Source organism: Adiantum capillus-veneris, chromosome 13 (genome assembly GCF_014529385.1).
Source record: "Adiantum capillus-veneris isolate H3 chromosome 13, ASM1452938v2, whole genome shotgun sequence".
NCBI lineage: Eukaryota > Viridiplantae > Streptophyta > Polypodiopsida > Polypodiales > Pteridaceae > Adiantum > Adiantum capillus-veneris.
In genome coordinates, this window is record NC_140943.1 from 38,767,008 (window position 1) to 38,911,186 (window position 144,179).

At 44.7% G+C, this 144,179-nt stretch overlaps 2 protein-coding genes across 6 annotated transcripts; both read left to right on the forward strand.

Annotated features, from left to right (window-relative positions):
* The first annotated feature begins 12,467 nt into the window (after positions 1-12,467).
* LOC147443838 (L-idonate 5-dehydrogenase-like) lies at positions 12,468-90,728 on the forward strand. The gene is made up of 6 exons (XM_086526637.1): positions 12,468-12,827; positions 13,600-13,667; positions 13,931-14,167; positions 52,858-53,148; positions 89,811-89,998; positions 90,172-90,728. Exons 1-6 carry the CDS (start codon positions 12,689-12,691, stop codon positions 90,362-90,364), a joined length of 1,116 nt encoding a protein of 371 aa, XP_086382763.1. The 5' UTR covers positions 12,468-12,688; the 3' UTR covers positions 90,365-90,728.
* Positions 90,729-128,287: 37,559 nt separating this feature from the next.
* LOC147443839 (uncharacterized) lies at positions 128,288-134,612 on the forward strand. 5 transcript variants are annotated; one of them, XM_086526638.1, is made up of 3 exons: positions 128,288-128,467; positions 129,889-130,203; positions 130,314-134,612. In XM_086526638.1, the coding sequence occupies exons 2-3, from the start codon at positions 130,042-130,044 to the stop codon at positions 133,806-133,808; spliced, it is 3,657 nt and encodes a 1,218-aa protein (XP_086382764.1). In that variant the 5' UTR covers positions 128,288-128,467; positions 129,889-130,041; the 3' UTR covers positions 133,809-134,612. The 5 variants fall into 5 exon arrangements, with proteins under 5 accessions (XP_086382764.1, XP_086382767.1, XP_086382766.1 ...); XM_086526641.1 differs by having other exon boundaries at positions 129,938-130,203; XM_086526640.1 differs by lacking the exon at positions 128,288-128,467 and adding an exon at positions 128,613-129,375.
* The last annotated feature ends 9,567 nt before the right edge of the window (positions 134,613-144,179 follow it).

The window sequence follows — 144,179 nt, forward strand, 5'->3', positions numbered from 1 at the left end:
TCTCCCAAACATTAAGTAGAGCTTGTCACTCTACTATGGAAGATTGATAGGACTAATGTGCAGACATGCTTGCGGCAGCTTAGGCTCTCAAGCACCAAATGGACCAGTCATCCATTCTGGAACGATATTCTAAGGTAAGATAGGGATCCTCTACCCGCTAGTAAAAGGACTAATGAAAAGGCTTTATCTTCTCTACCCCATAGTCAAGGACGACTATGATTTCAAGAGAGAGGTAATGTCATAATAACTAATATCTAATTCTCCTAAATGATTTTCTCATGTTAAACTGATCATTTAATATGGGGAAGTACCAGGGTAGAAAAAGCTAGAATATTGGTTAAGCTGGCAGGCCAGCCACAATAAGGATCCAAAGGAGGAAAATAGGGATCCAAAGGGGGGGCCATCTGCAAAAGAGCAATGTGCAACAATGGGCTTTAAAGACCCTAAGGTTCAGCCCATTAAGACTTCCAAAATGCTAAGGGTCCAAAAATCAAAGGTTGTGTGCAATGGTCAAAGCTTAGTTAAATTGGATGCTTTGTGTGTACCAAAAAGTCTTCAAAACTCCTACAAAGGAGGGGGCGAGCCTTGCAAGTAGGGGATAAGAGAGAAACACACACACACACACACACACACACACACACACACACACACACACACACACACAAGCTTCCTTTACACAAAGGGAATGAGGAACACATGTCAGCTCCCTAGCCCAGATGCCCACAAGGTGCATTCAAATCCTATTGGATGGCCATGGAGGTGGACCAATGAGAATTAGGCTAGAGTAAATCTAGTTTAATTCATTTAAAAACACTCAATAAAAGAACCAATTAGAATTAATCTCTCTAGAAGACTATTGGACAGTCTCTCAAGGGGTCCAATAAGTATTCAGCAGCCCAATGGCTTGCATGATTCCTATTGGCCAGAAGACAAAGGGGTCCAATGAGAGTTTAACTGCATTAATTAATAACCTAAAGCTCTCACAAAAGGGGAAAGGGGGACACATGTTAGAAGGCTATCACTTATGCCTCTCAATTTTCATTGGCTAAGCCTGGCATGGGCCAATGGCGTGCCTGCATGAGTAAAATGGAAGAGGGGTCAACCAAGAGAGGGAGGGGGCTGGCTTTCTCAAGGCATTATGGCACACACATTCACACTAGCTCATGTGTGAAGCAAGAAGACTCTCTCTCTCCTTCTCAAGCTTTAATGGAAATCTTATCACCTACTCCAAGCTTGTGAGAAGGGAGGCCTACACCAACAGCGCTTGGCTTTGTGATGCAAATCCAACCAAGAGCCAAGCTTCAATGCATGCTCATCTCCTCTACCATGCTAATTACTAAGCTATGATATGCTAATATGAGTGATTCTGTGAGTAGATGTACATATTTCTTGTAAGACTACTCCTTCTTCCTCTCAATCTACTCTCATACCCCGCTAGCTCTCACCATCTTCAGAGGTGTGTGAGGTCTTGGGTCTGAGACCCTGAGGGAATTGATGTTGTGTTTTATAAGTGTTTTGCTTAGTGCTTGAAGCTTCCATCTTCATTGCACTAGCTAGTTATTGATGGAACACAAAGAATTGTATTGTAGAATGCCTCTCTTGATGGGGAAACCTATAATACAAAGCCTTTTGGAGGGGGGACCGGCTCCATGTAAATCCGGTCCTAAACTATTGCCATCATCTTAATTTCTCTCTCTTTTGAAGTATTGTTCATGCCTATCTAACCATGTGTTATGATTTTTGTTGCTCTCTCTACCCGAGCGCGCTTGTTATGCTCGTTAAGAATCTACTCTAATGAAATGCTCACTATGTTCCTGCTATTTTGCGCTACACACAAGTTACCAGGCCATTAAATGTTACAGCACCAAGGATCACGCCATTGATATTAATTGAGATTACTGAGGTGCCATCACAAAGTACACCAGTGGTACCAGTAAATGTACTCACACGATCGATGCTCTAAAAGCAAAATTATATTCTTGAAGAAAGAGACATGGCATCGATCGCCCAATCCAAGAAAAAGAAGAAAACACAAAGGAAGAGATCACAAAAGGTAACAATGTCAAACCCCAATTCAAAGACTAACATAGGGACTGGTGACAACCCCATGTATATGAAGGATGCTGAAAATGCTTCTGATTTAGGTTGACTAAAACGACCATTAGAAAAGGAAAAAACAAGGAGGATCATGATAAGCCACAATGGACACAACCCATGGAACATAAGAAGATCGGAACTTACCCAAACCCTATAAAGGAGATCGAGCGAGTCAAGCAATTAAGGAATTTGGTAGATGAGACCCAAAGGGAGCTAGAACCAACACCTAGGAAGATCCAAATTATAGACACAATGTTTTTTGCACAAAATCAACCTCTCAAATACCATAGACCACTAGCCATACCTAGTGTCATCCAAGAAGAAAGTGATTTTAAGTCATTGGAAAGTGGACGTACTCCCTTCTTGTTGGAGAGAATGTTTACAAAGGGATTACCTGACCCTATAAAAGAAACATAGATTCATCTTCCCCATGTCAGAGGACTGAAGGCCAAAAAGTTCCATTACATGTTGCTAAATTGATAGATTTTATGGCTTCACAAGTTAGAACCACCATCATGCCTAAACTATATGGAGACCACAAGCTATTCCTACCTCTTCGAGCTTTCCTCAATGGAGAACTGAAGGTCGGGTTACCACAATTTGCACTCATAGATAGGTCTAATGAAGTGTCAGTACAGGAGGAAACCTTAGATCCACAACCCAACCTGGATGAGAACTCTGTTGGTGAAATACCTGTTAAGAAGTTAGGACAATACTTTGAAGGCGATGAATCCAATGTGATCCTACCAATCACTACCAATGGATTAAATGTGAAGGGAAGCCTTGATGGGGGCACTGGGGTTAACATTGTAGCTAAAAATTGTTGGGAGTCCATGGGGAGACCACATCTTGGGACTACAAACATAGTGGTAAAGATGGCCAATGGGTCCGTCGTTAAACCTATTGGGATGCTAGAATATCTCAAGATCAAGGTCCTTGGACAGGTAAGGCACACCTTCATTGTTATGTATTTTTCCAAGCACACAATATCATCTAAAATGATCTTAGGACATCCTTTCATGAGGGAAGCAAAAATGGTGCATGACTGGTCTAAAACCCATGTCTACTAACAGTTCCAAGACTCTGTCATTCGTGTTAAACTTGTGAGTGGTTGAGCAAATCCTCTAGGAAATTTTTTATATAATTGACTATCAATTTGAAACCACAATTCACTCGTCCCCATTGCAATATTGTTATATGTGTAAAAAGGACACCGATGTTAGGGAAGATTCCCCTTATATGGATGATCTGCTTGGAATGGCCAAGTCTGACAACGTGGACTGGGTCCACCTAGCGTCAACCATAGACACTTGGGGAAATAGAGGGACAACTTGCGTGACACTTGAGGGGACGAAGTGCCACAACTCGTATCTTTAAATATGATAGGAGCAATGCATATAGCTTTTGATGACCTATGAAATGAAGGCTTAACTGACAATGGAACCAGTAGAGTCTCAGAAGACTATAGCCCACACGATTTGGATTCAGAATCAGCAATTGAAATTGAGTATGTGTGGACAAAGAATCTGAGTTAAATATTGGTGCAAACGAGGGGACAAACTGTTCAAGGTCTAGTGGTACCCTAGATGATAATCTATCCTAAAGAGGAGAAGACACGAGTAGCGATTCATTTAGCGACTCTACATGTGCTAGGATAAATGAAAAGAAATTGACCGCAAAATGGCTCAGTTATATGGGGGTATGTGATGCTCATCGGAAGTTGGTAGATAATTGGGGTAAATACCTTCAAAGCGTCATGAGGTGCAACCCACAAGCCATTGACATTGCACAATTAGAGGCCGCAGAGAAGCCAAAGTTGAGCCGTACTGTAAGGAGACACCAAAACGGAAAGTTATCTCAACAACTAAGGGAAGTGGAAGCAAAATCACAGTCCACAACACAACAAGATCCCACGGACTTACATCCTACGCCTGATCATTTCAAATCCTACACCACCGAGGAGCGTAAGGTTGTGTATACAAAGGCACAAAGAATACCTATTAATGGAAGTAATGGAGTCTATGATGGTCCGGCGGTAGTTAAAGAAATAGAGTTAGCGGACCCAGATGCGGACTCCAAACCCGTTTTTATTGCCCAAGACTTGACAGAGACTAAGGAATATGTACTTAAGGAGCTCCTCAAGGAATTCAAAGATATATTTGCTTGGACATATCATGACATGAAGGGTGTTCCACCTTCCGTAGTGCAACATATGATTCCAATGATTAGCAATGCTAAACCAGTCCAACAAAGACCGTACAATATGATTTCTAAGTATGCGAAGATTATTCAGGAATAACTCAAAAGCGTATCAAATGTGGATTCACATACCCTATTGATGAGCACTCAAAATGGGTGTCTCCAGTACTTATTGTGCCAAAAAAGAATGGGAAACTCAGAGTGTGCATGGATCTCAAGAAGGTTAATGATGCCACTAGAAGGGACCATTACCCCTTTCCATATTCGAAACATGTGCTTGAGAGAGTCGCAAGAAAGGAAGCTTATAGCTTTTTGGATGGGTACTCTGGTTACAATCCAATCATGATTACGCTAGAGGACCAAGCTGAAACCACTTTTATAACTGAATTTGGAGTGTTCGCGTTTTGTGTTATTAACTAATGCCATTGCTACATTCCAAAGTATAATAAACACTGCTTTTAGGGAATATTTAAGGGATTTTTGAGAAGGTTTTTTAGATGACCTTTGTGTTTATTCTTCGCGGAAAGAACATCTATCATCTTTACGAAAAGTGTTTGAAAGGTGCAGATTGTATCGCATCTCATTGAACCCTTTCAAATGCCAATTTTGGGTTAAGCATGGAGTCATTTTATGGCATATTGTGTCCAAGAATGGGATTTCCACAGATGAAAGCAAAATAAAAGCCATTGCTAATTTACCACCACCTACAAACTATCAGGGAGTCCAAAGATTCATGGGACATGTTGGTTATTATATCGATGGTTTATTTTAAACTTTGCTGAGATAGTTCGTCCATTGTACAAGCTTCTTATTGAGTTTCAATGGACCGAGGAGTGTGACCATGCCTATAAATTATTAAAAAGGGCCATGACAAGTGATCCAATACTACGAGTGCCCGATTGGAACATAATTTTCCATATGCATATTAATGCGTCAAACTTTGTTATTGGGTGTGTTTTAACTCAACCAGGAGAACATAAATTGGACTACCCCATTAGCTTTGCAAGTCGCCGAGTGAATGATGCTGAGAGGAACTACACCACTACAGAGTGGGAAGGTTTAGCTATGATTTATGCTGTAAAGAAATTTTGATGTTACCTTCTTGGCAACAAGGTTGTTTTTTATGTGGATCATCAAGCGTTGTTGTATTTGGTAAACAAACCATGTTCCACAGGCAGAATTTCACAAGGTGGTTATTAATTCTTCTTGAGTTTCATTTTATTGTCGTGTGAGACCCAATAAAAGGCATGTCATGGTTGATCATCTGTCTCGCATATCCAATGGTGAAGCCCCTACTTGAATCGATGATGAATTGCCAGGGATGTGATGAATGCCAACGTTACAAGACCGCACAGCGAAAGGATCGGATGCCCTTACATCCTATTAAAATGACCCAACCATTTGAAAAATGGGGTTTAGACTTTGTAGGCCCAATTAGTCCGGTAGCCCGTAACACCCAATCCCGATATATTATTGTCACGACACTATGTGACAAGTGGGCAGAAGCTAAGGCGACATGCAAAGCTGATGCAAGGTCACCCGCTAAGTTTCGCTTTGAAAACATTATTATGTGATTTAGTTGTCCCTTTGAAATTGTGAGTGATAATGGTACTCATTTTATAAATGAAGTGATAAAGGAACTCGCAACAAGCTTCATGATATCCCACCATAAGTCGACACCTTATTATCCGCAAGCAAATGGCCAAGTTGAGAATACTAACAAATAGGCAGCCAAGGCACAAGCAGAATTAAAAAAGATACAAGCTCAAATCGAGGCTCAAGAGTGATAACAACGTATTAGGCGCCAACGAGAGGCCAAACTTGGAGTTACACATGCATTTTTCAAGTTGAATCAGAGAAAGATTTGGAAGATTATGACCCACCTCTACAATACCCCGTCGAGTTAATATAACACCTATGGGAAAGTGCTATACAACGCTTTATTGGATACAGGAGCTAAAAATAATATGTTATCCTATGGAGTGTGATGTCAGTTAGGAAAATTGTCTTTATCCGAAAGTACCATCCAAGCCAAGGGTATCAACAAGAAGAACACTATTGTCTTTGAAAGCTTGCACACTCCTGTTACTTATGACAATGGGACCATGACCCAAAGCTTTTTGGTCATGCCTATGGGTGCTATGGAGGGCAACATAAACCTCGGACGTAACTGGATGTCTGCAACCAAGTGTACTATTGCTTGGGGAACGAGGAGTATCACGACACAGAAACAAACTCTCACTTCTGCCATGTAACATTTAATGGTCTAGTAACTTGTGTGTAGTGGATAATAGCATGAACATAGTGGGAATTTCATTAGAATAGCTTCCTAGTGAGAATAACAAGAGTGCTTGGGTGGAGAGAGCAACAAAAAGCATAACACCTAGGTAGATAGCATGAACAATACTTCAAAAGAGAGAGAAATTAAGCAATTGACAACACTTGAGGACCAGATTTGCATGGAGCCGGTCCCCCCTCCAAAAGGCTTTGTATTATGGTTTCTCCCATCAAGAGAGACATTTTCCAATACAATTCTTTGTGTTCCTTAGTGCAATGAAGATGGAAACTTCATGCACTAAGCAAAACACTTATCAAGCACAACATCGATTCCCTCACGGTCTCAGACCCAAGACCTCACACACCTTCAAAGATGGTGAGAGCCGGGTATGAGAGTAGATTGAGAGGAAGAAGGAGTATTCTTACGAGAAAGATGTACATCTCCTCACATAATCACTCATATTAGCATAGCTTAGCTTAGTAATTAGCATGGTAGAGGAGATGAGCATGCATTGAAGCTTGGCTCTTGGTTGGATTTGCATCACAAAGCCGAGAGTTGTTGGTGTAGGCCTCCCTTCTCACAACCTTGGAGTAGGTGGTAAGCTTTCCATTAAAGCTTGAGAAGGAGAGAGAGTCTTCTTTGCTTCACACATGAGATTGTGTGAGTGTGTGTGTGATAATGCTTTGCAAAAATCATCCCCCTCTCTCTCTCTTGGTCGACCCCCCTTGCTAATTACTCATGCTACAGCCCTATTGGACCTCCCCAACCTCAGCCAATGGAAATTAAGCAACATAAGTGATAGCCTTCTGACATGTGTCCCCCTTTCCCCTTTGTGAGAGCTTTATGTAATTATTAAATGCAACTAAACTCTCATTGGACTCCTTTGCCTCCTGGCCAATAGGAATCAGGCAAGCCATTGGGGTGTTGAATGCTCATTGGTCCCCTTGGGAGACTGTCCAATAGTCTTCTAGAGAGCTTAATTCTTATTGGTTCTTTTATTAAGTGTTTTTAAATTAATTAAACTAGATTTACTCTGGCCTAATTCTCATTGGTCCACCTCCATGGCCATCCAATAGGATTCGAGTACACCTTGTGGGCATCTGGCCTAGGGAGGTGACATGTGTCCCTCTTTCCCTTTGTGTACAAATGAAGATTGTGAGTGTGTGTGGGAGTTTCTCTCTCATCCCCTACTTCTTGGGCTCTCCCCCTCCTATGTAGGGCTTGACAAAGACTTTTTGGGACACACTCAAAGCATCCAATTCCCCTAATGTTTGACCTTTGGACACAACCTTTGAATTGTGGAACCTTAGCATTTTGGAAGTCTTAATGGGCTGAACCTTAGGGTCTTTTGAGCCCATTGTTGCACATAGCTCTTTTGCATATGGCCCCCCTTTGGATCCCTATTTTCCCTCCTTTGGATCCCTATTGTGGCCGTTGTGCTAGCTTAACCAATGTTCTAGCTTTTTCTCCCCTGACACTTCCCCATATTAAATGATCAGTTTAACATGAAAAAATCATTTAGGAGAATTAGATATTGATTATTATGAAATTACCTCTCTCTTGAAATCATAGTCGTCCTCGACTATGGGGTAGAGAAGATAAAGAATATTCATTAGTCCTTTTCGTAGAGGGTAGAGGATCCCTATGTTACCCTACGACATCGTTCCAGAATGGATGACTAATCCATTTGGCACTTGAGAGCCTAAGCTGCCGCAAGCATGTATGCACATTAGTCCTATCAGTCTTCCATATTAGAGTGACAAGCTCTACTTGGTGTTTGGGAGATGTCGTCTCCGCAAACTTGATCTAAGCATGCATACTACTTCATTTTTGTGCACAATAAAGAAAAAGAGAGTCTAATAAGACAAAAACTTTGTTCATTTTAAACATTTGTACATTTGCTTACTCTAGGGAAGCATTGTAAGCATTGACAAGGTTTAGGTTATCCTTTAATTGTATGCCTTGCATCCATCTAGCATCTTCAAAAGGATAATTCTTAAACTTATGAAGTTATCGTCGAATAGTCTTACCGCCTCTTAGTACCTTGTCTTTATGTCGGAGAATGGACTCTGGCTGCAACACCTCTTCTTGGTCCTTGATCTTCGGTGGGTCTTCAATAGTTGGTTCTTGAGGTGGCTCTTCTTTGTAAGGCTTTAATATGCTCGCATGGAAAGCATTGTGTATGAGCCAATGACTGGGCAACTTGAGTTGATAGGCCATCTCATTGATTGGCCTAAGAATCTGGAAGGAACCATAGTACCTTTTTGCTAACTTAGCATAGTACTTTTGGTGTCCCATAGGATTCTTGCCTCACGTGTGCCTTAATCGAGCCTTGGGAAATTTTAATAAGACCCAATCATTTTTCTTAAAGGCTTGGGCTCTTATGTGCTTGTCAGCAGCAGCCTTTTGCCTTTGCTTTGAGATAGAGATATCATCCTTAATCTTTTGGAAAGATTCTTGTAGGTCTCAGCTATACTCATCTGCAGCGAAGATCTTCCCGTGTACCTTAAGTAGCAAGGGACTTTTTGATCTTCCCTCAATTACCTCAAAAGGTGCTTTTCCCGTGAAAATATGTACAATGTTATTGTAGGCACACTCCATTAAGGGTAAATACTTCTCCCATTGGGATCCTTGATCTACTTTCGCTACATAGGCTTTTAGTAGATCGAGAATTGTTAGGTTAGCTATTTCACTTTGGCCATGCATTTGCGGGTGATATGACGAAGAGAAGTTTAGCTTTGTTCCTAAAATTCTCAAAGAGACCCTTCCAGAAATTACTGGTCATTCTAGGATCTCTATCCGACACTATGGACATTGGCAAGCCATGGTACTTGAAGATTTGTGAAATGAAGAGGGTTGCCATTTGATGGGCTTTGATAGTCTTTTTGACATGTATAAAATGAGCTTGTTTACTGAACCTTTCTACTATCGTCCATATTCTCGGATAGACTTAGGCAATCCATGGATATGCTCTCCCATGGTGAATTAGGGATTGGCAAAGGTTGAAGCAATCCAAGTTGCTTCCCTCTATCAAAGTCGCCTTTTGGCATACCACACATTTAGAAACATACTTTTGTATGTTTGCTTTCATGGTAGGCCAATATAAATATGTTTCAATCCCCTTTAGGGTAGACCGAATCCCTCTATGCCCTGCATAAGGAGGAGCATGAGATTCATACATTACTTTCTCACATAGTGAGCTAGTAATGCATAGTCTATTGCCGTAGAGAAGATAACCATCTTGTAAAGTAAATGGTTCCTCTTTCTTCCCTAGTGCAAGGGCTGAAATCACATCTCTAAAATCGGGATCAATAGATACTCATCTATTATAGAAGATAGATCATTGTGAGTTGCTATGGAAACCGCATTCACTCTCGGCCGTCTTGAGAGTGCATCGGCTACTGGATTATGCTTGCCAGCAATGTGAGCAATATGAAAATGAAATTGCGAAAGGAAATTTGCCCACCTCATTTGTTTGTCGGAGAGCTTGGTCTGCGTCATAAAGTACTTAAGACTTTGGTGATCCATTCGCAGAATGAAAGCAGTCCCCAATAAATAGTGCTTCCATGAGTCTAAGGCATGTAGAACTGCAAGGAGTTCCTTTTCATATATGCCTAGAGCTTGCTCAACAGGGTCGAGCCTTTGACTTTCATAGCCTATGGCGTGCCCTTCTTGAAGCAAAACAGGCCCAAGGCAATCACCACAAGCATCAAATTGGACCTCAAATGGCTTTGAGAGATCCGGTAGTGTAAGCACATGTTGAGAGATAAGCTTTTTGAAAGCATTGTTCTCCTCGGCATACCATGTGTACCTAACGTTTTTCATTGTTAGGTCATGTAATGGTCCTGCTATTAGTGAGAACTTTTCTATGAAGCGTCTATAGTATGCACACATACCTATAAGCTTCTTAATTCATGAAGATTCCTTGGTTTAGGCCATCCTTTTATTACCTCTAACTTTGATGTATCCATTTGGATGCCATCTTGAGAGATAACGTGACCTAAATACTGAATCTCTTGTAAGAAAAATTCACTTTTCTTTAGATTAACATAAAGATTATTCTCTCTTAGAACTTGAAATATTACCTGGAGGTGTTGCTTGTGTTCGTCTAATGAATTAGAGTAGATGATGGTATCATCAAAGAACACTCCAGTAAAGGTTCGGTGAGGCGTGGATAGCTTCTCCATCAAGCGGTTAAATGTGGCTGGTGCATTGGTCAAGCCAAAAGGCATGACAATGTATTCGTAAAGACCAAACGTAGTGCAAAATGCGGTCTTTACAATGTCTTGATCAACTATCCTTATTTGATGATAGCCACTTTTTAGGTCAATCTACGGAAGTAGGTGGACCCTTGTATCTTATCAGATAGGTCTTCTATCCGTGGAACGGAAAACCTATATTTGATAGTGATCCTATTTAGTGCTCTATAGTCGACACACATACGATATGTGCCGTCTTTCTTTTGCACTAGTAGCACAGGAGAACAAAATGGAAATGAGCTAGGCCTAACCATGCCCTTCTCAACTAACTCATGCACTTGCTGCATAATCTCCTCTTGTTGAGCTTGAGAAACTCTATAAGGAGGTTTGTTAGGTGGTGAACTTCCTGGAAAAAGTTAAATTGCATGGTCATCATTACCTCGTTTAGGAGGTAGCTCACAAGGGATGTCGTCAATAAAGACATCCTGAAATCCCTTGAGAAAATTGGATAACTCTATTTCCTTTTGATTGTGTATATTTTCTTTTGCTAAAACATTAGGTTCATTTTGAGAATCTTTAACAAAAATCATGTACACGAAAATAGAGCTCTTTATTGACTTGTTGAAAGCTTGTGTATGTACAATGGTATAGTGTTACCCATTTATATACATATCTTTTGAACTTAAAGGAGATTCTTCTTTCAGGGAATTTAACATTGGCAACCATGCGATCAAACCGTGGTGCCCCTAGGATTACATCCTCATGCTTGAGAGGAGAGATAAAGAAGTGCTCTTTGTCCACATAGCTTTGGACATGGAGCCTCAATTTCCCGATTAAGGGAGTGACTGAAGCTTCTTGCCCCTTGAAAGCACCGTCTGCAGGTAGGACATCTCCCATCTTGTAGGACATCTCCCATCGGAAGAAAAAAGCAAAGGGGCGTTCTTCCTCCATAGCAAACTTTAATTGGCTCAAGTTGAGGCACGGGCCCTCCATTTTTCTTCCGACCCCCCCCCCCCCCCCCCCCTCGGAAGAGTTGATGGCCTCTCTTAGCCCCCTTCACTTTTTCACTTTTCCTCTTCCACATTGTTCACACTAGGCGGCGGCACATTTAGGAAACCTTGTTTCTTCCGCCAGTTCAGTCTGAACCCAGCCTAAGTGGCGGCAAGCTTGGTTTCTCCCTCCGGGTAGCCTTAGGGTGGGTTCAGACAGCGTGGCAGAACGCACAAGGGCGTCCAATTGCCGTGGCTGCATCGGTTTGCTGCACACAAGCTTTGAGCCAGTTCACATGAGGAGATGGTTTGCAATTAGTTGGCAACTTTTTGGAAACCATTTTGTTCACGTGGAAAAAATTTGAGAAGGGGTTGGCAACAAGTTTGCAGCTGGTTCCTTTTTCGCTCCACCCTTGGGAGGAGAAGCAAGAATGCAACCAAAGAAAAAGACAAATTGTGACCACTTTTTTTTAGAAGTGTTTTATCAAAAGAATCCCTTGGGAGCTTTTTATAGAAACGTGCGCTCACCTTTTCCACTCTCTCTCTTGTCTTTTTTCTTCCCAACAAAACAAAAAGGTCCGCAAGGGAGCCTCCACGTGAACTTGAGTGCACCCGGTTGCCAACTAGTTGCCAACCCCACCTTCACTGCCTCTTTCTCTTCCGTCGGGCCCGCCATACCCCCCCCCCCCCCCCCCCCCCCCCTTCCTCTCTCAACATCTTCGCTCTGCCTCCTCCACGGCGGCAGGCTGATTCTTCCGCCGGGTAGGTCTGAACTCGCTCAAGCTCGCTCTCTCCCCCTGCGCGCTACAGACGCATCACACAGCTCCGCACACACGCCTGCGCGCGCGCGCTCGGACGCACGCACACACACGGACACACAGAGAGAGAGAGAGAGAGAGAGAGAGAGAGAGAGAGAGAGAGAGATCATGGGCGGAGTCCAGGAAGAGGAGTTTTGTGCTTACCACCCATCCTGGGATGACCCTTCATGTGCGCATAACCTAGCAGTATGGGTGTGTGGCGTCGATGATCTTCGACTGCTTCCATACAAAGTCTCACACCAGCTGGGTTAGTCTCACTTAACTCACACTGAAATTTCCTTTAAATCTGTACGTGAAGTCACATATTCTGTATCTCGATACAAGCTTTGCAGTTGCCAATAAGGCACGTCACGTTCGTGTCTGAGGGAGGCACTGCCTGCACACAGAGAGATAGAGAGAGGAGAGAGCTATCAACAGAAACAGACAGGCTTATATATTAGGGAAGCAAACTTTTTTAGCATTAAAGCCCTAAATTTAGCCATGCATTGTTTAAAAAAAGCCTATAAAAGGATTGGACAGCTACCCGAGCAGGTAGTGCCAACAAGTGAGATCTCATCAATGCTTAGACAATAGGAAACTGGCATGAAATCTGTTTGAAAAAAATTGCATATTGTTGGGTTGTGGAGAGCGATAAATGTTTTCTAGTTTTCTTCTTTATCAGTTGCCTGCAATACATGTGGTGGCAACAGTAGGTTTTCCACTCAAAAGGAAAGAAAACAATTCTGTGCTCTCAGCCATGCAAATTCTCTACTTTTTTTGTCTTTCACGTCACACAGAACCATTGAGAGATGATTGAAAGAACCCAGCATTCAAATGTACTTGATAATACATGCCAAGATTTGCTTGGCTTTGTCATTATGTGAGCATTGCTTGCATTCCATCTCCCTACTTTTAAGACTATAGTTGCCATTTAAACTCAAGATGAGTGGTGATCTCAATTTTTGCAGATTCCATTGTAGCTGATGACAAGTATTGCCAACAATTTAACCGCTTTTTGTGGCATTGGAACTTTTTCGCAGGTTGTAATGATGTAAGGGTGGAAGTAAAGGCTGTGGGAATATGTGGCAGCGACGTGCATTATGTAAAGGTGTGTCAAAGCTGGGTTTGCGTATAAGGTAAAGGGAAAGGGAAAAGGTTGGGGCAGGGCCCTACTAAGGCGTTGTTCTCAACATTGTAATTACTACGGAAACTCAATAATCTAGTGCTTGAGCTGCATGAAATTTATTCAGAATACGAACCACATCTCATAAACAACTACACACTTCTTTTAACGAAAACGAACCCCATTGTTGATTCTGGATGTGAATTTAATTGCAAAGATCATGTCAGAAGAAGCACTTGTGGTTGCAGAAACTCAGAAATTCTCGAGTTGCAATGAAAGAGCCGATGGTCTTAGGCCACGAGAGTGCTGGTGTTATTTGTGAGGTTGGAAGCTCAGTTACAAACTTGAAAGTTGGGGATCGTGTAGCTCTTGAAGCAGGAATTGCTTGCGGCTGCTGTACGCTCTGTAAGGAGGGAAGATATAATCTTTGTAGAGATGTCAGGTTTTTTGGATCCCCTCCTACAAATGGTTCTCTGGCTAAAGAGGTATGTTGTTGACTGTTGGAAAGTTGGGTAAATGTAAGAGTTAGTATAATAGCTATTTATGCTTATGTGATAACAAGTAAAGTGATTTAGTTTTTCCTTTTTCTGTTTTCTTGTGTCCCTTCTGTATTTTTGTGAGTGTTTTATCCACTCTTATAACTCATAAATTTTATCCATAGAAAATGAGAAAGGACTTGTGTCGTTTTGGCAGTGCTGAAAATGTTTTGAGGAATATTTTTATGAAGATAACAATAGTAACAGTAGCGAATGGGAGGGGGCATGTCCAATTAAATGGTCAGAGGCTGATGCATGCTTTCTTTCTCTCTTTTCGTGAGGTCACTGTTCTTTGGGACAAAATTCGCGTTTTGCTAGCTCTGCTATTGGCTTTGCTTTATTTGAGTAGGAGCAATTGTCAATGCTATTCTGATAGCTGTGCCATCATTATGTGCTAGAAGATACTTACTGGGCCACTGATGTTTGGACCACCAGCTATCCATGGTTTGACACTATTATTTCTGGAAATTTACTACAATGCCTGCCTAGGTTGGATCTAAATTGTATACCATGGTTCGCACAAGAAAAACCTTTCATATTAAATCCAAAGGCAAAGACAAGAGCTTGCACAAGGACAAAGGCAAAGGCAAGCTTGATGAGGAGAACAGTGACAATGATTCTACCAATGACTCAACAATGTATGCCGGTGTGGCATAGAGTGCACTGACAAGAGTGTCTACTAGTTCACTAGTGGGTGCCGCAACATGCTTTAGCCATAGACCCATTGGCGGCAGAGGGGCAAGTTGTGCTTCCAATACTTGATTTGCACTCGTGCGTTGGAGTTCAAGGCATCGATGCTTGGGCCTGTGTGTCGAAGTTTAAAGCACATTGCATCTAGCGAGGAACCAACATGACATATACAAAACACTATGGATGTGTTACAGGTTGTTGGCAGGGTTACGACAAGTTTGTTCCAAAGTCCATTACCTTGAAAATCTTGGACAGGATTCTTTGACGTAGTGTGTCTTTAGTTCAACTTTTTTTTTTAGCAAGAAAAGAGATCCTTCTATTAGTTAATGAGAACTGCCCAAAGGCTAAAAACCACCTCTACGAGAGAGGGCTACAATAGAAAAATGGGGAGACTCCCAGTGAGAAAAAATATGTACAATGAAGGCTAAATGACGAGACAGGAGGAGGAAAAAGCCATGCTGGTGGCATGTAATGCCATCTAGGCACACCTTGAACCATGGTGAAGAAAGGGCTTGGGTGCCATAGTCGTAAGAAAGCCTCTCGGCGTTGCTGCATGAGGTCGGAGCTTCCCTGAAGTCTTTCAAACTGACCCTTGAGTGTGTATCAGCTCCAGCCGAAGATCGCGAACAATTTTTGCCGGTGTAATAGGCCGAGCCTTGAAGATGCGGAAGCAGCGGGCCCGCAAAATGAACCAGAGTGTGAGGCCGCTTCCAACACCACTCTCTGTCACTACACCACTCCTGAGGGATGAACTCTTTGGCAAGCTGTAGTGTAGGTCGACCCTCCTAGATCACTATCATCCTGCTGGTGGAAGCCAGCTCAAAGCGGAGTGTTGTGCCTATGAGTGGACCAAGATGCAGCACCGATAAGCCGCTGTGTACCAATTAACTCCCAACTGCTGTAGCCTTGTGCGCTACCATCCACTGAAAAATGGTAACTCTCCTCGGCTGCCTGCTGTCCCACAACCGCTCCCAAGAAACTGACAGGAACTCAACCGTGAGACCACCCTCCTGCCAATGAAGTGCAGTAGCTAGGCGAGCCTCTCTTTGTGATGTCAGTATGTGTCACCCCAAACGAGCTGTGTACTGGAAGAAGGGAGTCCATTGGTGGTCGATTGAAGAGAAAGGATCTCACCAGAACCACTCGCCTTGGTCCCACTGCACTCGTGCCAGAGGGCAGCTCTCTCACGCCCAAAGCTGCTAGTGTCCTGACTCAAGATCTGCTGGGCCAAGATCGATGACAAGTTCTCCCACAGATGCCCACAACTCGAATCCTTTGAAAACAGCACTCTGCAACCTGTGGCGCCTCTCTACTGAGACTCTGTGAAGCCGGCCCTTCCCCTGGACCTCGAAAAACATGGGGGGGGGGGGGGGGTATTGTCTTCGAGCAAGCCCCAATTGCAATGAGGACCTCCAAGCGTGTGAAGGCCCCCATCCACCTGGGAGCTGTGACCTCTAGAGGGGTGTGCCACTTAGATGGGATGGCCTCTGTGATATCCTGACACATGCTCTGCACTCTCCTCATGCCTCGTAGCTGGATGCTCTGGACCTCCTTGGGGAGGTCTAAAAACTATAGCCCGTCACCGAACGTGCAAGTTGGACCCTTTGCCATGGGACCCCAAGAAACATGAGGCCTGTTGCCCACCAAGTGGCCTCTGTGTGTGCTAACCATGGGGTTCCAAACAATTGGCCGTCTCAAGCGCTCCTCCATGCAAGTGGGCTGGTGCTGCTCCAGGCCACTCCTCAGCTGCTCCCAGGACCTAAGCAGACTCGTGGCAAAGCGGTCCTCCCAACTCCTGCTCAAGTCAACCCGGCGCATCTCCGTAAAAATCCACCTGATGGACGGTCTCCAAGGGCCACCCATATGAGGAACTCGGCACGAATCCGCTATAGCAACAACTCCTTCCAGGGCTCCTCCCTTGGAAGAAGTCCTCTGACCACCAACTTCCCAAGGAGGGCTCTGCTATGCTGTGCTGGGTCGATCCCTAACCCTCCCTGAGAACATGGTACGGTAATGACGTGCCAGGACACTTTGGTTGTGGCTGACTGAGTGTCGCGCCCTGAACACAAAAAAATTCTTGATCAGCCTCTCCAGCTCGCTGATACAGGAACTTGAGAAGATCCAATAGGACGTGATGTACCACATAATAGCCAACAGCATCTGGTTGACCACTACCACTCTACTAGCCAAAGAGAGCCGTGCAGAACTCCAATGTAGCAGCTTCCTCCTAATGGAGAGGAGGAGGGGAGCAATCTTGTAAGGTGCAGCGGAAGTGAATGTTGAACTTTGCTCAAGATGAGTGCTCCGGACTGTGCTCAAGGGTTCCTTTTACTTACGGAAGGGAGAGCCTTCCGTTGCTTTAGTGAGAGAGGGCAAGTGATCACAAACAAAGTGGATAAACACTGTGAATGAAGGTGCTGAGACTGAGAGATAGAGAGAGAAGAATACGACACCAGAATGTTGTCAAACCCTCCTTCTAAGGCCCCACTCTCTATGGCGAGAGCGGTCTATTGCTATTGATTGCACAAATCTCTACAATGCTTTGGACTTGCCGATCGATGAGGACGACGATGAGACGGGCTGAAATTTGAAAACGCTAAGGGCTGAAACTTGCAATCTTTATTTGTTGAATTTTGACTCTATGTCTGTGACGACGATGCGACGACGACACGCTGAAAACGCAGATGCTGAAATCTGCGTTTTCCGGGCTGAATCTGGAAACTTCGGTGGATCTGACCGTGCGTCGAGGATATGCTGCGGGAAGGTGAGATCTGCGAGGTTTGGGACTTGTTCTGCGGTGTCTTGATGCTGAAAACTGAAAACGCTGGTCTAACTGATGATTTTGTCGCGGTAGATCTGCAAAATACTGAGGCTGATCTGCAAATCAAAAACGCTACGGCTGAATGCTGTCGAGATGCAAAAACGCTAGGTGTCCTTTTGTGGTCTGCTAACGCTAGGTAGATCTGCAAGTTGCAAAACGCTGGCTGATCTTTGGTTTGTGGCTGAAAACGCAAGGTTGACTGCCGGGGGGGGGGGGGGGGGGTTTGCTGAGAAGGTGCCTGCCGAACACTTGGTTCTTGTTGCTTCCTCTGCCAGAAAGTGCTAGCGCTAGGGTTTCTTATATACTTGGCTTGCTAAATTGCCCTACCTAGTTTCCCAACAAAAGTCACTTAAAAATAATAAAAGAAAATTGACTAAAATAGGGAAAATAGGTCTATGCACTGTGAAAATGCTCTTGATGGGTTCTGATGGTAATCTGATGATCATGGTGTGTGCAACCAAAGGATATGCATCTACTTTAAGTGTCTGGACATGCACGGTTTGCGAACAGACTCACAAAAGTGCCAGATCACTTCCTAATCTAAGCCGACTGAACTGAACAGAACCCATGTCATGAAGTAGCTTGTTCACGTACACATAGGGTTAGATGTGCACGTGACATCCCCTCCTTTCCAAAGTGAGGTATTGGTACCGAATTGTATGGCGTCGAGAGAGATCGCCATCAGTGTCTGGAATTTGGAAAGGACTCTTCATCGGTCCACTCTGATGCGTGGGTCATGCGATACTTGAACTTCATAAAGGTTTGCAACGCTTGCTTCTCTGGGCCGCACCGAAAGCGACACAAAGTCGTCTGCGGCTCCTTCAATGCTTCAACTTCGTCTATAGTCATGCGTCTACCTTGTTCAAGAATCTCTGAGGGTGAAAATTCGTGAAACCACTTCCAATACAAAAACATGAACATACCCATTCCATGTAAAGTGACTGGAAAAATTATAGTCTTCCTCAAAACTGTGCATGCAATGTAGATGAACATATAGACGGAGTGCCAAACCGTTCATCAAACACACGCAAATAATGGGGTCGAATCTTGAGTTGGTGCCTCCATAGGAGTTGGTGCAATCCTTGGTGTAGATGGGGAAGGGGGAGGGTCGGAAAAACCTCCTGGTGGGAAAAATTCTTCTTCACCACCCTCATGCTCATCACCTTCATGCAAAGTATCCATTCCGCTTCTGGTGATGACCATACACTGAAGTCTTGGGTACTTAAGTTCACGAGGAACTTGGGTTCTTGGGTTCGAGGGTCTTGAGTTCTTGTGTCATGTGACACATCCAGCCCTATGTGTCCGTGGACAAGCTACACCATGATCAGGGTTCAGTCAGTTCAGTCAGTCTAGATTAGAAGTGATCTGGCACTTTTGTGAGTCTATTCGTAGACCGTGCATTCCCAGTCACTTAGTGTAGATGCATATCCTCTGGTTGCACACAACATGATCATCAGTATTCCCTTCAGAATCCATCAGATTCAGTCAGGGGAATTTTCTAGTGCATTTAGTCTATTTTCCCTATTTTTGGTATTTTTCACTTATTATTTTCAAGTGACTTTCCAACAAAAGTAGGTAGGGCAATTTTGCTAAGTTAATATATAAGCAAACAAAAGTTAGCACTAAATGGCAGAAGAGGCAGCAGGAGCTTCCCGCCCAACAGGCACCTTCTCAGCAGGAATCCCTCAGCACCTCTAGCGTTTTGGGATCCCCATCCTCGCCACATCAGCCCAGCGTTTTAGCATCGCCATACAATCTCCCCTCTTGGCGTTTCCTCCCCCAACAGCCATCGCCAGAAAGGCCTACCTCCTGGCGTTTTTCCCCATGACCGGCAACCCGACACCGGCCATAAGCCCTAGCGTTTTTCAGCCAAAACAGTGCAGTCTCATTGGCGTTTTTCAGCCCAGAACGTAGCTAACAAAAACACAGATTTTCAGCAGTAGCAAAAACGCAGATTTCAGCAGATAGAAATGCAGCAGATTCAGCCTAAGTGGTTGTAGAAGTTTCCCCCATTTTCAGCCCATGAAAACGCAGCCAAAACAGTCATTTTCAGCCACCGAAACAGCCCCGAAATTCAGCAGTTAGAAGACCACATATTTCAGCCCTAAAGTCATCATCGTCATCACCGTCGTCGTCATCGGCATAGTCCTATATTGCATCAGTCCATTGCATCGTCATTGTAACACTTTGTGCAATCAATAAGTAGACCACTCTCGCCGACAGGAGTGGGGCCTTCGGAGGACGGTTTTACAACATCTCTGGTGTCGTATCTCTCTTCTCTCTCTATCTCTGAGTCTCATACACTCGCACGCACAGTGTCCATTCACTTTGTTTGTGATCATAGCACTTTCCATTAAGAATTGAAGGCTCTCCCTTCCATAAGAACTAAAAGGAACCTTGAGCATAGTTCGGAGCACTCATCTTGAGCAAAGCGCAACATTCATTCCGCTGCACCTAACATCTTGGTTCTTGAGGGTCTTTAGGTTCTTGAGGGTCTTGAGTCTTGAGGTTCTGGAGTCTTGAGGTTCTTGAGGATCTTCTTTAGCTTGCAATCTGCGTTAGAGAAGGATCTTCTCTTACCCGAGCTCTTCTCTTTCCCGCGGGCGCAGCCCTTAGCGGCCTTGCGCTCACACCAAGGTTGCTTTTTCCCACCTCACGTTGATTGGCCGGCCGCTAAGTGCACGGTCCGCTCTCACTGAGTGAAAAGAGAAACAAGGGGAGGTTGGACAAGCCCTTCTTTCTTGGGGTTTCCTGTCACTCTTCAAAAACACGATTAGGAATCGACACGCCCAAAGTGGACTTGGGTTACGTGCGACCGCAACAAGCAAAAAAAATTATGTGGTTCTTTCTTTGAGTGATACAAAACATTGTCGAAGCTCTGATACCACTGTAAGGTGCAACGGAAGTGAATGTTGAACTTTGCTCAAGATGAGTGCTCCGGACTGTGCTGAAGGGTTCCTTTTACTTACGGAAGGGAGAGCCTTCCGTTCCTTTAGTGAGAGAGTGCAAGTGATCACAAACAAAGTGGATAAACACTGTGAATGAAGGTGTTGAGACTGAGAGATAGAGAGAGAAGAATACGACACCAGAATGTTGTCAAACCCTCCTCCTAAGGCCCCACTCTATGGTGAGAGCGGTCTATTGCTATTGATTGCACAAATCTCTACAATGCTTTGGACTTGCTGACAATGTCGACGACGATGAGGACGACGACAAGACGGGGGTTGAAATCTGAAAACACTAAGGGCTGAAATGTGCAAATCTTTATCTGCTGAATTCTGACTGTATGTCAGTGTCACGTAGCACATCCAACCCTATGTGTCCGTGGAAAAGCTACAGCATGATCAGGGTTCCATCAGTCCAGTCAGTCTAGATTTAGAAGTGATCTGGCACTTTTGTGAGTCTATTCGTAGACCGTGCATGTCCAGTCACTTAGTGTAGATGCATATCCTCTGGTTGCACACAACATGATCATCAGAATTTCCATCGGAATCCATTAGAATCAGTTAGGGGAATTTTCCAGTGCATTTAGCCTATTTTTCCTATTTTTGGTATTTTTCACTTATTATTTTTAAGTGACTTTCCAACAAAAGTAGGTAGGGCAATTTTGCTAAGAAATTATATAAGCAAACCCAAGTTAGCACTTTCTGGCAGAAGAGGCAGCTGGAGTTTCCGCTCAACAGGCATCTTCTCAGCAAGAATCCGCAGTACCTGAGCAACTCCTTGGCGTTTTTGGTCTCTCCATCCTCGCCTACATTCAGCCTAGCGTTTTCAGTTCCCCCATCGCCCGCACACTCTTGGACAACGGTCAACGTTGTCAGCCTTCCCACATTCAGACGGTCAACGTTGTCAGCCTTCTTGGACAGCAGCAGATTCGGCCCTAGTTGGTTGCAGAAGACCCCCATTTTCAGCCTCGAAAACGCAGCCAAAACAGTCATTTTCAGCCACGGAAACAGTCCCGAAATTCAATAGTTAGAAGACCACAGATTTCAGCCCTAAAGTTGTCGTCGTCATCACCGTCGTCGTCACCGACATAGTCACAGGTTGCATCAGTTTCCATGCATCGTCATTGTACCACTTTGTGCAATCAATAAGTAGACCACTCTCGCCGACAAGAGTGGGGCCTTCAGAGGAGGGTTTTTGTCACCAGGAGGTGTATTTTTCCTGTTGCCTTTCGTAAATAAGTACTAGATATTTTTATTTATTTTATTTTTACTTGTTTTCCCCGGAACCCTTGAAAAGGTGCAAGTGGACATTGCATGGCCAGTGTGAAACGGCTGCGGCCGAATAGGTTTCTCACAGCGGGAGTCTGGGTCGGTCAGTCTGGGACTGGTCGGGCCAGTTAGCAGTGAATTCTGATGAGTATCGAAGCCTGTGCGCGCCAAATGAAGTCTGGGCCACTCGGAAAGTCACTTATAACTTTTTAAGTCAGTGGGAACTAGAGAATTAACTCAAAAGGGGCAAATTGGACACATGGCGGCTCCAGGCAGTTTTGCCACTTCCATCAGCAAGAGGGGGCGCCCAATTTGAGAGAGAGAGGCTGATTTGACACACAAGTGAGCTATAGTGTGTGTGAGTAGTGGGTGCAAGTCTACAGCTTTAATGGAAAGCTTGCCTTCTCCTTTGTCTCATGTAGCGCGATGATTTTCTCTCGTGCATCTCTCTCCCCCCTTTGGCACATATGGTAATGCCCCACTAGATGGGCTATTCAGATGAACATGTACAGTTCTGGGGGTTTATGCGCGTTTGCCAAGGCAAGAACCTTCTGAACAGGAACCGGATTAGCTAATTGCTAATCCCCCACAGGTACGCACAGTTCCATCGCGAAAGATTGCGAGTATGGAGAGTTTTCTCGCGTGAAAACTCGTCCGATTCACAGGGGAACTGTCCCATTGCGTGCGGGAGCCCTTGGGACACGCTTAGGCGTGTTCGCTCCGCTAAAAATGATCCGAAACAGCAAATTACAGCCTGCTGTGTTTTTCTGCAGGTTTAGGGTTTCGCACCTAAATTGCAAGGGAACACCGGGGGAGCCTCGTGAGAGCCTTGGGATGCGTGTATAGGCTTTTGGGCACCCGGCAGTGAAAAACAGGGAATTACAGCCCGCTGAACTTCTGTGACAGCTCACCAGAAAGCTTCCAGATAGCGAGGGAATCCGTCCTAGATAGGTGCTTTTGACCTACAGGGGTTTTTGCGCCGTTATGTTGCGAGAATCAGGTCGAAAACCTGCGTTTTCAGCCCACGCCAGGTTTGGACAGCTTTGTGAAAGCTTTTGCGAAGTGGTCGGATCGTCTACCTTAATTTGAATAAAGAAATACCAAAAGGGGCGCCAGTCTTTGGGGCCTACAGGGTGTCGGTCTCGTGTGCGCAGTGACATTCTAGTCGCTGGACGCAATTGTGTTCTCTTCCCTTCTCAGTGCTCTATGTAAAGTTAACTGGTAATTGAAATAGTACCGCCCTCTACGTTGTCCAGGCCGGTTATAGTTTTACGTCTCTGGTGTCGTATCTCTCTTCTCTCTCTATCTCTCAGTCTCATACACTTGCACGCATAATGTCCATTCACTTTGTTTGTGATCATAGCATTCTCTCATTAAGAACGGAAGGCTCTACCTTCCATAAGGACAAAAGGAACCTTGAGCACAGTTCGGAGCACTCATCTTGAGCAAAGGGCAAACAATCATTCCGTTGCACCTTACATTGGTATCAGAGCTTTGGCAGGCAGTGTTCTGTATCACTCAAGGAAAGAACCACAAGAACCACAAGAATTTTTTGCTTGTTGAGGTCGCACGAACCCAAGTTCGCTTGGGCGTGTCGATTCCTAATCGTGTTTGTTGAAGAGTGACAGGAATCCCAGGAAAGAAGTTCTTGTCGAGCCTCCCCTTGTGTCTCTTTTCACTCATTGAGAGTAGACCGTGCACTTAGCAGCCGACCAATCGACGTGGGGTGGGAAAAAGCAACCTTGGTGTGAGCGCAAGGCCGCCAAGGGGTGCGCCCACAGAAAAGAGCAGAACTCGAGTGAAGAGAAGATCCTTCTCAACACAGATTTGCAAGCAAAAGAAAACCTCAAGAACCTCAAGAATCCCAAGAACAAAACCCTCAAGAACCCAAGTTCCTCGTGAACTTAAGAACCCACAAGAACCCACGATTGCAGAATGGTCATCACTTGAAGCGGAATGGATACTTCGCTTGGAGGTGATGAGCATGAGAGGCGAAGAAGAATTTTCCCCACCAGGAGGTTTTTCCGACCCTTCCCCATCTACGACACCGATTGCACTAACTCCAATGGAGGAGTTGGAGCTCTTGTTTATGGAACAGAATTTACAACGCGAAGCAAGAAATGCCGCAAGAATGGCAGCCATAGCGCGTGAGCGCGAGCAAGCACGCTTGGAAGCCAAAGAACGACAAGCCAAATTGGATTGTGAATTCAAAGAAAGAAAAGCAGACACGCAGAAGACGAAGCAAAAAGACAAGCAGAGAACAAAGCAAGACAAGCAGAATTTGATCGCGAGATCAAAGCAAGAAGGGTAGAGTTCTTGCGACTCTTTTCTCAAGCTCAGGCACAAATGCAAGAGGTTCGGGAAAAGGAGACTCTCTCAGTCTCTTCTTCTCCAACGCATGACACACAGGATTTGCATGATTGTGTGAAGCATGATGATGATTTGATTGACAATGACTTGCATGATGATTTGAATGACATTGATTTGGATGATAATGATGAGCATGATGATTTGCATGATCAAGATGTGATTTCTCACTAGCATGACGATTTGCATGAAGAAGATGTGATTGTTCACAAGGATGATGTGTTAGTGGATGCTTTTTCTAGCGAAGCTAACCTCGTTGCAGATTCGATCAATCACGAAGCACCGATCTTGGCTTTCGAGCCGAGGTTCAAAGAACCCCCACATGACGATTCGATCATTCAGGAAGAAGCGATCTTGGCTCTCGAGCCTAGGTCCAAAGAACCCTCACATGAAGTATTATGTGTTCGCATGATTGATACGCACGTATTGTTCGAGTGTTTCATTCGTGATCGTTTCCTGTATTTTAGTCAATGTCTTTATGTGATCCCTTTTATTAGGCATGACATATTGTATGTTGAGCACGTTTCTCTCATGAATGAGCACGAATATATGCGGATTTTGCATGAAAATCTGAAAAGTATGTATGTAAGGAAGCCACATTCCATGTCTCTTCCTTGGCATGACACAGTTTCCGAACGAGCACATGAAAGTATGAGCACCAAGCATGGGCATTTCCATTGTGAATTGCCACAATTGATTGCTCTAGATCAAAAGAGAAAGATTCGATCTCATTGTTTGCGCGTATGTGCTGAACGGTTTAGCACTCCGTCTATTTGTTCATCTACATTGCATGCACAGTCTTTGAGGAAGACAAGATTTTTCCCACTCACTTTACATGGAATAGGTATGTTCATGGTTTTGTGTTGGAAGTGGTTTCAGGAATTTTCAGCCATGAAGATTCTTGAAGCAGAAAGAAGCATGCCTCTCGACGAAGTTGAAGCATCGAAGGAGCCACAGAAGACTTTGTGTCGCTTTCGGCGCGGCCAAAGAAGCAAGCGTTGCAGACCTTTATGAAGTTCAAGTACCGCACGACCCACACAACAGAGTGGGCTGGCGAAGAGTCCCTTCCAAGATTCCTGATGCTTTTGGCGATCTCCCTCGATGCCATATAGTTCGGTACCAGTACCTCACTTTGAAAAGGAGGGGATGTCACGTGACACATTCAACCCCATGTGTTCGTGGACAAGCTACAGTATGATCAAGGTTCCGTCAATCCAATCAGTCTAGATTTAGAAGCGATCTGGCACTATTGTGAGTCTATTCGTAGACCGTGCATGCCCAGTCACTTAGTGTAGATGCAAATCCTCAGGTTGCACACAACATGATCTTCAGAATTCCCATCAGAATCCATTAGAATCAGTTAGGGGAATTTTCTAGTGCATTTAGCCTATTTTCCCTATTTTTGGTATTTTTCACTTATTATTTTTAAGTGACTTTCCAACAAAAGTAGGTAGGGCAATTTTGCTAAGAAATTATATAAGCAAACACTTTCTCGCAGAAGAGGCAGCAGGAGTTTCCGCTCAACAGGCATCTTCTTAGCAAGAACCCGCAGTACCCTCAGCACCCGCAGTACCTCAGCAACCCCTTGGCGTTTTTGGTCTCTCCATTATCGCCTACATTCAGCCTAGCGTTTTTAGTTCCCCCATCACCCACACACTCTCTAGTCATGGCGTTTTCCTTGCAGTGATCGCCATCAGTCCCACAGGCCAGCGTTTTGCTAAACGCTACACAAGGACATCAGCAGTTCTCAGATTTTGCTAGCGTTTTTCAGATCTGCCAGCGTTTTTGGTTTTCAGTCATTCCGCAGCAGACGGTCAGCGTTGTCAGCCTTCTTGGACCAACAGCAGATTCGGCCCTAGTTGGTTGCAAAAGACCCCCATTTTCAGCCTCGAAAACGCAGTCAAAACAGTCATTTTCAGCCACGGAAACAATCCCGAAATTCAGCAGTTAGAAGACCACAGATTTCAGCCCTAAAGTTGTCGTCGTCATCACCGTCGTCATCACCAACATAGTCACAGGCTGCATCAGTTTCCATGCATCGTCATTGTACCACTTTGTGCAATCAATAAGTAGACCACTCTTGCCGACGAGAGTGGGGCCTTCGGAGGAGGGTTTTACAACGTCTCTGGTGTTGTATCTCTCTTCTCTCTCTATCTCTCAGTCTCATACACTTGCACGCACAGTGTCCATTCACTTTGTTTGTGATCATAGCATTCTCTCATTAAGAACGGAAGGCTCTACCTTCCATAAGGACAAAAGGAACCTTGAGAACAGTTCGGAGCACTCATCTTGAGCAAAGCGCAAACAATCATTCCGTTGCACCTTACAGACGGCGACGACGACGATGCGACGACGATGCGTTGAAAATGCAAATGCTGAAATCTGCGTTACCGGGTTGAATCTGCAAACTTTGGTGGATTTGACCGTGCGGCGAGGATATGTCCAGGAGGTGAGATCTGCGAGGTTTAGGACTTGTTCTGCGGTGTCTTGATGCTGAAAACTGAAAACGCCGGTCTAATTGATGATTGTGTCGCGGTAGATCTGCAAAATGCTGAGGCTGATCTGCAAATAAAAAACGCTAGGGCTGAATGCTGTCTAGATGCAAAACTGCTAGGTGTCCTGCTGTGGTCTGCTAACGTCGGGTAGATCTGCAAGTTGCGAAACGTTGGTTGATCTTTGGTCTGTGGCTGAAAACGCAAGGTTGACTGCCCGGGGGGGGGGGGTCTTGCTAAGAAGGTGCCTGCTGAACACTTGGTTCCTGTTGCCTCCTCTGCCAGAAAGTGCTAGCGCTAGGGTTTCTTATATACTTGGCTTGTTAAATTGTCCTACCGAGTTTCCCAACAAAAGTCACTTAAAAATAATAAGTGAAAATTGGCTAAAATAGGGAAAATAGGTCTATGCATTGTAAAAATGGTCTTGATGGTAATCTGATGATCATGTTGTGTGCAACCAGAGAATGTGCATCTACTCTAAGTGTTTGGACAGGCACGTTTGCGAACAGACTCACAAAAGTGTCAGATCACTTCCTAATCTAGGCTGACTGAACTGAACTGAACTTAACCCATGTCATGAAGTAGCTTGTCCACGTACACATAGGGTTAGATGTGCACGTGACAAGTCTGTTGCTCTAAAGACAAATCCAGGCCAACCTGACAATCCAAATATTGTACAGCAGTGTGTGGGGGTATCCACCTGAAGCCCTCACCTGGCGACGAGTTAGGTGTAGGAGCAGTGCCAACCCAGAAAGCCACAATCTTTCTTCCGTTGATCAATGCCGCTGATGCACAACAAAACACCTGAAGAGCCTGCTTACACCTGTGCAAATTGGCCTCATGGCCCTCCAAGTACAAGCCTCGATCGTCGGCAAACTTGGCGTCAAGCAACTCGTCTCCCCTAATATGGAGCTCTAGACCACGCAAACCAAGTTCAACCAACCTCCTTTGAAGTCAAAAATCTGCTCATTGCCTTAGCATAGAAGAGAAAGAGGAAGGGGGCAAGAGGGCAACCGTGTCTAACGGTGTCTCACTTCTTCACCCGAGAGTAAAATCAATCATTGAAACCAATATTAAAATCAGAGTCAAACATTCAAATCGACACCGAGACAGGTTCAAAACAAATACCATCCATTTTTAACAAATTCCAAACATGATCACGAAACAAGTTCTCAAACAGATTTCAAACTTATAAAGCAATCTCGACATCAATCGAGCTAAAAGTCGATCGACTTTCCATCCCGTAACCTGCACCAAAAATTAGGGTTAGATTATTTCCATAAGGTCGTAGCCGACCACAGTATCGTCCATCAGCTCTTGGACAGAGTGTTCCTCTGGCGACGATGGTAGTCCCAAGACACATCAATCACACTAGACCTACGAGGTTATCAACAAGAGACACCTACTGAGAGATGTCTAGAAATTTCACGTTATAATCTGCTAGGGTTTCCATGGCAAGCATTTTAGGATACCCCACTCTGCCAGAAGTTGCACTTCGACGAAAGATGTGAGAAACCATATAACTTCGGGCAAATTTTTTTTCTTGAAAGCTTGCCAAGTCCTTGGGGTGTGCGGTTTGGTAGCTATAGACATCAACATCTGGATGGCACTGCTTCTGAGAAAAACAATGACTCGAAACAAATCTGGATCCTTCTCATGCAAGTGATCTTAATGGCTTATGCCCTGTAAGACATGAGCGGTAAAGACGGGAGCGCGCTCGATGCGCGATGAAGTAAGGGCCGATATGCTTTCAAAAAAGCACACGCCTGATGCTCTGATACCATTGTCACAAGACGGGCACCACATGCCAATAGAAAAGAACAGACTGAACAGACTTTTAGCACTTCAATAACAACTGAACTAGAGAGACGACACGCGACACGGAGTGGTGGAATTCCACCCCAGAGAGTATTGGGCCCAAACCTTGGCACCCCTTTCGGTTTTTCTTTATATTGCATCAACACAGTACAAGCCGATACTCCAGACTCTGCACCTTCTCGAGGAAGCATGCCAGAGAATGAGCCCTTAGCACATATTTAAAGGCCCTTGGCCTATGAAAAGCAATTTACATGAAAAGCCTTCAAACTCAAAAGCTTCTGGTCCAAAAGCAATGCCAAAAAGCTGATAGCTTAAATCACGGAATTCCGTACAATTGCCACATCAATAATCAACGCAAAACGCGGAAATCTGTACAGCTTGCCACGCTAGCACTATTAGCGTAATTTTAAAAAATCTTCCACGTCATCGGTTCCACGTTGTGTGTGTGTGAGGGTCCAGCTTTTTTCTAATCCTTTATGTCACTTGGGGCCGCATCGAACGGGGTCTCCATAAGTTGGTAGGACTTCTTCTTCTGTTACTTGTTCTTCTTAGGGTTTAGGCTCCTCGGCCGACATCTGCAAGTTGGCTCCATTCTTCAGGGCTTTGACACGTCAACAGATTGTGACAGCTTGCTTGGCATTTTGCTCCAACATCGCAGATCAGCCCAATGTTTTCTACCTTTGTTGTTGTTTCTTCTCAATGCTCTTTTGTTAATTTGTTTTCCCTTGTTCGTTGGAGATATGGCATAGTGGTGGGAGAAGTTGTGAGTGGGGTGGGTGGTGTCGAGATGAAGCATTGTCTGCAACTCTTTGCCCCAAGATCCCACATATCTTTTGTAGGTTGTAGTTGACATAGCTCTTGGATTGCTCCCAGAGATGGTGAAGCCTTGCCTCTCTTTCACTCTTATGGATTTTTTGATACAAGGTTGCTTTGTGTTGTGTTTGGGAGCATATGTTAGTACCTAGTTCTATACCCTCTATTAGGCACTAACGTTGTTAGTGGGGATGTCGTGGTATTTAGTCAATACTATGCATAATGGAGCTGATGATTATATTGTCTTGTGGGTGACTACCATGGGTCTTAAGTGTGAATCTGGGCTTATCCTGGATTCATTTAGGTATATTGAGAGCCTTTTGTTCCTTTAGTGAGAGAGTGCAAATGATCACAAACAAAGTGAATACACTGTGAACGAAGGTGCTGAGAGAGAGAGAGAGAGAGAGAGAGAGAGAGAGAGAGAGGAATACGACACCAGATGGTTGTCAGTTGTCAAACCCTTTTCCAAGGGTCCCCCTGTCTATGGCGAGAGAGGTGTATGCTATTGATTGCACAAATCTGGTACAATGGTCTAGATGAAATGGACTTGCCGACGATGTCGACGACAATGATGACGACGACGAGGACGGGCTGAAATCTGAAAACGCTAGGGGTTGAAATCTGCAAATGCTAGGGGCTGGATTTGCTGTGTCTTAAGTGTTGAAAACTGAAAACGCTAATGCTAGGGCTGATCTGTCACCGGAAAACTGCAAAATGCTAGAGGTATCTGCAAGATGCAAAAACACTAGGCTTGATATGCAGTCTACAAAACGCCAGGTTTAATTTGGTACTGTTGAAAACGCTATGCTGAAACTGTAGCCAAAAACGTTGGTCTTGATCCGTTGTTGGCTGGAAATGCTAGGTTTCTTGCCGGTCTTGCTGAGAAGGTGCACTGCAAGTTGGTGGACTTCTGCTGCCTCTTCTCCCAGAAAGTGCTAGCACTAGGTCTTTATATATACCAGCTTAGCAAAGTTGCCCTACCGAGTTTCCCAACAAAGTCACTTATTAATAATTAGCGAAAAATGGATAAAATAGGGATGTTGGTGATCATGTTGTGTGCAACCAGAGGATATTCAACTACTCTAGGTGCCTGGACATGCACGGCCTGCGTACCGGGTCACAAAGGTGCCAGAACACTTTCTAAGCTGACATGAACCCTAGACCTGAAGTAGCTTGTACACATGCAGATAGGGTTAGATGTGCACGTGACAATGTGTGGTGTGTGTTGTGTTTGGGAGCATATGTTAGTACTTAGTTCTACACCCACTATTGGGCATTGACGACGTTAGTGGGGATGTCGTGGTATTTAGTCAATACTATGCATGATGGAGCTGATGGTTATTTTGTCTTGTGGGTGACTACCATGGGTCTTTATCTTGCAATTTCCTTTTAAGGGTGAATCTGGGCTTATCCTGGATTCATCTAGGTCTATTGCTTTGTGGTGAAGCTGCGCTCATTTATTGGGGTGTGCGTGTTGGCTTTGGAGTTTTGGAGTCTGCTCTTGGAGATGCTCTGGTGGATTTTTCGGCTGCACGTGAGTGCCAACACCATGGGTGGTCTGTTTTTGCTACAACCCTCTTCTACAGTCTCCCCCTACTCCCCTGTCTCTATCTGTGTATCGGTCGTAGATTTTACCCTTCGGCTTTGTAATACTGTCGTATCCTAGGGGTTTTTCCACTATGAGCTTGGTTATCCGTGATGCTTTTGTATTGGGTTCGGGCAGCGGGCTTTTTGTAATTCTGTAGTAATACTAAGGATTCAAGCTGCACTTTTTCTGCTCACACAGAGTTAGATAGAGACTTTTTCTATGTGGTGATTGACTTTTTTACATTTTATCTTGAGGCTGTGCCTTGAGATGTTTATTTTAATAGAAAAATTTCTAGAGAGAGAGAGAGAGAGAGAGAGAGAGAGAGAGAGAGAGAGAGAGAGAGAGAGAGAGAGAGAGAGAGAGAGAGAGAGAGAGAGATGGATCATTCACCGCTATTACCTCTCCCTTTTCCTCCTCTCCCTCTTGTTCTTACTCCCCTCCCTCCACCTTCTGGTCCTCACCCTCCCTCAGCCGCTCATACTTACGTCCCACGCAGTTTTCTCAGCTCTTGCCGTCTTTCTTGGGGCACTCATCGGGCTGAAATGTGCGGTGACTCAGCAGGGCCATTGCGGGTGCAGCTCTACCTTATGCATCACAAGCTAGGTTGTGTTCCCTCTTTAATAGGCAGCCACTCTCAGCCTACCCATTCTTTTTTCCTTCCATTCCACGCAGCTCAGGAATGGTCCGAGGATCAGGTTCTACATTTTGTGCATGCACAAACTATGGCTCAGCTTCATTTATGGTTGTCTACTTCTCCTCCGGATGTGTTGTCTCCACACTTCCCTTCATGTATTGGTGCTTTGGAATGGAGTGATTGCTATTCATTGCCTATGGTCATTCATGTATCCTCAGATGTGGTGCTTCCTATGTCTATGCGCATTTGGGGTGTCAAAGCTGCAGCATCGGTAATGCAATGTAAACAAGCTGAGGTCCGCAGTTGGTGCAATGAGACACCATATTTTAGAGAGGGATTGCGGATTGCTTTCCTACCGCCCGAAGCTCACCCCTTGGATGGCCCAGCTGCCTCCAAGAAGATGCGCAGTTAGTCAGATGCTTTACCAATTCTTTCATGCAGTCTATGGATTTACATGTAGTTTCTTGGAATGCTAATGGTTTACAGAATTCTCGGGTAAGAGGTTCCTGTAAGCTTTTACTTCGCAGAGATTTACACGCTCATGTAGTAGGCACTGTGGATATATTACTAGTACAGGAGCATAAGATTGCCACTCCCTTTGGTAATCTCATGCCCTCGGGCGCTCACCCTTATTGGGAGCCTGCTCTGGGCCTTCATGGACAGAGTTGCGGTGTATGCATCTCAGTGGGGCCACGTTACTTGGCCTTAGTTCAGCAGCATGTCACCCTTGTCGCTGGCAGAGCAGTCTATGTTTCTATTCGGATTCGGGACTCTATCATTGGTTTTATGTCAGTCTATGCACCCTCTACTCCTCGGGAGAGGGCTACTTTTAGGTCCTCCTTGGCTGCTGTTCTACCTGCTGTAGACTCTTGGGTTGTTGGAGGAGACTTCAACAACGTCGAGAGCGACTCTGATTGGCGATCCATCACACCTCCAGTTCTATCATCCATTTCTCCTGATGAGCAGCCAGCTTGGGATCGATTTCTTCTAGCTATTCAAGGTGTTGACGCCTGGCACATACCCTCTTTTGGTCACCACCCTGCTACACTTCATTACTCGTGGGGATTTCAGAGGCAGCAGGGGAGATTATTAGAGCGACTTGATCGTTTTTACATTGGCCCTTGGGCAGCAACTCTAGGTGGATTTACTACTATTTGGAGAGGGACCAGCCTCTCATATCCCCATTGTTTATCTCCTTCACTAGATCCTCTGCACAGAGACGAGGCTGCCGCATCCCTGACAGTGTTCTCACCACTGAAGTTTTGCAGCAGCAGATTCGTGACTTATGGTCCATGGGTGCTTCTTATTGTGGTCCCCCTGGAGAGTTTCTTGCTCATTGCCTTACTCAGTCTAGTATTTACTGCCGTGATCAGACTGCTATTATTCATTGTCAGTTGAGAGTACGCGAGTCTGATCTTCACATTCCTCTTGGTTCCACTCAGCGCTTGCTTGAGGAGTGGCCTCAGGATGCTTACCTCGCTGCTAGACAGACAGAGCTCATAGAGGAGATTCGTCGCGTACAGGAGGCTAGGTCTGAGTTCACTCATCATGCTTCAGTATCTCATTGGATAGCTAAAGCTGATCGAATGAATAAAGCCTTCTTCGCTGCGCATAAAGAGCGCCCACCTGGCACCACCCTTCCGACTTTGTGCGATGCTCAGGGGACACTACATATGCATCCTGATGTTATTCTTGATATGTCTGCAGATTATTTTGAGGCATTGTTCACTGCTGATGTATGCACTACTGAGGTTTTACTTGCCTGTGAGGAGATCTGGCATCACACCCGACACCGTTGTACAGACACTATGCCAGAGATCTTGTTGGCACCCTTCACACTTGCAGAGCTTCATGCTGCTATCGAGAGTCTAGATCCATCCTCCTGTCAAGGAGAGGATGGCCTCACTAGAGCTTTCTTTTTGACTTATTGGGATGTATTGCATATACCACTGCTTCGCGGTTGTCAGGACATCTTTGCATCAGGATATATGCATCCGGATCTTTGTTCAGGTCTCATATCTCTTATTCCGAAAGGGGGTGACACCACTCAGCTCCGCCATTGGAGACCTATTACCCTACTCGCTTCAGTCTATAAGATATTAGCGTTACTGATCAATCATTGCTTGCGACCGTTCTTACCAGATATTATTCATACTTCTCAGACAGGCTTTGTCATGGATCGATGCATACTGGATAATATCTTCACTTTTTATGAGGCAGTAGAGTGGGCCATATCATCTTTTGAACCTCTTGCTTTTTTCATCCTTGACTTCGAGAAAGCATACGATCGTGTTGAGTGGGACTTTCTCGAAGGATCATTAGCCAGGATGGGTTTCCCTTCTAGATGGATCTCCGGCATTTCCGCTCTCTTCAGGACTGCCAGCAGTGCTATTACTATTGGTGGCCGTGTCACTCGCAGTTTTGAGCTTTCTCGATCTGTCCGTCAGGGATGTCCTTTAGCAGCATATCTGTATCTGTTTGTAGGAGAGACTATGTCCGACTTTCTTCGTGCTGAGAGTCATGCATTTCGTGGCTTGACCATGCCAGTACCTTCAGCTTCGGACCTTATCGATCAAGAGTTTGCTGATGACACTATGCTGATGTTGCGCTATTTGCTAGCAGCTCTTGATGCCATGCGGGAGGCCCTGGAGGTTTTTTGCATTGCCATTGGTGCACGCATTAACTGGCATAAATCCTATGGGTTACTGGTTGGCAGTGATGACATACCTACTTGGGGGGTAGCTGATGGTTTCACATGGCTACAGCCGGGTCAGACATGTAGATATTTGGGCTTTCAGGTTGGATTTGACGTTTCCTCACAGCAGCAGTTTGCACCCGTACTACAGTCTATTCGCAGGAAGCTATGTCATTGGTCTTCACGTCATCTGACGTTGGCTGGCCGTGCATTGGTCGCCAACCAGGTCATTCTGGCTACAGTATGGTATGCGGTCTCTTGTTGGATGCTACATTCTGGTGTGATAGCTCAGCTCCGCCGACTAGTGCGGAACTTTTTATGGAGTGGCACAGATGGGACTACTGATACTCGTGCTCGAGTTCGCTGGTCCACGATTATTCGTCCTAGGTCAGAGGGAGGCCTTGGCATTATTGATCCAGAATTACAGAGCTGCGCCCTTCTTACCAAGCTTATTGTTCGGGGTCTTTTTCCCGGCCAAGAACCTTGGAAGATGCTTCTTCAAGCCGCTCTTTGCACAACTACTCCACGCCTCGGCGCTAGAGATGGTCATACTTGGCATACAGGGTATCGTTTTCTGTTTACGGATGTCCCCTTGTTCGCCAGCACTCTCTCGCCCTTCATCTGATCGCTCCTTCAGATTTGGGTTTCCATGCAATGGGCTATCATACGCTCACCTCCCTCATGTCGTGAGGAGATTGAGCGCCAGCCTCTCATTTGGAATGATGCAGTTCTTGATTCTTCGGTTAATCCACCCCGTGAGCTTGGAGAGAGGACTCACATTGATTGGGCTGCTTGGGACATTGGCCCTGCTGCCTCTATGCGGTTGTTTCATGAGACACGTATGCTGGATGCAGATTTTGTGGCAGAACATTATGACATTGGTCGCGGGGTGACAGACAGACTGCTTGAGATTGACTCCGTCGTTCCTTCACAGTGGGACGCAGTCATGCGCGGCACAGTTCAGATGCCTCCACATAGTGGCTGGGAAGGTCTCTTTTCTCAGAGCACTCTCTTATTAGTTCTTTTAGACACCATGCTGTTCACAGTTGATACTGACTACTCTCGGGGGATTCATGCTAGATTGACATATGATACCACCTCTCCGCACCTTGTCTACCCCGGCGCTTAATGGGAGGCCATACGAGTAGTTGGCTCCCGCGGGAAGCGTCGTTGTGTTGACCCCCGTTTCGCTTCTGCTGATGCCGCACTTTGGAGGCTTTGGGTGTGGGAGGGTCGTGCCCTATCTCAGCTTTATTGGGTCCCAGGAGAGTGGCATTGGCCTCACTCTAACCCCACCGGTGCACCTGTATCATTCTTTGAGTACACTGTCAGAATTGGAAGATTAGCATTGATGAGACAGCACCATGAGCAGCCCACTCGTATGCGTTTCTGGTTACATTCAGGTCTCTCCCATGCCTATCTACAGCAGTTTTGGTCAGCCATCTGGGATTTACATGCGGCTCGTCGTATTTCTTTTTTCATGTGGATGATTGCACATGCATGACTTCCAGTTGGGACTTGGCTAGCTGCTATGGGTCATGATCCGTTATGTACTCGTTGTCCTTTGCGACTACATGAGTCACCTGCACACTGTCTTTTGTCATGCTCATCTTCTCATGTAGTGTGGCTAGCAGTTTGCTTTTTACTTAGCAGAGCCGGTGTTCAGCATGGATTTCTCACTTGGGGATCTGTCTCATGGTTGATGCCGATGCCCGGACCGCATCTTTTCTACGAGGGCTCAGACACAGATCCAGCTCTTATGCTTACCTCGACTGGTTATCGGCGAGGGACTTTGGCTATGTTACCACAGATTGCTTGGCAGGGGGATCCTCAGACACATGATGAAGTTTTTTCAGTCATCACTAGCATTACACTATGGAATGTTTGGAGAGCTCGTTGTCTTCACATTGTCAGTGCGGCTCCACAGCTCCTTCAGGATACCCTCACTGCCATTTGGCTGGACATCATTCACACCCTGATTTGGCAGTGGGATTCTTCGTCGGGTACATCTCGAGTAGCCGAGGCTCGTCGATTTGCCTTCCTTCGGCGTTGGGCCCGATCTCCACTCTTCTTCACACTTACTGGTGGCCAGATTACATGGCATTATGCCCCCTCTCGATGGTTTCTCCTCCACTCATCACACAGACGACCATGAGATTGTTCTAGTCGAGTTGTCAATATAGTGGCTCTCACCCTTACATTCAGCTTGTACACCCCACGTGATAGGCTATTTTGGCATCCGCTAGGGATTATATTGTACTCAGTAATATACAGCCCTGATATTTCCAAAAAAAAAAAAGAAAAAAAGAGAGAGAGAGAGAGAGAGAGAGAGAGAGAGAGAGAGAGAGAGAGAGAGAGAGAGAGAGAGAGAGAGAGTATATTATCGTCCACGGAGGTCATATATGACCTATGGGACCAAAAACAAAACATTACAATGGATCGGTTTGTCATATACATCTCAGTTAAGGACTGAGGGTCCAACGGGGGATTGAAAAAGAACAAGAACAAACCTAAGAGGGAGCAAGTGGGAGGGAGACCGGTTTAGGAGTTTGAAACTCCTAGATGATGACTTTACCTCCTCGGTACACTGCCTATTTTCCTGCTACGCGTGCTTCGCGTACCTTTTGAAGTTCTACCTTTTTTTGTTTGAGTTGAGTGGGTGTAAGATCTTCTGCAAACCAAAATTTAGTGTCTTTGAGAAGCCTTGATTGTTGAAGGAGTCTGATTCAGTCCGATTTAGTCTTGAGAGTGAGAATGACATGGTTGGTTCGATACTCGTGTGTAACCACGGTGATTGCCTCTTCATCCCATTGTATCATGGGGAGTGTCTCTTGAATTAGATGAAGTGCCTTACCAAATTCGATGTCCCCATCCCCTTTCCAATCGATTGGGAGCCCACCAATGCGAACATTGTGTTACCATATACATGTGGTAGTGATGTGTGTGAACACACTAGGACCGCCGGGGCATTTTTTCCCTCTTTAGGAGGTTTTTTCCCCCGTGCATTGTATATACGCCCATCACTCTAGGGCTATCTATCTTTCCATTGCACACTAAGTAATACACTCTCTATTGTGTGCCTTGAGCTTCCTTCGTCTTCTCCAAGCTGTGTGTGTTTCTCTGCAACCCTAATTCCAACAATTGGTATCAGAGCAGGTCACGTCCTCCCGGGCTTAGTCGCCAGCTGCTCCAGCACACGCCTGCTCACTTTCTCCGATTTCAGTGAGCTTTGGCGAGCGTTCGCAGGTCGACAAATATTTTGGGAAAGCTCAAAGAGCTTGGTCTGCTCAGAATTTTGATTTGGGCTCATTTCGGCCTCCGTTTCCACTACAGGCAGTACTGCACAGGCTATTTCGTCATTTTGTGCAGATTTTCTGTCAGTGCCGTTTTCTGCATAACAGGTGCCTTATAGTCTTCTACGGTTTGTGCTATATACCACAAGTTGTTCCCGCTCCATTTCTCCTATTTTCAGGCAGTTTTCACATTAGGTGCAGCATTTACCATGGCTGACAACAACAACACAGATGTGTTCAAGATGTTTGCTGCTGAGGACAGGTTGGATGGGGACAACTACCCTATGTGGGCTTATATGATGCAACATGTTCTTGTGTCAAAAGGTGTCTGGAACATTGTACAGGGCATTGATGTACGTCCTGGTTCTGAAGATGTAGGCGATGTTGAGGATGTTGCAGGTCTTGCTGCAAGGATTGCAGCTGTTAGAGTTGTTTTGCCTACGGCAGAACAAGCTCGTTGGGATGTTAAGGATGCGCAGGCTCATGCATTGATTGCCTTGTCTGTGAAGCGCACCATTATTCCTCACATCCGTTCAGCAAAATCTGCAAAACAGGCTCGGGATATTCTAGCAGGTCTTTATGCAAGCCGCAATGAGGCTAAAATTGCTTTGCTGCGTAAAGAGCTAGAGTCGAAGATTATGCATGAGGAAGATGATATGGACACTTTCCTTGCTAGTGTCAAGGATATCAATGAGCAATTCATTTCTGCAGGTGAAGTCATTTCGGACAGTTCCCTTGTGCAGACTGTTCTTGATGCCTTACCAGATTCCTACCAGACTTTTGCTAGTACTTGGAGACTGATGACCCAAGGAAATCCTGAAGTTGTCAAGTTTGATGCATTATGCACATTGCTGTTGCAAGAGTCACTTTCTAGAAAAAACAGGACTAGGCAGCGTGTAGTTGAACAGGCTTTTATTGCTTCTCAAAGAAAGGGTGGTAACAGTAATGCAGCCACTTCTTATGGTTCTGCTGCGAGTGGCAAAAATTCTGTTCCTAATGCTTCTGCTGGCAGCACTTCGTCTGGCAATTCTGGTGATAAGGGCAAAAAGAAGATGCGTTGCCATTATTGTAAAGCCAATGATCACTTGATCAAGTCGTGTCCTAAGTTGAAGGCCAAAGAGGCTAAGAAGAAAGAGGGTGGTTCCACTGCAAATGCTGGTTCCACTACAAATGCAGCCATTGTTGAGTCTTCTGTGAAAGGAGATTGTGATGCTGATGTTGATGCAGAATGGGCTTTTAGCGCAGAGTGCACTTACAATCCTGCTGTCCATGATGCATGCTTGTCAGTTGCTGCAGATTCACATGTGTGGTATTTCGACAGTGGTGCTACAAAGCACATTACCTCACATCGTGAATTGTTTACCTCTCTCGAGTCTGTCCCTCATGGGAATTCAGTCACTTGTGCCAACAACGCCTCTTATCCAGTTCAGGGAGTTGGAAAGATTGTGCTCACTGCTGCTAATGGCAGTTCCTTCACACTTGTTGATGCACTTTATGTACCTGGGATCAAGAAGAATCTCTTGTCTGTATCTGCACTTGCTAGACTTGGACTTGTAGTCAAATTTGTGGATGACAGATGTACAGTTCATGATCTCAGTTTTGGTGATGAAATTGTTGCATCTGGCCTTTTGTGCCGTGGGCTGTATAAGCTCACTTTGTATGACAAGTGTGGACAAAATTTTGCAAATGCTGTTGCAGATTCAAGGGCTATTTCAGATGCAAAACTTTGGCATGCACGTTTTGGTCATCTGAATTTTGCCAGTTTGCTGCGTTTGCAGAAATCTGATATGGTTGCTTCTTTGCCGCCTCTTGAAGCACCTGTCAAACATGTTTGTGAAGGCTGTATTCTGGGTAAAATGCAGCGTTCTAAGTTTCCAAAGGATGGTTCAGTTAGGGCCACATGCAGGTTGCAACTTGTGCATAGTGATGTTTGTGGGCCCATGCAAACTCCGTCCTTGGGCAATTACTGAAACCGGCCTGTTCAATCCAAAAAGGGCGGTAGACTTTACTTTAAACCTTGATTTAGCTTTCACCCATTATTAGTCGTCTATTTTACCTGTACTTTCAAGACACAACAAAGGGGAGAGGGATACAGGCTGCTAGATTGCACCTGTATGAGTAGACAGACACCAGATTGGCCCCTAACTTAGGCGCCCCTTTCGGTATTTCTTTATTGTTCAAAAGAGGGAATAAACGCTGTGGTTCCTACAAGCTGCCCCGCACAAACTCGGCTGAATTTCCACTGTTCCAGCCCGATTTCGGCAGCATAACTGTACTAGAACCTTTCACGGTCAGTATTCCCACGCATTGACTGACTTTCCCGACGCATACGGGCACTTTGCAAAACCTGGCGAGAATCTGCAGCACGCTGAATTCTCTGTTTTCAGCCCTGAAAATACGCCAGATCGCCTGTACAGCGGTCCCCTTGCGTCCCCGAACCTCCTGGGGGTATTAGGGTCCGTTTAGGGCCAAAACCCTAAACCTGCAAAAATACACAGCAGGCTGTAATTCACTGTTTCGGGCTCCGTTTCGCGTGCCGGTCGCATCCCTAGCAAGTCCTCGAGCTCCCGCACCTGTAGGGCTACTTGCCCTTTGAATCGGACGAGATTTCTGGCGTGAAACCTCTCCGAATTCACCTGTACCTGCGGGGGGATTAGCCGCTAGCTAATCCAGTACCTGTGCAAGAGGCTCTTGCCTCGGCAATCGCGCATGAACCCACACAATTGTACATTGGTCAAATGAAGAGCCCACTAGAGGGGCATAACATACTGCCAAAGGGGAGAGAGAGGGCAGTGCGTAGCGTGCAGGGCATCACTCCTGGCACCGCACTGTGCATAAGAGGGAAAGCAAGCACTCCATAGCTCTTAACCTGTGACAGAGACTTGCAAAATGAGCCTCCCAGCTATAAATCACGTTTTTGCCTTCTCTATAAGTAGTAAACTGGCCTCAGAGTGCCAAGTGTCACTCATTTGTGCATTTTCCCGCTTTAGACCCTCGGGTCTAAAAATATCTCACCTGCAGCCTCTGTTGACTTGGCCACAGAGTAACAAAATGATCCCCATGTCAAACTGCACGTAATGACGCGAAGACATTTTCAGGTCCCAAAATAGCAGTTCCCTAAATTTTAGGAGATGCTGCCATTAGATCTTTCTAGGTCATCCGACCCTCTTTGTACACTGTGGCCACATCCAAAACTGAAATGTAGCCTCTGTAGCAAAGGATTCCACTTTGGCTAGTCAATGACCCCACTTGGCTAACCATAGTCCTTGTCCAACCTTAGTGCTCTCTTGCCCTCAGGCCTGGACTCCCTCTGGACAGTTCCACACTAGCTATGCAATGCAGGGCAGTTAGATTTCCCGAGGGGTGTTTCCAAAAAGTGAAAGTAAATAGATAATAAGAAAGAAATCAACAAAAAGGATAGATAGTAGTCACACGCTGGTGACATACCCCCCTCTTGTACATTTCATCCATGTCCTGAACATACTTATCTGCTTCAAATATCTTGTCCTTTGTATGCAGTATGGGAGGAACTTTCTTGCCACCTTCAACTATCTCAAAGGGTGCCTTGCCAGTTGATGAATGCACTGTATTATTGTATGCATACTCCACCAATGGCAAATACTGCTCCCACCTTCCTTTATGCTCTGACACATAGCACTTCAGCAGATCTAGGACAGTAGAATTTGCCTCTTCTGACTGCCCATCTGTTTGAGGATGAAATGACAAAGAGAATTTGAGCGTGGTGCCCATATTCTCAAACAAACCTCTCCAGAACAAACTTGTCATGCGTGGATCACGGTCGCTAACAATCGACTGTGGCATGCCATGATACTTGAAAATATTGCTCATAAACAAGCGTGCCATCTGATCTGGCTTTATCTTCTTCCTGACAGGAATAAAATGAGCCTGTTTGCTGAATCTGCAAATAATGGTCCAAATACCATCATTTCCTGTCTGCGTTCTTGGAAGATCAAAGATAAAATCCATAGCAATACTTTCCCATGGTTTATCTGGAATAGGTAGTGGTTGCAATAACCCTGGTGCCTTTTGCCTGTCAAACTTGACCTTTTGGCATATTAGGCATTCTCGCACAAAGGCATCCACATCCCTTCTCAATGTAGGCCAATAGAAGAATGTCTCAACCGCTTTCACTGTAGCATCGATACCACGATGCCCTGCATACGGTGGGACATGACTCTCTTCCATAACTTTGCGTCGCAATAGCTTTGTGACACACAATCTGCCATGCATCATCATGAACCCATCTTTGAGAAGATAGTGTTCATGACGTTGTCCATCCATTAGTTGCTCGAAGACCCTTGCAAAATCTTCATCATTTGCATACTGTTCTCTCATATCATCAAGTTCATGATGATAAGGAATCGACACAGCTGAAATTTGTGGCTTCCTTGACAAGGCATCAGCCACAACGTTCTTCTTGCCTTCCACATGCACAATCTGAAAATGGAACATGGACAAGATATTTGCCCATCGCATATGCTTTTCAGATAATTTTGTCTGTGTCAAGAAGTATCGCAAGGTCTGATGGTCCGTTTGGACAACAAAGTCTGCACCTAGCAGGTAGTGTTTCCAACTTAAGAGCGCATGAATCACAGCCAGTAACTCTTTCTCATAGACCTGCATGGTCATCTCTGGCCCTTGCAAAATTCTGCTCTCATAGGCTACTACCCTGCCATCTTGCATTAGCACTGCACCAATGCTACTACCGCAGGCGTCGCACTGGACCACAAATGACTTCCTAAGATCTGGCAACACAATGACTGGATCCGAAGTCATCTTTTCCTTTAAGAGATTAAAAGCTGAAATCTCTTTTTGTGTCCATCTAAAGGTGACTGCCTTCTTTTGAAGAGCATGTAAAGGTGAAGCAATCTCAGCGAAATTTCGGATAAACCTTCTGTAATAGGAGCATAGTCCCAAGAAGCTTCGGACATCATGCACCGTCTTCAAATTTGGCCATGACTTGATCGCTTCAACTTTTGCAGGATCCATTCTGACACCATCCTTTGAGACAATGTGTCCCAGAAAGTGAATCTCTTCCAGAAAAAACTCACTTTTCTTTGCATTGATGAGCAACCTATGACTGCGTAGCTCTTTGAACACAATGGCCAAGTGATGCCTATGCTCCTCTTCATTCTTTGAGTAGACTATCATGTCATCAAAGAATGTACCAACAGACTGCTGGTGTGGACGGAAAATTCTGTCCATCATCCTATTGAACGTAGCAGGAGCATTTGTGAGACCAAAGGGCATCACTAAAAATTCGTAAAGGCCAAACGTTGTTCTAAAAGCAGTCTTGTGCACATCCTCTGATCTAATGCGGATCTGATGATACCCACTCTTTAGATCTATCCTGCTAAACATAGCTGCTCCTTCTAATTTGTCCATAATATCATCAATTCTAGGTATAGGAAACCTATTCTTGATGGTATTCTTGTTCAGTGCACGGTAGTCGATGCACATACGCCATGAGCCATCCTTTTTCTGCACCAACAACACTGGAGAACAGAATGGAGATGAACTGGGCTGAATCAGCCCCTTTTCTAACAGCTCCTGTACTTGGCCCATTATCTCTTTCTGCTGAGCCGCACTAACCCTGTACGGAGGCTTATTTGGTGGGCTACAGCCTGGCACCAAATCTATCGCATGGTCCTCGGGTCTCTCTGGCGGTAATTGAGACGGTAATGAATCGGAAAAACAGTCACTATACTGTTGTAAAAACATTGACCTTTCTTTATCTAGCACAGATAAATTTGATTCATCACAATCTGACACTTCACGTGCAAAAACCAAGTACGCAGAAAGATGCTTTTTCATTACAGAAGTAATAGCAGAAGCTGATACAGTAGGAATAGACTCCCCTTTAAGCTTTACATCCAGAATGTGAGTCTTTCCCCTGCTCTGTACAGTGATCTTTTTGTTGTAGGCATCCATGATTCCCTGTACACGAAACAACCAAGGAATACCTAACAACACATCACATCCGTCCAGTGGCATGATGTAAAATTCTTCAGCATCTACATAGGACTGGATATGTAGACGCAACTTTCCAATGATGGGTGTCACAGCCTCTGTATGGCCAGGACATGCCAAACCTGCCTCTGCTGTATAGCCCATCTCTTCAGGTCTGATTCCCAACTTTGAAGCCAATTCTGGGGAAATGAAGTTGGCTTTGGCACCTGGATCAAAGAAGATAAGCACTGTTTGATCCCTAACCTTTCCCCATGCTCTGCAAAGCTCACTTGCATCCGAATTTGGCTTATCGCCCACCATATCTGGCACTAGACCAGCCATGGGCTTCTTTCCTTTCTTGTCTTCCTTGTCTTCAGAATCAGCTGGCCTTTTCTTTGTAGGACAGTTGTAAGCGATGTGGCCAGGCTGCTCACATATAAAGCATTTGTTCTCTGTCCTCAGGACCTTCTTTTGCTCTTCTGACTTGCGAGGAAAACGTCTTTTCCATTTCTTTGCTGGTCCTTTTTCTGATTCAGCCGTAGCTTTGTCTTTCCCTGTGTTGGCCGACTCCTGAGTCCCTTTAGGAGCCTCATTGGGAACGTGCTTCTTGGCTGAATTTTTCTTGCCTGATCCTGCCTTGACGCCAGTGTTAAATTCACAATCTTCTCCCTTGAGCAAACCATTGCCAGTGTTTGCTACCTCGATGAGCTGCGTCAAAGTAGTGACTTTTGTCTTCGTACAGTACTTTCTCAATCCTTTAGGTAGGCCACAACAGTATTTTTCAATCTGTTCTGTCAATGGCACAAACCTATAGGAAGTTACTGGAAGTAGAGCTTTCCAAAACTTCCGATTGTAATCATCCAGATTTCTGCAAGTGGCAGCATTAAGCTGGTGCCATTCTGTCATGACATCTGCTTCGAAATCATCAGATAACCATGCTGCTGCAAAAATCTGCTTGAAGTAAATCCATGTGGACGGAGCTTGCCCTTGAAGCAATAAAGTTGTCCACCATTGTCCCGCATTCCCTGTCAAGAAAGTGGCTGCCTTGCGGACCTTTGAAGCCTCTGTAAAGTTTCCCCCTGCATAGGCCTTGTCAAATTGCTGGAGGAATGAAAGAGCCTTCTTCCTGTCATCAAACCCTGTAAAGGTCGTGAATGTCACACCTTTGCCACCTTCTTTGTACGGAGTTGGCCTCTCCAGCGGCGTTAGATTGTCATATGGAAGTGACTGAAACATGGGAACACTATTAGGGTTCATCTGTGTTCCTTGGCCGCTATTAACTTGACCTGGAAATGCCATATTTGGCTGCTGATTTGTAATTCCAGCCATACCAAAATTTGCTTGTGGCATCCCAAATTGTCCCTGAGTGCTTTGAAACCCTGGTTGCATACCCATGACACTATACATGGGGTTAGGCATCATCGTTTGAGCACCCGCAAACACTGTTCCTGGCGTATAAAACTGATTTCCAGGTGCATGACCAGCCATGCTCTGAAATACCGATCCACCTCCAAAATAGCCAGGGTGTACTGAAGGTGGTGGGAAGACCTGTTGCATAGGCTGCTGAAAGGTTGCGGGCTGAATTGGTACAGCTTGAAAAACTGGCATCTCAGCCACCTGTTCTTGCACCTTAGGTATACGTTGTGGAGACTGCATGTTCTCCGTCAAGTGTACAGGTGTTTCCATTGACTGTGCGGTATGAATCACCTGTGCTCGAGCCTTAACAGGCTTTTGAATATGATCCAGTGACCCAACTTGCTGAGACGGAACAGGAGGTTGCAGAAAGGCTAAAAACCTTGGGTTCTGCATTACTTGTGTGAACATAGCCACAGCAGTAGCCAACTGGGTCCTGAATATATCATCATCAGTCTGTGGTGGTCTTGACGACTCACCCACTTCATGTGTCTGTTGACCCTGTGAAGAGGAAACCTCTTCAGTCACATCATCTGGTCTGTCAGCCATAATTACAATTCCCTGTGTCTCGTCTATGATCCCCTGTGTCTTCAAGCCGAAAACTGACCAAGGCTCACTTCTATGGGAAAAAGTGATTTAATCCCGGCAATGGAACCATGAAACCGGCCTGTTCAATCCAAAAAGGGCGGTAGACTTTACTTTAAACCTTGATTTAGCTTTCACCCATTATTAGTCGTCTATTTTACCTGTACTTTCAAGACACAACAAAGGGGAGAGGGATACAGGCTGCTAGATTGCACCTGTATGAGTAGACAGACACCAGATTGGCCCCTAACTTAGGCTCCCCTTTCGGTATTTCTTTATTGTTCAAAAGAGGGAATAAACGCTGTGGTTCCTACAAGCTGCCCCGCACAAACTCGGCTGAATTTCCACTGTTCCAGCCCGATTTCGGCAGCATAACTGTACTAGAACCTTTCACGGTCAGTATTCCCACGCATTGACTGACTTTCCCGACGCATACGGGCACTTTGCAAAACCTGGCGAGAATCTGCAGCACGCTGAATTCTCTGTTTTCAGCCCTGAAAATACGCCAGATCGCCTGTACAGCGGTCCCCTTGCGTCCCCGAACCTCCTGGGGGTATTAGGGTCCGTTTAGGGCCAAAACCCTAAACCTGCAAAAATACACAGCAGGCTGTAATTCACTGTTTCGGGCTCCGTTTCGCGTGCCGGTCGCATCCCTAGCAAGTCCTCGAGCTCCCGCACCTGTAGGGCTACTTGCCCTTTGAATCGGACGAGATTTCTGGCGTGAAACCTCTCCGAATTCACCTGTACCTGCGGGGGGATTAGCCGCTAGCTAATCCAGTACCTGTGCAAGAGGCTCTTGCCTCGGCAATCGCGCATGAACCCACACAATTGTACATTGGTCAAATGAAGAGCCCACTAGAGGGGCATAACATACTGCCAAAGGGGAGAGAGAGGGCAGTGCGTAGCGTGCAGGGCATCACTCCTGGCACCGCACTGTGCATAAGAGGGAAAGCAAGCACTCCATAGCTCTTAACCTGTGACAGAGACTTGCAAAATGAGCCTCCCAGCTATAAATCACGTTTTTGCCTTCTCTATAAGTAGTAAACTGGCCTCAGAGTGCCAAGTGTCACTCATTTGTGCATTTTCCCGCTTTAGACCCTCGGGTCTAAAAATATCTCACCTGCAGCCTCTGTTGACTTGGCCACAGAGTAACAAAATGATCCCCATGTCAAACTGCACGTAATGACGCGAAGACATTTTCAGGTCCCAAAATAGCAGTTCCCTAAATTTTAGGAGATGCTGCCATTAGATCTTTCTAGGTCATCCGACCCTCTTTGTACACTGTGGCCACATCCAAAACTGAAATGTAGCCTCTGTAGCAAAGGATTCCACTTTGGCTAGTCAATGACCCCACTTGGCTAACCATAGTCCTTGTCCAACCTTAGTGCTCTCTTGCCCTCAGGCCTGGACTCCCTCTGGACAGTTCCACACTAGCTATGCAATGCAGGGCAGTTAGATTTCCCGAGGGGTGTTTCCAAAAAGTGAAAGTAAATAGATAATAAGAAAGAAATCAACAAAAAGGATAGATAGTAGTCACACGCTGGTGACAATTACCTGTACTTCGTGACTTTCATTGATGATTACTCCAGGCATGCATGGGTATTTCCGTTTAAAGCGAAGTTCAAAGTTTTTATGTGCTTCAAACATTTTTTGGCTATGGCTGAAAATGTCTCAAAATGTACTATGGGCACCCTCCGTTCCGATCGAGGGGGGGAGTATATGTCTCATGAATTTAATGCATTTCTGGCTAGTCGTGGGATAAAACACTAATGTACAGTGCCTTATACACCTCAGCAAAATGGTGTTGCTGAGAGGAAAAACAGGTCACTAACGGAAATGGCACGATGTATGGTCAAAAGTCAAGCTTTGCCGCATTCTTTTTGGCTTGAGGCCATCATGTGTGCCACTTATGTACTTAACAGGTGTCCTACGAAAGCTTTGCAGTCTATTACTCCATATGAAGCATGGCATGATAGAAAGCCTTCTATTGAGCACATGCATGTTTTTGGCTGTTTGGCATATGCTTTGGTGCCACAAGTGCAGCGCAGGAAATTGGATGATAAGGCTGTCAAATGTATTTTTGTTGGTTATAGTGCTGAAAGCAAAGGTTACAGGTTGTATCATCCGCAAACAAAACGTATTCTGGTTTCACGGGATGTAGTGTTTGTGGAAGACTCTGTTCAGCCCTTGCTGTCATGTACTAGAGACAGTAATGTAAGCTCACAGGACATTTATGACACTTTGTTGCCTCTTTTCAGTGGTGGAAATACGAATGTAAGTTCCAATGAGGCAAATGTACAGCCTATGGGGGTTTCTGAAAATGTTTTAGAACAGCCTATTACTGATGCAGATGTACATGATGTACTTGATGAGGAAAGCGCTGAAAATGAGCAGGCTAGAGGTATGCCAAAATGGCTGGTGCACACTTTGCGTGACAGTAAATTGGATGCACCTTTATCTAGTCCTACTCGTTCAGGCTCTCGCCATGCATCTTATGCATCAGATTGTTATGCTTTGGCTGTGTCTAGTTTACATGATGTTGAGGAGCCTCTGTCTTTTGATGAAGCACAGAATTCAGAAAATTGGATTGCTGCCATGAAATCAGAATATGATGCACTTATAGAGAATGACACATGGACTTTATGTGATTTGCCTCCTGGCAAAAAGGCCATTGGTACGAAGTGGGTTTACAAGTTGAAACGCAAGCCGGATGGTGAGATCGATCGCCATAAGGCTCGACTTGTTGCAAAGGGTTATGCACAACAAAAAGGCATAGATTATGAAGAGACTTTTGCTCCCACTTGTCGTATGACTACTGTGCGTTTTCTATGTGCATTGGCAGCTCATTTTGGTTGGGATGTACATCAATCAGACATTGTTACTGCTTTCTTGAATGGTGACATATTTGAGGAAGTTTATGTAACGCAGCCTCGCGGTTTTGTCATAAAAGGACAAGAGGACAAAGTGTGCAAATGTAAGAAGGCTTTGTATGGGTTGAAGCAATCTCCTCGTGCTTGGTATGAGAAAGCTGACACTCATTTGGTTAAACGAGGCTTTCGTAACAGTCCAACAGAAAGCACATTGTATGTAAAGCGTGAAGATGATGTATTTCTCATTGTGGTTCTTTATGTTGATGATTTGCTGATCACTGGACCAAATGAGAGACATATTGCTGAATTTAAGGCTGATTTGAATGCTACTTTCAAGATGAAAGATTTGGGGCTGTTGCATCATTACTTGGGTATACAGTTTAAGCAGTGTGATGGTGGTATTGCCTTGTGTCAGAAAAGTTACATAGAGACATTGCTATGTAAGTTTGGACTTGAGGATTGCAAACCTATTGCCACTCCCATGGAAACAGGTTTGAAATTGAGTCTACATGATGCTGGCGATCCTGCTGATGTCACTCTTTACCAAACTGCTGTTGGCTGCCTCATTTATGTATGCAACACGAGGCCAGATATTCAGTTTGCAGTCTCGCAGGTCAGCAGATTTATGCATAGCCCAGGGTCTAAGCATTGGCAGGCTGTCAAGAGGATTTTCCGCTACCTTAGTGGCACTTTACATCTTGGCTTGTTTTATCCCAAGGGGGGATCATTGCCGCCAGACTTACATGCTTTTTCGGACTCAGATTGGGCTGGTTGTTTTGACACGCGAGTGTCCACAAGTGGTTTTTGTTTCATGCTTGGCAGTTCATGTATATCATGGTTGAGCAAGAAGCAACCTACTGTGGCCACTTCGAGTTGTGAGGCTGAGTACAGGGCAGTCTTCACAGCTACGGTTGAGTGTGTATGGCTCAGACGCCTTATGGCTGACTTGGGTGTTGGACAGGACACTGCCAACACTATCTACACTGACAGTCAGAGCGCATTGGCAGTTGCGAGGAACCCAGTTTTTCATGCTCGCACAAAGCACATTGAGGTGCATTACCACTATGTCAGGGAGAGGCTCTCAACAGGAGAGATCAGCTTGGCTTATGTGCCAACACAGGACAACCTTGCAGATCTTTTCACAAAGGCATTGTCTCGTGAGAAGCTTGAAGCTTTCCGCAAAGCTTTGGGCTTACTCCCCTTTGTGGACTGATCCTGTCCTCAGGGCATGGCACTTCCCTTTACTCATGTGCCAGCTCTCGTTCACCGCATCACTCCAGGGGGGATTTGTTACCATATACATGTGGTAGTGATGTGTGTGAACACACTAGGACCGCCGGGGCATTTTTTCCCTCTTTAGGAGGTTTTTTCCCCCGTGCATTGTATATACGCCCATCACTCTAGGGCTATCTATCTTTCCATTGCACACTAAGTAACACACTCTCTATTGTGTGCCTTGAGCTTCCTTCGTCTTCTCCAAGTTGTGTGTGTTTCTCTGCAACCCTAATTCCAACACATTGAGGGCAATGTCCTCTTGTCGTTGTCGTTCGCGTAGCGTGGATACCACACGGTCGGCAATCTTGCAAGAAACAGCTTCATGCACTTGTGTCTTCACCTCGTTTGTGAGAGTAATCTCTACCTCCGCCTTGGTTTTAGTAAGCATGGCTTCCATCGTTTCTGTCTTTTCATCGTTGCATTTCTCCACTACTGTGAGACGCTCCTCGATTGCTGCGAGCCTTTGTTTGAAGTCTTGGTTCTCCTTGCTGTTGTTCCCTCTTATAATTCGTGAGTTCAGACTATTCTGAACTTATGAAGGTATATCTTGGTTCTCCTTGCGAAGTCTCTCGACCTCGTGCTGAAGGCGAGTAGTGTTGTCGAGCGTTGGGGGTGTTGCCACTACCCCTGCAAAAATAAGTTTTTCCTCGAGAAGAGGCCCACCCAACACCCAAGAAGGAGCTCTCTGCTGGTCTATCAGGTCATGTGACCTTTCCCTTGTAGACTATAGAGGTGAGACCTCTTCCAATAATGTCGAATGCGGAAATGAGAAGAGCTGCCACTGTGTTTTACTACGTTAGTGCAGATCTGTAGAGGCGAGTCTCATGCTGCTGCGCAAATTCCTCTCCCTTGACAGTAACAGTGTCCGACTGTCTCTCTCTTTCTCCTCCTGCCTTGGTGACCACAACTCTTGTCTGTTGCACACAAGCCAGAGCGGAAACTTGACAGGCAGAGCGAGAGAGAGGGATGTTGTTGAAAAGAGAGAGAGAGAGAGAGAGAGAGAGAGAGAGAGAGAGAGAGAGAGAGAGAGGTGATTCGCAGCACGCTCGCAAGGCCTGCACACCAGCCAGACTGTCGCAGTCTGTGACTCCCCCGTACACAGACGCAGACCTGCAAATGGCGAAGCAGAGGCGGGCTGTTGTTGCGCAGACCTGCAGATGGCGAGGCAGGTTCCGGCTATGTCTTGAAGAGGGTGGGGCAGGTTATGTGCTTGACGCCCCCCACAGGGCTGCCCCTTGCCCACAGGGGACTGAGAGAGAGTTAGGGTTAGCGCTCGCAGGAGCAGTTAGAGAGAGAGAGAGAGAGAGAGAGAGAGAGAGAGAGAGAGAGAGAGAGAGAGAGAGAGAGAGAGAGAGAGAAATGAAATGAAATGTTATATTAACGTCTTCAAAAGGCCAAAATGACCTATGAGACCAATCAGTTACAAAATAGTGAATCTAATACCATGTCTGGGTACAAAAGAACTAGAAAAGAAAGAGAAGTGGAACAAAATACTACTACTACTACTACAATCTAAAACTACGTGGGTGTAGCAGCTGATACAATAGGTACCCGGTAAACTGGATGTAACAGTGTGTGAAACAAAGATGGAAGAAATGGTGAGGATCCATCCTCATCTGCACTCTGGATGTCGAGAGAGTATGGCTCGAATCTTCTGTTGTAGTCTCCGTCGATGCTGTGTAGCTCCTCTCCTCAGTCGCGGTCGTCTGTATCTCTGTAGCTCCAATGCTCGGTCGATGAGAGTGCCAGTAGTGGTCGAATGAGTGTGGGACGAGCTCTGCAGTGGTGGCTGCTCCTCTGGCTGTCCCATATCTAGTGAAAAGAAATCTGTAATGTGTCTCTGGGACTGCCTCTCTCTAGCTCTCCCCAGTAAAGTGTCTCTATACCTGTGTAACTCAAGTAGATATAGTCCAAGACATCTCTGATCCTCATAACTCATGACCCTAGATAGAGGACCAAAACCCTCTCTGAATAAGCAGTGGAAACGCCCCCGTATCTCATCGAACACTGTGCAATGACATATGTAGTGCAACTCTGTCTCTGGCTCTCTCTGGCATAATCGGCATATCCTGCTGTCTGCTGGTATCCCTCTGAATCTACCAGTCTCAATCTCGAGCTGATGTGAGGATGTGCGTATCTGACCAATGGCACAACGCAAACCATGAGACATATGTGTGTCCATGTAGCTGGGTCGAATCACAAACCCATCTCCTATGAGGTGGAGAAGATGCTCTCTATAGAAAGCCATCTTCGTGCTCAACTCCTGAGGCGGCTCTATCCATGTCCTCCTGGTGTCGAGCTGGATCAGGTCCTGACGAATGAGTCTAGTGATCTCCACCCGTGTAAGAGACAGCGAGGGTGCCTGAAGAGAATACTGGAAAGGGGGCAACCTGTCCATGGTGAAGCCATGCGTCTGAAACCATGAAGTCATCTGTGCATACCAGCATGAAGTGTCCCCCTGTAGAGCTAACTGTCTGGAAGACTCAAGGGCCAGTCTAGCATATCTGTCTCTAGTAGTATCCCATAGGCTGTGCACAAAGGACACTGATCTGGTAAGTGCCTCAATCTCCATGGGGGGGGCAGCTAGCTCTGCTCGAATGATCGCGTGAGGTACGGAGCCTTGGCTCTAATCAATCGGGAGATCATAGATACCAAGGGCCTCTCCATACGTCTCCAACCATCTTGGCCTACAGAAGGTCCCCAAACCTGTACCCCATACATCATAGCTGAGGCTACTAAAGTATCAAAGAGCCATAACTTTGTCCGAGGTTCCTGGAACTGAACCTGCGAACACATCCTCTCCAAGCCTCCCAAGGCCGCATAAGCTCTGGTCAGTCTAGTCTCTGCTGCTCTCCCCAAAGAAAACCTCGGCCCAGTGAAGACTATCCCAAGGTAAGTGTATGCATCTGTATACTCCACAATCTCTTGACCATACGTGAAGGTCGGTGCCGATCTCAGAGAGAGAGAGAGAGAGAGAGAGAGAGAGAGAGAGAGAGAGAGAGAGAGAGAGAGAGAGAGAGAGAGAGACTCTTGATGTAACTTCATAGTTGCGGAATATTACTCGCCTTATAACTCTATCTCACTTTGGATTTTCTGTACAGGTGGTCCACCCTGCCTCTCTTTGCCACAAGATACCTGATTGCCTGACTTTTGAAGAAGGTGCTATGTGTGAGCCCTTGAGTGTTGGAGTACATGCTTGTCGTCGTGCCAAGATTGGGCCTGGGAAAAGGGTGCTCATACTAGGATCAGGGCCAATAGGCTTGGTCGTACTACTGGTTGCGAAGGCATTTGGAGCCACAACTATATATCTAACTGATATTGATGAGAAGCGATTAACAGTAGCCATTGCGCTCGGTGCTGACGGTACCTTGAGGGTCTCTAGTGATATGAATGTAAGTACATTGTCCCCCCCCCCCTTCCCCACCTTCCCCACCCCCACCCCAAAAACACCCCACTAAAACAGCAAAGGATACCTTCTTTTACAAAATGAATTAGCACTGACTCTCTCTCTCTCTCTCTCTCTCCTCTCTCTCTCTCTCTCTCTCACACACACACACACACACACACACACACACACACAAACTAAATACTAGCGCAATGGAGTCAGCTTTCAATGCCTGGTGGAGGACTATCACAAGTTTGAATGGATCATTTTTATAGATGAATTAGCTCTTTTCTGGCTTGATGTAGGGGTGGGTGTGCACGTGTGAAGGTAAAGAGAGAGTTCTTATGTTTGTGAACAGATTTGTGGTTGCACTTGTGTGTGTGTGTGTGTGTGTGTGTGTGTTGTGAGCGAGAGAGAGAGAGAGAGAGAGAGAGAGAGAGAGAGAGAGAGAGAGAGAGAGAGAGAGAGAGAGAGAGAGAGATATGATATGATATATTAACGTCTTCAAAAGGCCAAAATGACCTATGAGACCAGCTGATACAAAGTGGTGAAACTAGTACAATGTCTGAATACAAAAGTACAAAGGTACTGAATGCAAAAAATAAAAGTGAGTAGTGACAGTGAAAATGAAGTGTAGAGTAAGTTCTCAATGACACTCCGGATGTCGTGCTAGGATGTCCCTGGTCCTCTATTGAAGTCTCCGTCGATGGAGAGAGAGAGAGAGAGAGAGAGAGAGAGAGAGAGAGAGAGAGAGAGAGAGAGAGATATTAACGTCTTGAAAGAGCCAAAATGGCCCATGAGACAAGAAACTATACATCTCTCGTCTATTGAAACAAAAAAAAAAAGAGCGAAAATGGCCCATGAGACAAGAAACTATACATCTCTCGTCTATTGAAACAAAAAAAAAAAGAGATCTACTCAACATCATAGTGATGTTTGAGTCTACAAAGCTAAAACTGAGAATATGTACAAATACATGACTGATCCCATCCAAATCTGACCATCAACTCTCTATCTCCCTGTCCTCTATCCCAGGATATCCCAAATGGGTAGATCCAGTATAGAGAGGCCGCTAAAAGGTGGCACTCGTCTCCGATGTCGAGCGATGATTGCTCTGATTTGGTGCAAATGGCGGTGTCTTGGTCGAGGACCGGGTGGTCGAGGATGGCGAGTACGACCCTGTGCAGTGGCTTGATCAAGACGGACTCCTCTAGGCCTCAATGGACGTGGTCCTGGGGGTGTGGCTTTATCCATAGACGGAGTCTGTGTCCCAAGGTCCTCTCCCTCTAGACTGAAGAAGGCACGAGAGAGAGAGAGAGAGAGAGAGAGAGAGAGAGAGAGAGAGAGAGAGAGAGAAGACGAAGAAGAAGAAGATTGTTTTAACGTCGTAGGAAACTATCCACGCACGCGTGCGCACGCTCACACACACACACACAGAGAGAGAGAGAGAGAGAGAGAGAGAGAGAGAGAGAGAGAGAGAAGAGAGAGAGAGAGAGAGAGAGAGAGAGAGAGAGAGAGAGATAGATAGATTTTATTATCGTCCTCGAGGTCAAATATGACCTATGGGACCAAAGTTACATGTGATGTAGTATGTGTACGGCTGATGAGTGACTCTCGATGCTCCAAAATTGTAGTGATGAGAGTCGCAATGGAGAGCCCACACTTTGGCTGGAGAGGAAAGTGTGTAGGTCTAAGTTATGGCTGAAAATGTGAGAGAAGCAAGTTCGGATGTGATCAAAAGCTGAGCACTCTAGTAGTGTGTGGTACTCAGACTCTCGAACTTGCAGTGAGCATAATGTGCACAATCGATTTGACTCTTCTCCATTGCCCCAACGCCCTATCTCGCATCGAAGGAAATGGGAGCTAAGCCGAATTGCTGCGATAGTGCGTATCGCGGACAAGGGAATAGGCTCAAGCATGTAAGTGTGAGTACGGTTTCCTCTCTCAGCGAAGAACATGGTTTTGTAGTTGGGGCAATATAGGTGGTGTAATGTATGAAGCGTGACCCACCGGATTTCTCCCAAGCCGTAATACATTGGCGTTGTAGAAAAGCTTCATTCACTTGAGAGTCAATTGAAGCATCATGTAGCAAGTGTAATGCATCCCATCTCCCAAACCACTTCTTTATGTCTTGCATCCATCCCGTGCTCAAGATCTTGCTTTTATGCGTCTTTTGAACTTTTTGCTTGCTTCCCATGCAATTGTAGGAAGTCGATGTGAGGGGTTTTGACGCATCTTTATCATGTACTCCACAACCCTTTCCATGCCCATAACCTCAATTGGAAGAGATCCCGACTCAAGAAGTAGGAGCATATATGGTGTTTGTGTCTTAACTTGGAGAAAGTTTGTAAGAAAATGCTTTTGGACATTCTCAAACTCTTTCCAAGTAGACTTTGAGATGCTCCCACCCCACACTTCAACTCCATAAAGAAGAACCGGTGTCACCAATGCATCAAAAAGATACTTCTTGAGAACCCAACACTTGATGTTTCCCGCATTACACATGTTCTCAAATGCATAATATGTTCTCTTTCCCGCTTCCAAACGACGCATAGCACATTCATGCCACTTGTGATTGGATGGAACCTCAAGGCCAAGGTACTTAAAGCTCTCAACAACTTCAAGTGTCTCGTTGTTGTACACAATGCATGGCTTCTCCTTATGGTTGGTTTTCACAAGCATAACCTTTGTTTTGGATTCATTTACAATCAGCCCACTATGCAAGCAAAAGTTCTCAAGGACAACCATAAGCTTTTGTGCATCTTCTAAAGTGTGTGCTAGAAGCACTACATCATCCGCATACAACAAAAGCATGATTACCGCATTGCAAATAGTGACCTCTTCAATGCCTTCTTCTTGCATAAAGTCAAGTACCATTTGTTCCAATTGATTGATGCATAGACCAAAGAGAGTTGGTGACAATGGACATCCTTGTTTAACCCCAATAGTGCTTACAAAAATTTCTGAAATTTCTCTTCCCATGCGCAATTGACAAATCTCCTTCTCATAGATTCGAGAAACCGCAAGCATAAACTCACTTGGCACTTGGAGTTCTTCTATCCTTCTCCACAAATTGTTACGTGGAATCATATCAAAGGCTTTCTTAAAGTCCACAAAACAACAATACAATCGCTTGCCTTTCAACCGACTTTCCTCCATGAGAACACGAAGAGTGACAAGATGATCAATGGTGCTATGGCATCGACGAAAACCCGCTTGTCCCTTTGCACGCTTGTCATTCTCTTCAGCCCAATCACTCAATTTCATCTCCATTATGCACCCAAATAACTTTGCCATAAGAGACCCAATCATTATAGTCCGGTAGTTGCTTACATTCTTTACATCCCCTCCTTTATGCAAAGGCTTAACCCAATTAGTACTCCAATCATAAGGCATACCATGTTGAAGTGCAAGGTTGAACATATCACACATCCACTCATGGTAAAATCTCCCGTCCATTTGATCATCTCCGGCTTGATACCTTGAAGATCTTCCGCTTTGCGAGTGGCCAACTTTTCAAGCCCACCGCATACATCCTCAATAGTAAAAAAGACGGCATACATGGGAGTGAACCATAAAATGGCATTTTTTTCAGTATTTTCTTGCTCATATAATTGCCTACAATGTGTGTACATATCCACTAGACTCAAGTTACCAAAATTCTCAACCCTTGCCTCTCAAGTTTCTCCAAAATCTTCCACATGCATGTGCCTTTTCTTGGACTTGAAATTCTTGTTGCTTTACTTCCCATCTTCTTCTCTTCTTTTGAATCAATGCCTTGTATGTATGCAAATGACTTTGATAGTTGTCTTTGTCCATAGTTGCATCAAGCTTTATCAAGGACTTTCGAGCATCTTGACATTCTTTATCAAACCACCTTTTGTGTGATCTATCTTTGTTGATACCATGGAGATGCTTTATGGCAAAGCATTCTTCCGCACAAAACAAATAGCTTTCTTGAAAGCTTCCCATTTAGTTTCCAATGGTGCATCACATTGAAGCTTTGTCATCCATAATTTTTGCTCAACCATTTCAATGTACATTGGTGCCCGTTTGAAATCCATACATAGTGATAACTTCTCTTTCCTTTGGCTGAGATTATCATGCTTAGTTGCTTCTCCACATGAAAGGTCAATACATAAGGTGCGATGGTCGGATTCCGGGGTCCATTGACCAAACATAAAACTCTTTATGCGATACATGATGGCTTCAGAGAGTAGCATATAGTCAATCACACTATCCCCATTATGTCTTCTACATGTAAATCCATTGGTTCCACTCCACAAAGATACACCATTGGCAATGAGCATACCCGTGCTATTACACATGTGTAAAAGTAACTTTCCATAGTGATTCGGCTCTTTCTCATCCATTGAAGTACGATCATACAAGTGAACTTCCTCCAACTCCCTTGAAATGTATGGCATATCAAATTGTTGAGTATCATGTTGCAATGTTTTTGTGCGAGCATTCATATCCCCAAATACAATAACATCACCTTCACCTTTGAAATAAGCAATGTCCTCTTCCAAATCAGAAAATGGTTGATCTCTATCCATGCAAGCATAAAAGGGAGAATCATGATGAGGAATGTAGCAACCGGCTACAAAAATGGGTGCTCTTTTTGGTGTCATAATTTTCAGCCATACATAACGTTTGTACTTGTCATCTTTCACAATTGATACAAAATCTTCTAATCCTTTCTTAACCATACATGCTAACCCTCCTTGTCCTCTTCGTTGCTTGAGATTCTTTGACCACATCAATGAATGTACATTGTAATCCTCCAAGCCGTTAATCCTTTGTGTATCATGCTCCCAAGTTTCAACAAGAAGTACAACATCGGCTTTGCTTGTTAGTTCATCAATGCCAACCCCCGCATTCCATGGGTATCCATTACAATTCCAAAAGCATATTTTCAATTGTAGCTCGGTCTCATAGGTCACGCATCCCTATTTGCTTGAGAGACTTGCCTCCTCCTTGGGCACATTTTCTTCATGAGAGATTACCTTGTTTTTATTATTCTTTTCCTCATATGCCTTGCGACGCATATTTTGTTGCTTAATAGTGCGATCTTCACATACAAAACATTTTGTATTCCTCAAATAGATCCAACTATTATCAAGGATAATCTTTCGCTTGGTCTCATCCGGCATGGTGCATACAATTGGCCGTTCTCCCGAGCGAGGAGCTCCTTGCTTCCCCACTCTATGTGCTCCATAGACCATAACTCCGGACATGCCAAAGTGGGTTTTGAAGAAATCTTCAATAACAATGGCAAGAGAAGGAGGTGTCTCTAACTTCTCTTCGGGAATTCCACGAATAACAATGTTCTTGGAACGTCGCTCCCGTTCCTTCAACTCCTCGACATCTACATTCTCAACATTCTTTGTTTGAACCATAGCTTGCATGAGTGAGGAATTAGAAACCACATTGCTACCACATACATCAGCCCAAGACTTGTTTGTGCATACATTTTTCATGTCGCATACATCCCGGCTCATAGTGTCAAATTTCTCCTCTTTCAATACATGGTCATGCTCTACTTTGCTCATCCGCTCCTTCAAAGCATTCAAGTCCACAAGAGAGCGTTTACATTCCTTGACTTCCTCTTCAAGTTGCATCAAACGTGTTGTTTGCATCTCAAGTGTCCTCTTGAGATTCTCATTCTCAACCACAAGTACCCTTAGTGTGCCATTCTCCATTGCAAGTGCTCGTAAGTCTTCGCCTTGTTTGTTTACGGTCTCTTGCAATGATACCAAGTACGCCATGATCATGGTTTCCGATGTCGTTGGTTGGGTGGTTGTGTTGCTATCTCCACACTTAAGAGATTTTGGATCATTTTCCACAATGGTTGTGGACCTTGTTGAAGAAGAAGAACCCTTGCGAGTGCCGGAAGACATTGTATGTAAAATAGGAGATGAGAATCAATTTTGTTGAACCTGTTCACTTCGGAAATGCTGCTACAGAAACGCCTTCCATAACTCTGAAAATTTCTGTCTTTACATCAATGCGTAGAGGACTTCGTGCTCTTCGATTGAGGCTATAGATCACCCAAATCGGAGTTCGGATGAAGAAGTTATGATCAAAAGAGTGGACTGCTGTCTACTAGGTCAAAAAACGGCTGCACTGAGAGAGAGAGAGAGAGAGAGGAAGAGAAGATTGTTTTAACGTCGTAGGAAACTATCCCCCCCCCCCCCCCCCCCCCCCACACACACACACACACACACACACACACACAACAGAGAGAGAGAGAGAGAGAGAGAGAGGAAGAAGAAGAAGAAGAAGATTGTTTTAACGTCATAGGAAACTATCCACACACACACACAACACACACACACACACACACACACAGAGAGAGAGAAGAGAGAGAGAGAGAGAGAGAGAGAGAGAGAGAGAGAGAGAGAGAGAGAGTGAGAGAGAGAGAGAGAGAGAGAGAGAGAGAGAGAGAGAGAGAGAGAGAGAGAGAGAGAGAGAGAAGAGAGAAGAGAGAGAAGAAGAAGAAGAAGAAGAAGAAGATTGTTTTAATGTCGTAGGAAACTATCCACACACACACACACACACAGAGAGAGAGAGAGAGAGAGAGAGAGAGAGAGAGAGAGAGAGGAGAGAGAGAGAGAGAGAGAGAGAGAGAGAGAAGAAGAAGAAGATTGTTTTAACGTCGTAGGAAACTATCCACAGAGAGAGAGAGAGAGAGAGAGAGAGAGAGAGAGAGAGAGAGAGAGAGAGAGAGAGAGAGAGAGAGAGAGAGAGAGGAAGATGAAGAAGAAGATTGTTTTAACGTCGTAGGAAACTATCCACACAGAGAGAGAGAGAGAGAGAGAGAGAGAGAGAGAGAGAGAGAGAGAGAGAGAGAGAGAGAGAGAAGAGAGAGATTGAATTATCGTCCACGGAGGTCAGATATGACCCATGGGACCAAAAACAAACAGTACAACGGTGACATTTGTAGCAAATCGCACTGAATACATATCACTTAAGGACTAAGGGTCCATTGGAAAGATGGAAAGATGAAAAAGACAAAAACCTAAGAGGGATTAGCTGTGGAGAGAGCCGATTTGGGGTTTCGAAACTCCTGGATGATGGCTTTACCACCTCGGTAGACTGCCCATTTGCCTTGTTTGTGGGCTTCATGTACCTTCTTGAGCTCTTCACTTTTACGTTTGAGTTGTAGCGGGGTGAGTTCATCTGCAATCCAAAACTTGGTGTCTTTGAGAAGACGTGATTGTTGGAGAAGCTTGAGCCGACCTTCTCTACTTTCGAATTCAAGGATGGCATGTCCACTTATCGGCTTGAGGGTTTTATTGAGGAAGTTGATGCGTTCCGAGAAGTCGTACTTGGTCGTTTCCCATGCTTGAGGTAGCCCACCAATGCGGATCTTGAGGGTATTTTCTGTTTGGAGTCGTTGTTCTCGAAGCTCTACTGTCACACATGTCTTCACCTGTGCAAGGGTTGCCGAGTGTGTTTCGATGGCCTTGGCTTCGACTTCTTTCACTTTGTTGGTGGCGAGATTGACCATGGAATCAAATCGTGCCTCAAGCTTGCTAAGGCGAGCTTTGAGGTCGCGATTTTCTTCCATGACCCGATCGAGATCTTCTTGAAGGCGTTCGATTCGGTCAGATTTACTTGGCGCTGCTAAAACGGCAGCAAAGCTTGGTCGTGTCTTCGCAAAGCTCTTCGGAGTGGTGGCTTTGGTCGTCATGCTTCCGATGCTAATCTTCTTCTTGTTGAGAGCACACACAAAACTGAGATTCTGTGTGAATCTCTGCTTAGTTAGGGTTTGTATGCCTCGGCAGAGAACTGTGGGCTTGGTTGGAAAAGCAAGGGTCGAGGCTTGTGCAAGAACTAACCCTTGATTAATTGAAACAAACCTAACAGGAAATCGAAAACTCAAGCTTAACTGAATCGAGTAGTCAAGCACGAGCCAGTCGAGTAGTCGAGCTCGAATCGAGTAGTCGAGCAGTCGAGCCAGTGGCGAGCAAAATCGAATGCACTATCGCTGTCGAAGAGATTCGAAGAGATGCTCACTGTCGCTAGAGAATAGATGCTCACCGTCGGGCAGGTCCGAACCAGCAGGTCCGAACCAGGCACTGTTGTCTGCAGGTCGCGTGAGGGGAGCTCTGACATAGTCGGCTGACTGTGTTTAAGTGGTCAAGCTTATGTGGGAACCGTCTGAGAATCGATTCTCAGAGAATCGACACAAAGGATTAGATTGTGCAGAGTATCAAAGGTCGGCTTGTGTTGCTTGAGACCGAGAGCGGCTCTTGTGTTGCAGAGCGGGCTTGTGTTGCTTGAGACCGAGAGCGGCTCTTGTGTTGCAAGGCGAGGACGACGACGACGTGTGTTTCTCGAGGTCGGCAGGGCGATGCAGAGCAGCTGCAGGAGACGAGATGTGTGAGCTGGGGAGGGGAGGGCGAGGCTTCTTGCTAACGCCCCCCCACAGGGCTGCCCTTGCCCAGGGGGGGATTGTGTAAGCGGGGGCTGAGAGAGAGAGAGAGAGAGAGAGAGAGAGAGAGAGAGAGAGAGAGAGAGAGGTTCTGCCCTGCGCGTTCTGCCCTGCGAGTACCTGCCTGCTGGCTGCCCTGCGCGACCTGCTTACGCCCTGCTGCCACGCGCATCCTGCCTGCTGCCTGCGCGTACCTGTTTGCTCCTGCCTTTCTGCGCTGCCTGCGCGAACCTTAAAAAGTCGCCAGCAACCTGCACATTATTTCTGCAGCCTGCGCGCACCTGTTGCTGCCGCGCGAAACCCTAATAGCCCGAAACTACGAAACCCTAATTGCGGCGAAACCCTAACAACCCGAAAACCCTAACTGTCCGAAACCCTAACTGTGAGAATCTCTAACTGTGCTCTGCGCTCATCTTTCTATCGCTTGCAAGAGAGAGAGAGAGAGAGAGAGAGAGAGAGAGAGAGAGAGAGAGAGAGAGAGAGAGAGAGAGAGAGAGAGAGAGAGAGAGAGAGAGAGAGAGAGAGAGAGAGAGAGGAGAGAGAGAGAGAGAGAGAGAGAGAGAGAGAGAGAGAGAGAGAGAGAGAGAGAGAGAGAGAGTCCAAGCTTCACTGCGGGTCTTGCTTTTACCGTTTGCTAGTCTCGCCCATTCTTCATGGCGGCTTTGCCGGTCTCGAGTGCTACACACGGCGTTCCATCACCACTTGCCTGTCGCGTGGACTGCACTGGCGACCTGTTGACACGCATTGACTCCAAAGTACAACACTTGGCACAGCATGCCTTGGTTGGCCGGATGATTGGACAGTCTCCATCTCGATCTTCTATACGTGATTGGTGTCAGATTGCATTGGTCACTACTTAGGGACGGATCTCGGAGCTTACATTCCTTGGCAGGGGCATATTCATGGTACGTCTTTCAGATCCCGCCATTGCCTCAGCTCTCCTGGCTCGCTCTCCGATACTCTCTGATCGCAGGATGATATACTTGACGAGGTGGTATCCCAAGTTTACTACTGAGGAGTTTGACAGTCGACACCTTATTCCCAGATTCCCTCTGACGCTCTCCTTCCCGGATATGCCTCTCCATTTTATTGATGAGCATCTCCTTCAGATGATTGCTGCTCATTTTGGCACGGTAGTTCTAGGATCCTCCATCTTCTCATCTGGTCCACCTCGCATTCAGGTCTTGGTGTTTGGAGATACTTCATTACCAGATACAGTTACTGTGGCTGTGCACGATCGAGACTATTCTTGCAGAATGGTAGTCACTGGCCACCCGGGAGAGTGCTTACGCTGTCACGAGATGGGACACTTGGCGCGAGCTTGCCCCACCCTGCCATGCCATCGGCGGCAACAACAGTCGGCTCGTGGCACTCATGCTCAGCCACGTGGTCAGCGTTAACAACCAGTTCCTCCTACTACTACTCGAGCACCTCAGCAGTCTACAGGTGCTCCTCGAGCTTCGACCCTCCATGTTCCTCCCTCCGCTTCAGCTCCCACTGAGGCAGCATGGCAGACAGTGGGTCGTAACCATTCCTTCCGTCCTCGTCAGCAACCAACAACGCATGCAGCCTCCAGTGTTACCTCTCTTGCTCCCTCTCAAGTTTCCACCACCCCCTTACCCCCTGCTTCTCCTCGCCATTCTTCTTCTTCGGCACAGGATCACTTACCTCTGCTACCAGCTCCTCATTCACCTGCCGTTCCCCCGCCCGCTCCTTCCCCTCTTCCCGAGGTCCCTGTTCCCATGTAGATGGATCATTCACCGCTATTACCTCTCCCTTCTCCTCCTCTTCCTCTCGCCCTTACTCTCCCCCCTCCACCTTCTGGTCCTCCCCCTCCCTCAGCAGCTCATACTTACGTCCCACGCAGTTTTCTCAGCTCTTGCCCTCTTTCCTGGGGCACTCATCGGGCTGAAATATGCGGTGACTCAGAAGGGCCATTGCGGGTGCAGCTCTACCTTATGCATCACAAGACAGGTTGTGTTCCCTCTTTAATAGGCAGTCGCTCTCAGCCTACCCATTCCTTTTTCCTTCCATTCCACGCTACTCAGGAATGGTCCGAGGATCAGGTTCTACATTTTGTGCATGCACAAACTATGGCTCAGCTTCATTTATGGTTGTCTACTTCCGCTCCTGATGTATTGTCTCCTCACTACCATTCATGTATTGGTGCTATGGAGTGGAGTGATGTTTATGCTTGCTATTCATTGCCTATGGTCATTCATGTATCCTCAGATGTGGTGCTTCCTATGTCTATGCGCATTTGGGGTGTCAAAGCTGCAGCATCGGTAATGCAATGTAAACAAGCTGAGGTCCGCAGTTGGTGCAATGAGACACCATATTTTAGAGAGGGCTTGCGGGTTGCTTTCCTACCGCCAGAAGCTCACCCCTTGGATGGCCCAGCTGCCTCTAAGAAGATGCGTAGTTAGTCAGATGCTCTACAAATTCTTTCATGCAGTCTATGGATTTACATGTAGTTTCTTGGAATGCTAATGGTTTACAGACTTCTCGGGTAAGAGGTTCCCGTAAGCTTTTACTTCGCAGAGATTTACACGCTCATGTAGTGGGCACTGTGGATATATTACTAGTACAGGAGCATAAGATTGCCACTCCCTTTGGTAATCTCATGCCCTCGGGCGCCCACACTTTTTGGGAGCCTGCTCTGGGCCTTCATGGACAGAGTTGCGGTGTATGCATCTCAGTGGGGCCACGCTACTTGGCCTCAGTTCAGCAGCATGGTACCCTTGTCGCTGGCAGAGCAGTCTATGTTTCTATTCGGATTCGGGAATCTATCATTGGTTTTATGTCAGTCTATGCACCCATTACTCCTCGGGAGAGGGCTACTTTTTGGTCCTCCTTGGCTGCTGTTCTACCTGTTGTAGACTCTTGGGTTGTTGGAGGCGACTTCAACAACGTCGAGAGCGCCTCTGATTGGCAATCCATCACACCTCCAGTTTTATCATCCATTTCTCTCGATGAGCAGCCAGCTTGGGATCGATTTCTTCTAGCTATTCAAGGTGTTGACGCCTGGCACATACCCTCTTTTGGTCACCACCCTGCCACACTTCATTACTCGTGGGGGTTTCAGAGACAGCAGGGGAGATTATTAGAGCGACTTGATCGTTTTTACATTGGCCCTTGGGTAGCAGCTCTAGGTAGATTTACTATTATTTGGAGAGGGACCAGCCTCTCAGATCATTTACCAATCTCATTGTTTATCTCCTTCACTAGATCCTCTGCACAGAGACGAGGCTGCCGCATCCCTGACAGTGTTCTCACCACTGAAGTTTTGCAGCAGCAGATTCGTGACTTATGGTCCACGGGTGCTTCTTATTGTGGTCCCCCTGGAGAGTTTCTTGCTCATTGCATTACTCAGTCTAGTATTTACTGCTGTGATCAAACTGCTATTATTCATCGTCAGTTGAGAGTACCCGAGTTTGATCTTCACATTCCTCTTGGTTCCACTCAACGCTTGCTTGAGGAGTGGCCTCAGGATGCTTATCTCGCTGCTAGACAGACAGAGCTCACAGAGGAGATTCGTCGCGTACAGGAGGCTAGGTTTGAGTTCACTCATTATGCTTCAGTATCTCATTGGATAGCTAAAATTGATCGAATGAATAAAGACTTCTTCGCTGCGTATAAAGAGCGCCCTCCTGGCACCACCCTTTGGACTTTGTGCGATGCTCAGGGGACACTACATATGCATCCTGATGTTATTCTTGATATGTCTGCAGATTATTTTGAGACATTGTTCCCAGCTGATGTATGCACTACTGAGGTTTTACTTGCCCGTGAGTAGATCTGGCATCAGACTCGACACCGTTGTATAGACACTATGGCAGAGATCTTGTTGGCACCCTTCACACATACAGAGCTCCATGCCGCTATCGAGAGTCTTGATCCATCCTCCTGTCCAGGAGAGGATGGCCTCACTAGAGCTTTCTTTTTGACTTATTGGGATGTATTGCATATACCACTGCTTCGAGGTTGTCAGGACTTCTTTGCTCAGGATATATGCATCCGGATCTTTGTTCAGGTCTTATATCTCTTATTTCGAAAGGGGGTGACACCACTCAACTCCGACAGTGGAGACCTATTACCCTACTCCCTTCTGTCTATAAGATATTAGCGTTACTGATCAGCCATCGCTTGCGACCGTTCTTACCAAATATTATTCATACTTCTCAGACAGGCTTTGTCATGGATCGATGCATACTGGATAATATCTTCACTTTTTATGAGGCAGTGGAGTGGGCCAGATCATCTTCTGAACCTCTCGCTTTTTTCATCCTTGACTTCGAGAAAGCATACGATCGTGTTGAGTGGGACTTTCTTGAAGGATCATTAGCCAGGATGGGTTTCCTTTCGAGATGGATCTCAGGCATTTCCGCTCTCTTCAGGATTGCGAGCAGTGCTATTACTATTGGTGGCCGTGTCAGTCGCAGTTTTGAGCTTTCTCGATCTGTCCGTCAGGGATGTCCTTTAGCAGCATATCTGTATTTGTTTGTAGGAGAGACTATGTCCGACTTTCTTCGTGCTCAGAGTCATGCATTTCGTGGCTTGACCATGCCAGTACCTACAACTCCGGACCTTATCGATCAGGAGTTTGCTAATGACACTATGCTAATGTTGCGCTATTTGCTACCTGCTCTTGATGCCATGCGGGAGGGCCTAGAGGTTTTTTGCATTGCCAGTGGTGCATGCATTAATTTGCATAAATCCTATGCGTTACTGGTTGGCAGTGATGACATACCTACTTGGGGGGTCGCTGATGGTTTCACATGGCTGCAGTCGGGTCAGAGATGCAGATATTTGGGCTTTCAGGTTGGATTTGATGTTTCCTCACAGCAGCAGTTTGCACCCGTACTACAGTCTATTCGTAGGAAGCTATGTCATTGGTCTTCACGTCATCTGTCGTTGGCTGGACGTGCATTGGTCGCCAACCAGGTCATTCTGGCTACAGTATGGTATACGGCCTCTTGTTGGATGCTACATTCTGGTGTGATAGCTCAGCTCCGGCGACTAGTGCGGAACTTTTTATGGAGTGGCACAGATGGGACTACTGATACTCGTGCTCGAGTTCGCTGGTCCACGATTATTCGTCCTAGGTCAGAGGGAGGCCTTGGCATTATTGATCCAGAATTACAGAGCCGCGCCCTTCTTACCAAGCTTATTGTTCGGGGTCTTTTTCCCGGCCAAGAACCTTGGAAGATGCTTCTTCAGGCAGCTCTTTGCACAGTGACTCCGCGCCTCGGCACTAGAGATGGTCATACTTGGCATACAGGGTATCGTTTTCTCTTTACGGATGCCCCCTTGTCCACCACCACCCTCTCACCCTTCATCCGATCGCTCCTTCAGATTTGGGTTTCCATGCGACGGGCATCATACGCTCAACTCCCTCATGTCGTGAGGAGATTGAGCGCCAGTCTCTCATGTGGAATGGTGCAGTTCTTGATTCTTCGGTTAATCCACCTTGTCTGCTTGGAGAGAGGACTCACATTGATTGGGCTGCCTGGGACACTGGCCCTGTTGTCTCTATGCGGATGTTTCATGAGAGACGTATGCTAGATGCAGATTTTGTGGCAGAACATTATGACATTGGTTGCGGGGTGACAGACAGACTGCTTGAGATTGACTCCGCCGTTCCTTCACAGTGGGATGCAGTCATGCGAGGCACGGTTCAGATGCCTCCACATTGTGGCTGGGAAGGCCTCTTTGCTCAGAGCACTCTCTTATTCGTTCGTTTAGAGACCATGCTGTTCACAGTTGATACTGACTACTCTCAGGGGATTCATGCTAGATTGACATATGATACCACCTCTCCGCACCTTGTCTCCCCCGGCGCTCGATGGGAGGCCATACGAGTAAGTGGCTCCCGCGGGAAGCGTCGTTGTGTTGACCCCCGTTTTGCTTCTGTTGATGCTGCACTTTGGAGGCTTTGGGTGTGGGAGGGTCGTGCCCTATCTCAGCTTTATTGGGACCCATGAGAGTGGCATTGGCCTCACTCTGACCCCACCGGTGCACCTGTGTCATTGTTTGAGTATACTGTCAGGATTGGAAGGTTAGCATTGATGAAACAGCAACCAGAGCAACCCACTCGTATGCGTTTCTGGTTACATTCAGGTCTCTCCCATGCCTATCTACAACAGTTTTGGTCAGCCATCTGGGATTTACATGCGGCTCGTCGTATTTCTTTTTTCATGTGGATGATTGCACATGCAGGACTTCCAGTTGGGACTTGGCTAGCTACTATGGGTCATGATCCGTCATGTACTCGCTGTCCTTTGTGACTACTTGAGTCACTTGCACACTGTCTTTGGTCATGCTCAACTTCTCATGTAGTGTGGCTTGCAGTTTGCTTTTTACTTAGCAGAGCGGGTGTTCAGCATGGATTTCTCACTTGGGGATCTGTCTCATGGTTGATGCCGATGCCCGGACCGCATCTTTTCTACGAGGGCTCAGACACAGATCCAGCCCTTATGCTTACCTCCACTGGTTATCGGCGAGGGACTTTGGCTATGCTACCACAGATTGCTTGGCAGGGGGATCCTCAGACACGTGATGAAGTTTTTTCAGTCATCACTAGCATTACACTATGGAATGTTTGGAGAGCTCGTTGTCTTCACATTCTCAGTGCGGCTCCACAGCTCCTCCAGGATACCCTCACTGCCATTTGGCTGGACATCATTCACACCTTGATTTGGCAGTGGGATTCTTCCTCAGGTACATCTCGAGTAGCCGAGGCTCGTTGATTTGCCTTCCTTCGGCGTTGGGCCCGATCCCCACTCTTCTTCACACTTACAGGTGGCCAGATTACATGGCATTATGCCCCTCCTCGGTGGTTTCTCCTCCACTCATCACACCGACCACCATGAGATTGTTCTAGTCGCGTTGTCACTATAGTGGCTCGCATCCTTACATTCAGCTTATACACCCCACGTGATAGGCTATTTTGGCATCCGTTGGGGATTATATTGTACTCAGTAATATACAGCCCTGACTTTTCCAAAAAAAAGAGAGAGAGAGAGAGAGAGAGAGAGAGAGAGAGAGAGAGAGAGAGAGAGAGAGATGAAATGTCATATTAACATCTTCAAAAGGCCAAAGTGACCTATGAGACCAGAAAGTAACAATGTGGTGGATTTGATACATAGTCTGAGTAACCAAAAAAAACAACAACTATGGAATCCTAAGCTGCTAGATGTGAACTAAGTAGCTAGCTGGGATTGGGGGGGGGGGGGGGCGGTTGTGAAGCAAATGGGGAGCTAATATTACACAATGTGGGTGTATCCTCAGAAAGAGTTAAATCACAGGAGATCTAGCATCGGTCGTTGGTGGATCTCATCAATCTCCTCCATGGTCTGTAGTCTGACCGGGTGTCGTGCATGTCGGGCCAAAGTGATCCGAAGCCTGTGATACAACATCCTTCGATGCTCTGTAGTCCTCAACAGTCTGGGGTGTCTGGATCTCCCTAGCTTGGTCGCTCGATCGATCAGCGTGCCTCTGGTCCGAGGGGAATGTGGGCTTTGCTGTGGTAGTAGCTCCTTCGGTTGCCCAATGTCTGCTCTAAAGAAGTCTGTGATCCGTCTGTGAGACTGGCTAGTCTCTCCTCTCATCAGGCTCTCTCTGTGTCTGCGCAGCTTGAGCAGAAACAAACCCAGGCATTTTTGGTCCTCGTATCCCATGACTCTGGAGAGAGGTCCAAACCCCTCTATGAACAAGTAGTGGAAGTGGCCTCGTATCTCATAGTAGACTGGGCAGTGGCATGTGTAGTGCAACTCTGTCTTAGGCTCCATCTGACACAGGGGGCATGTCTTGGCCTCAGCTGGTATTCCGCTGTATCTCCTAGTCTCGACCCGAAGCTGGTGTGAAGATGTGCGTATCTGGCCAATAGCACATCGAATCCCATGAGACAAGTGGGTGTCCATGTATCTGGGTCTCGTCACAAAGCCATCCTCCGTCAGTTGGAGAAGATGCTCTCTGTAGAAAGCCATCTTCGTGCCCAGATCCTGCGCTGGCTGTATCCATTTCCTCCTGGTGTCTAGCTGAGTCAGGTCCTGGCGGATGGGACTGGTGATCTCGGACTGTGTAAGAGTCAGAGAGGGTGCATTCAATGAGTACTGGAAGGGAGGCAATCTGTCGATATTGAGCCCATGTGTCTGGGACCATGATGTCATCTCCCCATACCAGCAGGCTGTATCTCCCTGCATGGCTAATTGTCGAGAGGACTCAAGTGCTAGGCGGGCATATCTGTCCCTGGGAAGTTCCCAGAGGCGGTGTATGAAGGAGACTGATCTGGTGAGTGCCTAAACCACTAATGGGGGAGCTGCTAGCTCTGCTCGGATAATGTCACGTGGTAGAGAGTGCTAGGGTTGCTAATGTCACGCAAATCTGCTGCCTCGCATGTCCCCCTCTTCCTCTGGTCGCGTTGTGCCGCCATGCGGATATACCCACTAGCCTTGCCTGCTACCTTTGGAGCTTGTGAAGAGTTGTTCGTGCCAAATGTTCTAACCCCCTTTCCCCCTCTTTTCTTCCTGTGCTACTTGTTTGCTTTTGTTTTTCCTTTCGTTCCTTTTTTCCTACCACACATTTTACTTCATTTTTGTGATTGCTGCTTGTCTGCATGTTTTGTTTGCATGTGTTTATTTCTTTTGTGTGTATACTTGTGTTTGCATTGTCTGCATGTGAGAGGTGTGCGCGTGTGTATGCTTTTCTGGGCTGCCGGCTTATGCGTGCTTTAACTGTTTGCTTGGAAACATGTGATTGGCTGGGGTTTAGTGGTGGTTCTGGGGTGCTTGGGGGTGGGAGGTCTCAACCTGGTCTTTGGCTTGTTGTGTGCCCGTTGAAGAGCATCATAGCTGTGTTGATTGCTGCCAAGGATGGCTAGAGGCTGTCTCTCCTCGAGTTTGGTGCAAAGAGGATTTGTAGTGGTGATGCTTTCTTTGTTGGGGTGCGTTGTTGGCCTTAGAGACCCGGAGATTGATCGTGAAGATTCTTTTGTGGAGTTTTCGACCTCTGCATTGAAGATTGGGAGGCCTATTGTTGCTTTAGCTGTCTGCCACAATTTTCCCTTAACTTCTCTGTTTCCAATTAATGATGTATTACCCATCTTTTGTAACTCTGTACTGGTGGTTTTTCCCTTAACTCCTTTGTTTCCAATTTATGATGTATTACCCATCTTTTGTAACTCTGTACTGGTGGTTTTTCCCCTATGGTTGTTGTGATTGCTATATTTTAGGGATTATTTCACTACCAGTTTTGTTTTATTTGTCGCACACGGATTGATGTAATACCTAGGGGTTTTGTATCTCGTTTATGTAATACAAAGGGTCAAGCCCGAGAGAGAGAGAGAGAGAGAGAGAGAGAGAGAGAGAGAGAGAGAGAGAGAGAGAGAGAGAGAGAGAGAGAGAGAGAGAGAGAGAGACAAAGAGAGATAGGCAGAGGTAGACAGGGGCAGGCAGAGCCTATCCTTGTTTACAGAGGGGTAGTGAGACAAAGGTTGGATGAGGTAGAGCAACCCCTAGACAGACCTCTTGAGGAGAGGTTACCAGATTAGGATTGAGAGGATGTTCCAAAGCTTGGACAGATAGGCAAAGCAGGACCAGGAGGTAGCTCAGAATCAACCTGAGATGCTCCAAGATAGGCTAATTTGGAAGCCTTTGGTTTCCTTCAAGATTCATTCATAGGTGCCTTTTACAACAGGCACTACTAGGGGTGAGCATGAGAGTGAGTCTGCTCACTTTGAGAAGGTGTTTTGACTATTTAGCAGGCTTTGCATCACCAACGAATATCCTGATATGTGAGATCGAGATATCTAAGATTTTACGTACCCATTTCTTTTCATGTGGTCCATCGGAATTTCCAGATGGTTCTTTGAGGAATAGGCCACTATCTATTGACATTTTTTCTTGGACGTCAGATTTTTCTCAGTCCTATGTGGACTAGGTGTCACAAGACGGGCACCACATGCCAATAGAAAAGAATAGACTGAACAGACTTTTAGCACTTCAATAACAACCGAACTGAAAGAGAGAGAGAGAGCACGACACGAGACGGGGAGTGGCGAAGTTTCACCCCAAGAGAGCACTGGCCCCGAACATTGGTGTCCCTTTCGGTATTTCTTTATTATTATTGATTCGCAAAGTACAACAATCGGGGAGCACCTCATCTACAATGTGCACATCGAAGAGTGCCAGAGAGGTCCCTCAAGGCTCATCTTCTAAGGTCCAAAGCCTAAAAGCATCACATATGAAAAGCTGACCCCAAAAAAACACTTTCCTAAAATTTTGGGACTTTGCTAAAAATCGTTGTGAATTGCGGAACGTCCATACAAGTGCCACGTCATCATATTTTGCTGTGCAAAGTCTTCTGAGTGTGTTTTGCCTTAATTTTTAATGGCTTTATGTCACTTGGACCCCATCGGACGGGGTCTTGCAAGTTGGTGGGAACTCTTCTTTAAAAATAGGCCACTTGTCAAGACTTTGTAAGTCTGCGAAACTTCTTCTTCTTCTTTTGTTGATTCTTCTTAGGGTTTTGGTCCCTTGGCCAAGATCTGAAGGTTGGCTCCGCTCTTCATTGGCTTGACACGTCAGCAGTTTGTGACATCTCCCCTTCTTGAAAGAAAGCAATTGTCCGCAATTACAACATATCTGCAAAACAATTTAAGTTAGCTTAAAAATTCCGAGGGACAATTCGAGGGACAATCAGTTTGCTCTTTTTTTTGTTAAGAAGTTGGCTTCTCCTTTCGTCCCGATCGGAACTCTTGATATTTCGGCGTAGTAAAATTAGCCATCACACCTAGACAACAGTGATTTTGCACGAATGTCTTGATGCACTAAAATTACATACTCAGGCAATCTCATCCAATTAGGAATATTCAGTAGTTGGCACACCACAATGCAACACAAATGCTCACATATGCATGTTACAAGACATAGAAACATAAAGTCGTCGATGAACACTCCTCTTGCATAACCTAATAAGGTCCGGGCCGGGAGATGGAAATGTATGTTGGCGCGCGCGCCCGAGAGAGAGAGAGAGAGAGAGAGAGAGAGAGAGAGAGAGAGAGAGAGAGAGAGAGAGAGAGAGAGAGAGAGAGAGAGAGAGAGAGAGACCGTCACCTGCGCGCGAACCCTGCGAACAGCAAGCCTGCGCGCGCGAACAGCTGCTGCTGCAAACCTGCACGCGAGCTCTGCTGATGCCACATATTGCGCACGCAGTCTGCTGCTGCAACAGTTTCTGCGCCCGAACCTTGCTGCAACAGTTTCTGCTCGCGCCTTGTTGCCTGCAACCCCTCGCCTGCTGGCCTCTGAGTCCCCCTGAAACCCTAATCTCTGCAAACCCTAATTTCTTGAAACCCTAATTCCCCGAAAACCCTAATTCTCTGAAACCCTGACAGTCTGTCAATCCCACCTGTTTCAACCCTTCCCGTGTGCATCGTTCTAAATCTTGCAAGGGAAGGAGAGAACGAGAAAGAGAGTGAAAGAGTTCAAGCTTCGCTTTGGGTCTTGCTTTTTCCGTTTACCAGTCTAGCCCATTCTTCATGGCGGCTTTGCCGGTCTGGAGTGCCACACACGGCGCTCCATCACCAATTGCCTGTCGCGTGGATTGTACTGGTGACTTGTTGACACGCATTAACTCCAAAATTCAACACTTGGCACAGCATGCCTTGGTTGGCCAGATGATTGGACAGTCTCCGCCTCGCTCTTCTATACGTGATTGGTGTCAGACTGCACTGGGCACTACTCAGGGACGTGTCTCGGAACTTACATTACTTGGCAGAGGCATATTCATGGTACGTCTTTCAGATCCCGCCATTGTCTCAGCTCTCCTGGCTCGCTCCTCGATACTCTCTGATCGCAGAATGATATACTTGATAAGGTGGTATCCGGAGTTCACTATTGAGGAGTTTGATAGTCGACATCTTATCCCCTGATTCCCTCTGACGCTTTCCTTCCCGGATATGCCTCTCCATTTTATTGATGAGCATCTCCTTCAGATGATTGCTGCTCATTTTGGCACAGTAGTCCCAGGATCCTGCATCTTCTCATCTGGTCCACCTCGCATTCAGGTCTTGGTGTTTGGGGATACTACATTGCCAGATAAAGTTACAGTGGCGGTGCGTGATCGAGACTACTCTTGCCGAATGGTAGTCACTGTACGCCTAGGACAATGTTTACGTTGTCATGAGATGGGACACTTGGCACGCGATTGCCCCACTCAACCACGCCATCGGCGACAACAACAGACAGCTCGTGGCACCCACACTAAGTCACGTGGTCAGCCACAGTCGGCTCCTACTACTACTACTCGAGCACCTCAGTAGCCTAAGGGTGCTCCCAGAGCTTCAATCGTCCATGTTCCTCCCTCTGCTTCAGTTCCTACTGAGACTGCATGGCAGACAGTAGGTCGTAACCATTCCTTCCGTCCTCGTCAGCAACCCACCCCGCAAGCAACCCCCAGTGTTAACTCTCCTGCTCCCTCTCAAGTTTCTGCCACTCCCTTATCCCTAGCTTCTCCTCACCATTCTTCTTCCTCAGCCCAGGATCACTTACCTCTGCTACCAGCTCCTCCTTCACTTGTCGTAGTTCCCTTGCCTGCTCCTTCCCCTATTCCCGAGGTTCCTATTCCCATGCAGATGGATCCTTCACCGTTGCTCCCTCTTCCTTTTCCTCCTCTCCCTCTCGCCCTTACTCCCCCCCCTCCACCTTCTGGTCCACCCCCTCCCTCAGCCGCCCATACTTATGTCCCTCGCAGTTTTCTAAGTTCTTACCCTCTTTCGTGGGGCACACATCGAGCTGAAATGTGCGGTGACTCAGAAGGACCATTGCGGGTGCAGCTCTACCTTATGCATCACAAGTCAGGTTGTGTTCCCTCTTTAATAGGCAGTCACTCTCAGCCTACCCATTCCTTTTTCCTTCCATCCCACGCTGCTCAGGAATGGAACGAGGATCATGTTCTGCATTTTGTGCATGCACAAACTATGGCTCAGCTTAATTTATGGTTGATTACTTCCGCTCCAGATGTATTGTCTCCACACTTCCCTTCCTGTATTGGTGCAATGGAATGGAGTGATGTTTATGCTTGCTATTCATTGCCTATGATCATTCATGTATGCTCAGATGTGGTGCTTCCTATGTCTATGCGCATTTGGGGTGTTAAATCTGCAGCATCGGTCATGCAATGTAAACAAGCTGAGGTCCGCAGTTGGTGCAATGAGACGCCATATTTTAGAGAGGGCTTACGTGTTGCTTTCCTCCCGCCAGAAGCTCATCCCTTGGATGGCCCAGCTGCCTCCAAGAAGATGCGCAGTTAGTCAGATGCTTTATCAATTCTTCCATGCAGACTATAGATTTACATGTAGTTTCTTGGAATACTAATGGTTTACAGACTTCTCGGGTAAGAGGTTCACGCAAGCTTTTACTTCGCAGAGATTTACATGCTCATGTAGTAGGCACTGTGGATGTATTACTAGTACAGGAGCATAAGATTGCCAGTCCCTTTGGTAATCTCATGCCCTCGGGCGCTCACACTTTTTGGGAGCGTGCTCTAGGCATTCATGGACAGAGTTGCGGTGTATGTATCTCAGTGGGGTCACGATACTTGGCATCAGTTCAGCAGCATGGCACCCTTGTTGCTGGCAGAGCAGTCTATGTTTCTATTCGGATTCGGGACTCTACCATTGGCTTTATGTCAATATATGCACCCACTACTCCTCGGGAGCGAGCTACTTTTTGGTCGTCCTTGGTTGCTGCTCTACCTGCTGTGGACTCTTGGGTTGTTGGAGGCGATTTCAACAACGTCGAGAGCGACTCTGATTGGCGATCGCTCACTCCCCCAGTTCTATCATCCATTTCTCCAGATGAGCAGCCAACTTCGGATCGATTTCTTCTAGCTATTCAAGGTGTTGATGCCTGGCACATACCCTCTTTCGGTCATCACCCCGCTACACTTCATTACTCGTGGGGGTTTCAGAGACAACAGGGAAGACTATTAGAGCACCTTGATTGTTTTTACATTGGCCCTTGGGCAGCAGCTCTAGGTGGATTTACTACTATTTGGCGAGGGACCAGCCTCTCGGATCATTTTCCCAGCTCATTGTTTATCTCTTTCACTAGATCCACTGCACAGAAACGAGGCTGCCGCATCCCTGACAGTATTCTCACCACTGAAGTTTTGCAGCAGCAGATTCGCGACTTGTGGTCCACGGGAGCTTCTTATTGTGGTTCCCCTGGAGAATTCCTTGCCCATTGCATTAATCAGTCTAGTATTAACTGCCGTGCTCAAACTGCTAGTATTCATCGTCAGTTGAGAGTACGTGAGTCTGACCTCCACATTCCTCTTGGTTCCACACAGCGCTTGCTTGAGGAGTGGCCTCAGGATGCTTATCTCGTTGCTAGACAGACAGAACTCATACAGGAAATTCGTAGCATACAGGAGGCTAGGTCTGAGTTCACTCATCATGCTTCAGTATCTCATTGGATAGCTAAAGTTGATCGAATGAATAAAGACTTCTTCGCTGCGCATAAAGAGCGCCCTCCTGGCACCACCCTCAGGACTTTGTGCGATGCTCAAGGAACACTTCATATGCATCCTGATGTTATTCTTGATATGTCTGCAGATTATTTTGAGGCATTGTTCACTGCTGATGTATGCACTACTGAGGTTTTACTTGCCCGTGAGCAGATTTGGCAGCACACTTGCTATCGTTGTACAGACACTATGGCAGAGATCTTGTTAGCCCCATTCACACTTGCAGAGCTTCATGATGCTATCGAGAGTCTAGATCCATCTTCCTGTCCAGGAGAGGACGGCCTCACTAGAGCTTTCTTTTTAACCTATTGTTATGTATTGCATATACCACTGCTTCGTGGTTGTCTAGATATCTTTTCATCAGGCTATATGCATCCAGATCTTTGTTCAGGACTCATATCTCTTATTCCGAAAGGGGGTGACACCACTCAGCTTCGCCAGTGGAGACCTATTACTCTCCTCCCTTCGGTCTATAAAATATTAGCGTTACTGATCAGCCATCGCTTGCGACCGTTCTTACCAGATATTATTCACACTTCTCAGACAGGCTTTGTTATGGATCGATGCATACTGGACAATATCTTCACCTTTTATGAGGCAGTAGAGTGGGCCAGATCATCTTCGGAACCTCTCGCTTTTTTCATCCTTGACTTCGAGAAAGCATACGATCGTGTTGAGTGGGAGTTTCTCGAAGGATCATTGGCTAGGATGGGTTTCCCTTCAAGATGGATCTCAGGCATTTCCGCTCTCTTCAGAACTGCCAGCAGTGCTATTACTATTGGTGGTCGTGTCAGTCGCAGTTTTGAGCTCTCTCGATCTGTCCGTCAGGGATGCCCTTTAGCAGCATATCTGTATCTGTTTGTGGGCGAGACTATGTCAGACTTTCTTCGTGCTCAGAGTCATGCATTTCGTGGCTTGACCATGCCAGTACCTTCAGCTCCGGACCTTATCGATCAGGAGTTTGCTGATGACACTATGCTGATGTTGCGCTATGAGTTAGCAGCTCTTGATGCCATGCGGGGAGCCCTGGAGGTTTTTTGCATTGCCAGTGGTGCACGCATTAACTGGCATAAATCCTATGGGTTATTGGTTGGCAGTGATGACATACCTACTTGGGGGGTAACTGATGGTTTCACATGGCTACAGCCATGTCAGACATGCAGATATCTGGGCTTCCAAGTTGGATTTGACGTTTCCTTACAGCAGCAGTTTGCACCTGTGCTATAGTCTATTCGCAGGAAGCTTTGTCATTGGTCTTCACGTCATCTGTCGTTGGCTGGCCGTGCATTGGTCGCCAACCAGGTCATTCTGGCTACAGTATGGTATACGGCTTCCTGTTGGATGCTACATTCTGGTGTGATAGCTCAGCTACGCAGACTCGTGCGGAACTTTTTATGGAGTGGCACAGATGGGACTACTGATACTCGTGCTCGAGTTCGCTGGTCCACGATTATTCGTCCTAGATCAGAGGGGGGCCTTGGCATTATTGATCCAGAATTACAGAGTCGCGCCCTTCTTACCAAGCTTATTGTTCGGGGTCTTTTTCCCGGCCAAGAACCTTGGAAGATGCTTCTTCAGGCCGCTCTTTCCACAGCGACTCCGCGCCTCGGAACTAGAGATGGCCATACTTGGCAAACAGGGTATCGTTTTCTCTTCACGGATGCCCCCTTGTGCACCAGCACTCTCTCACCCTTCATTCGTTCGCTCCTTCAGATTTGGGTATCCATGCGACGCACTATCAAACGCTCACCTCCCTCATGCCGTGAGGAGATTGAGCGCCAGCCTCTCATTTGGAACGATGCAGTTCTTGATTCTTTTGTGAATCCACCTCGTCAGCTTGGAGAGAGGACTCACATTGACTGGGCTGCTTGGGACACTGGACCTGCTGCCTCTATGCGGTTTTTTCATGAGACGCGTATGCTGGATGCAGATTTTGTGGCAGAACATTATGACATTGGTCGCGGGGTAACAAACAGACTGCTTGAGATTGGCTCCGCCATTCCTTCACACTGGGACACAGTCATGCGCGGTACAGTTCAGATGCCTCCACATTGTGGCTGGGAAGGCTTCTTCTATCAGAGCACTCTCTTACTAGTTCGTTTCGACACTATGCTGTTCACAGTTGATACTGACTACTATTCGGGGATGCATGCTAGACTGACTTATGCTACTACCTCTCCGCACCTTGTCTACCCCGATGCTCGTTGGGAGGCCATACGAGTAGTTGGCTCCCGCGGGAAGCGTCATTGTGTTGACCCCCGTTTCGCTTCCGCTAATGCTGCACTTTGGAGGCTTTGGGTGTGGGAGGGTCGTGCCCTATCTCAGCTTTATTGGGACCCAGGAGAGTGGCATTGGCCTCACTCTAACCCTACCGGCGCACATGTATCATTCTTTGAGTATACAGTCAGAATTGGAAGATTCGCATTGATGAGACAGCACCCAGAGCAGCCCACTCGTATGCGTTTCTGGTTACATTCAGGTCTCTCACACGCCTATCTACGGCAATTTTGGTCAGCCATCTGGGATTTACATGTGGCTCGTCGAATTTCCTTTTTCCTTTGGATGATTGCACATGCAGGACTTCCAGTTGGGACTTGGTTAGCTTCTATGGGTCACGATCCGTTATGTACTCGATGTTCTTTGCGCCTACCTGAGTCACCTGCGCATTGCCTTTGGTCATGCTCGTCTTCTCATGCAGTTTGGCTAGCAGTTGGTTTTTTACTTAGCAGAGCTGGAGTTCAGCATGGATTTCTCACTTGGGGATCTGCTTCCTAGTTGATGCCGATGCCCGGACCGCATCTTTTCTACGAGGGCTCAGACACAGATCCAGCTCTTATGCTTACCGCGACTGGTTACAGACGAGGGACTTTGGCTATGCTACCATAGATTGCTTGGCAAGGAGATCCTCAAACACGTGATGAAATCTTCTCAGTAATCACCAGCATTGCACTCTGGAATGTTTGGAGAGCTCGTTGTCTTCATATTCTCAGTGCGGCACCGCAGCTCCTTCAGGATACCCTCACTGTCATTTGGCTGGACATCATTCACACCCTCATCTGGCAGTGGGATTCTTCCTCAGGCACATCTAGAGCAGCCGAGGCTCGTCGATTTGATTTCCTTCGGCGTTGGGCAAGATCTCCACTCTTCTTCACACTTACAGGTGGACAGATTACATGGCATTATGCGCCTCCTCCGTGGTTTCTCCTCCACTCATCACACAGACCACCATGAGATTGTACTAGTCGAGTTGTCACTATAGTGGCTCTCATCCTTACATTCAGCTTGTACACCCCACGTGACAGGCTATTTTGGCATCCGTTGGGGATTCTATTGTACTCAGTAATATACAGCCCTGATTTTTCCACAAAAAAGAGAGAGAGAGAGAGAGAGAGAGAGAGAGTAAGGTGCAGCGGAATGAATGTTTGAACTTTGCTCAAGATGAGTGCTCCGAACTGTGCGCAAGGGTTCCTTTTACTTACGGAAGGGAGAGCCTCCGTTCCAACTTACTTTAGTGAGAGAGTGCAATGGACACAAACAAAGTGAATGGACACAGTGAATGGAAGTGCATGAGACTGAGAGATAGAGACAGATTGTCAAACCCTCCTCCGAAGGCCCCACTCTCTATGGCGAGAGCGGTCTACTTATGATTGCACAAATCTCTACGATGCTTGGACTTGTTGACGATGTCGACGACGATGAGGATGACGACGAGACGGGCTGAAATCTGAAAACTCTAAGGGCTGAAATCCGCAAATCTTCTATCTGCTTAATTCTGTCTGGACATGCACGGTCTGCAAACAGACTCACAAAAGTGCCATATCACTTCCTATTCTAGACTGACTTGACTGAACTGAACCCTGATCATGCTGTAGCTTTTCCACGGACACATAGGGTTGGATGTGTCACTTGACATCCCCTCCTTTTCAAAGTGAGGTACTGGGACCGAAGTGTATGGCGTCGAGGGAGATTGCCATTAGCATCCGGAATCGTGTGAAGGACTCTTCGCCGGCCCACTCTGATTTGTGGGTCGTGCAATACTTGAACTTCATAAAGGTTTGCAACGCTTGCTTCTTTGGGCCGCGCCGAAAGCGACACAAAATCATATGTAGCTCCTTCAATGCTTCAACTTTGTCTATGGATGTAGGTCCATCTTCATCAAGAATCTCCAAGGCTGAAAATTCTTGAAACCACTTCCAACACAAAAGTTGAACATACCTATTCCATGTAAAGTGATTGGAAAAAATCTTGTCTTCCTCAAAGACTGTGCATGCAATGTAGATGAACAAAGAGACGGAGTGCCAAACCGTTCACCACACACACGCAAACAATGAGATCGAATCATTCTCTTCTGATCTAAATCAATCAATTGTGGCAATTCACAATGGAAATGCCCATGCTTGGTGCTCATACTTTCATATGCTCTTTCTACAATTGTGTTGTGCCAAGGGAGAGACATGGAATGTAACTTCCTTGAATGCATACTTTTCAGCTTTTCATGAACAATCCGCATACATCTGTGCTCATTCATGAGTGAAACGTGCTCAACGTACAATATGTCATGCCTAGGAAAAGGGATCACATAAAGATGCTGACGAAAATATAGGAAACGATCACAAATGAAACACTCGTACAATGCGTGCTGACGAATCATTCAAACACATAGTACTTCCTGTAAGGGTTCTTTGGACCTAGGCTCGAGAGCCAAGATCGTTTCTTCCTGAGAGGGTTCTTTGGACCTAGGCTCGAGAGCCAAGATCAGTTCGTCGTGATTGATCGAATCTGCAATGAGGTTAGCTTCACTGGAGAAAGTATCAACTAACACGTCATCCTTGTGAACAATCACATCATCTTCATGCAAATCATCATGCTTGTGAGAAGTCACAACTTGATCATGCAAATCATCATGTTTGTGAGAAATCACATCTTGATCATGCAAATCATCATGCTCATCATTATCATCCAAATCATCATCATGCAAATCCTGTGTGTCTTGCTTTGGAGAAGAAGAGACTGAGAGAGTCTCCTTTTCCCGAAACTCTTGCATCTGTGCCTGTACTTGAGAAAAGAGTTGCAACATCTCTTTCATGTGTCGGTCGTTCATTGCTTGTCTTGCTTTGTTCTCGCGATCAAATGTTGCTTGTCTTTCTTTGTTCTCGCGATCAGATTCTGCTTCTCTTTCTTTGTTCCCACGATCCGATTCATCTTGTCTTACTTTGGCTTCCAAGCGCGCTTGCTCGCGCTCACGCGTTATGGTGCCATTCTTTCTTCGTATTCACGATCTGCGGCTGCCATTCTTTCTTCTCGTTCTAACTTCCTTGCTTCGCATTCTAACTTCCTTTCCATAAACAATTGCTCCAACTCCTCCGTAGGAGTTAGTGCAATCCTTGGCATAGATGGGGAAGGGGGAGGGTCGGAAAAACCGCCTGGTGGGGAAAATTCTTCTTCGCCTCTCTCATGCTCATCACCTCCAAGCGAAGTATCCATTCCGCTTCGAGTGATGACCATCCACTGAAGTCGTGGGTTCTTGTGGGTCTTGGGTTCTTGGGTTCTGAGTTCTTGAAGTTCTTCTTTCTCTTGCAATCTATGTTAGAGAAGGATCTTCTCTTCACCCGAGTTCTGCTCTTTTCCGCGGGCGCACCCCTTGGCGGCCTTGTGCTCACACCAAGGTTGCTTTTTCCCACCTCACGTCGATTGGCCGGCCGCTAAGTGCACGGTCTGCTCTCAATGAGTGAAAAGAGACACAAGGGGAGGCTGGACAAGCCCTTCTCTCTTGGGTTTCCTGTCACTCTTCAAAAACACGATTAGGAATTGACACGCCTAAGTGAACTTGGGTTACGTGCGACCTCAACAAGCAAAAAAATTATGTGGTTCTTGCGGTTCTTTCCTTGAGTGATACAGAACACTGCCAAAGCTCTGATACCAATGTAAGGTGGAGCGGAATGAATGTTTGAACTTTGCTCAAGATGAGTGCTCCGAACTGTGCTCAAGGGTTCCTTTTACTTACGGAAGGAGAGAGTGTAATGGACACAAACAAAGTGAATGGACATAGTGAATGGAAGTCCATGAGACTAAGAGATAGAGAGAGAAGAGAATACGACACCAGAGATGTTGTCAAACCCTCCTCCGAAGGCCCCACTCTCTATGGCGAGAGCGGTCTACTTATGATTGCACAAATCTCTACAATGCTTGGACTTGCCGACGATGTCGACGACGAGATGGGCTGAAATTTGAGCTGAAATCTGCAAATCTTCTATTTGCTGAATTTTGACTCTATGTTGGTGACGATGTCGATGGCGACGGTACGACGACGACGCGCTGAAAACGCAGATGCCGAAATCTGCGTTTTCCGGGCTGAATCTGCAAACTGCGGGGGATCTGACCGTGCGGTGAGGAACTGCTGCGGGAAGGTGAGATCTGCGAGGTTCGGGACTTGATCTATGGATGCTAAAGGCTGAAAATTGAAAACGTTGGTGGTTCTTGATGTTCCGTCGCGATGAATCTGCAATACGCTGGGGCTGATTTGCAAACCAAAAACGCTAGGGCTGATTTGAAGTCTTCTTGCAAAAACGCTAGGGCTTTTGCTAGTTCTACTGTTGGCGGATGTCTTGCCAATGCAAAACGCTAGGCTGATCTGTTGTTCTACTATCGCCGGGAATTTGCAAGTGCAAAAACATTGGCTGATCTGGGTTCTTGATGCAAAACGCTAGCCTCGCTGCTGTGTAGCAAAAACGCTAGGCCTTGCTGGGGGTTCTTGCTGAGGAGGTGCCTGTTGAACCGAAGCTCTTGCTGCCTCTTCTGCCTGAAAGTGCTAGCGCTAGGTTTTTATTTATACAAACTTAGCAAAATTGCCCTACCTACTTTCCAACAAAAGTCACTTAATAAATAAGTGAAAAATGTCAAAAATAGGGAAAATAGGTCTATGCACTGTAAAAATGCTCCTGATGGGTTCTGATGGAAAACTGATGATCATGCTGTGTGCAACCAGAGGATATGCATCTAATCTAAGTGTTTGGACATGCACGGTCTGCGGACAGACTCACAAAAGTGCTAGATCACTTCCTATTCTAGACTGACTTGACTGAACTGAACCTTGATCATGCTGTAGCTTGTCCACAAACACATAGGGTTGGATGTGTCACGTGACAGAGAGAGACAACACGGCACGGCCGAGTTCCGTGCCCAGAAGCACTGGCCCCAAAGATTGGCGCCCCTTTCAATATTTCTTTATTATTGCTCTTTGCAAATTACAACTCCCGAGGGTCTTTTGCTCTCAGACTCTGTGTCCAGATGCTCTGTGGAGTGAGGCCCCAAGGGTCCTTATAAACATTACAAGGGATGCCCAAAAGCAGAGCCCCAAAAGCAAACAATTCAAAAGCACTAAACCCCAAAAGCATCTGCTCCCAAAAGCTAGCATAAATTGCGGAAATCCGTATAGCTTGCCACGTGGTAGAGCCAACACAAAACGTGAAAAATCTATACAGTCCTACCACGATCTAGAGGCCGATCTTGGAGATTTTTTGGTAGAGTTTTTGGCCTCCTCATTGAATAGTGGGTGTCTTATTTTTGCTTCAGCTCTGTGCTCCTTTCCTCCTATGCCCCTAGTTTTGTGGTGTATCACCCATCATTTGTAACTCTGTATCACTCGTGGTTTTTCCCCTATGGTTTTTTGTTATCGTATTTCAAGGCTTTTTTTCACTCCCAGTTCCGTTTATTATGTCGCCTACAACCTATAACTTGTTTACATAATACAAAGGGTCAAGCCCTTCTTTATATATATATATATATATATATATATATATATATATATATATATATATAGATATAGATAGATAGATAGATAGATAGATAGATAGATAGAGGTGTCACAAAATGATGATGTGGCATGTGCCACCTGGACAAACCCTATAAGTTGTCCGAACTTATGGGGATCCCGTCCGATGGGGCCCATGGGGACACAAAAAAAAGAAGAAAAAAGGCGTGCTATTGCTGACGTGGCAGGATTTCTGCAATTTGATACCACTGTAACAAACTGGACACCCCAAGTCGGGAATCTGGCACGACAGACAAGAGAGAGAGTGAAAACAAATTTAATCACAATTAATGAGTGAGAGATGACACGACTGGCGTAGTTCTGTGCCCAGAGGTATTGGCCCCAAAGTCTGGCGCCCCTTTTAGTATTTGTTTTTATATTAATGCTTGATCAAGTACAAAGTCAGAGGGTCTTCTCTGCTCAGTGCTCTCAGCAAAACTGAGAGAGGAGAGCCTCTAGGTAAAATTTATAGGCCCTAGGTCTTCTCAAAAGTAGTACATGAAAAGCTTCAAATCTCAAAAGCATCAGGTCCCAATATCTAGCGCTCCCGGTAGTCAGCGCAAAATGCGGGTCTTCGTACAATCTGCCATGTCAGCCTGCCAGCCAGCCAGCTAGTTCGTTTTTCGGGTTTGCTGTACAACTTGCCATGTCAACGCAAATTGCGGAAATCTTGCCATGTAAGCAGCTGCACGCCTTTTTCCTTATTTTCTCTGTGTCCCCATGGGCCCCATCGGATGGGACCCCCATAGGTTGGGACAACTTATAAATTGTCAAGGGTTTGTTTGGGTGGCACATGCCACGTCGTCATTTTGTGACAAGAGGCCAAACTTTCTAAGCTGTCCAATTGCCACTCTAGCCCTTGGCATATAACTGCCCATGTATCCTTGCTACTAAATGAAGCCATCCTCTAGATTAGGTCCCCAAGATTTCGTAAAAATGAAAAAACCTTTCAAGACATCTAAAATGTAAAAGCAATTGGTGATAGGATAGAAAATGAAACACCATATTACATTGGAAAGTCAAAACTCATCTATAAGAAGAGGTTACACGGTACTCTCTCTCTCTCTCTCTCTCTCTCTCTCTCTCTCTCAGCTTCCCCTCAACTTTCTCTTCTCCTTAGTTTTTCCTTGCGCTATGATAGTATTTAGGGAATACTACACATAATGGAGTGTAACCAGCTGGCATATTGTCGAGGCGGTGTTAGACAACATAAACATTAATTTTCAGCTTGCACTAAAGGCTAGAAAACCAGAAATTCAGCACTCGGATAATGGAGAGATAAGATAGAGTTATAAAGAGAGAGACGGGGACTAGGAGATGGAGACTGAATCGGGAGAGATGGAGAGGCGGAGCTCCCCTCCGACACAGCATTGGCCCTTTATAGGCGTCCCTTTTGCTATTTCTTCATTATAATAAGCTGTAATTACAAAAGGTATGAGATATTGGCGCTTTGCTTATGAGAGAGCAGCCTGTGTGTGTGTGTGTGAGAGAGAGAGAGTACTAAAAATGACTTGTACAGCTAGCTAGGCACCCCTTTAAATAGGTTTGTATGAATGTGTGTGTTAAAAAATGGCAGGCGTGCTATTTGTGCACATCTTCTACTTTCAATTGAGCTTGTAATGGGCTGCTTTGCCAAGTGGCCTATCATTCAACTGCAAATGCTTGTGTGTGTGGTCGCCTTGGCTGAAATGGAAGCTTTGGAGTTTTCGTGCACTTGCCATGCAAGAATTGCCTCTTATTGGGGTCGCGTGGTACATGCCATGGTTGAAATTGCCACTTGCCATGCAAGGACGACTTCTTACTATGGTCGCCTAGTACTTGCCATGTTGGAACTGCCACCTACCATGCATGCGTCGTACAACTGTCTACCTGCTATGCATGTGCCATCCAAGTGTCCTCTTGCCTTGCATGTGTCATCATCCATGCATGTGTTGTGCAAGTGTCCACCTGCCCTACATGCTCTGCCAATTGCTAGGCGCCCATAGTCTTCCCCCTTTTCTCAAGTTTCTTTGGCAGTTTGTGGGTCGCCTTGTAGGCTCTACCACTTTCCTTTCTCCTCGGCGCCCTGCTTTGATTAAGCACTTGATGTTCACGCTTCTGCAAAAATTCAGTGATCATTAGAAGCTGCTCTTGCCAAAAGTCAGCCAACAGTTCCAACAATTGTTGCAATGGCCAAAATCTGTGACATGGAGGGGATGGTTATATTGACTTGGGGATGACTACCATGAGTCTACACCTTGCACTTTCCTTCAACGGTGACTCTGTGCATATCCTGGATTCATCGAGGTGTGTGTGTGTGTGTCTTAATGTGCTCTTTGAAATATTGCATCCTCGATCTTTAGTCATAAAGTGCTCTCTATAATATTGTATCCATTGTTGTAGGGGTTGTCTTGGGTGTAATTCCTGGCTTTGGGATGTATAGCTACCAAAGATCCTGCTTGAGAATCCGGTTCGTTTCACATAGTCAGAGGTAAATGAATGGTGAATGTGGATCATACTGAAATGGTGGGAGCTCCTCTATATCCGGACGTGTGGTGTACCACTATGTCTTTTGCACATACCATGATCTACTCTCACGTGCCTCACCTTTCCGATGCCTCGAGAGCCCTAATTGCTACTATATACATCATGGAAGGGATAACTAGGGTGTTAGAAAGCCACCCCTTTGTGCGAAGCTCCTAGAAGTGTGCTTGGTTGCAATGGCGCTCTAGCATTGGTAGTGTAGTGCAATACACAAACAGAAATTGCAAACAAGTGAACACACAAACAGAAACTACAAACAAGTGAACTGAACTTGAATACAGAGAAAGAGAGAGTAGAGGAGATTCGACATGAAGCGGTAGAGTTCCGCTTTCTGTATTTATTTCTTTATTGATACTTAACACAAAACGACTGCCACGGGTCTCTCTCCTTTGCAAGCTCCCAATCTCCATACATAGAGAAGAAGCCCTAGGCTTCTATTTAAAGATACATAGCCTAAAAACAAGGTGCCCCAAAACTTGTCCAAGTGGACGATGCAGAAGTGTAGAGAGAGAGAGAGAGAGAGAGAGAGAGAGAGAGAGAGAGTCTCTTGAACCAATCAACCTTGGCAATGAATAACTCAATGTGTGTGGAGGCAAGAGGTTGCGTGTATACCAACCTCTGTAAATCGCCCTACCCAGACTTTGACAAATAAGTAAAAGAAATACCTAAAAGCCAAAATGAATAATGGGTTGACATTGGGCAGTTCACTTCGGATGTCAAAACTCACACTTCTCTGCAACTCATAGTGGACATAAATAGTGAGACCAAGTCGATGAAGAAGCTACCATGGACACCCCAGAAGTGGCCATCACTTAGATACACCTTGGTTTTGCTACCCTCAACTTTGTACCTGAGAATAATGCCAATCTTGAGCGTCGGTTGCATTTTAAAAATATTTAAACTGTAGACCACACTACGTCCAAGAATCCCCATTCGTGAACTGTGAACACATCACGTCCATAAATAATACTCCAAGATAAGGATCTGTGGAACACATCCTGTCCATGATCCGATTGACAACAATGGATTGGTGCACTCATCCATAGTGCTTTAGATACGTTTGATTGTTGCCAGATGCATGTGCCTTGAACTCCGACCCGCGGGGTCAAACACCGATAACTTGAACTCCAACACAAGGGTCCAAATTAATTATACGGAGCACTTCTTGCCCCTCTCTACTACCACTCACAAGCTTCTCTCTGGTTGAAGCTAGTGGCGGCACCTGATCTCCATGTGACTAGAAGCCAAGAGTCCGTGCCAGTGTAGACCCCACTACACTAGTAGCTTCTTTGCTGTCCTTCCATGAGTCACTATCATTGCTTTCCTCCTGATGCTTGATTTTACCTTTGTCCTTTGTAGAATCTCTGTCTTTGCCTTTGGATCTGCAATCCTTAGCCAATGACCTCGCTTTCCACAATTGTAACAACGGTTCCTGGTTTTCTTTCTGGAATCCGAAGCAGCAAGTGCTTCCCCACCCATCTCAGAAATCTGAATTTTGCCTTGAGTTATCAACACGGCTTCCTCATCAATGAGAAAAGAGCCGAGATCATCAAATTTGAGCTTTTCCTTCGTGATTTGTAGCCGAAGTGTCCTAGACACCGTTTCATACTCAGGCAACTTCGTGAAACTGGATGGCAAATAACTGTCCAAGAAGGGTGACTGCTCGTATCATAGAATCCCGATTAAACGTTCCAACGAGCTTGACCACATATTGTTGGCAGTCTTCAAAGTCTGAATGGATGGAGAGATGTCCTTTGTAACAGATTCCGCAATGGCCGACATTGCCTTCGTATTAGCCGCATCCCAATCGACACACGATTTGAGATATTCGTCATCTTGAAGGCGGATGTACGTGTTCTTGGGTTTCCTCGTGGGACGGGGCTCCGAGCCGTCGACAATGTCCCATAAGCCTTTCCGTGAGAACGAGAGTCGCATGATCAAATTCCAACGAGCGTAGTTATTGCCGTTCAATTTGTCGTTGGCGCTCGAGCAAGGGGGGGCCATGTTGAAGTTGCACTCCAAGAGACGGTTGTACTAACCAAGTTATACCAATTCCCAAGCCGGTCCACTCGTCTGCTAATCCCAAGTGCTAATCCCAAGTGGCTCCGCAAAATCCACTATCCCTCTCTTGAGCTCTAATCTGCACTTCTCCCAAGTCGCTCCTCAAAAAGAACTTTGACGCCCCCTCTTTTGAGCTCCAAAATCAACGTCTTCCAAGTCTCTCTTCCAAAACTCTGTTCAAAGGTTTGTGGCCTTCAAGAACCGTGTCAGACCTCCCAAAACCGATGAAAAGAACGCCTTTGGTGCCCCTTGGCAACCAAGCGATGCTTCGTACGTTTCAAAACGCAATGGGCAGGAGTGGGGGGTGGTCGCCGTCCGGGGGGGGGGGGTGGGGGGGGGCACGCAGCGTTTCGGAAGGCTGGCTGCGCAAGAGTTGGGTGTCATCTCCAAAGGAAGGCTGCCGACTAGCAGCATTCTAAAATGCTAGATGTTGTGGCATGTGCTCCCGGCGCCGCCAAGGCACGCTCCAAGGCCGTCATTGTCGGCGTTTCAAAACGCGCGGAGGAGCAGTGAGAGGGGGGGGGGGGGGGGGAGACCGGCGCTGACAAAGGGCTGCGTTTTGAGATGCCGGTGCGAAGGGTGGGGAGGGAAAGGTGCTGGCGACAAAGGAGGGTAGACTCCTCACCGGCTCGCTTCACGGGTGCAGCTGCTCCTCCGCCAAGGCTCTGATACCATGTCAAAGTCGACGATGCGGAAGCGTAGAGACCAAGGAAAGTGAGTAGGAGAGAACCAATCAACCTCGGCAATGGATAACTGAATGTGTGTATTGAAATGGAGGCAAGGGGTTGCATATATACCAACCTCAATAAATTGCCCTACCTAGTCTAAGTAAAATAAATACCTAAAAGCCAAAGTAAATAATGGGTTCACATTGGGCAATTCACTTGAGATGCCAAGACTCTGTATGTCCAAAAGCTGGGCCAAAATCATGTGTGCAAATTCAAGCTGTCTGTACGCTGCCACGTCAGCATGTCAGTGCTTGTTGCGGGACTGCTGCCACACACTTTCGCAGGGTTTGTGTTTTGCAGGTTTTTATCTTCTGAATCTCCAAAGGCCCTTTAGGCCGATGCCATGTCAGCAGCTTGTGACATAACCCCCTCTTGAAAGAAGAGTAGTTGTCCCCGACTATGCGTGCAAAACAGACGAAGGACAAAAACCAGCTCAGTAGACATTGACTGCTTGTATCCATGCACGAGACTGTAGACATCTAGCACTTCCACAAAGACATCAGACACTGAACAACCACATCATGATTCCATCGAGATCCTAGCTACAAATCATGATCATTTAATGGTTTCATCTACAGGATTTAGGGGATGAGATAGTGAAGATACAGAAAATGGTTGGGAGTGTTGTGGATGTAACTTTTGACTGTGTGGGCGTCACAAAGACCATGTCTACAGCTTTGAAAGCAACAGGATCTGGTGGAAAAGTCTGCCTTGTAGGTATGGGGCAGGATCAAATGATACTACCATTGACTGCAGCAGCCGCTCGGTGAGGACATTGTTTTTAGCTTTTTATTTTCATGCATACTTGCAGACATACATACAAACAGGCATCAGATATGTAATTTATTATGTTCTACATTACGGATGGAGTTTTATGGCTGTCATCTTCACGTTCTGTAGAAAAACATGGAGAGCTCATCATCTCAGGTACTTGTGCAGGGAAGTTGATGTGCTTGGCATCTTCAGGTACTGCAATACATATCCCTTGTGCATTGATCTACTTCAATCCAGAAAGGTAGATGTTCGCCCCCTAATTACACACAGATTTGGCTTGACCAAAGAAGAGATTGAAGCTGGTTTCAAAACCAGTGCTGTTGCTGGCGACGCTATCAAGGTCATGTTCACAATCTGAAATGTTCTCACTGCTCATTTCTACTAAATACTGAATATATGTGACACAATGAACTAGCCAATTGTTAAATAAATTGTGCCTCGGGGCAGTTACTCATCAAAAGCTCCCTATATCATGTGCGTACAAGAGTACTAAAAATACTTGAATATCGGACACCCGGAAGCCCCATACAATCAAAGCTACAATAGTTTTGAATGCGCATGGATAAGCTTGAACAATTGCAGCTATTACATAGTTACGTATTTCATATTCCTAATCCTAAAGGATTTGATTAATTATTGATGGGACTCAATTTTCAAGGGCAAAGTTTGGACATTATAGCTATGAACGCTGGTATGCAATATGAATTTTATTTTGGAGCAAAGTTATGTGAAGAATTGGAAGCACAAGCAATGGAAAAGTTGAAGTGACGGGATAGACAAATGTCGCATATAACTCAAAAGGTTTGGATGTGGGGCAAGTAAATATGTTTCAAGATAATGGGAAACACATCCTTCACATAAGACCACGTAAGCACTACCTTTTTCATCTTTGTAATAGTGAGGAGCTCTCTCCACTTCCAAACATTGGGTTAGCTTGTATAGCACCCTACACTCTTTTACACACCCACCAACCATAAGTGTTGCATTGTCCTAAACCCTTATAACGCAGATATGCCACTTGACCCCCAAACATGATTGTTGCACTGTCCTAAACTCTTATAACACATATAAGCCACTTGACCAATGAGTTACACCTTGGAAACAAGGATTGTATGACAAAAGAATTGTTAGAAACTTGATCGCCTTGTTCGGTAGCAACGACAGGAACAAGCATCTTTGAAGAATGAACAAGCAAAGAAGGAACCCACTTCCATCATTTTTTTGAAATGATATTAGAATTTGTATGTTGATTTAGCTTTTGCTTTAAGTCTCTCATCACTTGAAGAAGAAGAATAGAGAAGCGTTGTGTTTTGGTTTAAATTTTCAAATAATTGGAATTAAAGTGTCCAAAGTAACAGAACACAATGTGACGATCATACCTAGAAGCCACATGAGACCACTAATGAAACTACCTAAAATTCTAGCAGTCAATGCCAAGCAAGAAATAACCCTCACTTGGCTAAAGGCATAGCCATAAATACAATTCAAAGAGAAATTAAGCGAACAACATTAAGCTTCACATACATGGATCGTGCCATCGGCCAGCAAGCCTAAGTGACCTTGTGTGTTATGGCCTCCAAACTAAAGAGCTTCATTGTGATAGTTATGAAATCTTAAGCTCTCATAAATTTAGACACACAAACAGTCTATTGAAAGCTCTTGAGAAGTACTATTTGTTGAATCAATTGTGGATAAAGGTATTATCCATGATAAAATAGATTTACCATGGTGATGTATCTAATTATTATACCATTTATTGGTTACTAGAGGTGAAGTGTAAGAGTGAAAGTGAAAAGTTAAAAAAAAAGAAAAAGAGAAGGAAATGTGTGGAGAGAAGGAGAATATGTTGGGTCTCTTTTGAAGAGAGATTTTGTGCACTCTTTATAACTTTTGACCATCTTTTGGAAGCATTCTTGTTTTTCAATTTAGCCACTCAATTCTACTGAACTTTAGACCAAGGAATGTATACAAGGGTTGTCTAGGTTTAACGTGCATGAAGGTTGAGTATGCGACTAGAGGTAAAGCCATACAAGATTGGCCGAAAATTTAAGATGATGTGTTCTCAAGGCCAGCATTGAAAATTGTATATATTGTATGGATAGACATTGAAGGAAAAGTCTAGATATGCCAACGACCCTCGAGAAGGATCAAAAGATATGTGGTCACAATGACGTTCCCATGTAGATGCATCATTATATGTCCTTCCACGTTAACCTTTTGATAAACTTTGTGCTTGGTATAATGATTCATATATCAAAGAATCCTCTCAAGCCCATGCACACTACGGATGGTCAATGGCTCTACCAGGACCTCATAAGAACCTAAATTCTTCTCATGATGAAGTTATTCATGAACTTATTAACATAAAATCGTGGATGCACTTGAGAGTTGTTCAACAACTCAAATTGTAAGGCATCCTATCTTTTGGGTGTTTTCTACCTTAGATATCCTTACTCCATAGGACCTTTGAGGAATAACATAACTTTATATAGATGAAAAGACCCCTTTTCACAAACTTGAGTGCCTTGTATCTTCCTTCCATTTATCCTTCTCCGTTAGCTCTATAGTTTAAGTAAAATATAATCTACATTCCATGAACCACACTGTAAATAAGCACTGCAAGATACCACTGCATTATAACTCATTTTGACCATTAGACTATGATGGTCTTTGTAGGCATTGCGTGAAGGTATGAATACTGGAGATTTCCCTACATAACTTATATCTTTATCTCATACTCCACATCTATAGGAGACATGCAATCATAAAACTTGCACCACTCCAGATATTTGCAAGCTACTGCTAGAGTTTGTATGCAAAAAGAAGATATTTTAATGTGTATCCCCCTCCCTTCTAGAAAGGTTTTTGTCCTTTAAAAACATGTATTCCTCATGATCTCCATGCTAATGCCACATGTCCAACATTAAAATCTTAGATCAAGACAAGAATAATAGCATGTTAATCTCTTCTATCCGTTCAAGAAACACGATATGTTCCACAATGAGATGGTAGTAGCGTTTATGCACTATTTATGGTAGATATGACTCAATGATTTATGCATTATGTATGCAATTCTCCATCCATTGACGGTTGCACACATATGATTCATCAAAATGGTGGTACATAAAGAAGAGTCTAGCCATATCTCATCATTAACTTGTGGAAAATGAGCTAGCTTTTGGACAGTGATCTAGATTACTATAAAGCTATGAATTGATTTAAAGAATTGATGGTAAATCAAGTAAATCTATTGCTTGCAGCCATATTCATCCAAATGAATGGTCTCATCATAGTACCTCATGATGGTCTCACATAAAAACTTCCTCCTCTTTGTGACTAGTAAACTTATGATGTGTAGCTAGGACATGTTGTTTATCGCCTCCTAGTCATAGTGACAAAACTTACCTATCTGCCTCCCTAGGTGGAAATCTCTACCTAACTATAATTAATGACTAGAAAACCCAGAGCTATTCTGGTACATATTTCATGGCTATACCTTTAAGTTTTAGGACTTAATCAATGCAAATCAATAAACATGCATGTGACTAATGACTGCAAATCAAGTATATAGAAGCGTGGCTAAAGACATCATCCATGAATCACTCTAGATTAAATTCACAAGCATGGCATGCCGAACTCCATCTTTTGTAACGATGCATGAGAAGGATTGTAAACTATAGATGAGATACACTAAACTTTCATCAGCTAGAGATGAATTGCATAATTGAATGTCAAATATGGATGATTTTCAAAAATTACTCGTCCTAGTATTACGATGAAAATCTTCAAGATTCTCCCCCTTCAACCAAAGGTTTGAATACCTTCCAACAAAATATTTCCCTCATTTTCAATGCTTTAATATAATCACGAGTGTCTTAAGTTTGTGGTTAAGTAGACTTGATGTACTCTAGAATCTTCCTCCAAATGACACTTCCCTATTAGTATCTGTCATTAGATATCTAATATCTAACCAACCCAAATGATTTTCTCATATTAAACTGATCATTTAATGTGGGATAATAATAATAGACATGTGCTTACAGATCTATCTCAACACGGGGCCAATGATAAAGGAGTCCAAATGAGAGATGGTCTGTCAAAGAGCAAGGTTAACTAATGGAGTTTTAAATACCTTAGGGTTAGCTTCATTAAAGACGTCCAATGGTTAGTGATAAAAGTCCTTTGACCTTAAGGAAGCTAGGACTGAGCTTGAGGTGGGAACCTGACCTAAACTTGTCTTTGACCTTAAGCAAGCTAGGACTGTGCTTGAGGTGGGAACCCGACCTAAACTTGCCTTTGACCTTAGGCAACAAGCTAGGTCTGAGCTTGAGGTGGGAACTCCACCTAAGATGCTTGTCATGCTTGATGACTAAGGTACTTGAGGTACTTCTCATACTTAATGAGGAAGTTGCTTGAGAAGCTTCCTATGCATGGGGGGTAAGATGCTTGAGTCAAAAAGAGACCCTACACACTTAATGAGGAAGTTGCTCGAGAAGCTTCCTATGCATGGGGGGTAAGATGCTTGAGTCAAAAAGAGACCCTACACACTTAATGAGGAAGTTGCTTGAGAAGCTTCCTATGCATAAAAGTCCCAAAGTTAAGGGAATCTTTGACCTAATCTTCCACTCACCCAAGGGGCACCCCTTTTCTAAAAGAGCACATGGGACACATGTTAGACTCTCACTTAACCACATGGGGTGCTTGAATGCTATTGGTTGGGCTAAAGAGGGGTCCAATGAGCTTCTACTTCTATCCAACAAATATATAGATATTTTCAAGATCTCTCTCTCTCTAAGGGGTAAGGAGGACACTTATCAAAGACTACCCATGTACTTGACTGCATGCTGCATGTGATTGGCTAGGAGGAGAGGGGTCCAATGAGCTTGGAGCATGTAGAAAAGTCACCACTCGCCCAAAGCAAGGAGGGGTGGTGCTAGGGGGATATACTCCACACACACACACACTCATTTGCAAGGGCATTCTCACTTGGTGAAAGTTGAGGAACACCACCTCCTTCTCCAAGCTTGTGAGAAGTGAGAGCCTACATCAACACTCTTGGCTATGGAATGCAAATCTAACCAAGGGCCATGCTTCAATGCTTAAGCTTGCCATCTTCTCCATTTCCATTACTATGCTATTATGTATGCTAGCAAGAAGAGTAATGATAAGTGAGGAACTATTTCTTTCTCCTATGGAATGTTTCTTCTTCCTCTTCCCTACCCCCATTCCCCGCTAGCTCTTTCCACCTTCGAAGGTGTTTGAGGCCTTGGGACTGAGACTTGGGATAGTTAATGCTGAAAGCCCTCTTCAAATCCCAAATTTTCAAGCACCATGGCTTGCCAACATCAATAGTGTGAGATAGAGATCCTTAAATGACCAGTAATTTCCGGAAGGGTCTCTTTGAGAATCTAGGTACACGGCTAAATTTCTCTTCGGCCTATCACCCACAAACGGATGGCCAAAGTGAAATAGCTAACCTTACAATTCTCGATCTACTCAAGACTTATGTTACAGATGTAGATCAATGTGCCCAGTGGAGAAGTACTTACCTCTTGTAGAGTATTCATAGAATAACACTGTCCTACCACTACACGGAAGGCTCCATATGAAATCATTGAGGGAAGACCTAAAAGTCCCTTGCTACTTAAGGTACATGGGAAGATCTTCACCGCCGTTGATGAGTATAGCCGAGACCTACAAGAATCTTTTCAAAAGATTAAGGAGGCTATATCCATCTCCCAACAAAGGAAAAAGGATGCTGCTAACAAGCACAGAAGGGCCTTAGCCTTCAAGGAAAATGATTGGGTCCTACTCAAGTTTCCAAGGATCGATTGAGCCAAACTACAGGCAAAAATCCTACGGGCCACCAAAAGTATTACTCTAAGTTAGCAAAAAGATACTATGGTCCTTTCCAAATCTTAAAACCAATCCACGAGATGGCCTATCAACTCACGTTGCCCAGCCATTGGCTCATTCACAATGCTTTTCATGTGAGCCTACTCAAGCCTTACAAAGGCGAGCCACCAAAAGAACCAATAGTTGAGGACCCGCAGAGATCGAAGATGAAGAAGAGGTGTTGTAATCCGAATCAATTCTTCGACACGAAGACAAGGTACTAAGACATGGTAAGACTATCCGCTATGCTAAGCTAAGCTACAAGAGTAATCTATGGTGAGGAAGGTACTTTTTTCTCGTATGTTACTTCTTCTTCCTCTTCCCTACCTTCATTCCTTGCAAGCTCTCTCCACCTTTGAAGGTGTTTGAGATCTTGGGTCTGAGGCCCGAGACAAGTTAATGTTTTCATTGAGTTGATTAAAGACATAATTTCAATGCATGAATCTTTCCATCTTCATTGCATCGATTAAGTCTTAAGGAACACAAAGCTATGGGAGAATCTATAATACAAAAGCCTTCTGGAGGGGGCACCGTCGGCTCCAAGTAAATCCGGTCTTCAACTGTTATCAACTTCTCTAATTCTCTCTTGCAAAGTATTATTCATGCCAAGCTAATTAGGTATAATGAATATGTTGCTATCTATCATCAAGTCTTCTGTTTATGCTCTTGAAGAATTCTCTTAAAAATGATCACTATAGTTATTTTAATTCCGCTACTTTCCATGTTACAAGTCCAATACCGTTACATACATACTTGAACAAATAACATAGCTTATCGTATATCAATAGATTGTGAGGCGTTTTGAACCGAAAGAATATGCCAAAGAGTACTGTCATGGAAATGGTCTATGAACTTTGAGAGTAGCGGAACTAGGAAATTAGGTGAAGCATTTTTGAGAAATTACTTTGTGAGCATAGCAGGTGAACTTAATTGATGGTAGCAACATAAACATGGTGCTTAGTTAACTTGGCATGAACAATACTTTTGCAAGAGAGAGAGTTTAGAGAACATGACAATAGTTGAGGACCGGATTCATATGGAGCCGGTCCCCCCTCCAATAGGCATTTGTATTATAGTTTTTCCCATCAAGAGAGACTTGGTACAATACAATCTTTGTGTTCCTTGTGACCTACATGATGCAATGAAGATGGAAAGCTTCATGCATCACAAGCATAACATCGGTTCGTAGGATAAATGGAGTCTCCAAAAGGTAGTGCTTCCATGTATCAAGGGCATGTAGGACAATTTGTAGCTCCTTTTCGTAGATGCCCAAGACACGCTCATCGAAATTGAGTCTTCGACTCTCATATGCTATGGCATGCCCTTCTTGAAGCAAGACTGCTCCAAGGCAATCTTCACAAGCATCACATTGGACCTCAAATGGTTTTGAGAGGTCGGGAAGTGGAAGCACAGGTTGAGAGGTAAGATTTTCTTTAAGCTTAGCAAAAGAATTTTGCTCCTTGGTGGACCATACATACTTAACATTCTTCTTTGTCAAATCATGTAATGGTCTCGCTATTTGGGAGAACTTAGCTATGAATAAAGACCAAATGTTGTGCGAAACGGGGTCTTTATGATATCTTTATTCACTATCATTATTTGATGATAGCCACTTTTAAGGTCAATTCGACTGAAGTAGGTCGAGCCTTGTAGCTTATCAAACAGATGTTCTACCCGTGTTACATGAAATCTATTTTTGATAGTGCTACGGTGTAGTGCTCGATAGTCCACACACATGCAGTATGTGCCATATTTGTTTTGCACTAGAAGGATTTGTGAACAAAAGGGAGAGGAATTAGGCCTCACCGTCCCTTTAATTACCATGCACTTGCCTCATAATCTCCTCTTGTTGAGCTTGAGAAACGCTATAAGGAGGCTTATTAGGTAGTGAGCTCCCAGGTAGAAGCTCTATGTTATGGTCATCATCCCCTCGTTTTGGAGGTAGCTCTCCAAGGATGTCTGTTGGACGGGAGAGACTCACACACCCATGAAGTGCATGCAAACACTACCTAGATCAACATAATGTCAATCGAGGACACAGATGACACGATAGGCACACAGAGGAAATCTCTTTAGCTTGTCAGGTTGAGACCATCCTACACATACAACACTCTGGAAGGCCAACTAAACCACAATCAAGAACCTCACTGCTCTCAACTACACCACCTAGCCACATACACACATACGGAAGATAACTCACCAAATCATGCCAGATTCATACGAAACTTAAGGAACACCATCCCTCACTAGGATACACCTGTCCCTAAGATTCTACACTCAAAACCCTCACTCAAACCCATCTGCGGAAAATGCGTAGGATGACAGAGCAGAATTTTGAAAGTGCCCGAAACTGAAACTTATGAGTACCTATGCGTAGCTTAAGTCGCCACGATTCTATAGACTACTAGCACGCAGAAAACAGACATCGTTTGATACACTTACGGCCACAAATAGCTCGTAGATGCGTCGGCGTGTGCGCTTCATCTCGCATGGAATGCTTGGCATTGTCGCGTAGCTCTCCTCGAGCCTACAACAATGGTGCAATCGGATCTCCAATGTGTTGAGCGAGCCGGGCGTAGCGAGAGGATAAAGCTCATGCTCACTCTCTTTCTCTCTCACACACAGTAGACGGCAACGCTAAGTTTTGATTATGATAAAAAGTCTTCTTTACAAAATGACCTAGGTACCTTATATACTAAGGCTACCTTAGGTTTAACCAAAAATGGGGTTGAAAGGGTCAAATGGTTTTGTATTTACAATCTGGAAGTGCCATTGCACCCCGGCTTCTGAAACTAGAATAACTACTCATTACAAATGATGTTTATAGCCATAATCCGCAGCATTTCATAACTCGCAAAAGATAAGACTTTGGTACGAAACTTGAGTTATGTTGTGTTGTTGACTCGGCGGTCAACACCCCCCCCTTCCGCGTTCATGTCGTCCCCGACATGACCTGATTGTCGATGGCGATGTGGTCTTTGTTGTCGTTTTGGCTTCATCTGTTGTACTGCTTGTAACTTTGTCGAACCACAACAAGAACTATGATCCATTAGAGCGGACATCTATCATCATAACCATTCATCTTTTGAGATCCTCTTATTACTTTTATGTCTGCTCTTATTCATTGGAGACTTCTTTGTTCCTGTGCAATCATGTTGTTAGTGTTGTCTGCAGCTTTGTCATTGTAGGCCATTCTTCGACTCGCCATTGAGGAGAAGTATGCTATGATCTGAAATTGGTATTTCCTTATTGTTGATGTAGAAGGAATATGTACAAGAGGATGGTGATAGGTGTCTTTAGATTAGGGTCTGAAACCTGGATGACCAAAGGGAAAAAAACCCGGTGGGAAAAAAATGCCTTTAGTATACGCTCTTATTGGAGTTGAGCAGTTGAACGTGAAGTACCTGTTCATGAAAGGTGAGTGCTTGGGTGAAACACGGAAAGAGTGCCTGATGCAAGTGCCAATTATGGGACACTCTATATGCATATGAGAAATTTGTCAACAAAAGCATGCAATGTGAAAGAAGGAGATGATGGGTGTTTCGAGGAATAAATGTAGCACATGTGACATCAAAAGATGTCTCAATAGCATCCACCTTTCCAAGAAGGGTTATCGATGTAGAAGTTTCTCCACTCGTATCTCACTTGCTCAGTACGTGAGTGTCTTTTGGACCTTCTCCTTCACTTCACCAGACTTAAGTAATTAGACTTCGACTCTTTTTCTCACCTATACCAGCATGAGCGACACAACGTAAATATGCTCAACTCTTCCAGCTTGAGCAGTACCTAGAATAGCTAAGACGCTTAGACCACAGAGAATATTACTTGAAGCTTTGGGACTAACACCTCACTCATTTTGTGGCTTAGCCACTCGATTCTGACTTTTATGACTTATCGGTTGCATGTTGACACTGCTTTGTGACAAATTCTTCGGCTGTTGTAGTGGCTGCTGAGACATACTTCGTGAAGTTTCATCGTTGTCCTGCACCTTCTTCTCTTTGTAGTGCTCAGGCCTCTCATCAGTCTTTTCTTCATGTGGATTATGGAATTTTTTATTTTTTCTTAATAATAAACAAAGAAAATCTTTAAAAACTTAACAAAATAAAAATTATTCAAATAGAAATCTAAATGCTATGTACACTATACACATGTCCCTAGGGGCTCATATATGGATTTTGTCCCCATACTCCTCTGTAACACTACTATGAGGGCATATACTCTAAATTTCTTCAAAAAATTATCACAATAAAACGCAAAAATTCAATGCATCTCACAAAACATTGCCCTTTAATAGTCATAATGTTGGGTCCGCATTCAGAATGCCTCCCCCCTTCCTATTTGGAGTCATCCTTTACGACAGGGTATCGCAAAGGGTATGTGTTGTGCTTGGGCAATTAAAAGTTGTGCCTACGCAGGCCTTGTAATGTAGCCCTATTATGCATACACAGTCAATGCATGGAAAAGATTTATGTTGTGCAAGATGTGGGTATAAGCAATTTGCTTATTGGCATTTGTTGGCGAGGCTTCCTATTCTAAGCAATGTAATGGTATTTGAAGCTCATGTATCGTTGCTTGATTGAAGCGACTTGCTCGCTTCTAACTGTACTGTAATCGTAGGAAGAATTGTAAGAATTCAAGCGGGGATGCACTGACAGTAGTTTTGTTGTTCTTCTTTGGGACCCATTTCTTTGCGATTATTGGTTGTTTTGTTGTTGACGCTCGTTTGGGAACCCATACTTGCCCGAGCTTCGTTTGTGTTTGAAGAGACTTCTTTGGGATCCACTTTTTTGTTGTGTGAGTCAACAGTGGTCTTTGCTTCAGCCCTTGTATGCTTGGTTCGGGACGGGATTTAGGGTTTGAAAGTTGATATTGTGGTTGTTTTGGAATCCAAATGAATTCCTGACTTTTTTGTGCTTGAATCAACTTCATTGGAGCCCAAACCTGAGTTGTGAAAGCTTGCGACTTTGTGATATTCTTACCCGTTCGTGCACGCTTTCCTTGTTTTTGTTTTGGTGTTGGATCTTGTGATTTGTCATTAGAGATCTTTGTCTTCTTGATCCATATCTGTGTTTGGCCGATCTGGCTTTTTGGTATCCAGATTTGTCGAGCTTTTTGGCTTTGAATTGTTGTCCTGTTCTTTTGACCTGTCATGGTTGTTGCTGAAGGGGTTGGTGATAGTGATGGCATGAGTTGATGATAGGGGATGTTGTAAGATTCATCACTATCGCTACTATCCTCAGCAAGGTTGACTTCTTGTACTTTCCCTTGATTTTTTGGATGGTAGTGGAAAGTTACTGTGTGTTTGCTCGTGGGTGGTAGTTTCTTCGAGGACTTTTCTAGCCCATTGATTAGAGCATTGTTAGCTTGTTGCTCTAGTCGTATTCCTCCTAGTTGAGTCTTTGCATCCTTATTAGGAGCCATGTATGAGGATGCTTGTGGTGGCTGTGTCTTCACCGAGGACTTTGGAATCCACTTTTGATGCACTTTATTCGTGTAGCGATGACATTGATTCCCGGGTCGTTGATCTTCTTGAAGCTCGAAATGTTCTACAGAGTCATAGAACTCGTCGTCTTCTTCTTTTTTTGATTCTCCACATTTCTTTGTTTGCTCCTTATTTCGAGAGCTTGTTGATGTCTGGATCTCTTCGTTTTCTTGGATTACACTCACTGCAAAATAAGGAACGACATCATAGCCATTTTCATCACAAAACTTTGTTGTGGGAGCATCCTCCATGGCGCACACGTCCAGAGTAGCCAAAATGTGTTCCCATCCAAAAGGCTCTAACTCTTCTTCAGGAAATGGTTCTGGGATATAGTCCTTATCCTCTATAACATGCTCTAGGATACATTCCTCACGTTTCAAGCTATCACATTGTGAAGCTCCACACATCCACAGTTCTTTAACCAAGCTGGAAGTTTTGATCCTGCTACTGTGGAGGAATCAAACTCCTCAACTGGTGTTCTCGTCACATCCCTATAGCTATGGTCCCTCAAGTTTATCTTTGTTATGGTTTTCATATGTCTCAGGTATATATGGTCATAACCCCAATCTTGGACCATTTTCAATTGTCGCATGAATGGTCTTTCCAGAATGATGTCATAGTTGTTCTTCTTGCCAAAGTCAACAACAGCAAAAGTGTGTTCACATTTAATACCACAAGAAGTAACAAGTACTTTTTCTAGCAGTCCTAGGGGCTTTTCCTTGTGTCCGTCTGCAAGCTGCAGGGTCATTCGTGTGGATATCAAGGCAGGTTTTCCCCATTTTTTCCAAACCTCTTTGGTTGCAATGGCCACACCAACTCCACTGTCAAGGATTGCCATGGTTTTTATATTATTGTATTCCACAGGAAGGGTGGTGTTTCCCTCTTCTCCCTCGTAATACTCGCCTATCTTGTTTAATGGACTGGCCTAGTATTTAGTTGAGGCATTTCAAACTCTTTGATGCGTTCCTCGATTTGAGTCATTGGGGTTTTTACACCAAATTTCTCTAGACATTTACCCACATTAGCCCACATGTTTGGTCTTATTCTGAGCAACTCGGCTAACATTATTGTACACGTGACTGGGGTAGATAGAATATCGACTAGCCCCTTTGAATCGATGGCTTTGTTGGGAGACAGTCTCTGTGATGGGACTGCAACCACATCTGACTTCGTCTCGTACTCTCCCATGTAGGACGGTAGTGTTCTTAGCGAATGGGGTTGACTATCCATAGATTGTACAGATCCTTTGTCTCCCCAATACGATCGCACGTCTAGATTTATTTGAGATCCAGCCTCAAATTCCTGTATTGGTGGTAGAAACACTCCTCGTTCATCACTAGTCTTGTCTACTCGTCTTCTTAGGTCATTGGCTTCATTGGCCTCTCTGACTTGTTTCCACAATTCGTCAAGACCATCTATCTCTTTACAATCCTCAGGTATAGCTTGGTGAAATCCCTCGGAAGAGTTATCCGTGGTATTCAATACTATCCTTGGTTCTAATGTTGGGTCTTTGAGGTTTGGTTTGTGCTCATGACTAGAATCTGGCTCTTTTAGTTCCTGGTTTAGTGGGATTACTTGTGTAGGCATGACACGGATCACATCCTCAGGTTTTGCAACTGGTGGTTCTAGTAAAGCTTGGGCTGTTTGAATCATTTTCTGGCACATTTCAAATTTTTGCTTTTCTAGTTCCGCATAGGGATATGTCATCCACCTGTGTTCTTGGGTTTGGTTGTTTTTGAGTCTCACATCATAGGCTTTCGAGAGGGCATCTAATGTCTCATTAACCTTCTCTGCCAACACAGATCCTCCTGAACTAGCACTTCTCGGTTTCTCATCCGTGGATGGTTCTTCTAGAAGTTTAACCATCTGTGTAAGAGAAGGTGCCTCCTTTTCCTCATGTTGTTTTATCTTCTTTTCAGCTTCGGTAAGCTTCTCAGCTAGGGATTTTTGCTCTCGTTCCTTGCGTGCTTTCATCCTAGTCTTTCTAGCTTTCCAACTATTTCGTTTGCTCTGTTAGGAAATAAGACGTAGCTAAATAGATAATTGAGTAGATTACTTAATGGAGAGAGACAAATTTATATACACGAGATTATAGTGTAGAGAGAGAGAGAGAGAGTACACACGATATACGTGGTTCACCCAATGTGGGCTACGTCCACGGGAAAGCAGCCACTCAATGGCTTTGGTACTTCAAAACAAGAAGTAGTTTACAAAGGGATTATGCCCTTAATGGAGCTCCCGCCTTGCTTCACTCTCACCACCTCACACTCACCTTGTTGCATCAACTTCACACTATGAAATGTGTGTAGAAATGGCCTCCTTTTATAGGCCAAAAGGGCTGCCCTCTCTTATGAGAGACAGCCATGTGTAGCCGCCCTTGTGCGAATAAGTCAAAATCGGACCCTCCAATCCGCCCATGTGTGGCCGCCCTTGAGAAGACAAGTCCGCTTTTGAATTCGGCCACCGGCCACCGGCCATTGACTTCCGACCACCGGCCACCGGCCATTGACTTCCGACCACCGGCCATTGGCCATTGACTACCGGCCACCGGCCAACCGACCGGTTGTTTTCCGATCACTTTCCGACCGCCGTCCGGCCATAATATTCCGGCGAAAAGGAATATTCCGGCGGAAAAAAAAGTCTCGGGGGCCTCCGCCCCCGAGGCCTTTAAAGTTGCCCCTGATTCTTGTCCGTGAAAATTTTGGTTTCCGATGAGTGATTTTCCTTCACGCACGATGGCTTCTCCTCATAATGGGGGCCTTACAAATGTGCGCTTTTACCGCAAAAAATTACAAGGGTAAATCAGGCTCCATACTTAACAATCTCCCACTTGGAGACTGATCTCCAAACCAAACCTGTGACTGCTTTCCATTCTGGCTTTTTATCCTTGAATGCCGATTGAAGATGAGCAAAAGCTCAACTTCTCCTTGTTGACCACCTTTGTAAACATGTCTGCAGGATTTTCACTTGTATGCACCTTTCCTAGCTTTAGTTGTCCCTCTTCCAAAAGAGTGCGTATGAAGTGATATCTCACCTCAATGTGCTTTGTCCTTGAATGAAAGGCTGAGTTCTTCGCAAGATGGATAGCGCTTTGGCTATCACTGTACAAGACACAATTGTCTTGTTTGAATCCAAGCTCTTCTAAGAATCTGTGAAGCCAGAGAATTTCTTTGCTTGCCTCCGTCATTGCTACATACTCTGCTTCCGTGGTAGAAAGTGAAACCACTTTCTGCAGCTTTGAAGCCCAGCTTACTGCTGTGCCTCCAACCGTGAACACATAGCCAGTAGTGCTCCTTCGAGTATCTTTGTCACCTGCCATATCTACATCAGCATACCCTTCTAGAAAAATATCAGTTTCTCCAAAATACAAAGCATTTGTTGTTGTCCCTTTTAGATACCTAAGTATCCACTTCACAGCTTGCCAATGCTCTTTACCTGGGTTGTCCATGAACCTACTCACAACTCCCACTGCATGTGCAATGTCTGGCCTTGTCCAGACCATAGCATACATTAGAGAACCTACCGCTGCAGCATATGGAACTTTAGACATATAGGCTATCTCCTCTTGTGTCTTTGGACACATATCCTTCGTTAGTTTAAAATGACCAGCCAAAGGTGTAGAAACTGGTTTTGCATTTTGCATTGCAAACCTTTCTAGTACCTTCTTGATGTAATCTTCTTGAGATAGCTTTATTGTCTTCTTCGTCCTGTCCCTTGATATTTTCATACCAAGTATCCTCTTTGCAACACCTAAATCTTTCATTGAAAAAGATTTGGACAGCTCCTCTTTTAGGTCTTTGATGTCCTGCATGTTAGCACTTGCAATCAACATGTCATCAACATACAACATTAGGATGATGAATTTCCCATCTCCCAAATTCTTCGTGTAGACGCAGTGATCCGAGTTGCATCTTGTGAATCCATGATCCAACATCCATCGATCAAACTTCAAGTACCATTGTCTTGATGCTTGCTTTAAACCATACAAGCTCTTCTTTAATCTGCAAACCATTTTCTCCTTACCTTTTACTTCATACCCCTTTGGTTGAAGCATGTAGATTTCCTCCTCTAAGTCACCGTGAGGGAATGCCGTATTTACATCCATTTGCTCAAGATTTAGATCATGAGCAGCCACAAGGCTTAAGACAAGCCTAATTGAGTTCATTTTTACAACAGGAGAAAATATTTCATTGAAGTCAATACCTTTCTTTTGAGAAAAACCTTTTACCACAAGCCTAGATTTGTACCTTTTCTTCCCACCTTCTTCTTCCTTTATCTTGTACACCCATTTGTTTTGAAGTGCCCGCTTACCTTTAGGCAACTCAACCAACTCCCATGTTTGGTTCTGATGTAGTGAGTCCATCTCCACTTGCATGCTCTTCGTCCATTCTTCTTTGGATTCATGTTGCATAGCTTCTTCATATGATTCCGGCTCTCCAGAATCTGAGATCAAGAGATGGTTGAAGGAAGGAACAAACCTTTCTGGAGGTCTACTTGCTCTTGTAGATCTTCGGGGAATAGGTTGAGGCTCCTCATTTGGTTGACGTTGTTGCACATTGTCACCGTTTGCAGTCCTTGAGTCTTCACCGTCCTCAAGCTCCATGTACTCATCACCTGTTTCTTTTGGTTGTTTTCTTTCCAAGTAATCTTTGTACATATTTTGTTCATTAAAAATTACATCCCTACTCCTTAAGATTTTACCATCTTCAGGATTCCATAGGCGATACCCAAAGTCTCCTTCTCCATAGCCAATGAAGAAACACTTTTTGGACTTTGCATCTAACTTTGATCTTAGGCTTCTATCTATGTGCATGAAAGCCTCACACCCAAACACTTTGAGAAATGCATAATTCACCGGTTTACCTGTCCATGCCTCTTCTGGAACTCCCCCATCCAATGCCGTTGAGGGTGACCGATTGATTAAGTACACAGACGTACTTACAGCTTCCGCCCAAAGTTCAAGCGGTAGGCCTGCATGTAGCCGCATGCTTCGTGCTCGTTCCATAATTGTCCTGTTCATCCTTTCCGAAATCCCATTTTGTTGAGGTGTCCTTGGGGTTGTCCTTTGCCTCCGAATTCCATTGCTAGCACAAAAGCTTTCAAAAGCTTGGCTGCAATATTCACCTCCATTGTCGGATCTGAGGCATTTAACCTTGGTACCTGTTTCATTCTCCACAAAGGCTTTCCACCTTTGAAATATGGAAAATACATCGGATTTATTCTTCATGACATAAACCCATGTTTTTCTAGTCGCATCGTCTATGAATGTTACATAGTACAATGAGCCACCAAGTGATGGTGTACTTGCAGGACCCCAAACATCAGAATGAACCAACTCAAGTTTTTTATTTTTTCTTTCATTTCCTGATTTTTGAAATTTTACCCTCTTTTGTTTACCATAAACACAATCTTCACAGAACTCTAAGTCCACTTCTTTCAAACCTGGTAGAAGCTTCTTTGTTTTAAGGATTTGCTTTCCTTTTGCACTCATATGCCCAAGTCGGTAGTGCCACACCGCACTGTCAACTTCTGTAGTTGCTGCACAAGCTGAAGGTTGCGTGCTAACAGCACACAAGTAAAGTGTACTGACTTTTTCACCCTTGGCAACCACCAAAGATCCCTTTGAGATCTTCCACCGTTTGTTTCCGAATGCAATGTTGTGACCTTCATCGTCCAATTGTCCTGTAGAGATCAAATTTTTGCGAAGAGAAGGAACATGCCTAACATCTTTAAGCTTCCATTCATTTCCATTAGCAGTTTTGATAGAAACTGTACCTTTGCCGACAATCTCACAAGCTTCATCATCTCCCAAGTATACATACCCAAAATTACCTTTGGTGTAGTCTTGGAAATGTTGCTTGTGTGGTGTCGCATGGAATGAAGCCCCGGAATCTACTATCCAGGAATTAGACACATTGTCTAATGAGAGAATTAGAGCATCTTGCTCTACTTTACCTGCCACATTGGCCTCCGATGTTGGCTTGTTGTCTTGAGACTCTGTCTCCTTCTTCTTCTTGGACCAGCAATCCTTCTTGATGTGGCCCTTCTTGCCGCAGTTCCAACATTCAAGAACTGACTTTGTTCGTGATTTGGTCCGTCTTGAGCGATCACGACCCTTTTGGTTTTTGAACCTCTCCTTAGGCCTTCCTCTTGTTTCCACTGATAGTGCAGCACTTGATGATTCTCCTGTGCTTCTCCTTCGCATTTCCTCGCTTAGAAGAACACCCACAACATCATCAAACTTAAGAGTATTTGTGCCAGAGATAGAATTACTTACAGCCATCACAAGGCTGTCCCAACTATCCGGTAGAGATGATAGTATAAGGAGAGCTCGCACTTCGTCATCGAAATTGATTTTCACTGATCGAAGTTGACTTATGTTTGTGTTAAAGTCATTTAGGTGTTCTGCAACTGAACCATTCTCTGCCATCTTTAGATTGAACAAGCGCTTCATAAGAAATACCTTATTGGATGCCGATGGTTTCTCGTAGAAGTCGTCAAGTGACTTCATCAAGTCCTCCGTGGTCTTCATCTCCGAAACATTGAAGGCCACCGTTGACGCCAAGCTTAACCGGATTGTTCCCAGTGCCTTTCGATCAAGGACAATCCATGCTTCATCTGCCATTGTTGCGGGCTTCTTCGCAAGACCGCCTAGTGGCAAATAGAGGTCCTTCTGGTAGAGATAGTTTTCAATCTGCATCTTCCAATGTTGGTAGTTTTTGCCGTTGAACTTCTCAATCTTGAGCTTCCCCTCCTCCGCCATAACTCCCACTCAATTCAAGGAATCCTTTCCTTGAGATAATTTAGCTACGAGCAAACCTTGCTCTGATACCAGTTGTTAGGAAATAAGACGTAGCTAAATAGATAATTGAGTAGATTACTTAATGGAGAGAGACAAATTTATATACACGAGATTATAGTGTAGAGAGAGAGAGAGAGAGTACACACGATATACGTGGTTCACCCAATGTGGGCTACGTCCACGGGAAAGCAGCCACTCAATGGCTTTGGTACTTCAAAACAAGAAGTAGTTTACAAAGGGATTATGCCCTTAATGGAGCTCCCGCCTTGCTTCACTCTCACCACCTCACACTCACCTTGTTGCATCAACTTCACACTATGAAATGTGTGTAGAAATGGCCTCCTTTTATAGGCCAAAAGGGCTGCCCTCTCTTATGAGAGACAGCCATGTGTAGCCGCCCTTGTGCGAATAAGTCAAAATCGGACCCTCCAATCTGCCCATGTGTGGCCGCCCTTGAGAAGACAAGTCCGCTTTTGAATTCGGCCACCGGCCACCGGCCATTGACTTCCGACCACCGGCCACCGGCCATTGACTTCCGACCACCGGCCATTGGCCATTGACTACCGGCCACCGGCCAACCGACCGGTTGTTTTCCGATTACTTTCCGACCGCCGTCCGGCCATAATATTCCGGCGAAAAGGAATATTCCGGCGGAAAAAAAGTCTCGGGGGCCTCCGCCCCCGAGGCCTTTAAAGTTGCCCCTGATTCTTGTCCGTGAAAATTTTGGTTTCCGATGAGTGATTTTCCTTCACGCACGATGGCTTCTCCTCATAATGGGGGCCTTACAAATGTGCGCTTTTACCGCAAAAAATTACAAGGGTAAATCAGGCTCCATACTTAACATGCTCTTGGTTTTCTGACTAGGTGCGTCTATCTTTGGTCCATCATCTGTCTTTGGACTCATGTCACTTTCCGTGTTCTTTGTCTCTGGATTCTCATCAGCTTTCTTTTGAGCTTATGCTCTCGTAACCACTTGCACTGGTACAACATTTTCATTTTCTGAGCTACTAGGTAGCTGAACAATCCCTGATACATTTGTCGTGATTTTCCTGATTTGGTTGGGTTTTTTTGGGCAATCGGGGATCAAGTGAGTGATGCCACACTCAAGACAATAGGCATTTACTTCAATGATCTCCGTATGAGGACATTGTTTGACCAAGTGGTTGTCACGACTTTTGTGACAATCTGTCTCTGGTTGAGGAGATTCTTTTAGCATTTCCTCCTGGCTATAAGCAAGCTTTGACCTAAATAAGCCGCTATTTGCAATGAATCGCAATGTCCTTTCGTCCATTTCATACTTTCTTTCTTTCAACTGAAACCCAGGAGGTGGAGGTTGTACCGGCCTCACCACTCCATGTGTTTCTCTCACATTTTGTTGCTCCGAAGGGTAGTACTCACTTTGTTGCTATACCACATTGCAGCTGGTACTGGCGTTGGTTTATTTGATGCTTCCATCATTGGCATGTATCTCATGTCTACCTGCATTCTAGCACCTGGCAGCGGAGGTTGTTGTCCTAAGACAAGCTGTGGCCTTAAAACTCCTAATGGTCCTGGCGCATTCCCCGTAATGTATCTAGGTGGAGTAGATGCTTCTGGAACAGGTTTTACATACCTCTCCCTAGCATTTTCCATGCTATAATAGCACTCTTCCCCCGTATGGTTCGTCCATTTTCTCTCAATTTCACACCACTTCGGCTCTCCCGAATCAGACCTTAAAAGAGGAATCAACGTCTTGACCAACTCGTCGATAAGCTTTTCTTGATCAATAGGTGTCGTTGGCTTGGCAATGGACTCACTTATCTACGAAACACCGTGCTGAGAGGATGTGTCATCTCCTTGACTCTTTAAGTCCTTTTCTTTGTATGCCTCACAGTTATCCACGAGATAAAGAGCTTCTTTGATCAACTCGTTTAGCGTCATCCTCCTTATCATATGCAGATCCTTCTGAAGGCCCGCATGTCTCATTCCCTGGATAAAGATCAGCATCAGTCGTGCTTGCGTAGGTAATTCCGCTCTCGGACAGAGCTTAACATATCTCTTGAGCAGTAATGATGCTTTGCGTATTGATTCATTCTCTTTCTGTTTGAATCTATGGATTTGCGAGACCGTGTTGTGAGCAATGCGAGAATTCTTCAATAAACTCCTCAAACAGCTCATCTAGGGTCTCAAAATCCCATTTTTCCATCGAGTCGAACCATGTAGCTGCATCATCTTCTAGAGTCAATCCAAATCCCGCAAACTGTGTCGCAAAATTTGAAACTTCCTCTGCTCTAATCACTCTTCTAAAAGCCGTTATGTGATCTCTTGGATCTTTATCTCCGGAGTATTTTCTGCTTACCCATTTTTGGACTTGGGATGGTCTAACTCGTCGATTGTCTACAAGTCTAACCAGAGACTCTCCCAATCCTTCTCTCGTTTTCGCTCTTGAAGGGAATCCTGGTGGCTCTCTTCTTGGAATTCCTATAGGAATTCTCGTGTTTGGTGGAGGCATTTGTGGTCCTTCATTGACCAAATATCCACCTCTTTTTAGTACAGTCTTTGGATTTTGTGCTTTCTACAACTCTGTATTCTCGTCCATACTTGTCGACAACTATAGATCTCCATTCACAGTCGACTCCGTATGTGTAAACATATAAGAGCTTGTAATCCGTTATCTCTTCTAGGTATGGATCTGAGCACCTATAAAGATTGACCTCATTGTTGTCAATGTATCTATATAGTCCTTCACTCTCATGACCAATCATCCAAACTCTCTCAACAAGATGGGTCTTTATCAATTGCAAGTTTGGAAGATCCATTGTGGGAGGATATTCCTCTATCGTCGGGATCTCCAAGCTTGTGTAAGCTGCGTTTGAATCTAGGGTAGACATGATTTCTTGGCTTAAGAGCTTTTGCTTGGTTCAAGTAGACTTAGTCCACTGTGTTCAAGTTCTTTGGTTAGGGAAAAGTCGAAACTATGTCCAAAACCGCAACCGTTTCGTCACAATTCTCGCAAATTGTCGCTTTTAGACACCCCTAACTTGCGGATGTATTTTGAGGCCTCAAACGACGTTTTTTTCAAAGATGACCTAAATGGTTGCCATAGGCATATGGTTGCCATAGGCATACATTTAGTTCAACTTTTGCTCCAAGATCTGTAGAGCCGCTCTCAGGCTACGTTTTGATATAAAAACTTTTCCGTTCCAATACCGTTTGTGAAAGTTATGGCCAAAACAGTGAAATGCAGTTTAGACTGGTCAAAATGAGTCCAAATTCAATTTTGAAAAAAGATTTGGGATCTCTGTGAGACTGTGAACACTCCTGTATGGTCAAAAGTACAGTTGGACCCTAAAACTGGCCTAGAGACATCCTACGCGTAGGATGTCTATATGCTCAGAATTTAACAAAATTTGGTCCAGAGACTCCCTTTAAGTCCAGCAACACAATGGTATGCTTAGAATTTCATTTGGACCTAAAAATGGCCCTGAGACATCCTACGCGTAGGATGTCTTTTTGCTCAGAATGACTTGAAATTTTCACCCCAGCTTCTCCTTGATGTGCTAATCATAGTGGTGTGCTCATAGGTTGGTTTGGAGTCCTAAATTAAGCTGGAGACATCCTACGCGTAGGATGTCTAACTGCTCAGATTTTGTCCAAACTTGATCCCAAGATTCTCCTAGTGCTCAGCAACCCAATGGTATGCTCAAAATTTTGGTAGGATGCTGGCAATTCTCGTCTTTTGGCTTTGATCTGTCAAAATTTGGTCAAATTTCCACTTTCCAGGTGAAAATAGGGTAAAACCTACCTTCTAAACACACTGGTAACCTCAGATTTTCAAAATTTTCACCAGATCACCCTGTAGACATCCTACGCGTAGGATGTCTACTGTAGATTTTTTGAGACTGAAGTGTCCCTGATGCTTCCTTATGCTCTCAACAAGTGCAAGTATGCTCCACAATTAAAAAAACATGCAAAAATCACTCAATTTAAATCTTTTATGAAATTTTACGTTTTCTGACTCCGCCTTTTGGCTTTTGGTCAACAAAAATAGGGAAAAGCACCCAAGTCAATATGTTACTAGGGTAAAACATACCCGCTGAACCCATTGGTGCAATCAGAATTTTCAAATTTGGTCTCCAGAACCCCCTTGAGACATCCTAGGCGTAGGATGTCTATGCTTACAGAATTGCAGGTTTTCTTCACAGAACCCTTGCAAATGCTCTTTTATATGCACAACATCAGTCAGTTATCCACAAAAGCTTGTTTAATGCATTTTTACCCTCAAAAGTACACTTTTCTGTGATTTCAAATGCAATCAAGCACTTTAGCAAATAATTCAGTGATGAATAGCTTTAGATCAAAATCGGATCACTTACCTAAAGCTACTCCTACAAATCATATGGGGTTTTGCATCTATGAGTAGAAAAACGCTTCACTGCCACACACGGACTAGTAAACGCTTTTATCACCTCACAAATCACTCGACCACCAACAACTACTCTAATCCACAAATCCTTACTAAACCTATCTAGTCGCAGACCCTCGGCAAGACACACGTTTCCTGGCTATCCACTTGATCGCGGAATATCCTCTTCCGGATCCACTTAAGAAAAACGCTTTCTTTAGCCGAAACTAAATCAAGAAACCATCACACGAGTGTTAGTAGGAAACCTACTTAGGTCCTTGTGTCCCCTGCAACGACGCCAATGTTGGACGGGAGAGACTCACACACCCATGAAGTGCATGCAAACACTACCTAGATCAACATAATGTCAATCGAGGACACAGATGACACGATAGGCACACGGAGGAAATCTCTTTAGCTTGTCAGGCTGAGACCATCCTACACATACAACACTCTGGAAGGCCAACTAAACCACAATCAAGAACCTCACTGCTCTCAACTACACCACCTAGCCACATACACACATACAGAAGGTAACTCACCAAATCATGCCAGATTCATACGAAACTTAAGGAACACCATCCCTCACTAGGATACACCTGTCCCTAAGCTTCTACACTCAAAACCCTCACTCTAAACCCATCTGCGGAAAACGCGTAGGATGACAGAGTAGAATTTTGAAAGTGCCCGAAACTGAAATTTTTGAGTACCTATGCGTAGCTTAAGTCGCCACGATTCTATAGACTACTAGCACGCAGAAAACAGACATCGTTTGATACACTTACGGTCACAAATAGCTCGTAGATGCGTCGGCGTGTGCGCTTCATCTCGCGTGGAATGCTTGGCGTTGTCGCGTAGCTCTCCTCGAGCCTACAACAATGGTGCAATCGAATCTCCAATGTGTTGAGCGAGCCGGGCGTAGCGAGAGAATAAAGCTCACGCTCACTCTCTTTCTCTCTCACACACAGTAGACGGCTGCGCTAAGTTTTGATTATGATAAAAAGTCTTCTTTACAAAATAACCTAGGTACCTTATATACTAAGGCTACCTTAGGTTTAACCAAAAATGGGGTTGAAAGGGTCAAATGGTTTTGTATTTACAATGTGGAAGTGCCATTGCACCCCAGCTTCTGAAACTAGAATAACTACTCATTACAAATGACGTTTATATCCATAATCCGCAACATTTCATAACTCGCAAAAGATAAGACTTTGGTACGAAACTTGAGTTATGTTGTGTTGTTGACCCGGCGGTCAACACCCCCCCCTTCCGCGTTCATGTCGTCCCCGACATGACCTGATTGTCGATGGCGATGTGGTCTTTGCTGTCGTTTTGGTTTCATCTGTTGTACTGCTTGTAACTTTGTCGAACCACAACAAGAACTATGGTCCATTAGAGCGGACATCTATCATCATAACCATTCATCTTTTGAGATCCTCTTATTACTTTTATGTCTGCTCTTCTTCATTAGTGGTTCTTCATTAGTGGATTCTTTGACAAAAATCATGTACGCAAAAACCGAGCTTTTCATTAACTTATCAAAAGTAGGTGAATTTACAAGTGGTATAGTACGACCAGACCTATTAGCATCTATATACATGCTATTTTCGTTGTAGGTGAAGTAGATTCTCCTCTCAGGGAACTTTATGTTAGCAGCCATGGGGTTGAACCATGGTACCCCTAGGATAGCATCCTCATGTTGGAGAGGAGAGATGAAGAAATCTTCTTTGTTGACATAGCTTTGGACATGAAGCTCAACTTCCCAATTAAGGGCGTGCTGGAGGCTTCTTGTCCCTTCTATCAGCAGTGACCGTATCTCCCATCTCGAAAGCTTGTATGCCCAGCTTGGTGGCCAACTCTTTGATATAAAATTCTGAGTAGAGCCAGGGTCAAAGAGAATAAGGACTTCATGCTCCCTCACCTTTCCCAAGCATATGAAAGGGATGAGCCTTTGCAATGAGTATCCTCTTTTGGAGCTTCAACCATGGAAGCTCTAGGAGTGTCATTGCGTACATTTCTTTTTGGGCAAGAATGATAATCATGTCCTTGCTCCCCACACTTAAAGCATTTATGGTCTTTACGAAAGGCCTCTAATTCTTTGGGAGAGAGCTTATTTTTACCTTTGTAATCCTTTCTCCTTGGCCTTTTTGTTGTTGGTGTTGCCTTGGGAAGAGTTTTGAGCATTGCTCTTCCCTTTAGCTTCATTTCGATCCTTGTTTTCCATGGGCTTGAAATTTCTTCTCGCCCCTCTCTTCTTAAGCAAGAAAAGAAACCAATAGCTTTGATACCAATATAACGGAATTGGACTTGTAACATGGAAAGGAGTGGAATTAAAATAACTATAGTAATCATTTTTAAGAGAATCCTTCAAGAGCATAAAGAGAAGACTTGATGATAGATAGAAACATATTCATTAGATCTAATTAGCTTGGCATGAACAATACTTTGCAAGAGAGAGAATTAGAGAAGTTGACAACAATTGAGGACCGCATTTACTCGGAGCCGGTCTCCCCTTCAAAGGGCTTTTGTTTTATAGATTCTCCCATAATGAGAGACTTTGTACAATACAAGCTTTGTGTTCCTTAAGACCTAATCAATGTAATGAAGATGGAAAGATTTATGCATCGAAATTATGCCCTTAATCAACTTAATGAAAGCATTAACTTTTCCCCAGCATCAGTCCCAAGACCTCAAACACCTTCAAAGGGGGAGAGAGCTAGCGGGAAATGAGGGTAGGGAAGAGGAAGAAGAAGTAACATACAAGAAAGAAGTATCTTCCTCACCATAGATTACTCTTGCAGCTTAGCTTAGCATAGTAATATAGGTGGTAGAGAAGATGCGATGCCATTGAAGCTTGGCTCCTGGTTGGATTTGCATTCCATAGCCAAGAGTTGTTGGTGTGCCAAGAGTTGTTGGTGTAGGCTCTCAACTTCTCAAGCTTGGAGAAGGAGATGGAGTTCTTTGCTTCCCACTATCAAAGTGTGTGTGTGTGTGTGTGTGTGTGTGTGTGTGTGTGTGAGAGAGAGAGAGAGAGAGAGAGAGAGAGAGAGAGAATGAGAATAAGGATGCCCAAATCAGCCCCCCTCTCATGCTTGGTCTCTCTCTCTCTCTCTCTCTCTCTCTATCTTTTGTATTGTTTAATTATATCATTTGGACAACTGTCCTCTTTTCCTTCTTTGAGAGATAGAGCTTAACTATTTATTTAAATACATCTAAATTCTCATTGAACTCTTTTAAAACCTATCCAATAAGATTCAAGCACATCATGAGGGCAAAATGGGGAGGATCTTGATATGTATCTTTTATGATTCTTAAGAGATCATGTTGGAATTGAACACTTCAAACACCTTAGTCATTTAAGCATGACAATCTTTTATGCCTCTTGAGAGATCATGTTTGAATTGAACACTTCAAGCACCTTAGTCATTTAAGCACGACAAGCACCTCAAGCTTGGGCAAGGTTACCACCTCAAGGTCAACCCCATCTTGCTTAAGGTCCTAGGTCTAAGAACTTTTAACACTAACCTTTGGAGGTCTTTAATGAAGCTAACCCTAAGGTCTTCTAAGATCCATTATATCCACATGTCTATATTCTACCTTTTGTTCCCATTCATCTCCTCCATATTAAATGATCAGCTCAATATGAGAAACTCATTGGAATAGGTAGATATCATATTTTATGACAATGTACAACCATTTCCATCTCTATCATGCATGCCAATACGTTTTTTGCTAAATTTTGATGGAAATCCATGTCATATGAGGCAAGGTCTAAACTAGTGTATGAAGCTTGCAGAGTCTTTGCCATACGACGTTGTTGGTAACTTTATACATAGGATGTGATCTCCAACTATGGAAAGGTATAGTACCTTCTTGAAATGGTTTATCAATGCATAAATGTGTCATATACTTTAAGTGTGGATAGCTTGTTCTTGGTATGGCGGGCTATCCCAGGCTCATCTAGGCTAGATACTTTAATCTAGCACTAGATACGTCCGCCTTTAAACCATCTTATTAAGCAAGAAAACCTTGAGTTTATAGCAGAGCCAATAAACTTGCCAGACATGTAGGATATACCCCCAAATATACCCTTGAGTTCTCTATCGTAGCCTTCAAATCTAACTCAAGTCCATAAGGTTACGACTACACCAGATCCAATGTAAGAAACAAAAGGCTAATTTGGAGTGAGATGACACTCATTGAACCATGTAGAAAGCCCTATGTTGACAATGCTTTGCTCGTTTCCCAAAGGTTCTAAGGGCTATGGGTTTTTGAGACAAATTTAGCAAGGTAAAAATAGATTGAAGCAAAAATATAGAGAAATCTACCCTTTCAAATTGCAAAAGGGAAAAACATTTGCTCAAACTAAGCAATAGTCTTGGGAATAAAAAGAGGCCTACGCTTCTCAAAGGATATGCTACAATTTCCAAATGCCATAGGGCATCCCCTATGGATTAAAAAAACCAACATAGCTAGTTTCCTCCGGGCCTTGATTTAGCTTCCCCCCCCCCCCCCCAAAAAAAACAAAATGCATCAAAGCTAGTTTCCTCCTAGCCTTGATTTAGCTTACTCTTAAGCTAAATCTATTAGCACAAAGTAGTTGTGAGGGCCCACACACTAACCGTTTCCCCTTTGAGAAAGATAACCACAAAATCTTAAGGAGCGAGATGACTACACATGGCACCTCAAAAACGAAAGGTCTCCAAAAAATTGCAGATGCTCCATGTGGACTAAATTTTAGTGTCTTTTAGCGGCTAAAAGATAAAGTAATATTTATCATTTTGTCATGAGACTACATTGGTTTTGATGAGATCATTGCATCAAGGTATGTCTCTCTAATTTTCAAACCATTAGTTTTAGCAAGAATATTGGGAGATTCCCTTTTAGTTTTAAAGAAAAAGTGCAAGGGGAATGGGATTATTTGCCAGCAAATAGAAATCGAAGCAGGAAAGGGACTTGGAGGGGAGAGAGAGAGAGAGAGAGAGAGAGAGAGAGAGAGGACATGCGTCAGATTTTGCCGAGCCCTGCAAAATCGTCTCGAATGTGTTGAGGTGGAAAACGAGTCGCAGGGGTGTATCGATTGCAGGCGAATGCAAAGAGGGAAGTATGGGCGAGATGTAAAGTCCTTGACGGGCTTGGAGACGATTGTGTCTCTGTCGCTTGCTAGAGGCTCTCTGTCTCAGCTCATGGTGATCTGTTGGAGCGCAGAACAGCTCCTTGCAAGGCCTTGAGCCACACTAAGTAAGCATGACAGTGCTGCCCATCTCGGACGGACTGCCAACGGGAGGTTTGGCTCCCGAATGGGATGCCAGTCGGCAACAGAGTTAAAATCATCGCAGAACTCACCCTAGACATTCGTGAGCTGTTGTCTCATAGTTGCAGCAGCAATGGTCCTCGACTTCTATCATGCAAGGCCCGATATCAGCAGATACAGGTCTCTCTCTCTCTCTCTCTCTCTCTCTCTCTCTCTCAGCAGATACAGGTCTCTCTCTCTCTCTCTCTCTCTCTCTCTCTCTCTCTCTCTCTCTCTCTCTCTCTCTCTCTCGGGATGGGATTTGCATGGGCTTGTCGCATGCGGATGGTGAAAGTGCGAGGAGTAGAGCAGGGGGATGGGCGTTTTTGTGATGGCGAGAAGAGACCTCAGTCCTACTGTGATGTAGGGAGAGTGGCGCGGAATTCTTTTGCCGACGTAGAGTGCACAAACAGAGGGGACAGACGTGGAGGCAAGGGCTTAGAGTGCACAGTCGACAGTCTGGTGTGGGCGAAGAGAGGATGGAGACGATGACAGCTAAGGAGACTGGAGAGTGCACGACACGGGCTACAAAGAAAGCGAGATAGAGACAGAGGAAGGGAATGTAGCTATGAATTGCAACGACAGGGATGAGGGTGGATGCACCGTGGGAACGAGCAAATAAAAGTCTTTTGCTTTCCCAAATAGGATACAAATGGAATCTTAAGATGTAATTAATTAATGAATTGCATTGGTTTTGATGAGATCATTGCATCAACAGAGGATCCCCAAGCATCCTCCTTAAAATGAAGTGACCTTTGTAGATTACACTACAACCACATGAAATGTGAAACCATGTAACGTGTTTAACTTTTACAAAAAAACTACGTGACTAACCCCACGTCTACGGACATGAAAGAACTTTGCGATATTTCTTGATTTCTTGGAGTATTGGCCAATTTGAAATGACAGTAACAAGTGGTGTGGTAAGTCCTTCTACCACTTACGCAAATCATCAATATGTGCAACACTAATGACACATCGATCTTTAACTTTTTTTTTTTTTTTTGGTTTTGGGTTTTTGGTTGGGGGGGGGGGGGGGGGGGGGGGGGGACAAGCTTGGACTATACCAAGTTTAGGCATGATACCAAAGAGGGGACAACAAGTTGCCTCTTAGTCTCAGTCTTTATGATGCTTCATAAGACCTCATGTCTCTATGCACCGATCAACTGACACAACTCAATTTTGAATGTAAGCTAGCATGTCCATTGTCTACCCACATCGGATTCTCATACATTAATGTACCTTCTTTAACCTTTCATAATGATAAGCTTTGACCATGCAAAGTTTGTCCTTGCTATAAGACCATTGACCAATCAAGGTGGTCGACCATAGTTGGGACCAAATAGATACTCCTTGACTATAGATGTCCGATGTTGCATTCCTTTTATGGATTGGGTACGCAAATTCTATGCATAAATAGGCTCCAAATTAACAAAGCATGGATATTCATGCAAAAAGTGCTTACAATTATGCCAACTTGACAACATCCACAACTCAATGGTGTCCAATATAAGGAAAAGGGTCCTGGAGCTAGGAGCCTTCTGTTAAGTATGGAGCCTGATTTACCCTTGTAATTTTCTGTGGTAAAAGCGCACATTTGTAAGGCTTCCATTATGAGGAGAAGCCATCGTGCGTGAAGGAAAATCACTCACCGGAAACCAAAATTTTCACGGACAAGAATCAGGGGCAACTTTAAAGGCCTCGGGGACGGAGGCCCCCGAGACTTTTTTTTTTGTCGGAATATTATGGCCGGACGGCAGTCGGAAAGTGGTCGGAAAACAACCGATCGGTTGGCCGGTGGCCGGTAGTCAATGGCCGATGGCCGGTGGTCGGAAGTCAATGGCCAGTGGTCGAATTCAAAAGCGGACTTGTCTTCTCAAGGGCGGCCACACATGGGCGGATTGGAGGGTCCGATTTGGACTTATTCGCACAAGGGCGGCTACACATGGTTGTCTCTCATAAAAGAGGGCAACCCTTTTGGCCTATAAAAGGAGGCCATTTCTACACACATTTCATAGTGTGAAGTTGATGCAACAAGGTGAGCGTGAGGTGGTGAGAGTGAAGCAAGGCGGGAGCTCCATTAAGGGTATAATCCTTTTGTAAACTACTTCTTGTTTTGAAGTACTAAAGCCATTGAGTGGCTGCTTTCCCGTGGACGTAGCCCACATTGGGCGAACCACGTATATCGTGTGTACTCTCTCTCTCTCTCTCTCTCTCTCTCTCTCTACTCTATAATATCGTGTATATAAATCTGTCTCTCTCCATTAAGTAATCTACTCAATTATCTATTTAGCTACGTCTTATTTCCTAACAACTGGTATCAGAGCAAGATTTGCTCGTAGCTAAATTATCTCAAGGAAAGGATTCCTTGAATTGAGTGGGAGTTATGGCGGAGGAAGGGAAGCTCAAGATTGAGAAGTTCAACGGCAAAAACTACCAACATTGGAAGATGCAGATTGAAGACTATCTCTACCAGAAGGACCTCTATTTGCCACTAGGCGGTCTTGCGAAGAAGCCCGCAACAATGGCAGATGAAGCATGGATTGTCCTTGATCGAAAGGCACTGGGAACAATCCGGTTAAGCTTGGCGTCAACGGTGGCCTTCAATGTTTCGGAGATGAAGACCACGGAGGACTTGATGAAGTCACTTGACGACTTCTACGAGAAACCATCGGCATCCAATAAGGTATTTCTTATGAAGCGCTTGTTCAATCTAAAGATGGCAGAGAATGGTTCAGTTGCAGAACACCTAAATGACTTTAACACAAACATAAGTCAACTTCGATCAATGAAAATCAATTTCGATGACGAAGTGCGAGCTCTCCTTATACTATCATCTTTACCGGATAGTTGGGACAGCCTTGTGATGGCTGTAAGTAATTCTATCTCTGGCACAAATACTCTTAAGTTTGATGATGTTGTGGGTGTTCTCCTAAGCGAGGAAATGCGAAGGAGAAGCACAGGAGAATCATCAAGTGTTGCACTATCAGTGGAAACAAGAGGAAGGCTTAAGGAGAGGTTCAAAAACCAAAAGGGTCGTGATCGCTCAAGGCGGAGCAAGTCACGCACAAAGTCAGTTCTTGAATGTTGGAACTGCGGCAAGAAGGGCCACGTCAAGAAGGATTGCTGGTCCAAGAAGAAGAAGGAGACAGAGTCTCAAGACAACAAGCCAACATCGGAGGCCAATGTGGCAGGTAAAGTAGAGCAAGATGCTCTATTTCTCTCATTAGACAATGTGTCTAATTTCTGGATAGTAGATTCCGGGGCTTCATTCCATCCAACACCACACAAGCAACATTTCCAAGACTACACCAAAGGTAATTTTGGGTATGTATACTTGGGAGATGATGAAGCTTGTGAGATTGTCGGCAAAGGTACAGTTTCTGTCAAAACTGCTAACGGAAATGAATGGAAGCTTAAAGATGTTAAGCATGTTCCTTCTCTTCGCAAAAATTTGATCTCTACAGGACAATTGGACGATGAAGGTCACAACATTGCATTCGGAAACAAACGGTGGAAGATCTCAAAGGGATCTTTGGTGGTTGCCAAGGGTGAAAAAGTCGGTACACTTTACTTGTGTACTGTTTGTTAGCACGTAACCTTCAGCTTGTGCAGCAACTACAGAAGTTGACAGTGCGGTGTGGCACTACCGACTTGGGCATATGAGTGCCAAAGGAATGCAAATCCTTCAAACAAAGAAGCTTCTACCAGGTTTGAAAGAAGTGGACTTAGAGTTCTGTGAAGATTGTGTTTATGGTAAACAAAAGAGGGTAAAATTTCAAAAATCAGGAAATGAAAGAAAAAATAAAAAACTTGAGTTGGTTCATTCTGATGTTTGGGGTCCTGCAAGTACACCATCACTTGGTGGCTCATTGTACTATGTAACATTCATAGACGATGCGACTAGAAAAACATGGGTTTATGTCATGAAGAATAAATCCGATGTATTTTCCATATTTCAAAGGTGGAAAGCCTTTGTGGAGAATGAAACAGGTACCAAGGTTAAATGCCTCAGATCCGACAATGGAGGTGAATATTGTAGCCAAGCTTTTGAAAGCTTTTGTGCTAGCAATGGCATTCGGAGGCAAAGGACAACCCCAAGGACACCTCAACAAAATGGGATTTCGGAAAGGATGAACAGGACAATCATGGAACGAGCACGAAGCATGCGGCTACATGCAGGCCTACCGCTTGAGCTTTGGGCGGAAGCTGTAAGTACATTTGTGTACTTAATCAATCGGTCACCCTCAACGGCATTGGATGGGGGAGTTCCAGAAGAGGCATGGACAGGTAAACCGGTGAATTATGCATTTCTCAAAGTGTTTGGGTGTGAGGCTTTCATGCACATAGATAGAAGCCTAAGATCAAAGTTAGATGCAAAGTCCAAAAAGTGTTTCTTCATTGGCTATGGAGAAGGAGACTTTGGGTATCGCCTATGGAATCCTGAAGATAGTAAAATCTTAGGAGTAGGGATGTAATTTTTAACGAACAAAATATGTACAAAGATTACTTGGAAAGAAAACAAACAAAAGAAACAGGTGCTGAGTACATGGAGCTTGAGGACGGTGAAGACTCAAGGACTGCAAACGGTGACAATGTGCAACAACGTCAACCAAATGAGGAGCCTCAACCTATTCCCCGAAGATCTACAAGAGCAAGTAGACCTCCAGAAAGGTTTGTTCCTTCCTTCAACCATCTCTTGATCTCAGATTCTGGAGAGCCGGAATCATATGAAGAAGCTATGCAACATGAATCCAAAGAAGAATGGACGAAGAGCATGCAAGTGGAGATGGACTCACTACATCGCAACCAAACATGGGAGTTGGTTGAGTTGCCTAAAGATAAGCGGGCACTTCAAAACAAATGGGTGTACAAGCTAAAGGAAGAAGAAGGTGGGAAGAAAAGGTACAAGTTTAGGCTTGTGGTAAAAGGTTTTTCTCAAAAGGAAGGTATTGACTTCAATGAAATATTTTCTCCTGTTGTAAAAATGAACTCAATTAGGCTTGTCTTAATCCTTGTGGCTACTCATGATCTAAATCTCGAGCAAATGAATGTAATACGGCATTCCCTCACGGTGACTTAGAGGAGGAAATCTACATGCTTCAACCAAAGGGGTATGAAGTAAAAGGTAAGGAGAAAATGGTTTGCAGATTAAAGAAGAGCTTGTATGGTTTAAAGCAAGCATCAAGACAATGGTACTTGAAGTTTGATCGATGGATGTTGGATCATGGATTCACAAGATGCAACTCAGATCACTGCGTCTACACGGAGAATTTGGGAGATGGGAAATTCATCATCCTAATGTTGTATGTTGATGACATGTTGATTGCAAGTGCTAACATGCAGGACATCAAAGACCTAAAAGAGGAGCTGTCCAAATCTTTTTCAATGAAAGATTTAGGTGCTGCAAAGAGGATACTTGGTATGAAAATATCAAGGGACAGGACGAAGAAAACAATAAAGCTATCTCAAGAAGATTACATCAAGAAGGTACTAGAAAGGTTTGCAATGCAAAATGCAAAACCAGTTTCTACACCTTTGGCTGGTCATTTTAAACTAACGAAGGATATGTGTCCAAAGACACAAGAGGAGATAGCCTATATGTCTAAAGTTCCATATGCTGCAGCGGTAGGTTCTCTAATGTATGCTATGGTCTGGACAAGGCCAGACATTGCACATGCAGTGGGAGTTGTGAGTAGGTTCATGGACAACCCAGGTAAAGAGCATTGGCAAGCTGTAAAGTGGATACTTAGGTATCTAAAAGGGACAACAACAAATGCTTTGTATTTTGGAGGAACTGATATTTTTCTAGAAGGGTATGCTGATGCAGATATGGCAGGTGACAAAGATACTCGAAGGAGCACTACTGGCTATGTGTTCACGGTTGGAGACACAGCAGTAAGCTGGGCTTCAAAGCTGCAGAAAGTGGTTTCACTTTCTACCACGGAAGCAGAGTATGTAGCAATGACGGAGGCAAGCAAAGAAATTTTGTGGCTTCACAGATTCTTAGAAGAGCTTGGATTCAAACAAGACAATTGTGTCTTGTACAGTGATAGCCAAAGCGCTATCCATCATGCGAAGAACTCAGCCTTTCATTCAAGGACAAAGCACATTGAGGTGAGATATCACTTCATATGCACTCTTTTGGAAGAGGGACAACTAAAGCTAAGAAAGGTGCATACAAGTGAAAATCCTGCAGACATGTTTACAAAGGTGGTTAACAAGGAGAAGTTGAGCTTTTGCTCATCTTCAATCGGCATTCAAGGATAAGAAGCCAGAATGGAAAGCAGTCACAGGTTTGGTTTGGAGATCAGTCTCCAAGTGGGAGATTGTTAAGTATGGAGCCGGAATATTCTTTTTCGCTGGAATATTATGACCGGACGGCGACCGGAAAGTGGTCGGAAAACAACCGGTCGGTTGGCCGGTGGCCGGTAGTCAATGGCCGATGGCCGGTGGTCGGAAGTCAATGGCCGGTGGCCGAATTCAAAAGCGGACTTGTCTTCTCAAGGGCGGCCACACATGGGCGGATTGGAGGGTCCGCTTTGGACTTATTCGCACAAGGGCGGCTACACATGGCTGTCTCTCATAAGAGAGGGCAGCCCTTTTGGCCTATAAAAGGAGGCCATTTCTACACACATTTCATAGTGTGAAGTTGATGCAACAAGGTGAGTGTGAGGTGGTGAGAGTGAAGCAAGGCGGGAGCTCCATTAAGGGTATAATCCCTTTGTAAACTACTTCTTGTTTTGAAGTACTAAAGCCATTGAGTGGCTGCTTTCCCGTGGACGTAGCCCACATTGGGTGAACCACGTATATCGTGTGTACTCTCTCTCTCTCTCTCTACTCTATAATATCGTGTATATAAATCTGTCTCTCTCCATTAAGTAATCTACTCAATTATCTATTTAGCTACGTCTTATTTCCTAACACCTTCGAGATTTGTCTGAGAGCCTACTAGTAGGCTACAAGTCTATGGGAATAGGGAGACTAGAAAGTTCCCTTTTTGAGGACATGCAGATAAGTATAGGGATCCTATATATAGAGGCATGGTTGGTTGAATAAGGATGGTTGGGTAGAGATATGGTGTGCTCTCCTAGAGTTTGGGTCAAGGTGAAGGTGTCATCTCCTTTACAGTGGTATCAAAGCTCGTTGATTCTTGTTCTTACTTTGATCATGTGTGGGATAGGCTACTGGATTCATCTCTGAGCATAGGTGCCCTTCTCTAGCATTAACACCTCCACAAGAACTACCTCTCATGAGAGAATAGGGCGTGGTCTAGCTTGCATATTTTGCACCACAGATACCTCCAAAAAAATTCTCCATGGCATGAGGAGTATTTTTTTTCTAACGGCCAAAAACAACTTGTATCATGCATGGCCTTCTTCCCATGATGATGTTGTTGCACCATCGTTGAGCTAGAGAGGTTTTGGTTCATATTTTAAGCTTAGGTGCCTTCTTTTGGCCACTTTTTACTTAAGGCTTTAGGCCACGAGCCGACTCTTCATAGAGTTTCTTTTTGAGTTTTGCTTCCAAAAATCTCTACTCTTCAAAAAGGGGTTCTCCATGTTTTTGGCAAGAAGTTTTTTTTTTTTTCCTTTTCGAGAGCAGGACTTGAAATTACAACTCACACACCCGACTCCGTGAGGTGGAGCATCCCAACCGGTCAAAGGTGGCCAACCCATCATATGGACCATGGGAACAACCTCTAAGGGCTTCATGTCACACGAGTTGTCAAGGAGGTTTGAACCCAAGACCTTAGACACAAGAGGCTCATAGATTGCAAAAACTACACTGCTATGTAAAGACGTAGTTTACAAGTAAGTCGAGACCCTGTGGACGTGCGTTGCATGGGTTGACGTGGGTTGCATGGGTTGAATGAGTCTCATTGGGACTCAAAAGAGCCTTTCTCTTTCAATCTTTTCAATGGATTTCCAATCATCTGCTTCTTGTGGGATCATTGTATGGATTTTGAGCAATCGCTTATATGATGACAATTCATGAGGGGATCGCTAATGAACGACACAATGATCATGGATTTGTTGTTATACAAAATATGCTCTTATAATGGCTCGCAAAGTAAAACTTTCTTTGCTCAACACGAATATGACCTAGATAATCACATTGGTCAATTATTCCATGACACAATTAACCATTGAAAAATCAAAACCTTCTTCTCGTGATCGAAGAATCTCTGGCAAGATTCGCTCATCAATTCTCTTACATCACATAATGCTAATGCTTTCGATGCTAAGAAGACTTCATTAAAGATGAAGGATAAACCTCTAGTTTATCAAGGCGAAGACCGAGAACGTAACAAAGGTGTATTTTTCTTCATAAGTGGACAAACATGCATCATCTTTGAGCTTCACTAGATGCTTTTTAAGTTGCGGAGACAAGTTTAGCCCTTTAAGGCAAGGCCTACATATGGTGGATGCACAATTTCTCTTTAAATAGTTATATCTCAAACTTTAGGGATATTATCCTTAAATAGGATGAATTGGACGAGTTCCACAAGGTTCGAGGTTTTCTTTTGTGGACTACATTCCGACATCAAGGCTACCATTACTCACTTACATCCCAAGATACTGGAAGACACAATTTCAGAAGGTTTGATCTACGATGAAGACGAGCATTGCATACGGACCCTGTTTATCATAGACAAATAGGTTCCGGTATTGTATACAGAGTTTGTAAAGAGGGCCAAGGACATTACGAGTTCTCTATTTGCTACATATCTTGAACGTGCCAAAAAGAGAGTATGTGTTTTTGTTGCTTGATATATTCACATACAAAGCTCCATTGTTATGAAGAAGAAAGGGAGGAGGAGGTAAGGAGCTCAGGCTCACCCCCCACCTCACCATGGAGGGCTAGAGAGTGCACCACGCACCACTTATGATATGCATAATATGATGAGGATGACACCTCAATGCCTGAATATATAGTGGTAGCCTACCTGCCCATATTAGCTTGGTCACCCATGGACACTATGACCCTGGCTTCTTTCCCCCTAAATTTCACGTGCACTCAACAGCCACTCTTAGGTTGCCTACTGTAGGGGCCCGATCAAGATCTACCACAACTATGAATGGTCCATAAAGCCATGGGACACGTCTAGTCCAATCACGTGCGTTGATCTAGCACCTTTATACATGTACTATGTGGTTGGAGCACTTTTCCACTTATAGTGTCCAAGTCGCTTCCATGTGGACTTTTCCAGCTAAAATACTTTTGTATTGCACTGGCTTCCAAATTATATTATCTAGTGACCATTCCCTAGTACCCACTCTCCATATTACCCTGCCATACCCTACTTGTAACGTTTTGTGTGTCATATTGTACCTCACCAGAGTACTCTAAAGCATTCATCTTAAATATTGTACTCTCCTATAGGTGATTGCAACACGTGATATCTTTCTTAAAGTTCAAGAACCTCTTGATGCCTTCATGTCCTAACCATGTTAGCAACATACAAATGAATTGGCGGTTTCATGTATTAGTGATTGTATTCAACACATTAGAGTAGAGGGGCCAATTATGTGACAACCGAATTGACAACTTGCGTTTATTCCATGAGCGCTAAAGCAAGTTTTGCGTACACCTATTTCTTCGTGATGACCATCTCTTTTCATGGAAAAACCCTCCTTGACCTTGTTTTTGCAAGACAAAGCAAGAGAGTGTAAAAGCAAGGTTTTGAAGTTTGAACCCTATACCTTGAGTTGATGAGCGAACGTGTGTATTGCTAGGCCAATGCATCACACACGCAAGACACCTTTGAGTTTTATGATATTGGGGTTGCTGCTTTGCTACACTGTGGTGGGGCGTCACCTTATCAACTTCTCTAGTCTAAGTGCATACATCCCCTACTCAAGTGCATGTATGCGGTAGACGTGGTTGTTGGTTCGCAGGGATGGGTCGGGAGATGGGTACAAGTGTGTTCATTGTCTAAGTGTGGGCAATGAGCATGCATTTTGTTTTCGTGCTGGATGCATCAGATAGATGTGGGGCGTGTGACATGACTCAAGGGTTTTGATCCTGTAGGATTTTCATTCCTTGATAGTAGAAAGCCTTCCTTACACATTCATAGACAAAAACACTTCATAGTGTACTATTTCGTCACAATCCAAAAGAAATCATGAATGGCTGCAGGTCGAGACTCAAGAACCAGCTGTGAGTCGACGTGTAAGCCTAATAAGCTTTTCTCTCGTCCATCTGGCATAATCCCGGGCCCATGTGGCAGTGGAAACGTCGTTGTGGCAGCTGACAGCAATGCCACGTCGCCGAACGAGCTTGTCCCCTTCACTCTCACCTGCACTTTTGCGTGCGCTGCTTTCAGCTTGCAGCTGAGCGTAAACAAGGAAAGCTTACCGAACTCTCTCTCTCTCTCTCTCTCTCTCTCTCTCTCACAGAGGAGAGAAATGAGGCGCAACTAGCTCGTCTTTTGCTCAAACTTACAGGCATTGCTTCAGCTCCAGCGGCCTTGCGTACAACCTCGCGCTCCTGTCAATCTCAAGCCCGATGTTGCCATAGCTGCAGCTCCCGAAGCAGCACATTGAAGCTTCGACAGTCCTGCGGAGCATCCGCAATAGGCCTCTATCCGTTTCCCAGCAGGTTCGTTTACGTTGCTTCTCTCTCTCTCTCTCTCTCTCTCTCTCTCTCTCTCGTGTAGGTATGGCGTGCCCGGCCTCGTCTGCCTCACCTTCTATGATGCTCTACAGTCTACACAGGTAGGGTCCGTAACTTTTCGCGGTTCCTAAGTTGCGCTTGTCGAGGCGATGTACTGCCGAAGATGGCGCATTTTTCTATTTCCACATGATTTCACTTGCCTTTCTCTCGCTTCTCGGATTGTGCATCACAAGCAGTCAGTTAGCGAGAGAGATCACCGTCCCTTTCCGTGTGCAGCAGGCTCTCTGCTTTCATCTTTCCTCGCACTTTCGTCTTCGTCTTGGCCGGTTTCTGTCTGAACTCTTCTGTGGGCTCCTCGTAAAGCAAAAGGATCTTTGAGAGAGAGAGAGAGAGAGAGAGAGAGAGAGTAGCCTACCAACCGCCTTCCTGTGTAGTAGCCTTGCATGTCAGAGACGATAGAGACTAGCACACAGCCTAATTACAGGTTACAGCATTCTTTGCGTTCGATCCTCTCCCCACAGCTGATTCCCTCCTCCATAGATAGCGAAGGTTCTCTTTAATCTCTTCTCCATTGCCTGCGTGTGCGTGACCCTCGGACAACCTTTCCTGTGTCCATCATTTGTGTTCGTCTTTCCCTACTCTAGCTCTCTCTCTCTCTCGCTGGCTCACCCTCCAAGAGTCCAAGGTCTCTCTCCATGTGCAGCATAGCATCAGTGTAAACGTCCTCGATCACCTTTTCCAACACCACACGCAGTATGCACGCCTACGTTAAAGATCTGTCTAGCTCCCTTCTAAGTTCCCGCTTCTCCCTCTCGCTGTTATGAGGCAACGGACAATGCTCATCGCCATGGCCAGATCGACAAGCTTGATTTAGTACCGGTCTTCAAAGGTGGGTAAGCGTCGTACATTCCCATTGCAGAAGCAACTATACTTTCGTTTTATGTCGACAAATATGTCTCAATGGGCAGACCTTAACGCATTGAGGGTCTTGACCGTTTTTTACTTTCATGCTGGCAACTCACATTTTTGCTCACCATGTACTGAGCCGTTACAAAAGAGATTGCCAGAGTCTGGAGCTCTCATAGTCGATGGCATGCTTGGTTCATGATCTTAAATTATTTGTTAGTTTGTAGGTAGCCATAGTCAAGAAGAGATAAAAATTTGAACCTATCTAAGATGGTCTCTGCTAAGCATGTTGCTTTTTCCCCAAATTGTTAGCAGGACACAATAAAATAGAGGAGGGATAAAGCACATCATTTTGCTCATCAGATCGTACAAGTTCTGTTCGCTGATGAGCAGTCTTTTTACTATGGACTCTTGGAGTGTTGCACCTCTGCAAAGAAACTTTACTTTCTGTTTAGCTTGAAATTTACAGTTAAATGTGACAATTTCTGTATGTTTTTCAGCATTTGAAGTTATGCATTCTTTAATGGGACACCATTCCGAATGATTCAGCTTTGGAAAAGACGAAGGACATAAAGGCTGCACTTTAAAGTGCATTATTACAAATTTGGCTGCTACCCATCATATATCTGTTGAGAGGTATTGTTGTTCGCATCATGGCTAGCAAGTTGTCTCCTGCCACCCCGAGACCAAAGGTACAGAGAGGATCAAATGCAGATGGAGAGAGAATATCCCCAGCGACCAAGACAGGAGCTGCAAACATGCTTGGTGATAATAGCCCCAAGGCTACCCGGTCTCCTCGTTCTTTTAGCACAGAGGTAGATCTCCATGAAAGTCCTAAGAATTTTGCTGTCATGGTTGTTGATGTAGATTTGCTGTTTTCAGAGCTATCACGTGTAAGTACTGATGTTAGATGTGATTTCGGCAGAAAAAAACTCTGGTTAGCCGAGGAGCAGAATTACAACAGGTGCAGGATGAACTTTCCAGGACGAAGGAGCAGTTGGCACTGATGGAGAAGTCCAAGTCAAACTTGCTACAGGATCTCGCCCGCTCCAAAAGGCAGCTGGAGGACTTGAACTCCAAACTACAAGATGCTAATGAAATCTCTAAGAAAGATAAGTTACGTGCTGAGGAGATGGAACATGCCAGTTTTAAAGCTGCTGAAGATTGGGAAGCTGAGTTAGAAATTATGAGAAAGCAGTATGAAGCAGCGGTATTGGACTTGCAGACAAATAAACAAGCAATGGAGAACCTTAAACACGAGCTTTTTGTTTGCATTGAGGCTAAGGACGAAGCAGTCAGATTGGCTGGGGAGGCAATGAATGCTGCTGAACGCACGGCAAAAAGAGCTGAGGAAATGTCTGTTGAGCTACTTGCTGCCAAAGGGTCTTCTGTTATGGCCGATTCTGCGACAGCCAGAGTCGATGAACTGATAATTAATCCCAACTCTGCTACTGAAGGGCTTTCAGAAATCACAGCAACCTGCAGTGGAAGCACAGAGAAACTAAAAACTTTATTGGCTGACAAGGAAATTGAACATCAGGCTTCTCTTCAAGAAGTCTGCCATTTGAGGTCTGAAGTAGAGAGCTTGAAACAGGAGCTTTTTCTTGCACAAAAGCTGGTCAGGGAGCAAACAGACTTGGACAAGATCAAACAGGAAGTGGCAGCTGCCAAGGAAGCTGAGCTGCAAAATGCTCTTCAGGAAGCCGGCCTTTTCCAGTCTGAATCAGAAATTTTGAGACAAGAACTCTTGGTAGCACAGCAGTCAGTCATGGAACATGGCAAGAGCATGAATGAAGCAGCAGCTGAACTGGCCAACAAGGATGTAGAGCTCCAGATTGCTCTTAAAGAAGCTAGCCAACTAAAATCTGAATCAGAGAGTTTGAGGCAGGACATTGCTCTAGCCCAAAAATCGGCCATGCAACAAACAGATGGTGCTGATGCTCTAAGGCTGTATCAGTCAGAGCTTGCAGCTGCTAACGATTCTGAGAGGAAATTTCAAGCTCAGCTTTTGAACATGACTTCGGAAGTTGATCGGCTGAGCTCTGAGCTTAAGTATGCCAAGGCAGCTGAAAATAATTCATCTATACAGCTAGCAAATGCAACCTCTGAACTAGAGCAACTCAAGAGTGAGCTTGCAGATGCAGGTGAAGACAAGGAGAAGGCCATTGCTGCGGAGAATGCTGCCATTGCTAATGCCAGTAGGATGACTACAGAAATAGCAAAAGCAAAGGAATCTGAATCAGTTGCATTGTCATCCTTGTCAGCTCTCTCTGCAGAACTCACGGAAACTCAAGAAAAGCTTGCAAAAGCCAACATAGAAGGCAGTATGCTTGCCGGATTTCTCGATTCACTAAAGGAAGATTTTGAAAGAATCAAGCTGGACCTTGCTATGGTAGAGGGGAAAGAGGTACATGCGAATGAAAGGGTGGAGTTTTTAAGCCTTGAATTGACCAAGATGAAGGAGGCCAGTCAGCAGGAGTCGAGCCTGTTAAAAGAGCAAGTTGCAAGTGCTCAAACAGCCATGGACGCCCTGAAGGTGGATGCAGAAAGACATAAACTAGAACTGGTTGATATCTTGGAAAAGGAGGCACTGGCAAAACAAAAGATTATTGATGCTACCAGCAAATTGCAAAATGCGGAAACTGAGCTGGCCGAGCTGAAGAGGCAGCAAACAAGTGCTTCCAAGAAAAACATTGTCTTGGCGGAACAATTGGAACTGAATCTGAAAGAGATCTCAGAGATTAAACAGAGGGAGCTAAGCATGAGTGCCACAGTGGCCTCATTATTGCAGGCCCTTGAAGATAAGAAGCATGAGGTGGCTGAGTGGGAGAGAAAAGTAGATATCTCTGATAAGACTTCTACGGCCCTGATGTTGGATTTACAGAATACTAATGTGGAGCTGTCAGAGCTTAAAAAAAAAGAAACACGTGTCAGCACAAAGGCCACAGCATTGAGTGTTGTGTTGGCATCTTTGACTGAGAAAAATGAAGCTAGATTGAATGAGCTGATAGAGAAAGAAGCAGTGGCAAGTGCTAAAGTAGAGGCTCTGAATGGGGAATTGGTCAAAGCAAAGCTAGACCTTGAGGAGGCCTTAACAGCAGCAAAGGCTGCAAGAGATGAGGCAGACAAGCTTCAGGCATCATTTCAGTCGGCCACTCTGGAATTGGACCATGTGAGGCAAGAGAGCCGGAAGTTCAGTGCAGAAGCTACACAGAACAAGGAAGATGCAGGTGTTGCGCTAATCAAACTACAAGAAGCGAAAGTAGAAGCTGAAAAGGCACTCAAGGTGGCATGTTTGGCGGAGTCGGAAGTACATAAACAGTCTGAGGAGGTAAAGTCATTGACACTAAGTCTACAAATGTCACAAGATGACCGTATTCTAGCCAAAGGAGAAATTGAATGCTTAAGTGACAAATTGCGAGTTACTGCAGCGGAATTACATGCACATAGAGAAGAAATGGAGCACTTAAGGCAAGAAGCTCTGGCATTGAGGAAAGAAGCGGAGACGCTACAAAGCAGCATTTTAGCAGAAAAGCAGCAAGTGGACTTAGCAAAGGACCAGGCTCAAGCAGCACGAGAGGAGGTGGAGAAGATGAAGAAAGAAATGCACAATATGAAAGTTAATGAAGAAAATGCTCCATCTATAAGTAAACCATCAAAAGATAGGCTTCAGGATGCACTGAAAGAGCTTCCGGATGCCACCTCTGCCCAAATGGAAGCTTCCACACAAACACTCTCAACAAAAATCGAGAGTAGCCATAGTATGCCACAAGAGGATATTGAGAACTTGAAACACAAGGTGCAGCTAACTGAAGAGCATTTGACTCGAGCTCTGAAAGAGATTGAGAATTCTCATGCTAACACTCAGATTGTGTCCAAAAATCTTGAGATAATGAAACTGGAGAAAGAGGCTCATGAAAAGGCTCTCCTAGAAGTGCATCAGCATCTTGCAGACACCGAGAAGGCCAAATCAAACCTTGAAGCAGAGATACAGAGGCTTTTGGATGAAAGTAAGCAATGGCAGACAATGAAAGATGCCATAGACATACCAATACATCCTGAAACGCTGGGTCGCAACTTCGCATCAGACAGCAGGGATGAGAAGCCACAGCCAGACTCACCAAGTGAGGCCTCAGAAACACCTCTCTCCCCCTTGCACAAGATTGTCAACGGTGAGGATGGATTGATGGAAAGACAAGAGAAAGTGATGAATGAGCATATAGCTCTCAGAGAAGATTTTGCATGCCTATCATTGAGGAGAGAGGACTACTCTGAGAAGGATGAAAGTGTCGTGAGGGATGACGCATCTCTTTACGATGAAATGATATCTGTTCCCACCAAAAAGAAAAAGAAAACTTTGCTCGTCAGGCTTGGCACTCTATTAGAGAAGAAAAAGCACACTTCCCAGCACACTCCATAAAATCAAACCTTCAGGAGCAGATGTGGTCAAGCATACATAGTTACGTGTAGTATTTTGTTTCTTTTGTTAGCATCGCTCTGTGGATTTGAGTGAAGTTTACCGCTACCATCCGCTTTCAGCATGGTGAAATGTCTCCATGTGCCCTTCTTTTATCAATGGGCAAATCCAATCAGCTAACTGCTTGGCTCATTCTGCCAGTGCAGAGGTAGGCCGAGAAGTATCGTTGTGATGCTCTTTTTTCCTATTTACTATGTAAGCTGGTAGATATTGATGTGTTATCAGCAAAAGCTTCAATGCCTATGCAGTATTTTAATGGTTGGCATAGTTTGGTAGTTTGTATCCATCCGGATCTCTGGTCATAACACCTATAAAATTGTAATGGGCTGTAGTCAGCCACATAGTTCCTCTGTTTCAGCTTGATGTAGGCAATGTATAAGAGTCGGATGGGAGAATAAGGTTATGAAGCTGCCGATGTTCCAAGCAATATAAGCGATATGTGGGGTCTAGCATTTTAAGTCTGTTGGCATGAAGAGAAGTGGGCAAGCCACCCACCGCCTGGATGCTCTATGGAGCAAATTGCTGCAGTGATTTGCAAAATACTTTGGCAGACTAGCTTAGAGTGCGAGGACATCTGTATTATACTTACCCCGTCATTGCAAGCCATGCTGCCGCTGGTATCCAAACAGAGTGAATGTACTTACCAATTGCAACCTGCAAGCTTGACTTTGGAGCGCCATCATCAAGCTCCCAAAAATTGGATCACTGTCGTGGGTGATTATTTCAACTGTTCAATTTTTTGTGGATGGTAATACTTTGATTTGATGGCCCTCAGTTGTCTTAAAATTCTACATCAAATTGTCTTAAAAATGAATGCTGCAGATCCATGCTCTTGAAGCAAGGCACAAGTGTAAAGTTCGCTCGAACTTTTTGGATAATGAATCGAGCGCACATACTATGTCGTCAACAGTATGTTGTCCCTACACACGACGGTTGATCTTGTTCTTGGTATGGAAGCTTCTAAGCTTCATGAGGAGGATATCCGCTTTACAGTCAAGTGCACTTCAAGGGCAATTGAGCTCTTGAAACTTATCATGCCGTAAATGGGGGAGCCTTAAAAATAGAGGTAGGTTGCAAGGACAGAGGACGTGCACTTAGAAGGCAACAATAGTGATACCTGCATTCTACCAAGAGCGAGTTGAAATGAAGTTGACAAACGCAAGACGGATGTTACAGCTTGGGAAAAAGATAAGGTTCTCTTTATCCCGAGCCTAAAGAATTGCACTCTTGAGAAGGAACGAAATTTGTCTCAAATTTTGCAATAAATAGTGTGACTTTGCAAGTAACAAATCTCGTAATGAATACACTAATCAATTATGATATTTAGTCTTTCAATAAGAACAAGCTAGACATTGACACATTGTAGAGAGTTGAATTTTTTAAAATCGATGTTGGGGTCTATGGGTTCGCAAGGTGAGTCCCTTGGTTAGCATTGGTTTACTAGCTGTGAGAAAAGTGTCAAAGAGATAAACAATGGGCTCACTAGACACTTTGAAAGTCTACAAACAACATTTAGAATGCTTAAGCTTAATAACATGAGCCGATAATGGCATTGTTAGCACTCCTTAAGTTGATCTTTGTGTGCAAATTTTGCTCCTTCTGCCTGTTAGGACACAGGTCCTACGAGACCAGTGTGTGTGTTAGGGGGAGGTTAGAGTAGACAGACATAAGATTCTATGCGCAACACAGGAGGATAGAGAGCGAACAACAATCGCAATCGATCCACGTACGCCAAAGCAATCGTAACTGACCAAGGTAAACTTGACCGACAACTTTACAACACCGAGGCTTCGTTGGCTACGTATATAGGAAGGTCCTCTAAACCCTCGGATGAAGGAGGGTTGAACCCATCCCATGAGGGTAAAGAAACCAACACCTACCATCCAAGTTATCGACTCTTGCTGTATAAAACAGGGAAAGATAGCATACTTGAGCTGACAAAGAAAGCTAGAAGGAAAGGAAAGCTACAAACTTCAAGGAAATAGTTTCACCCTTCTTTTTCACTCCTTAGAGAAAGACAAGTTTTCTTTCAAGAAATTTTTTTCTTCAAGGAAGAAGCTTCACAAGTGAACAAAAGCCTTCAGAAAAACGACGACCTACATACACTTTTAATTTTGAGCACGTACATCAAAATCCAGTCACCACAGGTGTTGCTGACATCAATATGTATGACGATGATGATTTAAGAGATCATAGCTTTGTAAATATAGTTGCTTTCAAGACTTTGAAAAATTGTCAAAGCGTACTTGAACACAACTTCTCTGCACTAAATGCAAATGTTACAAACCTTACTGAGCTACTTGTGATATTTATGAATTCACCGACGATTCAAAGAACCCGAGCTCGCATGACTCAAAGAGTCCATGATGCAAGTGCTTCAGAAGATGCAGAAGGTAGCAATGCATTACTTAAAAATATCACCACTCCTAAGTTTCACGGCGGTGAAGAGCAAGATTGCAAAAAGGATGCGATCAATACGTTCTTACACAAATGGAGTGATATTCATCGGTTGAGACACACCCAGATATTAAGACAGCTGTGAAAACAAGTCTATCTCTTAAAGGCAAGGCCTGTAAGTGGTGGATGATATTTTTGTCCTAAGTCTTGGGTTGCATTTCAAGCTTCTTTCTCAAAGAGTTTTTGGATCCAATAAAGAAGATAGAATTGGCTAGCATGGGATGCATGCCGCATGTCTGGCCTCTCTCTCACTCTAAGTATCGAGAAATCATATTAAAACTCGAAGGTCTATGTGAATTCCAAAAGATACGGGGTTTCAATCGGGGTCTTGACAAAGATTATCGTCTTCACGTCAAGACCCAACATCCAAAAACTTTGGAAGAAGCCATCGCTCATGTCCAAATATATGATGATGACCACGAGAGGAAGGAAAATGTTTTCTACTCTGGGAATACTTTTGCTAAGATCAATTTGGCTAAGAGACAATCTACCTCTCCGCGCACTTAAGAGGCTAAAAAGCATAAGCAATCACAAGATACTGGGTCCCTCAGCACTGTCGATTTTGAGCGTGCAAAGAAACACAATTTGTGTTTCAGATGTCTTTTGGACTAGCATAACAAGAAGGATTGTCCTCTTTTGCAAGGCAAAGAAAAAGCCATGCACATGGTGCAACGCCTCACATTAGGTTCATCTCCTAAATATTGTGCTGTAGAGGTTCTTCAAATGGAAGAAAAACACAAGTGTTGTGTGTCTTTTTCAATGTGGCAGTCCACCTTTGGTCCACATGAGTTGATTCGCATGCATGCCACTATTAGCGGACAACGTGTTCATGTTTTAGTGGATGATGGTGCAACTCATAACTTCGTGAACTATAAGCTAGTCAAAAAATTGAAGCTTACAGAGACTCCCTGCTCCCATAAGTATGTGGTAGAACAGATGTCTGGAAACTATAAAGAAGTATGGGAGACGGTAGTTCAAGAGGTTGAGCTTATTGTTTAAGATCATACGATGACCCTTGACTTTCAAGTTATGAACATGGAGCGTGCTGATGTAGTTTTAAGACGGGAGTGGGTACATGGTTTAAAAAACGGATTGCACACTAGTACGAACACAACTCTTTATTCTTTATGGCCAATGATAAACATGTGCTTTTGCTTGGTGAAAAAAAAAAACCATCTACACCTCTTATATGTACAACCGAGCTTTCTATTTTACAGAAAACAGATTTAATAGATGAAGACTTTTTGTGTTACTGCATGTCTCCAAGTCTTGTGAATTCTCAAGAGCAAAGTGCTGTGGATTCTAGTTATGGTATGCAAAGTGCAATGAATTTTAATGAAAAGAAAAGTGCTAACAATTCTAAAGAGCAAAGCGCTTTCAATTCTAATTATATTGAGCAACGTGCAGCTGTTGTAAAACAAACATTCAAAGGAATTACAAGATTCTCCATCCCAGCATAACTCTAGTTTATTTTCTCCTTTTGCACGACAAAAGTTGACTCAATTACTCACGGAGTATAATGTATTCTCAAGTGATTTACCACCGGGTTTACCCGGGCTACACGTGATGTGCAACATGGCCTAGATGTTGCCGGACACTAAACCGGTGAGTAAACCACCTTATCGTATGAGTGCTAGTGAGGCCAAGGAGGTTGAGAGTCAGTTGGCTGACTACCTCGCCCGTGGTTTCATTAGACCTAGCACTTCGCCTTGGGCATCGCCAATTCAATTGATAAAAAAGAAAGATGGTACTATACGCATGTGTGTAGATTATCGCGGATTAAACACTATAACCATCAAGAACAAGTATCCTCTGCCTCGAGTGGATGAATTCTTTGATCAACTTCATAGGGCAAAATACTATAGAAAGATAGATCTTTGTTATGATACCACCATTAGAACACGGTTCGGGCATTTTGAATTTTTGGTTATGTCTTTTGGTTTAATCAACGCTCCAGCTACATTTATGGCACTCACGGATAGTGTCTTACGTCCCTATCTTGAAAATTTTGCTTTGGTTTTGCTTGATGACATTCTCATTTACAACAAGAATGAAGATGAACACATAGAAAACTTACAATTAGTGTTCGAACAGCTACGAACTCACACCCTATATACTAAGCCAAGTAAATGCGATTTTTTTAAAACAGTGATACATTACCTTGGTCATGTGATCTCTTATTCTGGCATCAAGATGGACACTGACAAGGTCACTGCCATTCTTCGATGGCTATATCCCAATACAGTTGAGGAGATTCAAATCTTCTTAGACATGGCTGAATTTTATCGAAAATATATTCGTGATTATACCAAGACCGCTGTTCTTATGATGGATCAACTTAAAGCAAAAGGTAAGACCTTTTCTTGGGAAGAAGCCCAACAACGCAGTTTTGAACAACTTAAGGTAGCTGTAGCCACTGCTCCCATCCTAGCAATCGTTGACCCACTTAAGCCATTTGTGGTAGAGACTGATGCTAGTGATAAAGCAATTGGTGCAGTACTTCTCTAGGAGGGAAGACCTATAGCCTTTGAAAGTAAAAAGTTGGATAAAACTCAACAGAATTATACTGTCTGTGAGAGGGAGCTCTATGCCATAGTTCATGCTTTACGAAAGTGGCGACACTATTTATATGATGCTGAGTATGAAGTAGTTTTTAACCATAAGAGTATAAAATGCTTTATTACTCAAACGGACTTGAAAGGTCGTAAAACTAGATGGACAGAGATCCTTCAGGATTATGATTATAAGCTACGATATTGCAAGGGGCGATATAATGTAGTAGCGGATGCACTAAGTTCGATGGCTCAGATTAATTCACTTGCTTTCACAAAAATAATGAGTGAATTTTTGGAGTCATTACGTGGTAAGTATGCACAAGATCAATCATATGCTATGTGGAGTGCAATTTTAAGAAGGGATCCCTCACACTCACATGTCTCCGCACGGTCAGATCAACATGTTTCTGTACGCGCAAATAAAAACTCCAACACACAAAGCTCCACCCCTACTCAGGAAGAGCTTAAGCAATGGAATAATTTTTTCATTGATGATGGCTACTTAATCCACAAAGGTGGAGTATGTGTACCAAAGGACTCAGACACTACGCACCAAATATTATTTGAGTGTCACGTAGTCCAGTGCAAGTCATCCACGTAAGACGTATGCCTTAGTTCGACGATAATTTTATTGGTTAGGCTTACATCACGATGTTCAAGAGTACGTACTAAACTGCCAACAATGCCAAGTTGATAAGATAGAGCACTTCAAGTAGGTGGCCTTTTACATCTTTTAGAGATTTCACAAGGTAAGTGGGAGAGTATCTCTGTGGATTTTGTAGTAGGACTACCAATACAAATCATGGCCATGATGCCATATGGGTAATTGTAGACTGTCTAACAAAGACGGGTCGATTCATTCCCACTAAGACTACGGTTAAGACACCAAAATCAGTACGGCTATTTATAGAGCACATATATAGAATCTATGGTCTTCCAACGAGTATCATTAGTGAGAGAGATCAAAAGTTCGATATTCACTTCTGGAGAGCTATGTTTCAAAAGTTGAAAACTACACTTAATCTTTAGTATGAATGATCATCCAGAAACAGATGGTCAAACCAAAAGGGTTAATCAAGTGTTAGAGGATATGCTACGAGCGTACGTTAGCAAGAAGCAAACCACTTGAGAAGACTACTTACCTATATTGGAATTTGCTTATAATAGTTTAAAGCATGTGACTACAGGATTTACTCCATTTATGCTTTTATATGGTCTTCAACCTAAATCACCCCGTACGGTGGGATTGGCTACGGAGAAGATACAACAAGCGAAAGATATTCTCCAAGAACATTTTGAGTTGCTCGACAATGTTAAGCAAGCTCAAGATCGATATAGGAAGTACGCAGATGAGCATCGCTATCTTGCTACTTTCCAAGAAGGAGACAAGGTTTTCCTCAAGATTATGGAGCATTCAAAAAGTCTGAAGATGGAAAAAATTGATAAACTTTCACCACAATATTGTGGACTGTTTACCGTTCTTAAACATATAGGTCAAGTGGCCTATAAAATAGCTCTTCCCGAGTACTCACAAGTTCATCTTGTTTTTCATGTTAACCGTTTACAAAAATAGCTAGGACAGAATGATAATGTCGTTGACACAGGTGTGTTAGTTGACCTTATTGAACCGCCAAACATGCCTCATAAAGCTGAAAAGATTTTGGATTCTCATGAGCTTTGCACCAGACATCATGTCAGACAACATGTGTTGGTAAAATGGTTAGATAGACCTGAAGAAAGTTCTACATGGGAGAATGTCTCCGCACTTAAGAAATGTTTTGCTACGTTTGTTTTTTAGGACAAAAACGATTCTCCAAGGGTGGGGTAATGTAAGGACACGGGTCCTACGGACAAGGCCATCGACACGACCGGACATTGTGTATGTTAGGGGGAGGCTATAAGATAGCATGGTTGGGTGGAAACTACCACATGGTATTACTCTTCTCCTTAAACCTCTTTGTCTCTCTTATGCCTTGCTAATCTTCTCTTACGTAAACTAAAGCTGAGATTAATTGTCTAAAAATAGAGGCTCCGGTGCAAAAAAAAAACTTCGCCCTCTTCTCGCTCTCCGTAGCCGCTTCCCTCCGTCGAAACCTGCTCGCGCAGCCACGACTAGTTGAGAGAAACCGCTCAGATGCTTTGATTACTTTGTATGCAAAGTGTGGTGAACTTCAAAAAGCACAAACATTGCTTGACATGCATGGCAGCAGTGGTATTATTCCATGGATTTCATTGATAGGCTATACCCAATAAGGAAAGGGCCAGGAGGCTATTGATTGTTTCAAACAAATGCACCACAAAGGAATTCCTCTTAATCGAGTCACGTATGTTTGCATATTAAAAGCATGTGCTATGGACTGGGCCATACACTAACGCAAGCAAATTCATGATGAATATCGAGTGAAGTATTGCTGGAGGATGGTATTGTGCTGGGTTTTTCTCTCGTGGACATGTATGCCAAATGACCTATGCGTGTGTTCTAAAAGTAAGTGATGAGATTGGATCCATTGACAAGGGAAAGCAATTGCATGACGTGAGTTTGATGCAAGGAGTGCAACAATAAAGTGGGTAATGTTCTTATGGACATATATGCCAAGTGTGGTGCCCTTCCTCAGGCGCAGTGTGTCCTTCAGGAGCTCCCTTGTCGCACCATGGTCTCTTGGAGTGCTTTGATGGCAGGCTATGCTCAAAAGGATCAAGGCCAACAAGCTTTAGAATGTTTTCAACAAATACAGCATGGGGGAATTCTTCCTAATGCAATCACCTATTTGTCCCTACTAAAAGTGTCACGTTTGTGACTTAACTACATTACAATACTTACTCATTGATGCAGATACGTGAAGTGTCATGCCAAGGAGAAACCCTACGCTTGGATGGTCACACCCCTTCGCCTAAGAGACATGCCTCTTCGCCAAAAGCCACACTCCTTCGACGATTGGTCACACCCCTTCGCTCTACGGGTGCGACTTTTCGTCCAATGGTTGCAGCTCTTCGCCGAAAGGATGTGTCTTTACGTCTAAAGTCGTGTCTCTTCACCATGAGACATGTCTTTTCATTTATGTCTCTTCGTCTCCTATATAAGGAGCCCTTGTATCACACTTTCAAGCAATCAATCAAACACAGAGTCTTTTGAGTCTTTCTTTGAGTTCAGTTCAGTTTCTTAATTCTTAACCATGAGTTTAAGTACTTAATAAAGGATTAGTACCTAGAATCCTCACAACGGTATCAGAGCAAAAATTTTCCTGGGACCCTACGGTTGTGAGCCTCTCACCCTTGACGCTACACTCTACCCCTTTCCCGGCGTTGTATGGAATCTGAAGAACGGTGGCCTACACACACATTACGACATGAAGTAACATAATTTACTTTTGTTCTCGTATAAAAACATAATACAATCAACGAGAGGCAGCAGCATGACTGTGTGCATACGTGATTCTCATGCTGCTGCATGGATAAGAGGGAAAGTGTGTGCCTTTTCAAGTTACAAGGTGTACCTGTGAGTACCCCTTCGTGTGAGCACCCTTAGGCAAACTTTCTGCTCCTACGGGCTGAATTACATGCGGGCTGCTTTGCACCTCTTCGCCGGTATCTCTTCGTTGGTGCCCCTCCGCATGGTACAACCAACCCAAGCAGCACCCTTCTCGAGCGGCATCATCGACACTACAAGCCCACGATGGCAGCCTTTCGGCAATTATTTTCTACGCCAGGCAATAAGACAGCATAGCGTTTTTTCACTGTCCAGCCAACGTTTTTTTTTTAGCAATGCCCAACACTGGAGTTTATTAAGTGGCCGCCCATTTATAAATTAAAGCCAACTTTGGCCGGTCGCCACCCTTTTGGTTCCCTCAACATTTAAAAAAAACAAAAAACAAAAGGCCAGCAGCATAAGTAACTGATGGTGCAACTCACGAATCGAGCCTCTCCTCTCTCTCCCAGGTGGTGGAATTCCTCTTCTAGCGCTGACAATTTGCTCGCATTGGCTTCACGCACGCGATGGATGGCGATCAATTCTGGATTCCAGTGCCTTATCTCTCGTACATAGAAGAGATTCTCGATGCAATTTTGCTGGCGCACCCGCTCTCGGCAGCCAAGGTAATTCTTATTTCCGATACTCCAGAGCCCGAACAATTGGCTGCACCCCACCAGAGGTCATTATTATTCCGGATTCTCCAGAACCTGTTCCAGAATCCGTCCCTGCACCTGTTCCCACGCCACAGGCCGTGCCGGTCCAGAAGGAATATTTACTTTACTTCACCCACCGCCATGAGACATAGTTCCAGACTTGGGTGGTGTGCCATATTTTTCTCACCTGCGACTCTCAGCATTTTCAGCATTACGAGTTTATCCTTGGGCGCTACCCCCATCTTGCCTACTCACTGGGAGAGTGCAGAGTGGATGTTGTCAACAATATTATATCCCTCCAGGCCCTGGTACGTGTTCACAGCGAGTTACACATTCCGGAGTACACATCTCTGTCGCCTGCTCCAGCAGAGACACCTCTAGTGGAAGAGATCGAGGATCTCGAGGATTCGAACTTCGATTCCGACTTCCTAGCAGAGCTTGGCGAATCGTTAGAACCAGCTTCTCCTGTCTACATGCCCCATACTTCTCCAACGTCTCCTAGATACTCTCTCTGAGGCAGAACCATGTCCCAAGCAGAAGAAAATGGCCAGCAGGCACAGATGCTTGCTCTCCTCAAGGACCAAATGGAAGCATTACAACAGAATTTTACAACAAGCTTTGCTTCCCTCAACACTCGTTTGGAGCAGATGCAGCAGACAAACACACTTCTTCTCGAGCAAACTCTTCTGCTGCTACACCCTCTTCTTCAGAAGCTTCAGTGGACACACATGAAGACGAACCAGATTCTACAGCAGAGGTAGACAATATTGAATTACTGTTTCTTTATAAAATTTTTAATTCCGTACAGAAAATGAAGCTTGATGTTAAGCTGCCAGAACCATACAATGGTCGCCGCGACAAGCGCGTGCTAGACCAATGGATATTTAAGATGGAGGTCTACCTATCCAATACGGACTTGGTGGAAAGTAAGAAAGTTGCATTAGCCAGTTCATTATTGAAAGATACAGCATTCTTGTGGTGGCAACGTAGAGTTGCTGACGGTAAACACACTCCTTCATGGGAGAAATTCCGGCGCTCTATTTGCAAAGCATTTGAACCTGCGAATGCAGACTTTCATGCCCGATCTGCTCTCCGCCGCCTGAACCAAATAGGTTCCTTGGCCACATATATCACAGTGTTCCAAAGGCTAACTCTGGAGATAGAGACCCTCAGTTCCTTG

What these genes read in the sequence shown, in the direction of transcription:
- LOC147443838 (XM_086526637.1), top strand. Translation starts at nt 12,689, where the DNA reads ATGGGCGGAGTCCAGGAAGAGGAGTTTTGTGCTTACCACCCATCCTGG. An exon ending in GCGACGTGCATTATGTAAAG is followed by an intron (nt 13,668 to 13,930) that starts GTGTGTCAAAGC and finishes TTGTGGTTGCAG; the next exon opens with AAACTCAGAAATTCTCGAGT. An exon ending in GGGTCTCTAGTGATATGAAT is followed by an intron (nt 53,149 to 89,810) that starts GTAAGTACATTG and finishes TTTCATCTACAG; the next exon opens with GATTTAGGGGATGAGATAGT.
- LOC147443839 (XM_086526638.1), top strand. Translation starts at nt 130,042, where the DNA reads ATGGCTAGCAAGTTGTCTCCTGCCACCCCGAGACCAAAGGTACAGAGA. An exon ending in CTCGTTCTTTTAGCACAGAG is followed by an intron (nt 130,204 to 130,313) that starts GTAGATCTCCAT and finishes TGATTTCGGCAG; the next exon opens with AAAAAAACTCTGGTTAGCCG.